Source organism: Girardinichthys multiradiatus, chromosome 9 (assembly GCF_021462225.1).
Source record: "Girardinichthys multiradiatus isolate DD_20200921_A chromosome 9, DD_fGirMul_XY1, whole genome shotgun sequence".
NCBI lineage: Eukaryota > Metazoa > Chordata > Actinopteri > Cyprinodontiformes > Goodeidae > Girardinichthys > Girardinichthys multiradiatus.
Window position 1 is genome coordinate 29,504,859 of NC_061802.1, and position 144,179 is coordinate 29,649,037.

The 144,179-nt window shown below is 39.2% G+C and overlaps 5 protein-coding genes and 1 long non-coding RNA gene across 8 annotated transcripts; 2 read left to right on the forward strand and 4 right to left on the reverse strand.

The window, feature by feature from the left end:
* Positions 1 to 292: 292 nt before the first annotated feature.
* LOC124873526 (ubiquitin carboxyl-terminal hydrolase 37-like) lies at positions 293 to 9,633 on the reverse strand. Its single transcript, XM_047374229.1, has 17 exons — positions 8,483 to 9,633; positions 8,301 to 8,359; positions 7,808 to 8,095; positions 7,549 to 7,713; positions 7,214 to 7,357; positions 6,751 to 6,912; positions 6,461 to 6,611; positions 5,988 to 6,334; positions 5,706 to 5,837; positions 4,723 to 4,846; positions 4,472 to 4,623; positions 4,287 to 4,386; positions 4,134 to 4,210; positions 3,897 to 4,020; positions 3,726 to 3,786; positions 3,469 to 3,626; positions 293 to 3,333 (listed from the first exon to the last, which is right to left on the reverse strand). The coding sequence occupies exons 1-17, from the start codon at positions 8,510 to 8,512 to the stop codon at positions 3,319 to 3,321; spliced, it is 2,289 nt and encodes a 762-aa protein (XP_047230185.1). The 5' UTR covers positions 8,513 to 9,633; the 3' UTR covers positions 293 to 3,318.
* A 3,755-nt stretch (positions 9,634 to 13,388) lies between these two features.
* On the reverse strand, positions 13,389 to 14,744 carry LOC124874321. The gene is made up of 2 exons (XR_007039766.1): positions 14,465 to 14,744; positions 13,389 to 14,179 (listed from the first exon to the last, which is right to left on the reverse strand). It is a non-coding gene; the product is annotated as an uncharacterized LOC124874321 (long non-coding RNA).
* A 1,814-nt stretch (positions 14,745 to 16,558) lies between these two features.
* Positions 16,559 to 28,343, reverse strand: LOC124873274 (cytochrome P450 2J4-like). The gene is made up of 9 exons (XM_047373798.1): positions 28,054 to 28,343; positions 27,809 to 27,971; positions 22,116 to 22,265; positions 21,875 to 22,035; positions 21,095 to 21,271; positions 19,695 to 19,836; positions 19,401 to 19,588; positions 19,168 to 19,309; positions 16,559 to 17,735 (listed from the first exon to the last, which is right to left on the reverse strand). Exons 1-9 carry the CDS (start codon positions 28,255 to 28,257, stop codon positions 17,560 to 17,562), a joined length of 1,503 nt encoding a protein of 500 aa, XP_047229754.1. The 5' UTR covers positions 28,258 to 28,343; the 3' UTR covers positions 16,559 to 17,559.
* Positions 28,344 to 29,759: 1,416 nt separating this feature from the next.
* On the forward strand, positions 29,760 to 32,575 carry LOC124873251 (cytochrome b-c1 complex subunit 6, mitochondrial). Its single transcript, XM_047373771.1, has 4 exons — positions 29,760 to 29,901; positions 30,210 to 30,236; positions 31,778 to 31,939; positions 32,362 to 32,575. Exons 1-4 carry the CDS (start codon positions 29,857 to 29,859, stop codon positions 32,392 to 32,394), a joined length of 267 nt encoding a protein of 88 aa, XP_047229727.1. The 5' UTR covers positions 29,760 to 29,856; the 3' UTR covers positions 32,395 to 32,575.
* Positions 32,576 to 41,222: 8,647 nt separating this feature from the next.
* Positions 41,223 to 68,775, forward strand: LOC124873320 (vitamin D3 hydroxylase-associated protein). 2 transcript variants are annotated; one of them, XM_047373881.1, is made up of 15 exons: positions 41,223 to 41,522; positions 56,890 to 57,003; positions 57,137 to 57,277; positions 57,413 to 57,546; positions 59,684 to 59,890; positions 59,964 to 60,004; positions 60,093 to 60,217; positions 61,888 to 62,013; positions 62,121 to 62,218; positions 65,549 to 65,648; positions 65,728 to 65,771; positions 65,882 to 65,921; positions 65,995 to 66,103; positions 67,415 to 67,560; positions 68,011 to 68,775. In XM_047373881.1, exons 1-15 carry the CDS (start codon positions 41,307 to 41,309, stop codon positions 68,131 to 68,133), a joined length of 1,764 nt encoding a protein of 587 aa, XP_047229837.1. In that variant the 5' UTR covers positions 41,223 to 41,306; the 3' UTR covers positions 68,134 to 68,775. The 2 variants fall into 2 exon arrangements, with proteins under 2 accessions (XP_047229837.1, XP_047229838.1); XM_047373882.1 differs by lacking the exon at positions 68,011 to 68,775 and having other exon boundaries at positions 65,995 to 66,193; positions 67,415 to 67,548.
* An 11,809-nt stretch (positions 68,776 to 80,584) lies between these two features.
* On the reverse strand, positions 80,585 to 85,148 carry LOC124874096 (diencephalon/mesencephalon homeobox protein 1-A-like). Of its 2 annotated transcripts, none has more exons than XM_047375306.1 (5): positions 84,931 to 85,148; positions 83,089 to 83,255; positions 82,721 to 82,915; positions 82,194 to 82,641; positions 80,585 to 82,097 (listed from the first exon to the last, which is right to left on the reverse strand). In XM_047375306.1, the coding sequence occupies exons 2-5, from the start codon at positions 83,239 to 83,241 to the stop codon at positions 81,679 to 81,681; spliced, it is 1,215 nt and encodes a 404-aa protein (XP_047231262.1). In that variant the 5' UTR covers positions 83,242 to 83,255; positions 84,931 to 85,148; the 3' UTR covers positions 80,585 to 81,678. The 2 variants fall into 2 exon arrangements, with proteins under 2 accessions (XP_047231262.1, XP_047231263.1); XM_047375307.1 differs by having other exon boundaries at positions 82,721 to 82,899; positions 83,088 to 83,255; positions 84,931 to 85,144.
* Positions 85,149 to 144,179: the final 59,031 nt, after the last annotated feature.

The following is a 144,179-nucleotide window of genomic DNA, read 5'->3' on the forward strand; positions in this document are numbered from 1 at the left end:
GTTCTGCAATTTTTAGATGCATTCCACCTCTAACAAATGTACATCAAATGGCCGACTTGCTTCCTCATGGCATCCTGCTCTGCTGTGACCTGGTAATGGGACATTCATCAAATTCAGGTGTGTTGGAACAAGGATGCATCTAAAACTTGCAAGAACTTTGCTTTCAAAGACTAGAGTTGAAGACCCCTGGTGTATATTGTTATTCAGCAGGCATAACTGGTATGCATACACCACCCTGGCTCTGTAGTGGTTTGAGGTGAATTCACGACAATAACATAAAGGGGTCCGGCATTTGACATACAGATGTGATTGAATCTGTTTTAACACAAAGTATCGTGGCATAGCATGAGGTTAAGTAATGCATCTTCGATTCATTGCTGTAAAATGGGAAAACAGTCAGCATATATTTCACAGCAGTGGCACTTCTCTGCGGGATATAGTGTCGCAGAGTTGTGTCGTTCATGCCATGAAATATTTGGCCATGGTTAAAACATCCATTACAACCAGGTTTGGCTAGAGATCAAATTATATATGCCGCAGTATCAGAAATGTAAGCAGATGCTTGAGGAATATTTAACAGGGGAAGACTTGTCAGACAAATTATTATAATAGGAATCGTCATAGAAAAAACTAAAATATAATTATGCTCGATTATGTGCAACTGGAAACTGTGCTTGAAGGTTGAAATAGATATAGTCATGTGACCACGGGGATTGGCCTTAAAAGGAAGTTCTTCTCACCTGTTCTTTGCTCAGACATCGTTCCCTCATGTCACCAGCTCTGATTCCCGCTACGTGTCAGCCTAGCATCCTCTCAGGAACCATAAGTGACATCCCTCTTTTCTTTCTGCCTTCCCTGTTGGGTCCCTGGACCATTTGTAACACTGACTTCTATTCTATCTGCTTTTAGTGTTTCGCGTGTTACTAGATTAAACAGCCTGCTCTGCCTACCCACCGACAATTCCTGCCACATTTGGATTAAACCAGCACGCTACATATGAACATATATCTCAGTATCTGTGCATTTTCTCTCACTGCTGACACTAAGCAGTCTCTGTTGGTGACACTTATTGTCATCTTAATTTTCTGCTGACTCCAGTGTGAGCACATATTCAGAGCCAAGTTTGGGTTTGAATGAGTTCCAATCACAAGGATGAAGTGGTGGTTTGTCCGGATTCCCATCTCAGCGCAGAGCAGTGTCACAGAGGCTGGGGTTGACAAGTAAGGTCGGTGTGAGTGATTGCTTAGGCTGGCTCTCTCTGATGCGAGGTGGCTGGAGTGGGAGGGTGGACAGGCAGATTTGGGAAACCGCAGCTTGGAGTTGATGCGGTTCTTCTCTTAGCTTTGCAGCTCTGAGAGAGGCTTTCCATGAGGCTTCACAGTAAAGTATTTCCTTCTGTTTACAAACTTGGAGCACAGATCAACCAACAGGACATCCAGGTCTGGATCCTTAATATCTCTTACTCTGGGAGGAGAATGGTACAGGCTGAGGTAAGTTAAAGGTAAAGTTACAGGTCACAAGTTGTCAGGTCAAGGTGAACCGGTCTGATTACCACTCGGGAGAGTAAACAATATGACGCCTCCCTCAAGGTTCCTGCTGCTTAAGAACCCTTGCTTGATTGCTCCCGATGACCCTCGGCTGCGTAGAAGCACCAGCCTGCCACACCCTGAAGAAAGTAGGTAATCGAGAGAAAACACACAAACCTGTGCTCAGGTCTGCAACCTGACACTTATAGAAACTCTGAACCATAACGGATTCACTCAGTACTGTCTGAATAATCTAATTCTACCTAACTATTTTGTGCAATAAAAGTAAAAATATATAATGTGGGATAACAGTTGGGCCAGACTTGAGGCAATTATACAGAGTAGACCACTGTCAAATGCAATCATTGTTCTAATTGTTAATTTATTATTTTGATTTTGTCAAAATTAGAGACATAGAGATTTGGACAAGTTTACTGTAAGTCTTACATTGGTGTCGTTAATTAGTAGGTGTTTCATTATGTTCCCTGGGTGCATGTGTAATCTGTGTTAAGTTTTTTAACAAACTTAGTTACATTTTCTGGGTATTTCTGTGTATATTTACTATTTTTATGCATGTGTTCATGTTCTCTTTGGTCATCACTTTCTTCCTTCAGCATGTCTCATATCACTTTGTGCAGCGTAGGCTGCTGTCAAGAATCCAGGTCATTTGCATGATTTGTAAGTCTCTGATCACTTGGACATCAGTTGGCGACATATCAGTTCACCAAACTGTTTCCTACAAGCAGGAAATCCTCTCCAAACAGAACCTGCAGTGAGTGCTGAAGTGAAATAATATGCTTCAATACCAAACTGATGGAAATTGTAGAGCAGAACAAACAGCTTGGCTATTCATGATATTGACGTTTCCTCAAGGGACAGATGAACACATTACTGACTTTGTCACGTGAATATGCTGCTTTGCCTCCTTGCAGCATTACTGATTTAGGATGCTAGTCTTTTTTTTTTTATGCAGTTTACAGACCCCTTCTCACACTAAGATTTATTTTAACCACAGGTATAATCTAATTTGACTGAATTGATGACCTACGATACAGCAACATCTAGAGCCCATCCCGAGGGAAATCTTAGAGAGAAAACTAGATTTTCTGACTGTTTAGACTTTGCTCCAAATGCCCATTTTATAGTGGGAATTTAGTGGATACCATAGACAGCCTTAGACCTCAAACTAAAAATTGGTTCTCCAGAATACTGAGGAGTTTTGTGGTTATTTGTTCATTATCCTCCATTGAGAGAATGATGTTTGATTTTGTGTTAACATGGTTCAGGAGTACCCGAACCTTTTCCTTTTGTTTATTTATGTAAATAAAATACTAATAACCCTAGACTGCACACTAATGAATGTAGATGATCCCAATGTGAGGTCCTTAGTGTTTTCTATCTAAGGGAAGCTGGTGCCTATCTCCAGCAGTCTATGGACGAGAGGCGGGGTACACCCTGGACATGGACTATAAAATCATCAATTCTGAAATGGAAAAATAACATTTTTCTAAAACGTCGCATTTAATGATGAAATCATAGTCATGCTTTTTATACAAAAAATTATCATGCAAAAGCCCTGAGTGACTTAGGTTAATAGAGTTACCCGCTGAACACAGAGACTGCATTATGTGGTGTGCATCTCCATACTTTTGCTTTATATTAATAGTATAGAAGGCAATAAAGTACACACCTTATGGTTGTTTAAAGTGCAATAAATTTTATTATTTAAACAGTAATTAAAAGAAGGACAGGAGTTGTTGCTAGGTCCATTGGTGTCCTGGTGGCAAGTTTCTTAGCTCTTCAAAGGCTGAAAAGAGAACACAAATGCATTCAGATTTACTGGGTTGAAGTACATTGCATATATGCATAAACATCTCTAGGTAGCACTAATTAATAATGGGTGGGTGGTAGCTGATAAATAAAACTCAAATCAATGTCTTACCTGCTTTTCATAGAAGAGCAGGAAAGCGTTTCTTTCCCGCCACCAGCAGACAGCTTCTCCTGTTGTCTGGCTGACATGCTCATCGTCATATGTCAACCAACAGTCTGCTGTATCCCCCATATCCTGCCTTCTGTGAATACTGTCACAGATGTAATGACCTGAGAGCAGAGGGCAAACGTTTCAGCCTCAAAAGAAAAACCTGCAAATTCAACTTCAACAAATGTGTCAGAAAAACAAAACCTCACACAAACACTTACCCGTGTCAGCTTTGGACCCTATGTGGCTGACGACGCTCACCAGAGAATAATGAACTGTTGTCTACAAAACATCATAGTGTTAAAATACGCTTGAAGGCCATTTGCAGCCGACTGATTTCTTATTTCTGAAACCTTTTCTTCATTTAACATCCAATATCTTTCCTTTCTTACGTCTTTGGTGGCCATACATTCTTCCTTCACCACAAGTTCCCTTGACAGAGTGATGGGTTTTGTTATCTTCTGGACTCTGCAGGACATGGTGAATATAAAGCGCTTCAGGTGCAGGATCAGCACACTGAGAGGAAGAAGAAATAGATTAGAGAGGATCAGATCTCAAACTCAAATTAAGGAAACTGCTGAGCCTGAACAGCTGGATGGCACTGATTACAGTGTGGTTGTGTAACCTACTTTGGAAGAGTGAATAACGAGCTCTGGACTGACGAATCCTGTGCTCCACAGTGGCACATGTATTCTAAATGGCCCTCCTGCATAAGAAAAATATTGTTTCAGTTTAAATCCCTCAAAAATGAGGTAGCTTCTTGACATAATATTTGCACTTACCTTAAAATACTCCTGAAGACACTGGCTCACTGATCCTCCTGGGATCAGGTCCAGACTGAGGTTAACAAAGTCCTCAACTGTGTGGGACGGTTCACCGCATCTGAAATGGACAATTCAATTTAAAAATAATCATAGTGCTCTAGGAGATGTAACACGTCACCAGTGTAAATAATGTGCATTCATACCCTCTGCAGGTTCTAGTGTTCAACATCTGCAGCGCAATGTGTTCAACCACAGGACATGCATAGGTCAAGCCCAGGTTTGCTGCTGTCAGCTGCATTTCTGGTGACAGAGACCTCATTATATCCAAAACACAGATGAGGAACTCATGGGCGTCCTACACAGAAACCCAAAGAAATGTTTCGGAACATAAGAATTAAACACAATTTCTAAAGGACTGACGCTACCGTCTACTATGAATCATTATTCCACGAACTTTCTGCCCGCTGTCTTCAAAGTCTGAATTAAACTCAGCTATGGTCCTTTTAAAGGTGGACAAGACCAACTTTTTCTCCTCTCTGATGGAAGAGAAGCGGCAGACTCCAATATCCAGAAACCCTCTGGTAAGAACAAAAGAGAAGAAAATATTTTCCTTTGACCTTTTTTCAAATTTTGTCGCATTATAAAACAACCTTTATTGTATTTTACTGGGTTTTTATGTGATTGACCAATACAAAGTGGTACATAATTGTGAAGTGGAAGGAATATTACACATGGGTTTTAAAAATTTCACAAATACAAATCCTCTCTATCTACAACGGATTTCTATTTGCCACTCTTCCATAAAGGCCAGCTTTTCAGAGTATATGTAATTGTCCTGTGGACTGATTCTCCCACCTGAGCTGTGGAGTTCTGCATCTGTTCCTTAGTTATAATTGCCTACTTGGCTGCCTATCAACGCTCTTCTTCACTACTCGTAGTTCATGGATATATTTCCATTTTCAGATCATAGATTGAACAGTTCCATAAGATATTCAAAGCTTGAGATATTGTTTTATAACCAAACCCAGCTTTAATTCTATCCACAACCGTATCCCTGACCTGTCTGCTGTGTTCCTTTGTCTTCATGATGTTGTTTGTTCACTAATGTTCTCTAACAAACCCGAGGCCTTCACAGAACTGCTGGATTTGTAATGAGAATAAATTACACACAGGTGGACTCTATTTACTAATTTGAGGCAGCTAGTTGCAGTAGACCTTATTTAGGGGTATCAGAGTAAAAGGGGGAGAAAACTATCCATTTCACAATCATGCACTACTTGTGTGTTGTCTATTACATAAAATCCCAATAAAACACAATGAAGGTGGTAATAGCAACGTGACAAAATAAGATAAAGCAAGAGGTATGAATATTATTATAATGCAGTGTATGAACATAAATTAACACACTGATATTTTACAGTCTGTGGTGTACTGTACCTGAAGAGCTGGGATTTGTTGTGAGAACCCCACACCAGCATTTGGTTGTGGATCTCTTGAACAAAGCAGCTCAGGGTGAGGAGGCTTTGTAGGGTGGCGTTGATGTAGCAAGTCAGGCCCAGGTTGGGTAAACTTTAAATACACAACAAGACAGGAACCAGACTCTAAACATGAGGTTCATTTTCAACGCTTTCAAGATGTAGAATGGTTGTTTTAGAGCAGAAGGTTTTATAAACTTTAATCTGGTGAGTGCATGTTTTTAATACTTGTGCATGTGCCTACCCAAGGCAGACTAGTTCCTTAATTGGGATGGTTTCTTTGCTCCTTGAATATGGCTTTGGCAATAGCTTATATAATTTTGCACAGAGTCCTGGCCTGTTGAATTCAGCCTGTGGACTACCAACATGATCTAAAGTCGATGACTGTTCAGACATCTTTGTATCAATCTTAGCAGAGGCCTCAGCCTTTATTTTCAGGTTATTGTGGCCATTGGAGTTGGCGATGAAGAGGTCAAACTGAGGTGAGACGTTCTGCTGAATTTTATTCAACACGCTAACTGAGACATCTGTGGCTGATCCTGAGCAAGGCCCTATATGTGTAATTTCTTCTCCTTCAACTGGCAAGACTCTCTTTTTCAAAGAAAAAAAAACAAAATACCTCAATAAAGCAAAACACTGAACACACTGTACTTGTTTCGGTTAGTCATGTAGTATTCAGTTGATGCAATCAACAGCATTCAGCTTAGTTTAACGTACCCCATCATAAACCAGTGGCGACTGGATCAGCCCAAGTGCCATTTTGATCCTTTTGTCCGTCTCCGTCCCTTTTGACGCTGAAGAAGGATGTAGAGAGGAATCACCCTTGTATCCAAGTTCTCTATTTGGCACATCCCTGGTTTTCTTTAGACTTCACATTTGAAAAAAATATCAAACATAATATTAGAGGAATACCAAACCAAGACGCATTTCTTTACATCTATTTTTAAGTAAAAGAAAAGGAAAACAAGTAGTTGATGAGGTGGCACAGACCAGGTAAAAGCTTGTACCTCTGTTTTGTTGCAGAAGACGACAAGAATGCTTCTTCTGCTCTATTGTCTTTCACTTTGTGTGAATCTTTCTCAGTGGTAAATGAGGAAAGTGTGTCACCATCAGGCGAAGTTTCCACCTGGACTCCAACTTGTGCTGAAGTGTCATAGAAGGCGCTGACACTGGTGATAAAATAAAGAAAGATATACTATTGTATACTGTTGTTTCAAAATAGTAGATGGCATTTACAGTAATCTTTAAAAATACTTGGACTATACTGATGTTTCGATTGAATGCAACAATAAATAAATGTGTTTTTACCATTATGTATTTTATTTATGTATTTTATTAATTTATTATTTGGTTGTCAACACTGGCAATGAAAAAACACAAAAACAGAACAAAGCAGATCAATGTGACTTAATCTAAAACCTGAGAGAAATATAAAGTTTAAGTATTATAGACCACTAAAGAAGATCTCACATCTGTTGGGTGGCAGACGAAGGCATGATAGTTTCCTCTGCTCTACTGTCTTGCTCAGTCTGAAGGTGTCCTTCTGTGTAAGATGCGGGAGAACCATCCAGATCTCCATCTTCAACATCCTCCAGTTCCTCCGTGCATTTTACACTAATGAAGAAAATATGCAAAAAATGAAGTATGTCCAGAAGACAAGATCCAGTTATCAATTCAATTTGAGGAAAACAACTAAACATCAAATAAACAATGATTTCTGCAGCAGAACATTCTCATATTTGTCAGATTTATACTTTTCTTATGTTTTACTGGCAGCTGAAAAAATAATGTAAAGAAACTCATACGCTTCTTCTGTGGTGGAGAATGGTTGGACTGAGTCTTCAGTCTCATCTATGTGGCCACTTTGCAGCCGCAGCTCATTGTAAGCAGATGCAGGACTGTCAGGAGCAGGTGAAGCCATGACCAGGACACCAACTTCCCCCTCCTGAGACTCTTTGCTTGCGCTGCAACTGGCGGCAAAAAGAAATGTGGTTTTGTAGTGGCATACACCTCTATAACACCAATGTAAGTACAAACCTGGAGTTGACTGAAGTTGTATTTTACCTCTTTTCTATCACTGAGGGTGGCAGAACTGCGACCTCGACCACATCTTGTTTGAGACAGGTGTTGTTTTTCTTCTGAATGTTCATTAACTCAGTCGGACCGTACGGAGGCTCACATATTACAACAACTTTTATTTGCAGCTTATTGATTAAAAAAATTCGCTGTGGTAAAAATACCTTCTTATAAATAGGCCCCAGATGCCACCAGAAGGTTTTTCTGACCTTCTTAGGAGCCTCACTGGTAGCTGGGATTGTGGTGGGAGTGGGAGTTGGTGCAACTGTCTGCAAGCTGATATCAGCAATAAAAGTAGAAATATGTCAATATTTGGTTCTCCAAAGATCGAGGAACAGTGAATTTCACATTCCGATTGTAAAATTTAACTAGACAAATTGGTTTTATATGATTACTATCATTTATTTTTAAAAGGAAAATGAAATAACACAAAAAACCACGAGGGAACCAATTAGGATTGTAATAAAACATAAAACAGTACCTCTTCTGCAGGCTAGAGCTTGTCTCAACTCCAGCGCCTACCTCCTTTTGACGTTTTTTCTGTTTAAAAGTTGTAAAAACTGTTTTTTAAAGCATGATAATGTTAACTTTTCACAAACAAGTAGCAAAATGTAAACCTCAATTAAGTAAATCAACAGATTACACAAGGAATAAGATTTATACCTTTTGTCGTTTACAAGGGATGCAAAACATCCTCACACTCTGTGCAATTGAGCAAAATAACTCGTGAACTGTGTTGAATTTAAGCAAGTACTTCTCTATCGCGCTAAGATATCGAAAGTGAGTTTGCAGATGTCTGGTTAGAGATTTCTGGCTGCAGAATATTCTTCACTGTGACATCACAGGGAATCTCTTCATGCTTGTAATGACTTGGCAAAGCAGTTCAAAGATAAACATACTTTGGCATATAACTATATTTTCAACATGTCGCAAAAATACTCTTTACTTATGCTTTTTGTGAGAACGAGACAACTAATGATTAAGATGTACAGTCAATTACAAACACCATCAATGTTTCACATTAACGCAGACACTAAGATCATATATTGGTATTAAATGTGATTTAGCTTTTATACAGCAGGATCATTTAAAAATACAATTAATATTACACAATATTCAATGTCAGTACATGTTATCTGAGGTAGATCAGTTGCTTCTCTTCAGAGAGCATTAGATTGACACATCGGCAGTTCAAATCAGAACTTTCTTTGTAAATGTAACGTCCTTTTATTATTAATTACAGAAGCTGTTTCAACCATTTTTCTGAAAATCCCTTATTTAAAATAAGGGATTTTCATTATTCCAACAGATCTTAATTTATTTCCCACAAAACTGTAGCATGAAGCATGTAGTTGTGTTCATTCATTCACAAGTTCCCATTTTCACAAAAAAATGTGCAAGTTTTCCAAATGACTGAATGCTAAAATCCGATTTTGCACATGCACTGTAGTACTGGAAAGACATCCTAAAGTTAAAATTATGTATTGGATGCTTTAAAAACAACTCTTTCTTCATGTATCGGTTGTGGGACCGCTGCCATGTGTTACGTCATTGCAGAATCCAGCAGAGAAAGCAAGACCCTTGATAGCCTCAGATTTACAGTTTTCAGTTTGTCCATCACCAACTTACCAATGGGACCAGGGATGGTATTTACAACCTGGCTATTATCTCACATATCTACATGCTAATGTTCATCTATAAGGCTGCACGGAGACACAGTTGGTAGCACTGGTCCCTTGCAACAAGAAGTTCCTGGGTTCGACTCCTGGCCTAGGGTCTTTCTGCATGGAGTTTGCATGTTCTCAGGAATACTTTCTATGGGAAGGAAAAGTAAATGTTAATGGATGTAGCTCCTTTAGTGGTTTCATATAGGAAGAAAAAAACAGATAAGCTCTTAGCCAGTTTTCAAGATTAGAGTCTGAAAGAGAGCACATAGAGTTAGTCACAGTAAAAGCTCAGTCAGTAGCTATGTCTAGAAGAAAAATAGGGTTAGACACTGAAAGACAGGGCCAAGTGGATCATTGGTAGAGGGTGAGCATTAAGTTGTTGCCAGCAGAAGCTCTGACGATGCCCCCCTCCAGAAAGGTGTCACAGGTAGACACAGAGTCAGGCCAGGTGTAGCTTCTAGGAAGAGAAAAGAGAACATAAAGCTAAAAGCTGAAATAACAGCAAATAATCCAAAATTGGAGAGTAGTGTGAGAATGTAGCGAAGAGGGTGAAAGTGGTCATTATGTCTTCCAGCAGCTCAAGCCTATAGCAGCATAACCTACAGGATAACCTGAGCTATCTCTGTAGTTATGCTGTTATAGATAACTCAGGATAACCTAAGCCACCCTAATTATAAGCTTTATCAAACAGGAAAGTTTTAAGCCTAGCCTTAAAAGTAGACAGGGTGTCTGCCTCTGGGTTAGGGTTAGGGTGGAACTGGGAGCTAGTTCCACAGGAGAGGAGCCTGATAACTAAAGGATCTGCCTCCCATTCTACTTCTAGAGACTCTAGGAACCACCAGTAAACCTGCAGTCTGAGAACAAAGTGCTCTGTTAGAAACATATGGAACAATCAGATCTCTGATGTATGATGGAGCTAGATCATTTAAATTTTAAATTCAATTCTGGATTTAACAGGGAGCCAATGAAGGGAACCTAAAGTAGGAGAAATATCTCATTTTAATTTTCATCAGAACTCTTGCTGCAGCATTTTGAATCAGCTGAAGGCTTTTAACTGCATTTTGTGGACATCCTGATTGTAACGAATTACAATAGTCCAGCCTTGAAGTAACAAATGCACGGACCAGTTTTTCAGCATCACTCCTGGATAGGATATTTTTAATTTTGGCAATATTCCGGAGGTGAAAGAAGGAAATCCTAGAAACCTGTTTAATATGGGATTTAAGTGACATGTCCTGGTCAAAAATAACACCAAAGTTTTTTACTTTATTACCGGAGGTCTATTTAATGCCATCCAGGTTAAGTGATTGACTAAGCAGTTTCTTTTTTAAAGACTCCGGTCCAAAGATGACAACTTCTGTCTTGTCTGAATTTAGAAGCAAAAAATTTAAAGTCATCCAAGGTTTATGTCTTAAAGACATGCTCGTACTCTAACTGGTTGGACTCATCAGGATTCATGGATAAGTAAAGCTGAGCATCAGCATAACAGTGAAAATTTACTTATTGGAAGCTTATATAGATTCCACAATTAACCCTGGAGTTTAATGATTTATTTACATGAACTGGAATCTGTCAGAGGAACTGGGAGGAGTTCGGTGAGGCCATGGAGAAGGACTACCGGTTGGCCCCGAAGCGATTCTGGCAAACCGTCCGGCACCTCAGGAGGGGGAAGCAGTGCTTCGCCAACACTGTTTACAGAGGGGGTGGGGAGCTGCTGACCTCGACTGGGGACATTATCAGGCAGTGGAAGAGTACTTCGAGGATCTCCTCAATCCTGCCATCACGCATTCCCTGGTGGAAACAGAGGCTGGGGACTCGGGGTTGGATGAGATCCGCCCTGAGTACCTCAAGTCTTTGGATGTTGTGGGGCTGTCATGGTTAGCACACCTCTTCAACATTGCGTGGAGGACGGGGACAGTGCCTTTGGATTGGCAGACTGGGGTGGTGGTCCCACTACATAAGAAGGGTGACCGGAGGCTGTGTTGTGTTCCAACTACAGGGGGATCACACTCCTCAGTCTCCCTGGTAAGGCCTACGCCAGGGTATTGGAGAGGAGAGTCCGGCCGATAGTCGAACCCCGGCTTCAGGAGGAGCAGTGTGGTTTTCGTCCTGGCCGTGGAATACTGGACCAGCTCTATACCCTCTACAGGGTACTCGAGGGTTCATGGGAGTTTTCCCAACCGGTCCACGTGTGTTTTGTGGACCTGGAGAAAGCATTCGACTGTGTCCCTCGTGATTCCCTGTGGGGGGTGCTCCAGGAGTATGGAATCGGGGGCCCTTTAATAGGAGCCATCCGATCTCTGTAAAAGCGGAGCAGGAGTTTGGTTCGCATTGCCGGCACTAAGTCGAAACTGTTCCCGGTGCATGTTGGACTCCGGCACGGCTGCCCTTTGTCACCGGTCCTGTTCATAACTTTTATGGACAGGATTTCTAGGCGCAGCCAAGGGCCGGAGGGGGTCTGGTTTGGGGACCAGAGGATTTCGTCTCTTCTTTTTGCGGATGACGTGGTCCTGATGGCCCCCTCTAGCCAAGACCTACAGCATGCACTGGGGGGGTTCGCAGCCGAGTGTGAAGCGGCAGGGATGAAAATCAGCTCCTCCAATCCAAGGCCATGGTACTCGACCGGAAAAGGGTGGCTTGTCCTCTTCAGGTTGGAGGAGAGTTCCTGCCTCAAGTGGAGGAGTTTAAGTATCTCGGGGTCTTGTTCACGAGTGAGGGAAGAATGGAGCGGGAGATCGACAGACGGATCGGTGCGGCTGACACAGTAATGGGGGCGCTGTGCCGGTCCGTTGTGGTGAAGAGAGAGCTGAGCCGAAAAGCGAAGCTCTCGATTTACCGGTTGGTCTACGTTCCTACCCTCACCTATGGCCATGAACTTTGGGTCATGACCGAAAGAACAAGATCCCGGATACAAGCGGCGGAAATGAGCTTCCTTCGTAGGGTGGCCGGGCACTCCCTTAGAGATAGGGTGAGGGGCTCGGCCATCCAGGAGGGGCTCGGAGTAGAGTCGCTGCTCCTCCACATCGAGAGGAGCCAGTTGAGGTGGCTTGGGCATCTATACCGGATGCCTCCTGGACGCCTTCCTTGGGAGGTGTTCCAGGCACATCCCACCGGGAGGAGGCCCAGGGGACGGCCCAGGACACGCTGGAGGGACTATGTCTCTCTTGGCTGGCCTGGGAACGCCTTGGGCTCCCCCCGGAGGAGCTGGAGGAGGTGTCTGGGGAGAGGGACATCAGGGCGTCTCTGCTGAGTCTGCTGCCCCTGCGACCTGGTCCCGGATAAAGCGGAAGACGACGAGTACGAGCACAATTCAGATTTAAGATTTTCTAGCTTAATTGGTCACAAAAAATAAATAAAATAAAACTTTTGCATGCTTTTAAATTTTGTAGGTCAAGTCTTTGTAATGGTGTACAGCATATACAGGTCTCTGTATATGTCAGGTAGATTATTCTGACTTCACTAGTTCAGAATTTGTCAAATATATTTTTAATTGTCTACAAACAAAAAAATAAAAAAAAATACATTTTGCCTCAAAACATGTCAGAGCTGCTGGACAGGTGTAAACCAGTGATCAGATACGGTATCTCCTCACTTAATCTTTCCTGGGCCAGAACAAAAAAAAAAAAAAAAAGTAATGACTGCAGCCTTTAGTTTAGGTGCGCCACATCTCTGAAACAAACTCCCTGAAAACCTGAGTAAATCGGTTTACTGCAGGCTTCCCATGAGGGTCAAAGATTGCCTCAGTTTATTTCTAGCATTTATTAACCATTTGTTTAAATCATTCAATGTTACTTTTAACATTTTTACTTTTGCATATTTTTAAAGTACGACACATTTGAAGACATGCTCTTTGACAAAAATAAAACAGAAAGGACATTGATGCAGTAAAGCACAGCATACAGTTTAAAGTAAGGCAAGTGCAATTTTAATGTCTTATGAGGAGAGTATAGTAGGGCTACAAATCACAAGCAAAACATTTGAAACTGTAAAAGCAATACACACAGTACTGATGGAACAATGACAAATGAAGAACAGCAAGTACCTAACAAAGGCCAGATAAGATAGCATGGAGCCAGAATTATAAAAAACAACATTTTACCAAATCACAAGAGACCAGTGGTCAGTGGACAGTAACTAGTTGCTCAGCTAAACTGAGTAACTTGGTTATAGTGACTGGAGTAACATTAAAAAAAAAAAAAAAGGACTTCAAGGATGTTTACTGCACCATACCTTTTAATTCTAATAAATGCTACTTTACTTTGGTACAATTTCATGGTACCTTACCCACCTTGTGTCGTGGTTTGCAGTGGTGAAGGACCAAAGCGGCAGTAGGACATTGACAGGCACATCATAGATGGATACATTTAATCAAACAAAGACTAAACTTAGGACACAGAAATTCAGGAACCAGGGATAACAGAACCATGAACAGGAGAACATCTGGTCTGGAAGCCGGTGTCATGAAGGAGCATAGAGGACCCTCAGAGAACCGTGTCTGGAGGTTGGAGAAGTTCTGCAGCCTTTGAGCCACGGAGGAGTTTGGGAGAGCATTACAGCAACTGGCGGAGCTGTTGTTGTGGCTCTGGAGACGTTCCAACCATGGAGACAGTTGGAGATGAGACTGACATGGAGGTAACTGTTGACAAACAACCTCCCACGCTTCACGGAAAATCTGCTCAGCCTCCTCCAAGCCCTGAGAAGGAAGGAGAGAATTCCAGGTGCACAGCTGGTTTATACAGCTAGCTGACACCAATAAGCGCTTGCTTGGGTTGCCATTCTGAGCCACCGTGTCACAAAAGTCCCTTGTGTAAATTTCATAAAGTCTGCATCCAAAAGAGGATCTGCTTGGTCCTGGTGACTGGTTCCTTCAGCCATATTGTGTTGTGTATTTATTGGACCAATGTGCAGATGAACGCTCTGAAGCAGCATAGTTGAAGAATCTTTCCTTTAATAATAATAATAAACAAGAACAACTTACATGGGTAAGCCAGACAGTGCAGCAGACAAGGAGCCAGGAAGCAAGTAGGGTAGTATACAGGTAGATATCAGGAGAGCAATGAAACACAGAGAGTTTAAAAACTGAGGGAAGTGGAGTAAGGACCAATGAACTGAGGAGGATAATCAGGGTGAAAATCAGGTGCAGCTGGTGGAAAGGAGACTGAGGAATACTGAGGGAGATTGACTAATTAACACTGATTAGCAGGAGTGAGAGGAGATAACAGAAAACATCTACAGGTCCTTCTCAAAATATTAGCATATTGTGATAAAGTTCATTATTTTCCATAATGTCATGATGAAAATTTAACATTCATATATTTTAGATTCATTGCACACTAACTGAAATATTTCAGGTCTTTTATTGTCTTAATACGGATGATTGTGGCATACAGCTCATGAAAACCCAAAATTCCTATCTCACAAAATTAGCATATCATTAAAAGGGTCTCTAAACGAGCTATGAACCTAATCATCTGAATCAACGAGTTAACTCTAAACACCTGCAAAAGATTCCTGAGGCCTTTAAAACTCCCAGCCTGGTTCATCACTCAAAACCCCAATCATGGGTAAGACTGCCGACCTGACTGCTATCCAGAAGGCCACTATTGACACCCTCAAGCAAGAGGGTAAGACACAGAAAGAAATTTCTGAACGAATAGGCTGTTCCCAGAGTGCTGTATCAAGGCACCTCAGTGGGAAGTCTGTGGGAAGGAAAAAGTGCGGCAGAAAACGCTGCACAACGAGAAGAGGTGACCGGACCCTGAGGAAGATTGTGGAGAAGGGCCGATTCCAGACCTTGGGGGACCTGCGGAAGCAGTGGACTGAGTCTGGAGTAGAAACATCCAGAGCCACCGTGCACAGGCGTGTGCAGGAAATGGGCTACAGGTGCCGCATTCCCCAGGTCAAGCCACTTTTGAACGAGAAACAGCGGCAGAAGCGCCTGACCTGGGCTACAGAGAAGCAGCACTGGGCTGTTGCTCAGTGGTCCAAAGTACTTTTTTCGGATGAAAGCAAATTCTGCATGTCATTCGGAAATCAAGGTGCCAGAGTCTGGAGGAAGACTGGGGAGAAGGAAATGCCAAAATGCCAGAAGTCCAGTGTCAAGTACCCACAGTCAGTGATGGTCTGGGGTGCCGTGTCAGCTGCTGGTGTTGGTCCACTGTGTTTTATCAAGGGCAGGGTCAATGCAGCTAGCTATCAGGAGATTGTGGAGCACTTCATGCTTCCATCTGCTGAAAAGCTTTATGGAGATGAAGATTTCATTTTTCAGCACGACCTGGCACCTGCTCACAGTGCCAAAACCACTGGTAAATGGTTTACTGACCATGGTATCACTGTGCTCAATTGGCCTGCCAACTCTCCTGACCTGAACCCCATAGAGAATCTGTGGGATATTGTGAAGAGAACGTTGAGAGACTCAAGACCCAACACTCTGGATGAGCTAAAGGCCGCTATCGAAGCATCCTGGGCCTCCATAAGACCTCAGCAGTGCCACAGGCTGATTGCCTCCATGCCACGCCGCATTGAAGCAGTCATTTCTGCAAAAGTTCCCGACCAAGTATTGAGTCCATAACTGTACATGATTATTTGAAGGTTGACGTTTTTTGTATTAAAAACACTTTTCTTTTATTGGTCGGATGAAATATGCTATTTTTGTGAGATAGGAATTTTGGGTTTTCATGAGCTGTATGCCAAAATCATCCGTATTAAGACAATAAAAGACCTGAAATATTTCAGTTAGTGTGCAATGAATCTAAAATATAATATTAATGTTAAATTTTCATCATGACATTGTGGAAAATAACGAACTTTATCACAATATTCTAATATTTTGAGAAGGACCTGTAGATGAACTGAAGTAAACAATGAGACTGCAAAATGAACATAAACTGCGAGGAACCAGATTTATAAGGAAATATAAACTAACATATCCAACACCGGAATCCAGGGAAGTAACAAAAACAGAAAAACAGAAACAATCTAATAAACCTGAATGAACAGAAATAAAGCAAGAGAAGAATCTGGCTGTGCAGAGAAAGACAGAACACAAACTCAAAAATCTAACAGAGGCAGATTATGATACCTTGAGTTACTTTATTAAAGGAAGAACAAACAGGTTTTAACCAAAATGCACCAGAAATAGACACAATCCTATACAGTTTATGTGAAAGTGAGACTTATCATGTTAAAGTTTTGTTGTTTTCTTGTGTTATCTTCTATCTGATAAGCCTGCTAGACAATTTGGAGTTCAAGTTAATACATAGTAAACAGTATTCACTGTACTGTCACTGGTAGTACTTTGCACTGTTCTATTTATATGCATTGCCTACAGTGAGTACTGGTTTTCAAAAGATTATTGTTGTGAAAAAAGTTGATTTAGAAAAATTTGTTTCTTCTGGGTTATGCCTCTGCAAAAGACCAAAAGCAAACCAAACCCCAATTACTGTGCACTACAGGTAAATTTTTCCAGATTCAGCTTATCTGTCAAAAAGACATTATTGTTGGGTCCTTTGGGTCTATACTGCTGCAACTATGCAGACATTACTGTGCTGCCATGTTCTCCTTAAAGGGAAAGGTTTCTTGTAAAAACACCTGAAATGCTCTCTCATAACCTATACCTTCTCTCCCTGAAGCATGCATTTTCAGGTTTTGCGGTTTTCTAAGTATATTGTCATGAAATATCTACTTTTTACAGGTAAATTGAGGCCTGAGAAACTCTGAATGTAGTTCCTTGTCTGTTTTGCATTTTCTCTAATCTGTAAATTTGCATTCCACATTGAAAAACTGGAAATGTTTAAAATATATTCAATATGGCCATCGTTAGTCTTGTCTGTTTGCAAACGGCTTGAATGCTCTTCCACAGCTACCTGAAACATTTTTCTCTAATGTTGTATTTTCTCTCCTAAGACACTCTCCTAACGAAGACTTGTAATTTTGAAAAGAAAATCATTTCATAGAATGCATTTAAACAGCAGAGACTGACTGCTACAACCACGCAGGGATGTTTGGGAGAGGAGGTATAAGCAGGCAAGTTTTTTACCTTCAGCTTTGTTTAAAGTAATAAAACAGGTGATCTTAGCGTGACTTTATGCAGATTTCATATGGTTTTGGTGCCAGAGTGATTCCTGCGTGGTAATCCATCACAGCCTTTACTCCAGCCGGCATTGAGAAAGTGAAGTGCTTCATGAAGGACGTAAAAAAGAGGAAAAGCTCCATCCTGGCCAGGTTTTCTCCGAGACACAGGCGCTTACCTGAGACAGAAAAATTAGAGAAGTAGAGCAATCGTCAGTAAATGATCTCCAAATTAAAAACAAGCCCAAATCACCAAGAAACGTTTAAGTCCTTCAAAGTTGTTTCTACATTTGAATTCAGATTTATGGTCACATAACAGAACATCCTTACTGTAAATAAACTCTTGGACTAAGGGCCCTATATTTGCATGGTAGATTAAAAAAATAAGAAAAACTGATAAACCATTTACTATTAAAACTAGATGAAGAAGAGGATCATTAAAGTATTTACAAAAAACATTAATACTTAAAATGTAGTCTCAGTCTCAGTCTAAACACTAGAGATAAAAGTGTAACAAACAGTGCTAAATTATTTATACGCTTAGAACTTTTTTCACTATTTTTCATATTATGTCAACACACTTCAGATTTCATGAATATTTTTTAGACAAACAAAAAGTAGTGCATAACTTTGACGTGGAAGAAAAGTACTTATGGTTTGAATTTTTTTTACTGCTACAAATGAATAGTAAACAGTGTTGAATATTGTGGCACGTGCTTGTGTGCAGCAGGACTAAATCAAATACTTGGTGGAAACACTTTTTCACTACTGTTACAGAAGAAAGGTTTTTTGGAATATTTCAACTTTGCACATCTAGAGAGTCTAAAATTTCAGTCTATTCTTCTTTGCAAAATAGCCCAAATGCAACACATACATTTTTAAGTCTTGCAGGAGACTCTTAATTGGATTTAGGTCTTGATGTGGACTGGGCCAGGCTAACTCATACCAATTCTTTCAATAAAACCATTCCATGGCTTTTTTACCTCCATGTTTAATAGTCAGACGGATAGGTGAACCCAGTGGTTATCCTGTGTTTGTCAACAGATTCTCCCACCTGAGTTGTGGGTATCTGCCGCTCCTCCACAGTCAACATGGACTTCTTTACTGCTGATCTGAATAAAGCTCTGCTTGCTGAGACTGTCAGTTAAGGTGGACGACCATGTCTTGGCAGTTGATGGATTGAATAGTGCTCTGCAAGTTGTTCAGAGCTTAGGATATTGTGTTAAATAACCTAACCCTGCTTTAAACTTTATCCATAACCTGTGTGTGTTCATTGTCTTCATGATGCTGTTTGTCCGCTAATGATCTCAAGTTCTGAGAACACCTATAAAATAATTGATCACACAAAAATGGTGATATTTCTGAAGGCCCTTTTCTTTAGGGTTGTCACAGTAGAAGGAGCGGAATACAAATGCATGCCACACTTTAGAAATGTTTATGTATAAAGATTATAACAAAACAGTGCATATGGTTCACCCTATTTTACAACCTTTTATCTGTCACTGTATCGTAAAAACCACAGGAAAACCATGAGGTTTGTGACTGTAGGGCAAGAAAATGTGAAACAATATTGGGGCATGAAAGACATGATCGTCTGTTTAGACTCCTTACCAGCAGAGAAAGGGATGAAAGCTGCTTTTTTTGCAAACTTGCCCTCCTCATTCAGGAAGTGTCCTGGGTTAAAGGTTAAAGGTGTCCCCCATTCTTTCTTATCAAACAGCACTGAAGCCAAATTTGGAATTATCAGTACTCCCTGGTGAATCAAATAAAAGCGTTTAAATACACAAAAAAGGTTGTAACATGAAATTAGGTTTGAATTTCAATAAAGTTGTTTGGGAAGTTACCGTTGGGATGGTGTAGCCTCCCAGCTGCACTTCTTTGTTGGTGGAGTGTGGTAAGGCAAGAGGGGCTATGTTGCCCATCCTAAGAACCTCATGGATTACAGCATCAGTGTAGGGAAGGTTGACACGATCCTCCATAGACGGCTGTTTGGACTGTCCGATCACTCTATCGATCTCTGCTTGGACCTTCTCTGTGCAAATAACATTCACATTCAGGTTCTTGGATGCAATTTGGGAACACATGGATTTTAAGTGTGTGTGTTACTAATGTAGTAGTATCTGAGTGGGTTTTTGCACCTTGGATCTCAGGATATTTAGCCATGTAGAGAAATGCCCAACGCAGGGTGTTGGATGTGGTTTCTGAGCCAGCCACAAACAGATCCAGAACACACATGATCAAGTTTTCTTCATCAAATGTGTTGTATTCCTGCTCCTTATTCTATGGACATATGTGAAACAAAAACAATAATTCAACCATATCCAACTAGATCTATGGGCTACATTCAATTTTAAACATGTACAGGTGAGGCGCTTGAGCTCTGTAAAATGTTTAGATTGCAGGTTGCTGTATGGCAATGGTTAAAGTAGTAATAAGTTTGAAAGCAGGTCTGTGCTCCTTTTTCACCTTTCACCAGCCAGAAATGTTGCCATAATAAAGTGCCAATTAGTTGTGGCATTAAATTATGTAGTTGTAATATCAGTGTACGACAAGTTCATGTGACATTGCAAAATGTTTGCAGAAGCTCCTCTTGCTCCTGAAAAAGGATAACCTTCAATGATGCATGGAATATCCTCAGTGGCTAATTGTATAGTAAAGGGGCTGTTTACAGTTGACTAGGTGAGATGTCAAGGAATGCGGTGTGCTTGGAGATAGAAACTGGGCGGAAGATATGAACACAGCTTACATGAAACAGCTACACCACTGCTTTCTCCATCGAATGTTCATCCCATGGATAACAGGATGGATAATGAACAGCTGTGGGGACACATGCAGGATGTACACTTACAAGTAAGAGAATGCTGTGTTTTTGTTTTTGAGAGTCTCTATGGCAACACCTCTGAATTCCACTGGACGTACAAGGAGGCAGACAGCTAAGATCATCTTGTTCCACTGACTAAGCAGTGGGCCTGCTGCAACACCTACAGTATATCCTGTGGTGCAGTAATGAAAGTAGTGGACACCAGCCATCTAGCAATTAAGCAATTTGTTCCCATGGAATTAAACCCAAGCTGGTGGACATAATTCTTCGACCAAGCAGCCATATTGACTTCTTAAGCACACCCTCCTGCTGCCTAGGTGTCAGGAGATGTGAAAGGTGCTGCTCCCATTGTAAATGCTGCTTGATCTCCTGACATCTGAAGGAAAACTCTACTTCACTGACATTCTCCAGACAAGAAAAACATCATTTGGAGTCATTATATATTTTTTAAGTAAAAGGACAAATAAACTACTTGTTAATTGTTAAAAAATGAACAAATGTTGGGCATGACTATACAACCTTTATACACTGCTCAATTACAAAAACAGCTCAAATACATTTTGACAAAGTACTTAGTATCAATAGTTATTGCCGTATAAAAAGAGTTGGCTCTTTTTTCTCTGTATTCCATCATCCAACACACATTTGTGAAAGCAATATAATTTAAAAGGGCAGTAAAAATGTGGAAATGGTCACTTAATGGTGTCTGTCAGTCACCGTTTGAATCTCCTGCAGGTAACAGTCGATATAATCTCTGCATTCTGCAGGATCCCAATTCTTCTTGTGCTGGTTCAGTTCTTCTTTAATGAAGGTCTTCACATCATTCCAGATCTGTTTGAGAGTCTGATGTGGACCTGGCAACAGTCTCATCAGCAGAGGAAATGAATTGTAGAGCTGAACAGAAGATTGGATTGAAAGAACAGATTGAGTTAATCATCCATAGTATTATCAGGATTAACAGGAAGGGGTAGGCTTTACAGCTGACTGTTGGTTTGGGACACCAAAGTTTGTTTTGAGTTGATGCAAAACTATGAGGCTTCTGTACATTATACACTGTAATGCCAGAGTGTACTTTTGTTGTCAGTTGGCAGCCCAACAAAAGTGCGTAACCTCAGAAGTGTTCTTACAGTTATCTAGAAAACAATAAGAACATTTAGGAGCAACGGGGTTTGTATGCTGATAGTCCAATGAAAGTTACTGTACATCTGTAAATGATTTTTTGTTTGTTTTTCCTGCCATCCTGAAGGGTAACTGTTATTTATGAATCAGTAGGTTAGACATATCCATCTAAGCTGATTGCATCTGCCTAATCCTCAATACATTGTATGACTGGTGATTGGTGAATGAAGATTTACTGGTTGGGTTGACTGTATGATGACTGAATGAAATACTACTACAGCTACAGTTACTAGTACTACTAACTGGTATGTGCTGAATGTAGCAAACCTTTGTGGTACACAACATTATTATTTCATCAGTAGCTTTAAAACACAGTACTTGACTCCAAATAGAAGATTCAATCTGAAGCGCCTTGTCAAACAGCAGCATCAGTTTAATGAACCTCTCATCCCCATACTCAAAGCGGTGACCAAAGACCAAGTGGCAGATAATGTTGGAGACAGTGTTGTTGATGATGAGATGTGGATTCACAGGCTTCCCTACAGAATTTAAAAGAAAATTGTCCAGTTAATTGTGCAGCAGACCATCATGAAAGTATTCTTGAGTGTTAATTGAGTACCTTTATAGCCTCTGAACTCTTGTGCACAGTGTCTGAATTCATCCAGGATGACAGGTTCAAGAGACTTCTTCCCAAACCCAAGGTATTTGAGGGTTGAAAGTGCAAAACGTCTCTGCTGCTTCCAGATGTTTCCATTGCTGAATATCACACCTGATGACAAAGACAGAAAGTTAAAAAAAAGTTAAAATTTTAAATGATTTTATGATGAATTTTAAAGGTTGTCTAATAGGCTCTCTGTTGATCAGATGAGAAAAACAAGCTGTCATTGTTTTCTTTACTGATTTGACCCACATGCAGAATGACACTCAGGAGGCAGGAGAAACGTTTAACAAGTTTATTTTGACAGGTCGTGATATGATACTGGAACCGGGACTGGAGGCACAGCACTGTACGGGAAAGGAGGACAGGTAAGTACTCAGAAGATAAATGGGGATAACTGGGAACTGGATCAAGATCTTTGCTTACTGTTCAATGAATGGTGGTTAGAGTGGAAGAATGATGCGGAGCCCGGGAGGACAGAATAGACGTTGCTGCGGAAACGGTGAGTTTATCCAGGAAGATGGTGAGTACTCTGCTGAGGCTTTGGGTGAGTATAGCAATTGTGTGTCCAGATCAATATAACTGATAGGAGTTACCTGGTGAGGATTCGGTACAGTAAATGGTGGAGGGTGAGCAGGGTTCGCTTGCCTGGAGAGGGACGTTTTAGAGCTGCCAGCCGGAGCTTAATCCAAAATGGGTTTCTTCTGAGGCTTGAGTACTTGGGCTGAGGCAGAATCCAAACTGAGGACTTTGAGCCTGAGCTGAAGGTCGCAGGGACTTGAAACCAGGACTTGAAGTTTCCTAGGAAGGAGCACATGAAAGGTAACAGACTATGAACTTTAACTTTAGACTGAGATCTCATAGCTTGGCCATTTGGAGTTACCACAGAGGTTAACACTCAGGCACTGAAGTGCTATACTCCTCCAGGTTGATGGGAATGAGGAACACCTGCTAACCTCCACACCTGAGGATCTTGGTGGCATCTAGTGGTGAGTAAGTGTTAGCAGCAGGCAAAAAACAACACATGAACACTCCCAGACTCAGACATCATCCCCCCCTTCAATGGTCGCCTCCCGGCGGCCGAGAAGAGGAAGAAGGCAGAGAAGCAAGATAATCAGTGATTAAAGAAGGGTCGTAAATGAACGACTTGTGGACACAAGTACGGTCCTCCGGACCGTAGCCCTCCCAATGGACAAAGTACAACAAATTGCTGGTGAGGACAGGTTTCAACTGGGAGACATGAAAGGTTGGATGAATGCGGAGGCTGGCAGGGAGACGGAGACGGACTGAGGTGGGACTGACTATGGACTCAATTTTGTAAGGACCAATGAATCTGGGTGAGAATTTTCTGAACATGGATTTTAAGGGGATGTCTCTGGAGGATAGCCAAACCTTCTGTCCAGGTAGATACTGAGGAGCAGGTAAATGTTTTCTGTCTGCGTATACCTTGTTTTGCTGGGCTGTGCGGTGGAGTGCTCGAATGGTTGATTGCCAGACCTGTTTACAACGGCGGACGTGATGATTTACAGAGGTGGCGGCTATGTCCTTTTCATCGGCAGGAAACAGAGGGGGCTGGTAACCTAGAGAGATTTCAAAAGGTGAAAATCCAGTAGCAGAGGAGATGTGAGCAATGTGAGCGTATTCCACCCAAGGTAAATATTTGTTCCAATCTGAAGGGTTAATGGATGTAAAGCATCTGAGGGTTGACTCGAGTTCCTGGTTCATGCGTTCGGTCTGACCATTGGATTGTGGGTGGTAACCTGACGTGAGAGATACCTTAGCATCCAGTACTGTACAAAACTGTTTCCATACTTGTGAAGTGAACTGTGGGCCACAATCTGAGAGGATTTCTTGAGGAATGCCGTGCAGACAAAAGAGATGCTTGATCAGCAGCTGGGGCGTCTGCAGCGTAGAGGGGAGTTTCGGGAGAGGAACAAGGTGACAGGATTTGGAGAAACGGTCAACAACGGTTAAGATGGTTGTCATACCTTGAGAACTAGGGAGTCCGGTGACAAAATCCAACGCGATGTGCAACCAAGGTCTTTTTGGGATGCTGAGGGGTTGGAGCAACCCTGCTGGGAGTTGGTTAGTGGATTTGTTACATGCACAAACAGAACAGGCTTTGACATACCATACTCCTTTACATCTTTTTGTACAGATGGCCACCAAAACCTCCATGAGATGAGGGCTATGGTTCGACTGGTGCCTGGATGAGCTGAAAATGTTGATGTATGAAACCAGTGAATTAGTTGAGAACGGACTGCTGAAGGGACATAGGTGCGGTTAGGTGGACCAGTTCCGGGGTCATGTTCCGATTGTTGATCTTGTGTGACAATACTCTCAATTTCCCAAGTTAGGGAACCCACAATGCCACTGGGGGGAAGTATGGTGGTTGGTTGTTTACCTGAGTCATCTGGTGAGTACTGGCGAGACAGGGCATCGGGCTTCACATTTTTATCTCCAGGTCTGTATGAAATAGAAAGGTTAAACTGGGAGAAGAACATAGACCAGCGAGCCTCATGGGAGTTTAAACATTTGGCTGATTGGATATAAGCAAGATTTTTGTGGTCGGTCCAAACCAGCACCGGGTGAACTGCACCCTCCAGCCAGTGGCGCCACTCCAAGGCCAGCTTAATGGCTAGGAGTTCACAGTCTCCCACATCATAGTTTGGCTCTGCCTGGGACAATCTACGGGAGAAAAAAGCACATGGGTGAAGTTTGCCATCCAAATCAGAGCGCTGTGACAATACGGCCCCTAAGCCCGTGTCTGAGGCATCCACCTCTAAGATGAACTGTTTTGTGGTATCTGGGTGAACCAGTATGGGTGGCTGGGAAAAGTTTTCCTTAAGACGGGAAAAAGCTGTGTCAGCTTCTGGAGTCCACTTGAATTGTTGTTTGGTAGAAGTAAGGGTGGTTAGGGGAGCTGCGACCAGGCTGAAGTTTCTTATGAAACGTCAGTAGAAGTTTGCAAACCCAAGAAAACGCTGAAGCTGTTTGCGAGAATCTGGAGTAGGCCATTCGAGAACGGCCTTGATCTTTTCTGGATCTGAGCGAACCTGCCCACCCTCTAATCTGAAGCCCAGGAAAGTGACTGATGGCTTGTGGAACTCACATTTCTCTGCTTTAACGAAAAGTCTGTTTTCAAGGAGGCATTGGAGGACTAAGCGGACATGACGTTGATGTTCAGTGATGTCTTTGGAGTAAATGAGGATATTATCAAGATACACGAAAATAAAGAGGTTTAAAAAATCTCTTAACACGTCATTAACCAAGGCTTGGAAAACTGCTGGAGCATTGCTGAGACCAAAAGGCATTACCAGGTACTCGAAATGGCCATTCATCTCCTTGGCGTATCCGGACCCGGTGGTAGGCGTTGAGGAGGGTTTAGTGAATATTGCGGCGTCTTGGACTGGTTCAAATGTCGAAGATAACAGAGGATATTTATTTTTCACAGTAGTCTATAGACTATAGAGGGACGAAGTAGTCTATAGAGGGACGAAGTGAACCATCCTTCTTACCTACAAAGAAGAAACCAGCCCCTAATGGAGAGGAAGACTAACGGATGATTCCAGCAGCTAGTGACTCTGAGATGTATTTTTCCATGGTTTGTCTTTCTGGGCGTGAAATATTGTATAGGCGACTGGATGGAATGCTGCCCCAGGAAGAAGGTCTATTGCGCAGTCATAAGGACAATGGAGTGGAAGTGATGTGGCTCTTGATTTACTGAATGCCTGTCTTAAATCCAGGTATTCCTCGGGAACTTGTGACAGATCTGATGGCTCAGTCTCCACTGAATCGACCAGGGTGGATATGGGTGAGGCAGCAGACTGTAAACAAACAGATAAACACTTTGTGGACCAGGATTCAATCCGACCTACTGACCAGTTTAGATGGGGGTTGTATTTGTGGAGCCAAGGAAAACCTAAAACCAGTGAGCTTTGAGAAATGGGAAAGACAAAAAATGTTATTTTTTCATGGTGGTTTCCAGAGATGATGAGTTCATCAGGCAGAGTGTGATGGGTAACTCAGTGGAGTGTTTTCCCATCAAGTGCGAGGACTTGATGGGGTGGATCCAGGGGTTCTATGGCTATTTCAGCTTGTTGTACTAGGGACTGATCGATTAGGTTTTGTTCACCCCCGGAGTCTATGAGCGCAGATAGATTTAACTGATCTTGATTGAGTAGGAGAGTTGCTGGCAAGGTCAATCTAGGGGTCTTCCTATTAATTTTTTGGTCCACCATCTCCCCCTTTAAAGGTGGTGGACCCTCACTTTTGGTCGAACTGGGCAGGCCATTACAAAAGGATTTGAAGATCCACAATATAAGCACTGGTTAGACTGCCTGCACCGCTGTTTTTCTTCAGGTGATAACTGGTGCGTCCTAACTGCATGGGTTCAGGTTCAGGGGAATTCACACTCATCTGGGGCGTGGTGATTGCTACGGGACAGACGGACGGGATCTATCAACCACTTGTTCTCTTCTAGAACGCTTTCTTTCTCTCATTCGATTATCCATCCGAGTGGCCAGGGTGATATATTCATTCAAAAGAACAACCAAATTGATTACAGTCTGCAAATCTTGCTTCTGCCCGACAAAGCGCTTTTCCAGTTAATGAACCTAAGATGAATGCTATTTTTGCGTCATCATGGGGGAAAGACTGTGGGGAACGATTAAACACCAATGAACACTGTAACAAAAATCCTCTACAGCTACTGTTCTCACCGGAAGGTGACGTCACGGGAGTACGGAAGTTGATGTGAGACCGGAGGAGAAACTGGTGACTCAACGGCTCCCTCTGGTGTTTGGGATGTCCGGATGTTTAGGGTGTGTTGAAGGAGTGAAGCCATCTGATCTAGCTGTTGGCTTGAATGTCGTTGTTACAGGAGGGTATGAAGTGTGGATCCATGTGATTGGATCTGGAGGCTGTGTTTGGCTAAAGTCTAAACTGATAGGAGTTACCTGGTGAGGATTCGGTGCAGTAAATGGTGGAGGGTGAGCAGGGTTCGCTTGCCTGGAGAGGGACGTTTTGGAACTGTCAGCCGGAGCTTAATCCAAAATGGGTTTCTTCTGAGGCTTGAGTACTTGGGCTGAGGCAGAATCCAAACTGAGGACTTTGAGCCTGAGCTGAAGGTCGCAGGGACTTGAAACCAGGACTTGAAGTTTCTTGGGAAGGAGCACATGAAAGGTAACAGACTATAAACTTTTACTTTAGACTGAGATCTCATAGCTTGGCCATTTGGAGTTACCACAGAGGTTAACACTCAGGCACTGGAGTGCTGACAGCTCCACCTTCTTATACTGCCCCAGGTTGATGGGAATGAGGAACACCTGCTACCCTCCACACAGGAGGATCTTGGCAGCATCTAGTGGTGAGTAAGTGTTAGCAGCAGGCAAAAAACAATACATGAACACTCCCAGACTCCAACACAAGCAAAGCTCAGTTTAATTTCAAATACTGTATAATAATAAAAAAGAATACAAATTATTATTATTATTGTGTAACTTTCCTGAATGAATGATGTCATTCATCCTCTGTACTAGCATGTTGACGCAAGCTTTGACTGGATTTAATCACAGTTTAGAATTATACCTGAGAGGTTATGAAGTAATGCTTTTATCCACATCCATGCCTAATTGTAAGGATACTTTTCCTACCTAGTCCATGGGTTATCTCGTCCTGCAAAGGAAGCTGTGGGCGGTCCACCATGCTGTCTCCCTTCGTAACCAGACCCTCCTTCAAAGCCTCAAATCCATTTAACACCACTATCCATTTCTGACCGAATCTTAGGCTGTAAACATCTCCATAAGTCCTTGCCAACTAGGAAAGAGTGAACAAAAGGAGTCAGAACATGACTCATTAAAATAGCACCAGGTGGTTATATTTTTAAATTATTATATACCTCCATCAGCTTCTCATGAGGCCTGCTTTGGTCCCATGTGAATATGTTGCCCACAACAGGAAGAGCTCTGGGTCCAGGAGGGAAGCCAACTGGTCGGCGATTTTTTATATAATCCGCAGTGATGATGAAAACCACCACAAACATCAGCAAACTCTTCAAATCCCAAGCAACGAAGAAACCAAAAATGGAAAAAAACAAATCCATTCTGCCCACCACCGACAAGCCAATATGTTTTTAGTTTCAAAGAGAAGAAGTTGCTTTGTGCAGAAGAAAATTATTAGCACAGTCACTTCTGTAAAGGTACAGTTCTATTTTGTTGCCTCAGGGGGAAATAAATTACTTATTACACTGGACTCTGATCTCCTTATCAAATACATGGAAATTAGATGTGTCACACTGTTTTGGAGTATTTCTAAAATACTTTAAATTTAAATGTTTATGTATTATGAATTTAAAGTATTTTAGAAATACTCCAAAACAAATAAATAAATTTAAATGTTTATGTATTATGAAGGGCTGCACGGTGGCACAGTTGGTAGCACTGTTGCCTTGCAGCAAGAAGGTCCTGGGTTCAATTCCCAGCCTGGGGTCTTTCTGCATGGAGTTTGCATGTTCTCCCCGTGCATGCGTGGGTTCTCACTGGGTACTCTGGCTTCCTCCCACAATCCAAAGACATGCCTGTTAGGTTAATTGGTCCCTCTAAATTGCCCTTAGGTGTATGAATGAGTGTGTGCATGGTTGTTTGTGTGTTGCCCTGCGATGGACTGGCGACCTGTCCAGGGTGTACCCTGCCTCTCGCCCATAGACTGCTGGAGATAGGCACCAGCTCCCTGTGACCCACTATGGAATAAGCGGTAGAAAATGACTGACTGACTGTATTATGAATAAAAAATACAGTGTTTATGGAAGAAGTGGATTAGGGTTTTGTGCATTAAGGTGCAATCCCCAGTTTACACATATCAAAGTCCACTTGTCCAAGAAAGTATACTCATCATTGCACAAGTTAGCTGATTATAGGTATGTACGTGCCATGATGAGTGGGCAAAAAAACCAAACCCCAGCCTGTCTTCCAGGGTATATCCTAACATCATCAGTGGAGGTGTCCCATAGGGTGCAACAATACTAATTTAGGCACTTTTGTCAAGCCGATAATTGGTAACAAACCTACAGCCCGGAATTGTAGTGTGTAGTGTACAGGAACTTCATAGTTTTGCTTTCTTCCATATTATAAAAGTATATACATTTTCAATTGTAAGAATTTTACAGCCAGAATTTTTAATTTTTTTAACTTTTTTATTTCTGCTACTGTAGTACCGTTTTGTAACACACGATGGCAGCAATAAAGTTGTTCTTGGCCAATTCATTCTCCAAAACAAACAACAAAAAAAACGTATTTCGAAGATTCAAACAAACAGGCATCGTGTATAGTTAATCGGAGATTTAGAATCACACAAAAAAGGTTAAAATGTTATTTAATTTTATCTTACTGCGATTCTGCTTGTCTTATTTTGCCTTTCTTTCATAAAAATTATTTTTGTTTAAATGTAAAGGTTAAAAGTCGTCTGTCTGTAGAGGATATGTGTGTCTTTGTGAATCACGATAATTGATTTTGTGAATGTTTAACTGCTGATTTCACTAAGGGTAAAAAAAAAACAAAAAAACAGCAGTACTGAAGGTTTATTCCGAAAATACCGGAACCGGAAACGTAGTTCTGTTTTCGACGTTCGCCGGCTAGCTGGTTTGACCTGAGGTGTCCTCCAAGAGTCGTGATTTGACAGGCAGTCAGGAATAAAACATTAAAATATGGTTTTCGAGGAGAAGAGAATCATGAATGGAGAGCCCGAAGATGTTAGTAGCAATTGCTTATTACGAACATTAAAATATTGTGATTATTTTTAGTAAAAACATAACTGTTCACGGCCAATTGAGCTAGCTTCACTTAGCTTAGCATTGGCTAACATTGATTATAGTTACCGTTATTTATTATTAAGGTCCGTTTTAGTAATGTGACAACATTCGGTCAACAGATAAATCGGAGTCTAAAATGAATTTTTTGCTATAGTTCCATTATAGAGAAAGGTTTACAAATAAGGACAAAAATACTATATGTAGGCTGGAAGTGAATTATGCCATTGATTTGGTTGTGTCTGTTTCAGGAGGAGGAGGAAGAGGAGGAGATGGTGGTGAGTCAGCAGCATTGTTATCTCCTAGTATCATTAAGATTTACTGACCTTTTGTTTGAATGGGTTTTGCTGTTTATTTGCCATGCAGGAAGGCATAAATGCCCACCCATGGACATATTCGAAGCTTATCTACCTCATTGTTTATGTTTGTTTCTATATTTTTGCACAGAGAGGCTGTCTTCCTGTATACCAAAACAGCCTACTGTGAGAGAGTTGTTGGTGTAAGACAGTTTTTTTATTATGGAATGATTACAAAAATCACAGTTATTAACTGTCATTAGAATTAAAATTAGGAAATAGTGAAGTTAGCCCTGTTGGCATCGCTAAACAACATTATAGAAATGGAGATCAGGGTGGTCAAATTCAGTCCTTCTGGGCTGATGAATTCAATTCAAAAATACTTTATTAATCCCAAAGAGAAATTAAATGTTGGTATAGCTGATATTATACAGGTGTATTCAAAGAGCTGTTGTAGATGCTGATGGGTGTGGGCAGGAAGGATCTCCTGTAACGGTCTGTCCTACAGCAGATCTGACTAAAGACATGTTGTTATATGACAGTCTCATTAAGAGGATGATCAGGGTTCTCTATAATGTACTTCATTTTATGAAGGATCCCTCGTTTCTTGCCCAGCCTTCAGCTGTGCCTCTGCTTTAACACTCCTGATTCAAACACTTAGGTCAAAAACTAGGACTCTGTGGAGCCTGCAATTCAGCCATTTTAGTCCGGTGTCTAGGACCAGGGACACATCTAAAAGGAGTAGAGCTCTGTTCCACGGCAGTCAGAAGTTGAAACCTAAAAAAGGAAAAACAGAACAATACTGTCTTTCTTAGTTCAGCTACCTTCTGAAAGTCTTGCTAACCCTCTTTTGCTCACAGCCTGAATGAATCATAAACATGTTTTATTATTTTGTAGAAAATACAGTTTCATTTTAAATAGCCTTCTCTGCACTTCGAGTTCAATACCTCACTGATAATGAGATAGCTAAATTTCAATCTTCTTACATCAGTAATCACTTCCACACTAAAGAGTGTTGCTCTTCACCTTATGTATAGCACGTTCAGTAATAAAAAAAAAAATCTGATTTTTTGAGTTTCCAATTGACTAGACACTGGCTTCCTTGTGGCATAAAGGGGGGTAGTAAATGTTAACATCTATGAAATGCTTTATATATACAGTCATATTCAAAAAATTTGAATATGTGTTCCAATGATGCTCGTTTGTCAGATTAAAAGTATCTTTCTGAACTAACAACCTTTAAGCAAGTATTAAACATACTTTGCATTAAGCTCACATTTCAGCAATAAAAAATGTAGCTTTTTTTTATTGGTCTGATGTAATATTCTGATCTTAATTGTCTTGCTTTCATTAGCTGTAAGTGAGAAATTATCATAATTAACAGAAATACAGCCTGATTTAAAAACCAGTCTGCTTGTAAATAGTCTAAATAATGTGTTTTACTTAGTGAATTGAGTTAGTGAAATAAATGAGCTCTTCAGTAATATTTTTATTTATTGAATATACCTGTACTCTGGTTCCAGGACCCTCTTGAAACTTTGCGCCAGAAGTGTGAGGAGACGGAGCACTGTGTCCACACTAGAGAGCGTTTGGAGATATGTGAGACCAGAGTTGGCTCTCGGTCTCAGACAGCGGAGGATTGCACCGAGGAATTGTTTGACTTCCTCCATGCTCGGGACCATTGTGTAAGTACATCTACCAGTTGAATCGAGCAAAGTGATTAAAGAATACCGGTCATAAAAGCCGAACATCGTGATTATACAACACCTTGATCAATTAGAATACTGACAGTAAAGCTTTGCCTGCATTTATTCGGAGATACATCCATGGACAGAGCTGGACATTAATTTTTGCTCTATTTCTCTGTAGTTTGGTTTTTTTGGGAGACTACATTTTAAAAGTATTAACATATTTAATATTGTAATGTTTCATTTCAAACCTTTCACTTAAAAAACCCAAACAAAAATAAGCCATAAAAAATACAAATCTCGATTGAGAAAACAAAGAAATCCCACTGCCTTACATACTCTCAAAGCTATGTTTCCCTTTCACTGTGTGTAGCTTTGCCTGCATCTAAGGTGACATTTTCTGCCTCATCTCTTTATAGGTGTCTGACAAACTGTTCCATTCTGTCAAATGAAGTCCGTTCTGCCTGGACCACTCACTGAAGACATTCTTCAAAAATCATATTACCAAGAGGACGTACCATGTGTGTATCTGCCGCATGTTGTAACTTTAAAATGTATGTTATCTGAACATGTGAAAATGTATAACAGTGTGTTGTGATTCAATATATCAATAAAGTGGCTTAGAAACACAAATTCTGCATGTCTAATTTTAGGACTTTTTCAAAGTTATGCATGGAAACAATATAATTCCTGTTTAAATAAAAGTAGACTGAAGCCTCAAAAAGAAAATTAGAAGACTGGATGTCAACATTTCTTGATTACACAACCAACAATAGGGAGATTAATAAGTTTCTCATGACTTTTGAGTAAAGGCTGATGTGATTAGCAATCAAATTGTGCATGAGAAGATACAATTTGTTACAAATATGAACTCAATGAAAGTGCTTTTTAAAAGGTCATAAATGTTTGCATCTGAGCTGATAAAACAATAAGTCTTATGCATCATAACGTTGCATTGAGGCTTTTTTTTCATTATTGTTTTGTAAAATGTGCAGATGTTATTAAGATTCCTCTCTTTTACACAACCCTATAATTTGTTTTCATCATTGATTCCCTGGAAGAGACGCAACTTGTCTTTTGGCCCTTTATATTGACAGAATTATTAGTGATCGTAGGAAACAAAACTAATATTCAAAGAATAGCATTGATACAACGGGAACACAGAAAAGGATCAAAGAAATACTGACAAGCTACTGTTCAAAACATCAAGATAACCCACCTAAGGATACAAAATAAACGCAACACTCATCTGAGCCATCGAGGGGCCAAGGGTCCGAAATCCAGTAACCAACCCAATGTTTATTTATGTTAGTTTATTTAAGGTCTGATGCACTAAATACAAATATATTTCTATACAATCAGACTCAAAAGGAATTTGAAATTGCACAAGGATCTCCTAAAAGATAAGACCAGTCAGTCATTGAGTTATTTTCTATACCGCTTCTTCCATATTGGTTCGTGGGAAAGCTGATGAAGCTCCAGCAAGATAAGACCAAGAAATGTGAAAATAATTTGCGTTTTTTATTTTTTTTTAACAAAAGAAATTCATGTCAAAAATGAGTTATACCCTTCTTAATAATCAATGCAAAAACATTTTGTGGCATTACAGCAATCAAACCGTTCTTTGCTGACCAACTTGTACCTGTTTTTTTGGTATTTTGGTGAGTCAGCTTTTGATTTCCAGCCTAAAAGTCTTTGAGGTCGGACGGACTCCTTGCCATCGCCCTAATTTTCAGCTCTATGCACAGATTATCAGATCTGGGACTCTGCTGGGCTGCTACAAAACATTAATGTTACTTCCAGTCATAATAAACATATTTGTAAAATAAAAGGTTACTTCTGCCAGGGGTACTTTGAACCTAACTTTAAAGAGGTTCATTTATAAAATACACAAAGAATTAAATGTTTAAATAATCAGTTAAAATATTTATTGTTTGCATGAAATCATCTGTAATTATATTTAATTGTTTTTCGCTAAAGTCCATCATGAACAATTGAAATGAATCCTAAAAATTGATTGGTTGACCTGCTCAGCAGTTAAAGCAAAGACCAAAGCAGGACTAAAATAATTAAAATAATTAAAAACATTTTTTATAATTATATAGTTAGATATACTTTTAATCCAATACATTACAATTTGGATAAACAATTTCCACATTTAGTGATACAGTTAACTGTATATCATAAATACTTATTTTTCTACGAATCATTTATTTATTTAATTAATTGTGACTCCAGCTTTCAGAATCCGTCCGTGAGTGCAGTAGTAGAGCCCCCTGCTGGAAAGAGCTTAGTCTTGCACAAATACATGCTGTACTTGACGTATCAAGATCAGGTATAGAAATTGATGGTTTGAGCAAATCTGTTATATAACCCCCCACCCCCGCCCCTCATGCATTTCAAAATACTCAATAATACCGAGCTTGAATGAGCAAATTATTGTTTTCAAAGGTTTTATGTCTTCCACCCACTGTACAGCTAATAGTATTGCTAACATTTCTCCTGTGTATACTGATACACCATTTGTGATTCGTTTTCCTACTTTTATTTGAAATTCCGGTACTATGAATGCTCTCCCTTTTTTATCATTTGTTTTTGATGCATCTGTGTATATCTGAAAGTATTGATAATAATTATTAACATATTTCTGTACTGTATTTGAATCTAACATGCATCTACCTTTACCTCTGGTAAAATCCAGGGTGGAACAACAGCTCGAGGCAGTTTCGGACTTATTACTATATTTTGTACTTGAAATTCTTCTGTTATCTTTTTCATAATATCCAATAATTATTTTCCAATGTCTGCAAATACATCGTTTATCATTATGGTAAACAATAATGGACTCATAATACTACCTTGAGGTGTTCCATTGTCTACAACATATTTTGTTGACATTTCTTGACCAATTCTAGCTTGCAGAGTTCTGTTTGTTAAAAAGTCTTGAATCCAGTTAAACATTAACCCAGTAATTTTCATTTTATTTAATCAGTAATCCTTCAACTCACATCATGTCATAGGCTTTCTCTATATCAAAGAATACAGCAACAACACTTTCTTTATTTGCTTGCGCTCTTCTGATTTCATGTTCTAAGCATAAAGTTGGGTCATTGATATTTCTCCCTTTTCTACAACCACTTTGCACCTTAGTAATGTACCTGTTGATATTCAGATAATATGTTAATCTATTATTAATACTTTTTTCCATTATTTTGCCTATGTGATGTTAATGCAATGGGTCTATAATTTTCTGGTTTTGTGTTGTCTTTTCCTGGTTTAGATATTGGTATGATGATTGGGTCCTTCCAGCTCTGCAGCAGCTCCCGCTCCTCCCAGACTTTATTATAAAGCTCTAATATGATGTCTTTAGATATTTCACTGTGATGTTGTGTCATTGTGTACCAGATCTGATCTTTACCAGGTGCTGTATTCTTCATTTTCCTGAGCACAGAGTTCAGCTCAGCTTTTATAAATGGTTCATTCATCAAGTTATTTGTTTCTTCAGTTCTGTAGTAAATCTTTGTATTTCAGTTTTGTGGCTTCCCTCCCTGTCCTTCCCTCATCACTAATGTTACTTGAACTATGAATTTGACCAAATATTTTAGCTAGTATTTAAGGTTTTTCTTCATATTTTATCATAGTTGTGTTATCTACTTTTAATATTGGATATATGTATTCTTTCTTAAAACCATTCATTCTTTTAATGATTTTCCATATTTTATCAATTTTGGTTTCTCTCTCTACCGTACTAAAAAAGTTCCGCCAATATTCTCTTTTTTCGTTCTTAATAATTTTCCTCATGATTTTCTTTTATATTCCATTACGTTCTGAAACACTGGATTTTTTTTTGGGCTTTAAATGCTTCATTTCTTCATTTATTACTTCTCTACATTCACTGGTCTACCATGGTACCATTCTCTTATCACACTGCTTTCCTCCTTTCTTTATATAATTTTCTGCAGCTTCTATAATGGTTTTACAAACACATACATTTATATTATTTACATCCATGGTCATATCTATTTTTTCGAGATTGTTTTCACTCAAATATTGAAATTTAATCCAGTCTGCCTTATTAAAATTCCATTTATTTATTTTTATATTCTTCATATTTAATGTTAATTTTGTTCTGATCTTAATGGGATAATGATCACTACCTATAGTTGTGTTTTTATCAATATCCGACTCACATATACAAGCTAAATAATTTGATACCAAGGTTAAATCAATTGCTGACTCTGCTCATGTTCTAACATTAATTCTTGTACCCCTTCCACCATTAAGACAAACTAAATTTTTTGTTTCTATCACTTCTTCTATAACTTGTCCGTTTTTGTCATTACACTTTTCCCATATTGTGCTATTAGCATTAAAGTCCCCACACCATATTAATTTCTCCTCCAGATATTCCAACAACTCCTCCATCAACTCCATTGATAATGTTTTTCATGGGTTATAAAAATCAATTATCTTACATTTTCCTTCTTAAATTTTCCTTTTCAAATTTCAACAACTATATACTCCAAATCTTTACCTTTTCCTAATATTTGATTTTGAACTCCTTTCTTTATAAATATCCCACACCCTCCTCCATTTTTCCTTCTGGTCGATCCCTTCTTATACTTTCATATCCTCTAATAACAAAATCTAATGTTGGTTTTAACCATGTCTCCTGTACAAGTCCATCAATATACCCTTTCAATTCCTGTATGTTAGCTATCAGACTTATTGTAGTACTATCATAGATTATCAGCTGGAGTTCCTGGTCTCCCCTCTGTTTCCAACCTTTTATTGATGTTCTCCAAAGATCCCTCTTTAAACCCCAGTATTTTTCTGCTCCTCTCACAATTATGTTTTTTTTTTCAGTTTTATGTTTGGCCTGGTCAATGCAATTGATTACATAAGCAATGATTAGTATTAGTTTTTGTACCAATAGTGTGACATTCTCCTCTGTTTACAGTCTGTTTTGTTGAAGAATTTGTTTCTCCTTTTGTTCCACCTCTCTTATCTATTGTCCTTTCATACTTTTGACTGCTTCAGCATAACTTGTGTTTTTGCTGATCTTAACATGTTGGATTTCCTTTGCTGTTTTTTTCACCTCACATCCTCCATATGTTACTCTATGATGACCTCCACTGTTACAACATTTTTCTTGCACTTCTTTACAGTCTTCTATCTTGTGGTCTTCTTCACACTTGCTCACCTCTCCTTTCCTTTGCAAACTGCTGCTATGTGTCCATATCTCTGGCATTTGTAACAGCAAAGTGGTGGAGGGATGTATGGCCTTACTTGGAAGCTCAAGAATGCAATTTCTATGTTTTCTGGCAAGATTGTTTTCGCAGATTCAGTCAGAACTGACAGACATCCTCCTCTTTCTTGACAGCTTTTGATAGTCTCTTCAGTGAGTTTACATTTGCCCCAGGAATGCTGCTATTTATTTTGACTAAATCTTCCTCCAGTGGGATACCAAAAATCACCCCACTGACTAATTTCTTTTTTCCCAAGATCTTCGTTTCTACAAGCATTTATTCTAATGCTCTCTACATGTAAAGCCTTCATGTTTTGTTCTTCGTTTTTAAACGTCTGTAACAATTTTCCATCTCTTAACACTCACCATTTCTAGATCTCTTATTTTCTTTTTCATTTCTCTAGAAATCACTATTGGGCTTAGGTTATTGTGTTCTTCATTCCTTAATTTTAATATTATTTGAAATTCCTTCCTCAGTATTTTCCTTCTGACTATTCTTTCTTCATCAGAGCTGCTTCCTTCCAACTCTCGCTTACTACCCTGACTTTCAAACATCCCTCCTTCATCCATTTGACCTTTTCCACGTCCTCTTCCTCTCCCCCTACCTACCGGTGTCCATCCCTCAAAATCCATATCAACTCCAGTGTCCAGTGTTGTCCACCTCAGTTGTCTCCCATGAAGTCCCCTTTTGCTTAGACAATAATAGATGTTGCCCTTGGAGTTCACCTTCAATGTCTCAGGAGGTTTGATCCCACTGCTGTTTTGCTTTATTTTTGTTTAGTTAGATATTTTACCCCTTTTGTGTAGAACTTTGCATGTTCGAGTAGGTGAAGATTATTAAATCAGAAGAACGGATTGTATCAGGCTGTGATTTAATAAATATTCACATAGATGGTAACAGAAGGCGTTCTGTGTTTATTTTGTGCAAGAGTGATTCGTCAGTCAATAAAGGTTAAAAGTTCCACACGTTTCGGCAGAAATGGTCGATTAAACAGTGACATCTCCGGTAATAGTTATTAATTATTACTGAGTATTTAACGGTTGTAATTATCAAAGGCGTTGAGCCACAATTACAACACCAGAAGACATCTCTGGTCTCGTTTCATAAATGAGGATTTTGGTTAAGAAATTAATTTAGTCAAATTATGATTTTTAATTATAATTATTGATAAGGATTAATCAATCAATAATCATACTTCCAACAAATTTGTCTTCAACTTCGTGCTTTACTAGCTTGCCGCCAAAGATTTTATTATTCTTTTTCCTCTGGGTTTACAACTTTGCTTGGAGGACGTTTTATGACTGCCTGTGTCCCACTGAGCTACACTTTGGGGAGTGGCCTCCCCGAGCTTCATTCAACCATTCTCCTTTTGTATTTTGCCATAATTGCCAAAACTGCTAGTTTGATTTCATACACACACAATGCTGTTTTATTTAGTTTAGTTAGATATTTTACCCTTTTGTGTAGAACTTTGCATGTTTGATTAGGTGAAGATTATTGAATCGGAAGAGCGAGTTGTATCAGGGCTGTTGATTTAATAAATATTCACGTAGATAAAGAGAAGGCGTTTGTGTTTATTTTGTGCAAGAGTGATTTGCCAGTCAAAATAAGGTTAAAGTTCCCCATGTTTCGGCAGAAACGGTTGATTAAACAGTGACATCTAATAATAGTTATCAATTATTACTGAGAATTTAATAATTGTAATTATCAAGGACTTTGAGCCACAATTACAACACCAGAGGACATCTCTGGTTTTGATTCATAAATGAGGATTTTTGGTTAAGAAATTAATTTTTCAAAGTATGATTTGAAATTATAATTCTTGATAAATATTAATTAATCAATAATCATAATCCCAACAATTTCAAACTTAACATTCCTTCATTTGATGTTTGTGATATTTTACTTTAGGTGGATAACTTAAGTCCAGCTTTCTCAGATACTATAAATGTTATTGTTCTTTTAGCTAAATACCACATTCATTGCAGTAAGTAGAGTATGGTCCGCCATGGCTTCCCCTGCTTGACCAATCTGCTTCGACCCGCAATGAATGATGGGAAATTATGGGCCGCGAAAGATACTCACGACCCATCCTTCAAATCGGGCAAAATAAGGACACATTTGTCGGCAGCATTTGCTCGGAATGATTCATGAATTGGGACAGCCTTCGTCGCCGTGCTGTAACGTAATCGGCCTACAAATACGGCCTTCGAAGGATGCAATCCTGAGGCTGACTTCCGGGTCAGCCTCGGCGTTGGTACATTCCCTTTCCGGTTGATTTTCTGAAATGTAAAAGTGTTTTCTGAAATGTAAATTTGTTTTCTGAAATGTAAATTTGTTTTCTGAAATGTAAAAGTGTTTTCTGAAATGTAAAAGTGTTTTCTGAAATGTAAAAGTGTTTTCTGAAATGTAAAAGTGTTTTCTGAAATGTAAAAGTGTTTTCTGAAATGTAAATTTGTTTTCTGAAATGTAAAAGTGTTTTCTGAAATGCAAATTTGTTTCGGTACTTGTAAAAGTGTTTTGCACCCCCCGGCCACCGTAGTAATTACAAGCAGAATGCAAATCTATTTGAAAATGATTACTATGTCTCAAATTGAATGTTTAAATACCAAATCTGTTTCCTTATTTGGTGCAAAAAGAGTGGTTTGCATCCAATATTTAAATAAAACAGTTAACCTTATTGTGAATATTAAAAAAAGTATGTATTTAATATGTGGTTAACGATCTCTATTTACTCTATTTAACTTTGACAAACCGGGTGTTGTTGGCGTTCTTTTACAGACATTTTACAGCATCAGAACAAAAAATTGGACTTGTTCCGTAATTTGACGGAGAGCGGGTCCGTCGACGGTGACGTTCGAAGTAGTAACGGAGAATGTGGAACCGCTCTCATTAATTGGCGTAAAAACGGAGTTGCTCCGTCGGTCGGACGTGAGCGGAACGGAGCAGTAAGGGAGGATGTGGAATCTGGGGGTTATGACGGACTCATATTTTACTACTGCGTTGAGAGAACAGCATCAACGAGGGCAGCTAAATGCAGTCCTTCGGACAGCCGCACTAGGACTTTGGAGGACCAATCCCGCCATAATTAAGAATGTATACAGAAATAAATGAATGCTCAATAAATAAATAATCATACAATTAAATAGGCCAAAAATGCTCCAAATAAATAAATGTAGGCAGTAATCATTTTTTTCAATGAGACATATATGTATATAGCTCTTAAAATAAATAAATGCTGAATAAATAAATAATCATACAATTAAATACACAAAAAATTCTCTAAATAAATAAATGTAGACTAATTAGATATTCAATGAGACATAAATGTATGTATAATTTAATGAGCTTCTTTATTTATTCACCATTATAATACCTTATTTATTTATTATCCATTATAATTTTCAACTTTATTTATTATTTACTTATTTTTAAAATTATTTGTTTATGTGCATGATTTAATATTTTCTGTCTGTTTTATTTTTCCTTTGTATTTTTTACTGTATTTTTTGTTGCTTTTTACACTTCCATAGACATTTCTGTCTCATTATGTAAATGAGGGGGAGCTGTGTCTTCAGGCGTCAACTTCTGCCTATTGGCTGGTTAGCTTTAGCGTGCATAGCTCGAATCTGCATGGCTTTTCCCCACTTAAAAGCATTTAGCATTGATGAACTCAGAAAATAGAGTAAAACAAAAAACAAAAAAATACAAGGGAAAAATAAAAGACAGAAAAAATGAAAACATACACATAAATACATTTAAAAAAGTTATTAATATATACATTTGACAATTGTAATGGACAAATAAATAAATAAATAAGGTAAGTATAAAGGTGAATAAACAAGCAAATTAAATTGGATATATACATTTATGTCTCACTGAATAATTTAATTACCTCCTACATTTATTTATTTACTGCATTTTTGTTTATTGAACGTATGCTTATTTATTTTTTGAGAATTAATTTATTTCCGTATCAATTCTTAATTATGGCAGTATTGGTCCTCCACAGCTAACGGCAACCACCGACGCTAACGGAAGTTGGTAACTAGTTAGCAAGAAAACACATGTAGCCGTAACACCAGTCTCTGTCTGCCCCTGAAAGAACGGACACTATGGAAGCTCTGCAAGGCTTGGTTAAAGGAATGAAGATGGAGAGTCAGACAGCGGCTCTGCTGACCTCTGCTGCCTGCGGGCTGGGAGCCCTTGTGGTGATAGTGCGGACCGTCAGCGAGCACCGGGCAGCGAAGGACAAGATCCAAAGAGCCAGGAACCGGAGGACCGAGAGCCTGCAGCGGGCTGAGCAGGAGGTGCTTCGCTACAGACAGTCGGTGAGAGATCGGGCTTGGAATAAATGAGAAATGTGGATGGGCATTTACTTTATTTTCCCCTTGCTTCTAATTCAAACATATTGATGTTTTTATCTGACAGTTGTTGCCAAATGCCAGAGCAAACTTTGAACCCAGATGTTGCAATCTGTCACCGTAGACATTATATTGGGTTTTTATTGCTGGGGAAATTTTATTTCTCAAGTCACAATGCGGTGAACAGCAGAAACTGTGACTCTATGGGCCAATGTCAAGAAGCTCGACTGAAATACAGATAATTACACAGCTGAGAAAAGTACTTTCTTCCTTACATTTTTCTTTTTTTTTTTTTTTTTTTCAAATTCAAATGTTTCACATCATTAAACAAACTAAAATATCAGACTAAAATAACCTAAGAAAATATAAAAATCTGTTTTCTCATCAGGGTTCCATTTATTAAGAGAAAAAATCTATCCAAACCGATCTGGCCCTATGTAAAAAATATAATTGCCTCATTGTTAAAGGAACCATTAATTAACCACATTTCTCTCAATTTTCCAGCTACATCCAGGCCTCCTCATTACTGCAAGACCTGTACAATCAGAAATTATTTAAAGAGATTTTCTGTCTAAGAAATTACAGTAGGCTAAACGTTCTTAAAAAGCAACACATAAAGAACAAATGCATATAAAGGCTGTTTCCATGTGTCAGTCTGCAAAGGGTTACAAATCCATAACAAAGCAATTATCCACAAATTTAGAACACAAAGAACTGCAGTGAGCCCTGTCAGGACTGGCTGTTAAATGTTCAATAATAATAATTGCTAGAATTGTGCTGTGCAACTATAGGTTTGGCTTGGCTATGACTAACTAGAAATAAGTGCCCAAGGCAGTCATTCATAAAGTTTGTTCTTTTAATCTAAATTAACAAGTTGGGGCACCATCTGATTATTAGGAATTATTGCCAAACAGCTCTAAGTCTCTGTTAATTGTTTTACAAATACCTGCCTGATGAGGTGTGGTATTATAGAACAATAGATGGAGTAAATTCACATGGTGGCGTTCTCAAGCAGCAAGTCCTGCACACATGTATATACAGGATAAACGCAAACAACTTCTCTCCATAATACAAGAAGTTATTAACAAAATACTTCATCTTCAACTTATTATTAGTATTAGTGTTTATTTCATAGGGACACATACAATAATCATAGATCATTACCTCAAAACAATCTAATGCCTGCATCACAATGTTTATAGCCATGGCTAATTTGTAATACCTGACCCTAGAAGGACCTTTAACAATTAAATTAAATGGAACGCAAAACTTAACAGTAAATACAATGAAAATCCAGCAAGTGATCTAAACCAAATCTCTTACCTACTTATTCAAAACAATTACAGTATTTAAAAATGAGCACATTTTCTGGTCCTACAGTATGGTATTTTAAAGTCCTGATTTGTGGTGTCTTTAGTGACTCTATTACTGGTCTGCCTCTCAAGAAATGTACGTGAGGGCAAAATGATTGATGGATTTGTGAATAATTTTAAGAAAATATAATTGCGAAGGCTATCAAAGCTCATTATAGTTCTTAAAAATGGCACGATAGTGATAGTTGATTGGCCTTTTATCTATACTTTATAAGTGAGAGGTTATAACTCAGATATTCGCATTAACCTTCCACCTTCATACACTAAGGAATGCATACCAGTTAACTATGACAATATACCCACCAGTGACACAGCAAAACAATGGCCCCACTTGATGGAAATTGCTGATAAGATACCACCTCTCCTAAGCTGTGATGTAGGACTCCTTATTGGATTTAACTGTCCCAGAACTTTAGCACCAAGACAAGTGGTACTAGGAGGAGACTACGAGCAATATGTAATCCTCACAGATCTAGGGTGGAGTATCGTTGGAGGCTCAACACCATCTCTCAGTGTAAAGAATCAAGTTTGTGTCATAGAGTCACAGTAAAGGAGTTGCCTCCTGTGACTCCCATGGATGTGATTAATATGCTAGAGTCAGATTTTAAGGACACTAAAGCAAGTGACAAAATGGTCTCACAAGAGGATCTCATTTTTTTGGACATGCTTAAGAAAGGAATAAGGAAAACTGAACAAGGTCACTGTGAGATGCCTCTACCATTCAAAGTAAGTCCACACTTACCTGACAACAGAAAGCTTGCTGAAATCAGACTTGAACACTTAAAACGGAAGTTCAACAAGGATGAAAACTACAAGAGTCTATATAACTTACATGAAAGACATTGTTGAAAGAAGTGATGTTGAGCAGGTACATGTTGGGACCCAGCCATGGATTTCAACATTAAACTCCGGTACGAACTCTTCTGGAACTTTTCAAAATAAAGTGCATTAACCTTCTTCGAGCACAGCCAGGAAACGGGATAACTGCGGACTTCCTGTGACGCCACTGCCCAAATAAAAGCACAGCTGTTGCTACATCCGCCCTCTTCCACTGTTCCTCTTTGCGGGACCGGGATCGGAGAGGCAGCGCGCTGATGTCTCTTTGCTGACAAAAAGACATAAACTCTTCAAACTGGATCCAAGGATGTCATACGATCATCGATCATATGCAAAGTTATGGACGATTGAAATACTGTCTGTGTATCCGGTATTTTCATTCATGAACGGGGAAATTAAGGTGTAAGAATTGCTTACTTTCTCTCTGAGGCCTGCAGAAGCAAACTGCCCCAGTTCCCTACAGAGAAGCTGTCTCTACAAAGCAGAGCGGAGCGGTTTTCCCTGTCTGAGAGAAAGACAACAGGAACCGCATCACCGTGGTTATGGTAACGTGCAGTTTTGGCCGGCCGACAGAATGGCCGCCACTCCCCACAGCTAAGGAGGTTAGCTGTAGCTAACCGTTTAAAGACTCTGGACGTCTCTTCAAACTTCATCGTCACCCGGACAGCTTTTCTTCAGCACAGTTCATACGAGGTTAGGTTTGGACAGAATAATATAGAAGTGATTTGGATTGAAGATCTGTCTCTGAGCTTCTTTCATCTGACTGGTTCACTGGTCCCTCTTTTCTCTGGAAAAAAGACCAGCCCACAACACAGAGGGTAGAGCAGGATCTGTCTTTCAGAGATCCAGAAGTCAGAAAGACGCAGACAATGTTAACTAAAGTCACAGAGACTTTCAACCTTGCAGAACGTTTGTCAAAGTTCTCGTCATGGTCCAACTCAGTCAAAGCTGTATCCCGTTTCATAAGATGGGCTAAGAAAGTCAAATCAGATGCACCTGCTACAGTGAGTGAACAAGAAACGGCAGTAACCCTCATCATTCAGAATGTACAAGACAAATGTATGGAAAGGAGATTAAACTATTAAACAAAGGCAGCCAGATACCACATCACAACAGACTTCATCACCTGGACGATTTCATGGACACGGATGGTCTTCTCAAGGTGGGAGGGAGACTTTCATCTATCAAAGACTCTTTCAAACACCCTATTGTTATTCCAAAGGAGCATCATGTGGCCAAGCTCATAATAGCTCACTGTCATGACAAAGTGAAGCATCAAGGAAAGGGCTTCACAATAAACTAAATAAGATCCAGTGGCTACTGGATCCCTGGGATGAGCAGAACTGTTGCTTCATTAGTCCAGCAATGTGTCATTTGTCGTAGACTACGCAGAGCTCCAGAGGGCCAGAGAATGAGCGATCTACCTGCTGAACGTTTAGAGCCATCCCCCCCTTCACATTCTGTGGTATGGACTGCTTTGGCCCCTTTGTTACTACAGAGGGAAGAAAACAACATAAATGCTATGGACTTTTATTCACTTGCTTTTGCTCTCGCGCCATTCATGTGGAGATTTTAGAAGACTTATCCACTGATACATTCATTAACGCATTAAGGTGTTTTATTGCGAGCAGAGGTGCAGTCCGCCAAATTCCTTGTGATCAAGGGACAAACTTTGTTGGCGCAAAAAATGAGTTTAAAGATGCTTTAAACAAATTAGACACCCAGAGACTGAGCATTTATCTGTCCCAAAAACGGTGTGACTTTTTGATGAATGCACCTCACTCCAATCATGCAGGCGGAGTTTGGGAACATCAGATAAAGACAGAAGTGTGTTAAATACTACTCTGTCACTTGCACATGGCAGACTTAATGATGCTTCATTTAGAACTTTACTCTATGAAGCTAAAACCATAGTCAATAGTTGCCCTTTGACTGTGGACAACCTTAACAACCCTGACAGCTTAGAACCACTTACCCCTAACCACTTGCTCCACATGAAATCCAGCACTTCACTGCCTCCACCTGGTGTCTTTCTGAAGGAGGACCTCTATGGAACAAAGAGATGGCGTCGTATGCAGTTTTTGGCGGAGCAGTTCTGCTGCAGGTGGAGGCGGGAGTATCTGCACAACCTTATTGCCAGGCAGCGCTGGCACTCACCCAAAATAAATCTTAAAGTAGGTGCTGTTGTGTTGGACATTGATGAACCTTTACCCAGATGTGAGTGGAGACCTGCCAGAGTCCTGGAGACTGTTATTAGCAAGGACGGACTCGTGAGAAGAGTAAAAATCTCTTTTGGAGATAAGAGACTGAATAACAAAGGTCAGAGCTCTAGTAAGCGTTCCATTGTGGAGCGTCCAGTGCAAAAGCTTATTTTGATACTAGAATGTGTATAAGCAAATGATTAGAAGTGGTTATTTCTTGGTGAAAATAATTTGTTGGCCTGATGAATACAAACACTCAAACACATCATTTGGTTGGAGTGTAAATAACCATAAGCTTATTTTGTGACAGCAAATTAGAAAGTGTTCCATTTTTGTTTGAAGTTTCTGGAACGAGGTCATTGACTTCCTGTTTTTGATCTGCACGCTTTTATTTTGAACATACACTTCCTGTCTAACGCAGTTGTACAGAAGGCAGCTGGTGACCCTGTTGGGGATTTATTCAAAATTTAAGGCATACTGAACCAGCATGGCTCCCACAGCATCTTGCAGCGGCATGCTATTCCATCCGGTTTGCGTTTAGTTGGAGCATCATTTATTTTTCAACAGGACAATGACCGCAAACGCACCTCCAGGCTGTGTAAGGGCTATTTACCAAGAAGGAGAGTGATGGGGTGCTGCGCCAGATGACCTGGCCTCCACAGTCACCGGACCTGAACCCAATCGAGATGGTTTGAGGTGAGCTGGACCGCAGAGTGAAGATAAAAGGGTCAACAAGTGCTAAGCATCTCTGGGAACTCCTTCAAGATTGTTGGAAAACCATTTCAGGTGACTACCTCTTGAAGCTCATCAACAGAATGCCAAGAATGTGAGGAGCAGTAATCAAAGCAAAAGGTGGCTACTTTGAAGAACCTAGAATATAAGACATATTTTCAGTTGTTTCACACTTTTTTGTTCAGTATATAATTCCACATGTGTTAATGTGGACATGTGTGTCCAAACTGGGTATAGGTGGTTTTGCTATACCCAGGTCAAGTACAACTTCATTCCTTAAACCTTTGTAAATCAAAAGAGCAGTGTTAGATTTTGAATGTAAAGATGTTTTCATCAAGACGCCAAGTCTCGCGTCTTGATGATTTTTCATATTTCAGTATTGTCGAGGTAGGAAACTTTACTGGCCGTCCGTAAAACCAATCTGAATTCAGAGAGGGAGACATCACACTTACACGGGTACCTGGAAACATCTGTGTGTTGTCTCACTGAGGGGGTGCGTTACATTACATTTTATACCCCACGCTGCTATGCAGTACACAATACACAATCATTCTGTCTGTGGATGTCTCCCCAGCAACAGTATCAAAGAAACAGATACATTTCATCATTTAAGAATTGTTTCCCACACGTCTTCAGGAATCTTCAGGGAGAGGAGTACCATGCCTCCACAATACACTGCCGGCTTCTCACGATACAGACACAAAACACCTGTAAACTTTAACCTTGAATAATAAACACTCATTGTGTGATCACACTAGAAGCTACTGTTTAATGATTTTTCTAACTCTCGAAAGCATAACTAAAACCTAATAATAGTGCTGTAATTGCTGCTGTCATGGGATTACAGCACTCCTCTACATCATCTACATGCATAATATGCTCCCAGTTTATGTTATTGATTTCCCTTTCAAATTGGACTGTTTTAGAATAATGAATTTTTGGAATAATGAGTTTTATTTTTTCACTGTTAGGTTTATCAAAATACTACAGGCGTTTTATAGTCAGTTTCCTAACAATCAGTCACATTGTGGTCCGAGAGTTCTGTCATCAGATTATAAGTCTTTGTTAAACGTTCTGGGTTGTTAGTAAATACCAGGTCAGTGAGGGTTTTAGTCTGCCTAGGTAACCTTGTTGGTCCTTCAATCGTTAGTTGGTAGTTACATTTTGTCATGAATGCTTTTACCCTGTTTATACTTTTTTTTAAATTATAAGACCTAATTAAAAATACCTAATACACTTAAGTCAAAACATTTAAACTAGATTAGTAAAATTAAACTAAACTACGAAGTAAAAATAAAAAAAAAGTATTTGCTCAATTAGAAGTTATCAACGTTTGAACAATTGATTCTTAATGTTGTGTTAACTAGCCTTCACATGGAATAATGGACTACCAAAATGGTGGCAACAAGCCAATATAGACTCACAATTTGTCCGTCTTGACAGCAGGCCCAAGGATGTACCATCCAGAATTAGCAGCACAGCTTATCAACAAAGCAAATAGTGGCTGCTGCATCATTTAGAAACCCCTCTAAGTCCCACATGTACCTTTTAAGTACCATTACTACAAATATAAATATGTGTATGGGTACTGGCAGTGTGCTACAGCCAATTGCACCACGAACAGAGCGAGCTATGTAGTAAACACTGCAGAACTAATGGTGACAACAGTCTTAGTATTAGCAGAGCTTGAGCTTTAACATTAGTAGATAATGAATACACAATTTAGCACACTTATAATGACTTTGTGGAAATAATTTTGCAGATTATTGTGAGAAGATAAATGCAGATAAAACAAAATAAGCTCACATTGCAGGAGCAAAGTGAAATTTCTCTGCCCAGATACAACCTCCTACGTGAACCATTCTGATGAGCAGGGAAGCGTCTAATAGAGTCTAATAGTGGCGATATACTGCAAACGTCCGCTCAGACTGGTGTACGTGTCAGGCGTGTGTGGGCGATATATCGAATAAACTCGATGTATCAGCAGGTGAATGGGAATACTGAAGAGCAGTCAGACGAGCTAATTCCAAAGAGAAACAGCACTGGATCAATAATATGACAGTGGTTTGGATTTTACAAGGAGGATGTTGAACAAAAGGCGGTAATATGCTAAACATGCCAAAAAACCATTGCTACAAAAGGTAGCAATACCACAATCTTATTCCACCAACTAAAAAGTCATCCACTGCAAGATGAAGACGGTTGTAAACTCCGCATGTCGGCATCTCCCCACACACCAAAGAAAACATCAAATAAACCAGCTGTGAAGCAGATGACGCTGGCGTCTTCATGTGCAAAAGCTATCCCATACGACAGAAAAAGTACGAGGTGGAGGGAAATCACAGCAGCAGTCACAAAATATGTCGCCAAAGACATGGCTTCTGTTAGCGAGGTGGAAAAACCCGGATTCAGAAATCTTATTAAGACACTTAATGCCAAATACGGTCGCAAATTTTTCACAGAAAAAGCATTACCGGAGTTGTACAGAATCCACGAAGGGACGTGATTTTTTTTTTTTTTTTGCGCTCCCATGCAATATATCCTTGAATAAAAGGATTTTCAATCAGACTTAAAGACTCAAAGCTGTCAGACTACTGAACTCTGGACAATATATAATGCACAAGGTGATTAACAACAATCTGTATCTTAGCCTAACCCTACATTACTTCGACCAGTAGGAGTTAAAAAGCTTCTGCCTCCAAACAAACGTTTGCTCCAAGGACCACACAGCAGAACTAATCGCACAAGGACTGCAAGATGCTCTCACATCATGGACGCTATCAGAAAGTTGTCAGGTGTGCATCACCACGGATAACGGGAGTAACATTTATCAAAGCAACGAGTCTGAACAGGTGGACCAGGCTGCAGTGTTTTGGCCATCGGTTGCACCTTGCAATGGGTGAGTATTCAGTATTGTTTCATTGTAGATTTGATTTCCGCATTAAATGAAATTCCGCAAAAATAAAAAATAAATATCTTTATTGGATTTTTGTTTGTCTACAGCAACACATAAAAAATGTGATTTTTATGGATCTTTTTGTTGAACTTTGGTAAAATATTTGTTTTCATTTCACTAGAAAAATTGGGTAGCATGTTTTCAACCTGTTAAAGTTTTCTGCATTTGCAATAATTAATTCATGGAGTATATAAACATACAACTTTGTCAAAAACAATTAGTTTAAAGCTGATGTAAAATATGCGATTAATTACATGTACACAACAATATTTTGAGTATGAGGCTGGGCGACTAGTTTGCTGAATGTACATACATTATAATATAGTTGTTATTTTCTTTATTTTCAGAGAAAAGTGTGAAAGGCCCCCAAATTGAGCGTGCTGTTTCTGTTTGCAAAAAGATTGGGAGCACTTTTTCATTCAGTTGGTAGAAGAGGAGAGATCTGGACACTGTGCAGAAAGAACTTAAGATCCCTCAACATCAGCTGATCAACGAGTCTCCCACTAGATGGGGATCACGTTACAAGATGATTGACCGAGTGGTAGTCTTGGCCTCAGACAAAAAAACACAATATCTTGTTCTGGCTTGGGAAGACATGGAAGTCCTCGAGACAGTGCACACGGCTCTGAAACAACTGGTGGAATTCACTGATGCCCTATCAGGAGAGGGCTATGTCACAGTCTTCTAGGTCAAACCTGTGCTGCATCTCTTCCGTTCCAGCATATTGGCAGTTCATGAAGATAACACTCCACTGACCCAGTCCATCAGAGTCTCCATCCTGGATTATCTTGGGGAGAAATTTGCAGACCTTTCCACTGACATGGCATCATTAGTCGATCCCAGATTCAAAACAACATACATCACCACAAAGAAGTTGGAGGAAATCAAGTACAGAGCCATAATGGAGATGGAAGCAGATGTTATGCTGCCTGACCAGTTTACAGCAGAGTCAACCGCTTCACAGCCTAGGGAAACGCAAGCAGGATCAAAGCCAGATGTATGGAGCTAAATTGGGGTCATAAAGTTTGTTCAAACGAAAAAAATTTGAACCTGAAAAATAAAGGTTTGTTCAGAAGAAAACAATTTGAACCTTTCCCATGCTCTCAACATCAAGCAAAAGAACCACCAGACTAAGCGGCAGGAATGAAACCAGATGCAAAACGAGCCGGTATTTTCCGAATATCCTTGCATAATTAAGCCTGGACTTGTTTTCACATGGACTGGACTCGGGTTTCGGTTTCTGGTGCATTTTTGATTAAAACGTGTTTGGGCTCCATTTAGTGAAGTGACTCACAGCCAGGCAAACTGGCATACGAGGCAACCGAGGAAATCCCCGGTGGAGTTACAGCCTGCTATATATATATATATATGTATATATATATATATATATATATATTTATTTTTTAAATAATTGCCACTGTTTGTTTTAGTAGCCCCGGCTTTTTTTTCTGATCTCCGCTCTTCATTGTCCGCTCAGCTGGCCGCCCTGCAGCGCATGTTCATGTGTTACAGATCAGCTGTTCGCCAGTGCGCAGCAGAGCTGATCTGCCTGACTGGAGCAGAGGAGAGGTTTGTCCGAGCAACCGTACCCTGTTGGTGGTCAGACCTCTCGCAGTTTCTCTGATCCTTGGTCCCCAGAAGCGATCACACTCTATCTAACACTGACTCTTAAATGAACGACTCTCAAACAGTTTCTAACTTTCAGCTCCTTTAATCTAAATTAGGCAGAGGAATGATTACAGAGATCAGCGCCGAGGCTCGTCTTGGACCTTAGCATCTGTGAAAGGATGAGAAAGAGCCTCGATAGAAGGTCACTTGTAGTTTTATATCTGGCACTCCGATGCAACGGATGTTCCCTCCCTCAGTGTTTATCAGTAGACTGGTGTGTCACCATTGTGGTGTCTATCTGGTAGGTTGTGTAGTAGCTGGTGTCCATCCTTAATCTAAGTGTGCTGCTGCATTCTAATCAAACCAGTTACAGCCTGCTCCACCATCAAACCCAGTGCCCCAGCCACAGGTCATTCATGACAAACCTTGGGCCATTTATCCTTGTAATGTGTGTCGATGAGTATTCTTGTCCTATTCTGACAAAAAGGAAACATTAGAACTTATGCTTTATATCATTAAGGTATAAATGGGAAAAACTGCTGAGTCATATAAATAAAGGTTATCCTTAACAGGTTGATATGGCATAGTTTAGGGCACAATGGTCCAGAAAAAATATCAGTGCCCCAGAAACTGTCGCCTCTTCCGTACTGATTGCTCACCCTGCGTCTGTGCAGGGCGGTGGGCCGATGGTTCAGCTCGTGGGCCGGTGGTTCACAGGCTGAAGTGAACCACCGGCCCACGAGCTGAACCACCGGCCCAGCGCCCTGCGTCTGTGAAAGGCGTTATTAAAAACTAAACATTCACAAAATAAGAAATGCCTAAGCCAGCGGTCCACCGGGGATTTCCTCGGTTGCCCCGTATGCCAGTTTGCCTGGCTGTGAGTCACTTCACTAAATGAAGACAAAACACGTTTTAATCAAAAATGCACCAGAAACCGAAACCCGAGTCCAGTCCATGTGAAAACAAGTCCAGGCTTAATTATGCAAGGATATTCGGAAAATACCGGCTCGTTTTGCATCTGGTTTCATTCCTGCCGCTTAGTCTGGCGGTTCTTTTGCTTGATGTTGAGAGCATGGGAAATCTCCAACACGGACTTAAAATGCTGTGCAAATCTGTCAAGATCATATTTTCTCCTCTGAGATGCGCGTTGTGTATTCACGTAAGCTGCTTCTATCGGTGAAGCATGTTATCTTTCAAAACCAATCACATATATATAGAATATCGATGATGTATTACAGATAATTCCAGTTCCCACAGTCCCTGAATGCAACAGCTGGGAATATGTTGTTCAGCAGCTGTGTTTAGCTGTCGGTCATGACTCCTCACCCCCGTGATCTGAGGCTCCGCCCCCCATGCCAAAACAGGGCCAAAAGTTTGAAGCCAAAAAAAAAATCTGCAAGTTCGAAAAAAAAACTTGAATCTGAAAAGTCGTTTTGGACTTGTTTTTTTCCAATTTCACATCTGTTTTTTTTTTTTTTTTTTCAGTTGCAAAACTTTTTTTCCAGTTTTCAAATTTTTTTGGGGGGGGTTTCAAAATACTTTTTCAGGTTGAAATGTTTTTCTTTTGAACAATCTTATTTTTTAGGTTCAAATTTTTTTGTTTGAACAAACTTTTATTTTTCAGGTTTAAATTTTTTTGTTTGAACAAACCTTTATTTTTTAGGTTCAAATTTTTTTCATTTGAACAAACTTTATGGCCCCAAGTTAGCTCCATACAGATGCATCAAAAAAGAAAACACTTGTTTAACACTGTGTTTAAAATCTAGCACATAAATAGCAATCATTATTTAAATGGTTTTGAGATGCTCTAATACCTGTGATGTGATTGTTCTTGTTCAGGGGCTTTGCAGGCATTGTCTTAACTTGGCAATGTTTTCCATTTTACAACTTTTTGTGGTTCTTTAAAATTGCCAGCACGTAAAGAGCATTGCAAATAGTTTTAGGATGCTCTGATACCTGTTACTGTTCCTGGTCAGTCGTTTTTTTTTATAGTCAGGTTATCACATTTTTTAAATTAAAAAAATGTTTTAATTCTACAATTTTTATGTAATCTTTTATTTTATGTTTTATGAATAAAGGAACACCTTTTTAATTTCAAATGTATTTTGTATCATGGGCTCTTGCCTGGTTTCCTTTTTGGTTGCTGGGATCTTGTTAAAGGTCTAATGTTGACCACAGAAAGAGACATAATGTGTCAGTATTGCTAATTGTGAAAAGCTATGTGCAACTGATTGTTGAAAATGGTTAAAATAAAATCTTTTAATGGTTGCAAATGACATTTATTTTTCAAGGTTATTTAAACATATCGTTTTATACAGGTCCTTCTCAAAATATTAGCATATTGTGGTAAAGTTCATTATTTTCCATAATGTAATGATGAAAATTTAACATTCATTTATTTTAGATTCATTGCACACTAACTGAAATATTTCAGGTCTTTTATTGTCTTAATACGGATGATTTTGGCATACAGCTCATGAAAACCCAAAATTCCTATCTCACAAAATTAGCATATCATTAAAAGGGTCTCTAAACGAGCTATGAACCTAATCATCTGAATCAACGAGTTAACTCTAAACACCTGCAAAAGATTCCTGAGGCCTTTAAAACTCCCAGCCTGGTTCATCACTCAAAACCCCAATCATGGGTAAGACTGCCGACCTGACTGCTGTCCAGAAGGCCACTATTGACACCCTCAAGCAAGAGGGTAAGACACAGAAAGAAATTTCTGAACGAATAGGCTGTTCCCAGAGTGCTGTATCAAGGCACCTCAGTGGAAAGTCTGTGGGAAGGAAAAAGTGTGGCAGAAAACGCTGCACAACAAGAAGAGGTGACCGGAGCCTGAGGAAGATTGTGGAGAAGGGCCGATTCCAGACCTTGGGGGACCTGCGGAAGCAGTGGACTGAGTCTGGAGTAGAAACATCCAGAGCCACCGTGCACAGGCGTGTGCAGGAAATGGGCTACAGGTGCCGCGTTCCCCAGGTCAAGCCACTTTGGAACCAGAAACAGCAGCAGAAGCGCCTGACCTGGGCTACAGAGAAGCAGCACTGGACTGTTGCTCAGTGGTCCAAAGTACTTTTTTCGGATGAAAGCAAATTCTGCATGTCATTCGGAAATCAAGGTGCCAGAGTCTGGAGGAAGACTGGGGAGAAGGAAATGCCAGAAGTCCAGTGTCAAGTACCCACAGTCAGTGATGGTCTGGGGTGCCGTGTCAGCTGCTGGTGTTGGTCCACTGTGTTTTATCAAGGGCAGGGTCAATGCAGCTAGCTATCAGGAGATTTTGGAGCACTTCATGCTTCCATCTGCTGAAAAGCTTTATGGAGATGAAGATTTCATTTTTCAGCACGACCTGGCACCTGCTCACAGTGCCAAAGCCACTGGTAAATGGTTTACTGACCATGGTATCAATGTGCTCAATTGGCCTGCCAACTCTCCTGACCTGAACCCCATAGAGAATCTGTGGGATATTGTGAAGAGAACGTTGAGAGACTCAAGACCCAACACTCTGGATGAGCTAAAGGCCGCTATCGAAGCATCCTGGGCCTCCATAAGACCTCAGCTGTGCCACAGGCTGATTGCCTCCATGCGACGCCGCATTGAAGCAGTAATTTCTGCCAAAGGATTTCCGACCAAGTCTTGAGTGCATAACTGTACATGATTATTTGAAGGTTGACGTTTTTTTGTATTAAAAACACTTTTCTTTTATTGGTCGGATGAGACATGTGCTAATTTTGTGAGATAGGAATTTTGGGTTTTCATGAGCTGTATGCCAAAATCATCCGTATTAAGACAATAAAAGACCTGAAATATTTCAGTTAGTGTGCAATGAATCTAAAATATATGAATGTTAAATTTTCATCATGACATTATGGAAAATAATTAACTTTCTCACAATATGCTAATATTTTGAGAAGGACCTGTATATCTTCTATCTTGATTTAGCCCAAAGATATCGTGATAATAGATTTTCTTGATATCGCCCAGCCCTAGGCGTGCGGAGCTACAGTTTCTATGCTGTCTTCTTCAGGCAGTGTTAAAAAAACGCTTTGAAATCTATAATTCTGCTGTAGCTCAGGCAGCCAGGTTCAGAGGGTAGCCTTATTTTCAGTCAGAGTACCATCACTGGATACATTGAATCCAGATGATACTTTACATCAGGTCCAAGGTTTCTTCAAAGATGCATTCGGCCAGCCAGATCAAGAAGTTCACCCATGTATTCTTCCCGATGTTCAGGGGCGTGGCCACAGGGGTGGCTGGGGGTTGCGCCGGCTACCCCTGGAATCTGATTGGCAACCCCAACCAAAGCTGTCAATCAGTTTATACAGCGTTTGCAGAGAGGTTTGCAGTGTTGCCAAATTAGCACTTTTGTAACTACATTTGGTGGCTTTTCAAAGCCTCTAATCGACTTTTTTTCAAAAAAGCGCCTCGCACCAAATTTAGCTAATTTTTGTTAAACTAACAGCAGCTAGATAAGATACAGTACAATAAGCACTGTATAATAATAAGGAAGATGTAAATGAGGTAAATAAGTATTTGCTGTATTGTACTTGATGTCAGCAGCCTCAGCCTAAATGATCATCTCCAACGCTCCCCGTCTGTGGAGAAGTTCTCTGGTGTTCTGCTATCTCCTCTCTAGCTTCTGACTGCAGCAGGAACCAGAGCTGCTCACATTCCAGGCTGGTACTGAAAGCAGAGGGAACGATACATTTATCTGCTGGCAATCCTTGTATGTTCGCACCGTGATCCCAAGACTAAATCTACCTTTCAACACTCCTCTCTTTGCCTCCACCAGCAGACTCTGCTCATCTGTTCAGTTTGCTTTTCTCCACCTTTTTTTTTACCTTCGTTCTGTTTTGGTCATTTTACCAAACTAAAACTCATTACACAAGAAGGAGATCACAGTAAAATGCTGAATTTTAATATAAATATTAAATTAGTTAATATGAAATAGATGCAGTATGAAAATGACCAGCATGTTGAGTAAACATGATAATAATGAGCAAATCAAAATAATTAGCATGTAAATAAGCTAAGTTTAAATATGTTGATGCTGTGTGACAATTAATTTAATCTTGCTAAGTTTATCATCATGATTTTACACATTTCTGAATCCACACTAAATTCTGTCATTGGTTAACTTCTCTCCATTGATTACTAGGAGCGCAGTAGGTTTTTTTGTTTTTTGTTTTTGCTACAACCAATAAGCTCTTTGAAGACAACATCATACCTAGCAACCAGCTCAACCACATCTTCTCACTAAGATAGGAATTTCTGTCGTGTCCTCGCTCAGTCGTTCTCATCAGCGAAGTGAATCAGTCTTAAGCTAGGAGTCCTTGCCAGGAATTATTAGGCAATGTTATGAGTTGTCTGAGGGGACTCTGATCGACTCTTTTTGGTCACTTTTCAGGGCCATTTTTAAAATCTCCAGCAAGTCTTGTAATCTCTTCATTTTCTGTTTGGATTCTAAAATAATATCTGTATGACAGCATATGCAGCACATTTTTTGTCTTTTGTGTCAATATCTGTTGCATTGAATTACTAGTTTAAAAATGAACTTTGTAAAACCAAGAGTTGATGTGTGGAGTAAAAATCGTTATCAGTGAGCATTTGTGTTTCTTCTCTTCTAGCATCCATCCTCCGACCCTGCCGCCATCTTGTCACTGTCGTTGCCTGAGTTGACAAAGAAGCTGCGGGAAGGTTCGTTGTGCCCTGAGGAAGTGTTTTACTCCTATATGCAAAAGGTCCAATATCCCTTATTACAAACAATTTCACCATCTTATACCCTTTTATACATCCAACTCATGCAATCTGATCATTGATTTTTTTTGTATCCTAATGCAGTTTGAATTAAAATAACAGCTTTCTTTCAAACAGACTCTGGCTGTGCACAAGAACCTGAACTGCTGCACAGAAATTTTGCTGGAGAGTTTCGACCAGCTAAAAAGAGTTGACTCCAACAAGGAAGGCCTCCTGTATGGGATTCCTGTCAGCATTAAAGACAACGTTTCATATAAGGTAGACAGCTAGAAGAATTTCAACAGTAGTCTTTCTGCATTGTCTGGATAAAAATAAGGTTTATTGTTTTGATGTGCCCTTATCTGACTCGACCCTCTGCCCGCTATCTTTACCTATTTTCTACTTACAACAAAGAACTATGACTGCACCTGCGGCGTGATCGTAAATCTGAACCAGCCAGCCAAGAAGGACAGCGTGATCGTGGAAGTACTGAAGAAACAAGGAGCCATTCCTTTTGTAAAAACCAACCTGCCACAAGCACTGTTAAAGTAACTTAAAACCGTGGTGATGTTGCAACACACGCATTGTGCATATATAATAAAAATTATCTTGTGTCCTCAGTAAACGGTCGAAACCAGATATATGGTACATACACGGTATAAAAAGCACATAATCCTTCATCACTGTCTGACATTAAATCAAACTAAACTTTTCTTGTTTTATGTCAGTTAGGATTACTAAAACTACTACTATTTGCTAAATGCCAGAATGAAAAAGTTTTTAGAGATTTTTTTTTTACAAATGTATTTAAATTCAGCAGTTAGCATACATTTCCTTTACTATTAGGTAGAAATGCATTTAAACTGTATAACTTGGTACTCATATTTTGGGTATCCTTCCAGAAGCTTCTCTGAGTGGTTTGCTAAATCTTTTTTGCCCATACCTCCTAGAAGAACTTATGTAATGGGATCAGGTGTGTAGGCCACCTTGATCACACACACCTTTTCAGTTCTGACCAGAAATTATCTATTGGGCTGAGAACAGGACTTTGTTGTCCTTTGTAACAAATTTGGTGGTATGATTAGGGTCATTGTCGGTTGGGAAGACCCATTTGTGACAAGCTTTAACTTTCTGGCTGATGTCTTGAGATGTTGGTTCAATATTTTAACATACCGTTCCTTTCTGATAACATCTAATTTGTGAAGTGCACCAGTCCCTCCATTAATCCCTCCTTTGTGTTAAGCTTCAAATATATCCACTGGTGTACCTCCAGTTAATTCAGCTGATTTAAATTACCTTTACAAAGCCATAACGTCATCATCTGGGCTTTCCAAAATTATTTAAAAACATGGTAATCTTAGTGTAATCTAAATTTGAAGAAGGTAATAAATGCATCAATCTCATTATTCTGCCGTTTAGAAAAAATAAGTAATTCTGCTAATCCTAACTGACCTAAAATATGGAAGTTTAGGTGCAAACACACCCTCCATTTCTGCTGCCTGTATGACCCGTTCTCTTTTCCAATGGTTATAATCAGTCTGACAGAGAGAGGTATCCCAATCCTTGTGGTTTTTAGTATAACAATGACCATCAGGGGGACCCTTTGTGAGGTGCCTTGAGACGACGTTGTAAATAAGTGCCGTTTAACTAAATAATCTGAACTGAAACTATCTGTGTAGTTATGCTGCTATAGACTGGTGGAGGACATAATGACCACTTTCACCCTCTTCGCTACATTCTCACACTACTCTCCAATTTTACATTGTTTGCTGTTATTTCAGCTTTTAACCTTGTTCTCTCTTTTCTCTTCCTAGAAGCTACACCTGGCCTGGCTCTGTGTCTACCTGTGACACCTTTCTGGAGAGGGGTATTGTCCAAGCTTCTGCTGGCAACAACTTAATGCTCAACCTCTACAGATGATCCACATGGCCCTGTCTTTGAGTGTTTAACCCTTTCTCTCTCCTAGACATAGCGATTGACTGAGCTTTTACTGTAACTAAATATATGTGCTCTCTTTCAGACTCTGACCTTGAAAACTGACTCAGAGTTTATCTGTTCATTCTTTCTAGGTGCAACAACTAAAGGAGCTACATCCATTAACATTTACTTTTCCTTCCCATAGAAAGTACTCCTGGATCAGGGCTTCTTTGTTCTCTTTGTGTCTCTGCTCTGTTCTCTCTAACCCCCAGTCGGTCGTGGCAGATGGCCGCTCACACTGAGCCTGGTTCTGCTGGAGGTTTCTTCCTGTTAAAAGGGAGTTTTTCCTCTCCACTGTCGCTACATGCATGCTCAGTATGAGGGATTGCTGCAAAGTCAACGCCAGTGACTGTCCACTGTCTCTACATGCTCATCCAGGAGGAGGGAATGCTGCAACTCACTGACTGGATGCAATCTGCTGGGTTTCCTTAGACAGAAAAACTTTTTATCCAATTTGAATAAATAACTAACTCTGACTGCACTGTTCAATGGTTAGGACTAATTGAAATGTATGTACCTGACGTTTATGAAGTGCCTCGAGACAACATGTGTTGTGAATTGGCGCTATATAAATAAACTGAATTGAATTGAATTGAATTTAGTCAGATTTTCAAATCAGACAAGGATGAAGGAAATGGTTGTGTCTTTTTATGCAGTGCCTGTAAATATTTGGCTTTATCAGTACCTGTTTTTGTCTTTGGTTTGCAGCTATGATTGCAGTAACCCCATCTTCGGGCAGACCGTTAACCCCTATAATACCCAGAAGACCTCCGGAGGTTCTTCCGGTGGAGAGGGAGCTCTGATTGGAGGAGGTGGCTCCATTCTTGGAATTGGCAGCGACATAGGGGGGAGTATCCGCATACCCGCCTCCTTCTGTGGTATCTGTGGTTTTAAGCCAACAACAGGCCGGCTCAGGTGCGTGAGCTTCAGTCAGTTTTATGGGTGCCTCTAACACAGTGGCTTAACCTTTACTTTGTGTCACGGTTAGTTCACAGGGCATTGCTCCCATTTACCGAGGACAAAAGTGTGGTAAGTGTTGATAGTTGTGCACACAGGGACATATTACAGGTTTGTTGTGGAACATTTGTCCACAGTGCTGTGCCTCTTTTTGACTTAGTGCTCTCATCTCCTGGACCCTTGGCACAGGACGTGGACAGTTTAGCTCTGTGTATGCAGGCTCTTCTCTGTGACCACATGTTTTCCTTGGACCCCACTGTGCCACCATTACCCTTTAATCTTGAGGTATGTCCTCTGCTGTTGGATTCATACAATTTCCTCTAACAATCTGTCATTATTCTGGCATTTAACAAATAGAAATAATTTTGGTTTTCCTAACTGGCCTTAAACAGGAACATTTTAGTCTTATGTGAAGTCGGACAGTGACGAAAAATATGTTACGTGTCTGTTTATACAGTGTATGTAAATACATGGTTTAAAAAGCAAGGAATATAAAAAAGTACAGGGGTTGGACAATGAAACTGAAACACCTGTCATTTAATGTGTGAGGTTTCATGGACCAGCCTGGTAGCCAGTCTTCATTGATTGCACATTGCACCAATAAGAGCAACATTATGGGTGACATACCAGAGTTCAAAAGAGGACAAATTGTTGGTGCCCGTCTTGCTGGCGCATCTGTGACCAAGACAGCAAGTCTTTGTGATGTATCAAGAGCCACGGTATCCAGGATAATGTCAGCATACCACCAAGAAGGACGAACCACATCCAACAGGATTAACTGTGGACGCAAGAGGAAGCTGTCTAAAAGGGATGTTCGGGTGCTAACCCGGATTGTATCAAAAAAACATAAAACCACGACTGCCCAAATCACGGCAGAATTAAATGTGCACCTCAACTCTCCTGTTTCCACCAGAACTGTCCGTCAGGAGCTCCACAGGGTCAATATACACGGCTGGGCTGCTATAGCCAAACCTTTGGTCACTCATGCCAATGCCAAACGTCGGTTTCAATGGTGCAAGGAACGCAAATCTTGGGCTGTGGACAATGTGAAACATGTATTGTTTTCTGATGAGTCCACCTTTACTGTTTTCCCCACATCCGGGAGAGTTACGGTGTGGAGAAGCCCCAAAGAAGTGTACTACCCAGACTGTTGCATGCCCAGAGTGAAGCATGGGGGTGGATCAGTGATGGTTTGGGCTGCCATATCATGACATTCCCTTGACCCAATACTTGTGCTAGATGGGCGCGTCACTGCCAAGGACTAAAGAACCATTCTTGAGGACAATGTGCATCCAATGGATCAAACATTGTATCCTGAAGGCGGTGCCGTGTATCAGGATGACAATGCACCAATACACACAGCAAGACTGGTGAAAGATTGGTTTAATGAACATGAAAGGGAAGTTGAACATCTCCCATGGCCTGCACAGTCACCAGATCTAAATATTATTGAGCCACTTTGGGGTGTTTTGGAGGAGCGAGTCAGGAAACATTTTCCTCCACCAGTATCACGTAGTGACCTGGCCACTATCCTGCAAGAAGAATGGCTTAAAATCCCTCTGACCACTGTGCAGGACTTGTATATGTCATTCCCAAGATGAATTGATGCTGTATTGGCCGCAAAAGGAGGCCCTACACCATACTAATAAATTATTGTGGTTTAAAACCAGGTGTTTCAGTTTCATTGTCCAACCCCTGTAGATTTACAGTGTTAGTTCATATCACTATCACCTTGTTGAAGACGAAAATAAATCCTCACAGTGGTGGAAGCTGTTGCCATAGTAACATGTGCTGTTTTGTACAGCTGAACAGCATTTATGTTTCAGTGTGGAGTTAATTTGGTTGAGCCTGCCAGCTTTATTAGTCTGCCCGATCGGCAGATTTGGTCTTTGTTCCTGTTGCACAATTGTCAATCTGATGCAAAATCCAAATAAATGGTAACGTTGTTTCTGCAGATGTACCAGAGCTCCAAGCCTCTTAGAATCGGTTACTTTGAAAACGATGGGTATTCACAGCCTTCTCCGAGCATAATTCGCAGCCTCAGAGAGGTCAAAGCTCTGTTGGAGCAGGCTGGGCACACAGTAAGGTCACAACACACACATACACACACCTCTTTGGATACAGTACTATGAAGATCACAGCTTTGTTAAAAGTGCAGTGTTTCTAATGCGATCATCTTTGCCTTTAGCTGGTGCCTTATGAACCTCTGAGGGTGAATCAAGTTGCCATTAAACTCATAATAAGCGGTGTGTTTTCAGATGGATCCACCAGCATGCTACAAAAACTGTAAGATGTTTTTTTTTCTTACCATTGTTTAAACCAATATTGTTTCCTCGTTTTTGTGAAGAATAAAAAAAGCTAAATCTACAGTATTTCTACAAAGGTTCTTAAGATTAGCAAAACACTGGAAATTAAATTCTGCAGGATGTGGCTAAAAGTTATTAAACATCCAATTCAGAGAAAGTATGGAAGCAAATCGTTACCATATTTCAAATGAAAAAGCATTTCTGAAAATGCTTTTTCATTTTAAGAATGTGGCTGCATTGTTTGACTCATAAATGAAATTAGTAATTAATAATCCTATTTGCATTTTAATTTTCTTCTTCAAGACTGCTCATTCTTTCACTTAATTAAATTGAAAAAGAAAAATACTTTTGAGATTTATTTTTCAAAATATGCCCCAGCAAATAGATGCCAAAATTAAATTTGAAATGTAAAACTTGAAAATGAAAAAGCATTTCCAGAAATGCTTTTTCATTTTAAGAATGCGGCTGCGTTATTTGACCCATAAATAAAATTAGTAATCAATCATCCTATTTGCATTTGCATTTTCTTCTTCACGACTGCACATTTTATGCCATAATCAAAAAGAAAACAAAGCAGACATTGCTTTTTCGTTTTCGTGGTCTGCCCGCAAAGTACTGCCCAGAACTCGAAAACGAAAAAGCATTCCGAGCTGCGGGCGCAGAAGAGTGACGTCAGCAGCCGCTCTTCCTCAGCTCCCTGCAGACCGAGCTACCCATCTTGTTCGGTGGGAGGCGCTGTGCACGTCTGCATTGCATTACATTGCAAACGTGCCGAGAAATTGATTGAATTGCAGCAGGGCCGAGCTCAATTTGTGGCAGTGGCAGGCAGAACTGGTAGTTCTGGTGGCACGGGATTCCGCGAGGATGCCAGAAGGTGCCAGACCGGCCGTAAAAGCTTGCCAATGCGGTTGCCGCTGTTTTTGTGGAAGCTGATGCTGATTATCGGCAAATGGGATGTCATTGTTGTTATAGCCTGTTACCTTTAAATAATGATTTCATTATTGATTATTATTTAATAAACAGCTTTAGACCCATAACATAAGGTGATTGTATTTACTTGACATGGAAAATAAATAGCACTATGTGTATGTGTGACGTGTTGAAAGGATGATGAAGATTTATTGCACAAACAGCCGGTTTATTATAGAGCACGAGCGGCTATTCTGAATCGTCACTCACAGAAAATTATAAATAAATGCTTAAAAACACGCTGGATGTCCCAGACCATAAGGCTGCCACCGAAACTACCAGTTCTGCCTGCCACTGCCACGAATTGAGCTCGGCCCTGCTGCAATTCAATCAATTTCTCGGCACGTTTGCAATGTAATGCACTGCAGACGTGCACGGCGCCCCCTACCGAACAAGATGGGTAGCTCGGTCAGCAGGGAGCTGAGGAAGAGCGGCTGCTGACGTCACTCTGCTGCGACCGCAGCTCGGAATGCTTTTTCGTTTTCGAGTTCTGGGCAGTACTTTGCGGGCAGACCACGAAAACGAAAAAGCAATGTTTGCTTTGTTTTCTTTTTGATTATGGCATAAAATGTGCAGTCATGAAGAAGAAAATGCAAATAGGATGATTGATTACTAATTTTATTTATGGGTCAAATAACGCAGCCACATTCTTAAAATGAAAAAGCATTTCTGGAAATGCTTTTTCATTTTCAAATTTTACATTTCAAATTTAATTTTGGTATCTATTTGCACATCTAGTTTGTACATTTTGAAAAATAAATCTCAAATGTCTTTTTAATTTTAATTAAGTGAAAGAATGAGCAGTCTTGAAGAAGAAAATTAAAATGCAAATAGGATTATTAATTACTAATTTCATTTATGAGTCAAACAATGCAGCCACATTCTTAAAATGAAAAAGCATTTCTGAAAATGCTTTTTCATTTGAAATATGGTAACAATTTGCTTCCATAAGAAAGAACATCCTGAGCATGGCTGATATAAAGCTTGGCTAAAGACTCTCCCAGAACTATTGTGGCTCAGGTTTGCTAGGACACCCTTTCAGATTTCCTCTGACTGAATAACTTTTTCAGCACAAGTTTGAAGCTGAATAGTAACAGGGTCAGGACAAATTGGTATAGGTTTGAAAAAAACCTTCTGTGATGGAGTTCGTACATGCCTAATTTAAAAAGAGGTAAAAATCTAAATTTTCTTCACCAGAAATTCAGTCTGCATAATGGAAGAGGTGCAAAGGCAGCAGAAAATATCAGTAACCATCTGAGTTAGTGTATAGTTCAGACTGACTGAAATCTTGCACCAATCTTGTTAAGCCCTAAGGGTTTTAGAAGCAATTTCCAGCTGAAATTACATACCTGAAATAAATCAAGTATAGCTCCACTGTTATAAGGTCTACATGCAAACGTTTGATACCTGTTTAAAGGTAAGACATAAAAGAATAGTTTTCAAGCGGAAGCAGTATTGCCACTGTTACTATGTCTGATTTATTTGTGATTAAACACAAAGAAAAATCAAACACACCACACAGCCCATACTGGTACCGGTAAGCTCGGGCTTAAGGGGTTGCATCAGGGTCTAGCTTGCTGCATCAGGTAAAAGGAATTTACTGAAAATGAACTTACAAAACCCTAATTTGCATTGTGTTTTAGCATTGCCACAAAATGACCTGCTAGCATCACTTCAGTAATCTTGTGGCTCGCTCCAGAGAAAATGTTAGCATAGACAGAGCTTCTGATTTCTCTCCATTATTCTGTCTAATTTGCAAAAGCAGTTACTTTAAAGGGGGGGAGTGCTTGAAATCGTTCTGCTTCTGTCAGTTCAATGGGACGGTATTTTGGCTTCATCGCCTTGCGTCAAAAGGGCCTTTCCTTTTGAAATTCTTGAAATTTATTTTTGAATTTCAGAATTCCACAGGAATGTCTGATAAAACCTCTAGCAACATTGATTCAGTAGAGTTTTTGTTAGTCAGACAAATATTTTTTTCTGCTGGTGTTCTGTATCTGTCTGACCTGTAATTAGTAAACACTTTATATAACTGGCTATTACTTATTCAACAGTTTATTGCTAAAAGCTATAATAAAGTTATTTATTAACCTTTATTAACCTTTACTGTACTGTCATCACTAAAAAGAAAAACATTTCTCAGTATTTGGGTAAATCTTAACTGCTCTGTGTTTTGTTGCAGACAACAGTTTGTAAAAGACAATCCCAAAGCTTCCAGACATGAACAGGCTGACATTATGCCAGCGTACCACAGCTCATAGCTCAGCAGATGTGATCTGAATATGTTCTGAAAGTAGTGCAGTGTTTTCAATGGATCTTGCTGGTCTTACTGCTTGTGTTTCAGGAAAGGAGGACCCGTGGACCCCTGCCTCAGGCCTCAGGTTAAATTGTACTCTGTCCCTAAATGGTTGAAGAGAATCCTCGTATTCCTGCTGAAGCCCTTTGTGAGTTCTACTTTTCCTTTCCAGAAATCAGGATATAATACGGATACATATTTATATTTATTTCATGTTTTTCTCACAGTCACCTCGCATCCCTTCCGTCCTGAGCGCCCTCTGTGGAATCAGGTGCGATAATATCCTTCAGACTCTGCTTTTGTGTTATAGGATTCTTTTAAAATATTTTTTGGACCAGAATGCTCCTCATTCTTTCCCCACCCTAATGTTGCCTTTTTTAGCGCCATCCCGGAGATTTGGAAGCTGCATGCTGCTGTTGAGGTACTGCTTTCTCCTAGCAGATGATTCCTACAGTTTTGTAATGCCATAAAGAACTGACTCTGTGTTTCATTAGGACTACATTTCTGAGACCGTAGCACACTGGAGGAAACACAACATAGATGTGTTGCTTTGCCCCATGATTGGACCGGCCTTCAACTTACTATACTGCGGCAGACTCACAAGTACGGTATACCGACAAGCTCCTGTTAAGACATTTGGAGATAGAAGAATGATGAATACTTGGATTTGAGAGCCTTTCTCCACACTTTCAGGTGAAAGCTGCTGTACATTTGCGGCAATCACTGCACTGTTTTCATATGGATCGTTTCTAGATCTCACAACTTGATGAAGATGTGTTAAAACCAGTAAAAAAAAGTATCTGCCCCCTTACAGATTTCTTTAGCTTTTGTTTCTTTGTCTCACTTAAATGTTTCACATCACCAAATAAACTTTGATATCAGACACAGATAACCTGAGTTAATACAAAATGAGATATTTAAATAATGATTTATCTTATGAAAAAAAGCTGTCCAAGCCAGCCTGGCCCTATGTGATGTACAATGAGTCTTTTTAATTGCTGTGGAGATATTTTGACCCACTCTTCTTTACAGAATTGTTTTAATTGAGCCACATTGGAGGATTTCCGAGCCCGAACAGCTTGTTTAAGGTCATGTCAAGCATCTCAGTCACCTTTAGGTTTGTACTTTGTCTAGGCCACACAAAAAGCTTCATTCAAAGTGTTTTTGAGTCACTCAGAGGTTCAGAGGTGGACTTGCTGATGGCCTTTGAATTATTGTCCTACTGCAAGTCCGGTTTTCTTTGTGACCTCCCTTGGGTTATGCAGGAGAACAACCCACAAACAGATGGCCGAACATTTTCTTTCAGGATTTTCTGCATGAGAGCAGAATTCATGGTTTTATCAATAATGTCATATTGTCCAGTGCCTGAAGCAGGAAAGCAAACCCGGACGACAACCTCCTGTTTTAGCTTAAATCCAGATATAACCAGATGGACATATTCAAAAAGTTCCACTTCTGCCTCGTCATTCCTCAGAATAATTTGGGGGGACAATCATTACATAAATAGACAGTGCAACTAGTTCCACGATACTGCTACACAGACAACTCAAAACAAATATTGGAAATAGTTTTTTCTTTGCCACTGTTTACCCTTGTCTCTCAGTCGTTAACGTCTTGAGCTTAAAAACGTTGATGCAATTTAAGTTTGAGTAAAGAAAGGTTGATGGAACAAATCAACTGTTGTGCTTTCTAGCACAGAAAGCCATACTGGGCCTGTGTGAAGTGCAGCACCTTGTCATTTTTAATAATCTTTGGATCTGGTCCACATGAAAACTGATTTTCATTTTTTAAACCTCCACCTTAAAAAGCACTTTTTGTCACTGTGCATATGGAGCAAATCAATCTCAGTTTTGGGAAAATATCCACAAATCTTACTACAACTTCTACAGTGTTTTCTGTCTGTTTTCCCTTTAGGTCTCACCAGTTTAACAATGCTTTACAATCTCCTCAATTTTCCGGCTGGCGCCGTCACCGTGTCCACGGTGACGGCTCAGGACGAGGAGGAACTTAAGCATTTCAGAGGCATTTATCAGGACTACTGGGACAAGCTGCATAAACAGGTAATACGGTGTTTGTAAAGGCCAGCAAAAACAGCTGAACACAATATAGTAGTTCTTCTGTTGATTTTGTTACTTTTTATGTCCTTTTAAAAATAATGTAACTTTATTTTTATGTTTTATTTTGTAAAGGCACTACTGCAACAATTACTGAATACTAACTATAAAATTATTGGTTAAAGTCATAAAAGCCATTTTTTGCCTGTGAAAGCAGAATTTTACCAAATAAAGCCATTTAACCTCTTTTGAAGGTTTGGTCCCTTGGGGTGTTTTAGATTTTCAGTCTCAGTGCCCATCCCTCTCCCCCCACTCATAATGTTTCCCATGGAAATCAACTTTTCACATTAAACAATCTTGGTGCATCTTCCTTATTGAAGTTCCACGTTTGTCCAGCAGGTAGAAGCAGAGACCACAGTGAGCAGTTTCCTTACCTTTGGTCTCTGTGTGTTTTAGGCTGTGACCGGAGCTGAGGGTCTCCCCTTGGCGGTGCAGTGCGTGGCCCTGCCGTGGCAAGATGAGCTGTGCCTGCGCTTTATGAAGGAGGTGGAACAGCTTGTCAAACACAAGAAATACTAGAACAACTCAGATTTTCTGGACCCTACAGCTGGGCTAACATCTGACCACACTACTACGTTTGCTAAAGCTGCAGGTTTTAAAAAAATAAGATGCCTTAGGCTAAATAACTGTAGCAAAAAAAAATATATAATTTTCTTGAATTTGTATTTTTGTCATGGTTGTGAGTTTTTCACCTAACATATAATTTTCATGGATTTTAGATACAAAATTTAGAGTATGATTTAAAACTTGAAAAAGTAATGATTTGTTTTGTTTTTGATTTTTATTTCTAAGTGTGTTTGGTATCTCACAGTAAGGCATAACCAGAAGATGAATTAAAAATTATACCCATGGACAAATAAATTATTAATGTGGAATGTGTTGTAAAATAGGTACAGATTTAGAAAAGAATTAATATGACAAAGTGTTTGTTGTAATGTTTTTTTTTCATAATGAAATATTCTATGTAATTAACAAATTAGAATAAAACAGAATTTAGTCAGTGGGAAGAAAGCTGATGTCATTTCTCAGAACCAGACATTATTTTTGGTGTTGACATATGTGCCCTTCTCATTCCTCTGAACATCTGAGTACATATGATGTGTTTATGGTGTGATGTGTTGTGCAGCTGAATTAATTTTTAATAAAGTAATTTAACATGAAGGTATACATTTTTAAGACACCTGTCTGCTTTGAAGACATAAAACTTCTTTCTTTTTTTCCTTCCACATCCTCATCGCTGAACAGCACATGAGTGAAGATTGTTTTTATTCATATTCAGGATGGGTTTTGCATTGATGCCATAGCAGGGAACAGAACAGAGATAAAGGAAACTAATGACACATGGCGCCTCCATCTCCAAGATCAGTGCACCGTTTCCTCATATAGTGATTACCCTGTGCTATTGTAAATATGTGTTTCTGTTGGGTTTACATAAATTTACATATATGTGAAAACACTCCTGGAATGGGAAACCATTAGAGTCGATGTCAGCATTTTCCATTACGGACCCTCGGTTTTGTTTGTGGGTTTGTTTTTTTTTTTTTTTTGGTTTGCCTGCTGCCGTGTACCCAAATGGAAATGGGCCTGAGCGCAAAGCGGAGGACAGAGGGCACATTAGGTGAGGAGGAGAGCGGGAATTGAGAGGTTGTTCTTAGCATTATCTGCAGCACATAGAGAGGAAGTGTGCCTCTCGCTGTGCCACTCAGTCAGGGTGCATTAAGCCTTAAGAGGCAGTGAAGAGACTCAGGTCTTCAGAGGGAACTTGACATTGTTCATAAATCCCTCAGGATCTGAGACAGAATTAATGACACACATATAATGCAGTATCTTTGATTGTCCCATTTTATACATCAGCAATTTAATGTGTATTTTATTAAAATAAACAGTATGATTATTTATGTTGTGCGGTACTATAAAATACCACACACGATCACAGGGAGTATTGTCCAGAAGACCATTTATCATTTTAGCAGTTATTGTCAGCTTTTTTAAAAAGAAACATTTGCCCTTTATAAAACAAAATATTTTGGGAATGTGTCACATTAAGTCTATGTTGAACAATAGCAGATTAAATATGTTTCTTCTAGGTCATCATAGTAAAATTGCATAATATTCACTGTTAATTGAAATTTTGACTAATTAGTGTTTATATTCTGAGTGTTTGCCAAGCAGAAAAATCATTAACAGAAACAGCCTGTGTGTAATTATTCCCTCCATATAATGTGTTTCACTTGGTGAAAGTTAATTATGGAAATAGTAATGAAATTTGCAAAAAATATATATGTATCATATCGAATATGATTTCATAAATAAGAGATATAGCTTTACCATATCGTTACCATGGGTCTGTTTGTCTGATTAATGCACAATTAGCCCACCCTGTCGGTTAAAGTAGGTTTTCAGGTTGTGTGGCACAGCTGCAAACCCAGTCATATCCTAATATTTAAATGATGGATTGTACTGAGCTCTGTTAGATGTTCAAAGCTTTATGACTTAACCCTGCTTTAAACTTCTCCACAACTTTCTCCCTGACCTGTCAGCTGTATTGTTTGGTCTTCATGATGCTGTTTGTTCACTATTGTTCTCTACCATACCTATATATCTTTCAGTGAACACCTGTATTTATACTGGGAGTCAGTTATACACATATGGCTTCTTTTTATATATTAGGTGATTTCTTAATGCAGTTAGTGGCACTGGGTGTTGGAGTAAAGGGGGCTTAATACAAATACATAGCAACAGTAACCATAATCTTCTTTGCTCCTCACAATTTGCAAATATGCATGACTTTGTGTAGCCCATTACAAATATCTCAAAAAAAGTACATTAAAATTTGTGGTTGTTGCCTGATAAAATGAAAAAAAGATGCTGTGAATTTGTGGCACTGGATTGCTGATGTTGCTTTTGTTTATACTTTTTCTTGTATTTTTAATTTTTGTGCTAAGCTGACATGAAACATTTCCGGAATTATTCATGAGTTCCTGCAGTACTCTAAAGATTAGATACTTTATCTAATCTATCAAAAATAAAAAGAAAGTTTATCTTCAGCGTCTAGCTAGAGAATACCAGGCAAATAAATCCTAAAAGGCTCAAAGTTCATAGCAAGTAAATATCCACCAACATACACATGCTGTATTAATGCACACAAAAAGAGCCATTAATGCCCAAAGAAAACCACATTTAAAAAGCCAACATACCTCAAACATTAGTCAAAGTAAAACATTAGTTCAGTGTTTCGTCATTTAAAAAAAATTACAGCTGAAGGAGTAAAAGATTTTTAAAGGGTTTTTTCCTTGTTCTAATGGTGCTTAAGGTTATTTGCCAGATGGCAGCAACTGAAACAATGAGTTGAGAGGATGAGATAAGTCATTACAGACCTGGGTGACTCTCTTCTTCTGCTGGGAGCAGTCACATAATTTTTGAAGTGAGACCTGTTTTGAGCCAATTATCTAAATGGCCTGCAAAAAAAATGTGATTAACGTGAAAAAGTTTAATATTTTTGGTAGCTTATTTCAGGAAGTGAGACTCATATAGATTCAGTGCAAACAGAGTGAAATATTTCAAGCCTTTATTTCTTGTAATTTTGATGATTATGGCTTACAGATAATGAAAACCCAAATTCAGTGTCTACTACTGTGAGTAATATTGTGAAAAGCTTAAATATTGGAAACTCATAGTGTCACACCCTAATCAGCTAATTAACTCAAGACACATGCAAAGGTTTCCTGAGCTCTAAATGGTCTGAGTCTGGGTCAGTAGGCTACACAATAATGGGAACGACTGCTGACTTGACAGACGTCCAGAAGACAGTCATTGACCCTCTACAAGAAGGGGTGAGCTGCAAAAAGAAGCTGGTTGTTTATAGAGTGATGTATTCAAGCATATTCAGAGTAAGTTGAGTGGAAGGAAAAGGTTTGGTCGGAAAAGATGCACCCCCAACAGGAATAACCACAGGGGCAGCTTCACAAGGAGTGCACTGAGGCTGAAGTCAGTGCCTTAAGAGCTACTACTCACAGACGAATCTTATTACATGGGCTATGTGTTGCATTCTTCATGTCAGGGCACTCCTCAACCAGAAACGACATCAAAAGAGTGTTACCTGGGCTACAGAGAAAAAGAACTTGACTGTTGCTCAGTGGTCCAACGCCCTCTTTTCAGATGAAAAAAAAATGTCATTTGGGAATCAAGGTCCCAGAGTATGGAGGAAGAGTAGAGAGGCACAGAATCCACATTGTTTGAAGTTCAGTGTAAGGTTTCCAAGTCAGCAACTAGGTTTTATCAAATCTAAAGTCAACGAAACAATGATATTCTTTTTCATGATATTTTTAATTTTTTTAGACGTGACTGAACATTAAACAGTTAGAAGATAGCTGACTTGATGGGCCAAGTTACAGGGTAGCATAAAGGACCCCTGAGATGTCACGTTTTCCCCTTTCAGGTCATGCAGAGTGTTACCTCCAGTATTTATATTAGTTTTGGCCACAGAATAACTTTGTTTTCTCCTCAGACTAAGAGGTAAAGATCTTGAGTCAATAAGTTTGCCAGAGTTGTGTGTATATCTAAGATACAGTGTTCTTTCCTCCTAGCTGACAAATTCAGACTGTGGAAGTGTTGCTTTTAGAAGAAGTTGAAACTTTTAATTAAGGCAATGCTTCATGATATGATTCGGACTTGAAAGATTTTCAAAGGTGTTAATAACTCTGTCGCTGTCCAGGGTCCTTGTTCTTAGAGTGTTAATAGCAAGAAGTGCCAGGTCACTGGTTCAACTCTGCCTGTTGCTATTCCTCAGATAGTTTTTTTTTCCAGCAAGATAAACTGTGCATACAGCTCAGTGACAAAACGTGAAGGTAAATGACACAGATCACATATTATAGAAGTCTAAAAATGTGTCTTTGTAAGGCAGCATAACTTATAGAAACTTCTAACTATTGTTACTTATACATCTGTGCTCTTCTTTCCTTTGCAGCATCTGTCAAACCTGGTGGAGCTCTCGTACCTAGTTCTCATCAGTGACTCAAAAGTGACAGGATGTAAGCCGTATGCGTTGTTTGTTGACATTTTGTGGAAACCTTTCTGTTGAGCCAAAAACAGACATGATAGATACTTTTGCAGAATATATTATTCTGCCTGCATGCCATCAAGCAGTTCAAAGCTGTGGTTGTTGAACAAATTCATCATTTTCCAAAGTTTTAATAATAATAATTAATAAACAAGTAATTTTTCCCACTAGCTATAAGGTCATAGGCTAGGATTATTTCTAATTGTCTTATGTTAATTTATTACTCTGTTCATTATAATTGCCTTATTTAGGACTGTTTTTGTGTTTTAATTAAAAACAAGAAAATACTCTATTTTCTTGGTTCTATGGGATTGCCATGTCTAATCCAGGGGGAGCTATAGCAACTCCTAGCACCCCGCTGGGGCCGCCAATCCCCAAGGCCTACTCAAAGGACACTATGCCAACATATCCCAGCCTTAAAAGACGAAGGTGAGGTTTTGGAGCCCACGGCCAGGGTGTGACACCAGGACAGAGGCGAGACCGATGTCTATGTTATTGGTTCTGTGTTACTGGATAGTGAGAGAAAAGAATATAGATGACCATCTGGAAGGAACAGAACCTAACTTTTCTTTTTGCCATCCTGTACCCAATCCTTTAACAGATGGCTTGATATCAGATAACAACAAAAGAGTTTCCACTCAGGGTGTTGAAAAAGTCTACTTAAGATCTCAGGACAGATCTCAAAACAGTAGTAGTACTGTTTATTCTGAACTGTGGTACATTGTTTGCTCTTTATTGTTCATCCTTACTAGTTAGTATGGTTCGTTACTCATGTTTCTCATGAGTAAATACCTGTAAGTATATGTTGGTTTGAATAATAATAAATTTGATTCAATTAAATAGCTTGTGTTAATTTTTAAGTGTTAAGTCTAAGGATAAAGTGTTCTTATTTTGGATTGAAAACAGTTAAAGTGCGAAGAATGAAGGTCCTGTTTTTTGATGTACATTAACTGATCACAATAATTTACATCAGACTGAAAATAACATTGTTTAATCAATGGTAAAATATATGAGACTGACCTACTAATCAATTTAAAAACTGACAAATCAAAAGTTTACGGAAAGTCATTATTATGTGTTAAGCTTTTAGAGATCCATCAGAAAACAAAAACAACACTTTATGACAATGCTCTGTGGAAGGACTGTCAGGGCAGCTGAAATGGCAAAGAGCAACATGCTGCATATTTAGCTAAACTTTTCCTTTAATGACTTTAGCAATTTAAATTGGTGATGTTTCAGAAAACATTAGTTTGTGTTTATAATGGCTTAAATAACACCTACCAAGGATCTGACCCTGTACGATCTGAATATGCAGAGAATCAGTATTCCAGTGCAAAGTCTGCAGTTTAACAAGTTTGCCTAAAAACCTCCAAAAGAAGGTAGGTGACAGAGTTTGAAAGTTAGCTTCCTGGCCAAGCTGAGCTGGTTGTAATCAAACTACAGAAGCATCCAGAGGTCCCAGGAGGACAAAGTGTTCTTTCATGTAACGTCTCATTGATAAGAGCGCCAAACACCTCATTTACAGCAACCTTAGGCTATAAGATAAGGTACTTTAAAAGCCATCCCAACACATTCAGACCTTGCCTGTGTGCAAGCAAACAAAACACCTTTTTATCAACACAACTAAACTAGGATGATTCTGTCTTAATGTCCCATTTCAGGGACCGAGGAGCCCAATAGTCTTTATGACTCTGTAAAATTGCAGCTCGTGATGTTAGACACAGCGGGAGACTCCTGCCTTTCAGATGATCAAAGTGACAAGTTCACCCTGCAACCAGAACCACTTACAGGCGACATCAAGAAGCTGCGAGATTGGCAGCTTTTTCGTCTTTGGACCATTTCATCAGCCATTATTACCAGCAGAGGCAATGTGCTGTGGAGGAGCAGACAGAGGAGGAGAAGGCAGATTAACAGAGAGCTGATACAGGTGTACAGGCGGTATCAAACAGCAGCCCTGTCAATACAGCAGGCTCCAGATTTCTTCAGATGGGGTTGGGTTCCTAGAAGTGTGGCCACTGATTTGACTATGACAGGATTAAGTGGAGCTCCGTATGATTTTTTCAGATTCTGTGACTCAACAATTCAGTGATCCATGCTCTATCGGCTTTTCAAGGCCCCTATCCCAAGTTTCAAAAGCTTACCCTTTGGACAAGGTGCATTCTTTTCTCCCATGCGGTTCCGCTTTCCAGCTTTTCTGCTGCATTCAGTTGTTCACCAACCCCCGCATTCCTCTTCAACTCCGGCGTCCTCCCTCCTCTGCACATCTTGCTAGGTTTGGGTTTTCCTTTCTTGCCTCCGGCACCGCGCTTGGCCCGGGGCCCTTAGAACCAAATTGGTTTACATTGGAGAGATAAATACTCTGCAAATGCGCTTAAACACATACAGTAAAAATGCAGACAGTGCGTGTCAGGATTATCACCCCAGTTGGAGGGGGGAGAAAGGAGACCGTCTCTGGCACAAAGCTGAGGAGCCGAAGTAGAGCCTGCAGATATAGTCCATCTCATCCACTTCTCAGGAGAAAAAAAGGAGGATTTAGCATTTGCATGTTAGTCTGTAATTCCCGGCATTATATAACTTGTCCGCAACAATCAAACTCCTGTGGTATTGTGAAAGTATTGTTTCACATGGGCGAGCAAAGTGTGGAGTTACAATTTGCTGGGTTGGTGCTGCTTGGGCCAAGATGGGTGGCAGAGACCACCGTACGAGGTCAGTCAATAGCAGCTGCTAACCAAACCAACCTCAGACCTAACTTTCCTCTGGGGGTGGGGGTTGGGGGGGGTTGGTGGTTAATATCAAAATACCTAAAACCTTTGCAGAGATCAGAATTCATAATGTGCATGCAATGTGTGATGACACACAGACAATCCCTCCTTTAAAATGTATATATACTGTCAACAGTAGTTAAAGTGTGATGGAGGGGGCATTGCTTCCAAACGTTGCGCTGGGGTACATTTCCGTTTTGCAGCATCTTAATTCTGACACTATAGGTGTTTGTTTCTAGATTTTATAAACGTAACACCTGTCTGATAACATGTATCATGAAGTTTGAAGTATACAGAGTACATGGAAAATATCATTTAACATGGTTTCTGCGAAGGTTTGGAAATTTTTTATTATAAAGTACATTTTTAAAGGAGAATGGTGGGATTGAACAATAATTTAAGCTCTATTTTTATTTCAAGAAAATATGTTTCTAAGATAAGAAACTAAATCACTGTTTAAGCCATGATCTGAAAATGAAAAAAATAGGGCAAGAAAAGCATTAATAAGGCAAGCAATCAGGTAGGAGAAACAGTTGAGATAAGAGCAAATAGGAATGTGCTCAGAAAACTGCCTTTACGCTTGAATGGCAAGAAGAAAGCCACTGTTGAAAGAAAGTCATAAAACGTTTTCTTTGCAACATGGTGATGGCAGCATCATTCTGTGGGGAGGCTTTTCTTCAGCAGGGACAGAAAAACTTGCTAGAGTTGATGGGAAAATGGAGGCAGCTACATATAGAACAATCCCAGAGGAAAACCTGTTAGAGGCTGCAAATGACTAAAGACTGGGGAGGGGGTTTACTTTCTAGCATTAAAACATACTTTCTGAGCCATAATGGAGTAGTTTATTTTTAAGCATAACCATGTAGTAGAATGGCCTCACCAGAGTCCAGAGCTAAGTCCAGTTGAGAATCTGTGGCAGGACTTGAACTTTGCTGTTCAGACACTATCCATCAAATCTGTACTTAAGCTATATTGTAAAAATAATGGGCAAAAATATTCCATCTCTACAAGTTATTTTAGACATACCCCAAAAAACTGTTGTATTTATCAAGGACCTCTCACTGGTGAAAGCAGTCAAACCACTGTTAAATATAAAAGTGTCAAAAGAACCTGTTGAGTAACCATATAAATATTATTTATGTGTGTAAAAAAAACCTACAGCAGAGTAAATGTTTTCCTATTAATTGTTTTAGTCATACTACCATATCAACAAACTTAAATGAAATCTATATCCTTTAAAACCAAAACTTTTGAGTTTTCTTTTAATATCTTGAATGGTGTTTGATTAAACTTTCATAAATACATTTGAGCACTTACTCTTTGTTTAATTGATCGTTACACCAATCATCCTAACTTTTATTTAGAGAGTTGTGATTAAATTTTTTTCACCTATACTTGCTTTTTGCGACAAAAGAGAAGAGTTACTAACTCTTTTTTAAGTTTTTTTATTTTTGACTTTCTCTAGATCACGTTTTGAAGGAAGTCTTTTAAATTGTTTCAAAAATATTTATTTTCTTAATTAGCTGTCGAACAATTGGGTTTGAGGCATGAACTGAATATAAACTACAATATATAACAAGGAACAGGAAATGAAAAATGTACTTTTATAAATTTTTTTGATAACAATATAAACATCTAAGTACTGTATGCCAAACTTTTGCCCATCCACCCCCAGCCCCCGTCTCCCCAAAAATTTTTAATCTATTTGTTCTTTTTTCAAAATGAACAAAATTCAGATAATTTGGGCTTCAGTAAAACAACCTGGATCACAGAAGTTATGAAAGAGTTAGATGAGTCTACAAGTGTTTATGAAACCTTCTCACAAATTTGTTCCGACAGCCGGAGCTTATCCGGAGTGGATTCAGAAGAAACAGCTTTCTTCCTTCCCACCTGCTGCTGCTGTCGTCCCCTGTTGGTTGTCGCTGTCCGTCAGCTTCGGTGTAAAAATAATGTAAAAAAAACTCCACATCCTCTTCTTTTTAGATTTGAATGTTTAACTTCCAAAAAAAAAAAATTGGACTAGTCACCCTCTACCCCGCCTCCTGAAGGCCCCTCGTCTTTCTCCTCTTGTTCCTCCCATCCAAACCCTCTTTGCATATCGGCACAGTCCTCTCTTAGACCTCCCCACACAAAGCTGCACAGAAATCATAGCACACCATTCAATCATTGTTTTTTCCCCTCTCTCACCCCTTTTTTATGGTCCCACTAAAGGTTTTAACCGGGCAGAGAAGGAGGGTTGTCACTGAGGAAACCTTAGCCCATTGATGAAGTGACAGGAGCTGCCAGAATATGATCCTAATCCTTTTTCCAGCATTCTTTTAGCCTGCTGGCATCGCAATTCCTCCACACATTCTCTGAGCTGTCAACTAGGAAAATCCCTCTAATAGCGCATTGCCCAGATACACATCAAAGAGCTCCTGGAAACCTTCAGCGGCTTAGCTGCCATAGACACACTCACAGACCATTCCTGTTACCTCACAGCCACATGAGTCTCACAAGCACACAGAAAACCCACATAATCACAACAAGTTGACCACACATTTAAGGAGCATGTCTAAGAATACCCACCCCGTTCTAGATAAGAATTATCAGTGCACCTTAAAATAAAGTTTCATGCTTCATTTTAACTCTTATATTCTCTTCTCAATTTGACAAGCATTTTATAGACATGAAGCTGAATGGAGAAGGAAAAGAAAACAGGTGTCTAAACTTTGCTGAATCCAGAACCCTTTTCAGTGCTATTTTATCTCTTTCTATTCTTACTTAATACATCGATATCCCAACCAAAGGTAATCTTCTTATGGTGAGGCATTCTGTTTTGGTGCAGCCAAACCTCGGCTGACAGGATGGGGGAGGACGGCAGGGCGGCGTGTGAGGAGTAGGCGGGTGGATTGGAGACTCTTTAGAGCCTGACACTTTGCTTCAGTCATTTCATGTAGGATTAGTTCTTCTGCTCTGGGTGAACAAGTGGCAGCTTCTCCCCTATGTGGTGTGTAAACCCTATTGCCGAGGATGGTAGACCCCCTGTGTCCAAATTATTTATGGATCATCAAGGTGTCTCCAGTGGAACATCTGTACCTAAATTAGATTTGCATCACAAAAGGTCTGAAATCAGAACTGTTTAGTGTCTTTTTGACTGACTTGCAAATTACAAGTTGATTCTGTTGAATCTTATCTAAGATTTTCCTCATTTTGTTTCCATCTTTTAAACTTGAGATAAACTGGAAGTTATAAAAAAAAACAACTGAAATTTCTTTACGGCCTTTCTGCCATGAGTGGTCGTGCATTATTTATGTTCTGGGCAGGGCAATGTCTCACAGTTTGTCTGAGAGAGCAGTATTTGCTAAACAGAATTTTACTATTGTAAAACAAAGACAAAATCAATACAGACTTAACATTCTAAAATGCATTGAGCTTCTTACGAGTGATTTGCATTGTTAACTTAAAGAGTTCGTTTGTATTCTCGTAAGTGAGGTTATTTAAAGTTGATATCTGTAATATTTTCTTTACTTGTAGCAGAAATATGTCGTATCACCGTGAGCTTGTTGGAAAGGTTAAATGATCCTCGGAGTGGCGGAAGCTAAAAAGTTAACCCAGCTTGTGCTGCAATAATCCACCTCATCAGCTGATTTGGTGGATCAGCTGATCGTGAGTCTTTTGGGATTTATTTTAAACAGCTACATAACCTGGACATTACTGGAACATAACATCTTCAATGCTGCGGCACAACTGAAACCAAGTTCAAAAGTTTTCTCCACTGTTTGGGGAGCTGGAGGAGTCACGACTGATCTTGTGGATTGAAACAGCTGGCAGGATCGCCCAAGGTAGCTTCATCTAGTAAAACAAAACAGCACCAAACATAACAACAGCCTCTTGTGAAATTGTAGAAAGTTAATTTATACTAACATCGCAACTGGTATGAATATTTTCAGTATGAGTTGTTTTAGGCCACAGAAGTCAACTTTAAGAGATAGGAAACGTGGCCCAAGGACTTATTTACTTTTCAAAAAGCTAACAGTGATCTGACATATTTCCTCTAAGGGAATTTTTACCAATAACTTATCAGAACCTCACAGAACCTCGTTTTAAAAAAAAACTAACCCTTTAACTAGCTGTAAAAATTGGACTCCATGTTTACCGTGTGTAGAAAATGTAAGTCATTAACTTAATTGTGAGATTTCCAACAGGATGCTCGCTTTTCCAAATCCAGCATGTTTCATGACAGAGGTTAAAAGCTCAAATATGATAGAACAGAACAACCTTGCTGTACTCCTTTCATCCTTTCTTCTATTTTCTGAAAGTCTTGCTCTCTCTCGCTCTCACCCAGCCTGAATCAACCACACACATGTCTAAACATATTGTTGCTTATTACATCTTGTTGTAGTCTAACATCATTTTAGGCTCATGATACAGAAAACTTCTTCACCCTGTATAATCATCTGCCCCGAAGTGTGTTGTTGTCAGCACAACTCAGTAGCGCTAATGTATGGTAGGGTTTACTGTTTGGAAAAGGATTGGATTAATGGGTTTCCGACCAGTCAGGCTTGAATCAGGTAATTCCGGTCCCCTGCCAATCTGTTGGTGCATCCATCCATCTAATGCTGGTACCCACTTGTTCCTGGTAAGGGTTGCAGTGTGGTTGGTGTCTATCTCAAGTGTTCAGGTTACCCATCTATCGCTGGGGCAACAGGAAATACAAGACAAACTACCACGCACACATACACTGCTAAGGGACATTTAGTGAATCCAGTTGAACTAACATTCATGTTTTGTACTGGGAACAGAAGCATCCAGAGAGGATCCACAACCTCATTGCAGTGAGACCCTGGCTGGGATTCAAACCAAAGACTTTCTTGCTGCAAAAAACAGCGCTAACTGAATCACCAAAACTGCTCTTTTGGTGCTTCTCTATGATAAATCGTTGTTGCACATAGTAATTTTTTTAACAAACAGAACAGAAGAATTCAAAGAATCAGAAATTAATGAAAGCTTAGATTGTTTTATCTTCAAAGACCAAAATGTTGAAGAAATGCTTGTGTTGTTAGGTTTTTATCTGTCTGATGATGCCTCAACTGGTTTTTAAAGGCTCCGATAGAGTTTAGAAAATTTAAATGCATCCAAACACAAAGTTCCAAGCAATGACACAGTGAACACTTCATTTACAATTTATTCTCTTGCATTGAACAGATAAATTACTCATTTTTCAACCAATTGACAAGTACATGTCTGTAATCTACAGTGATATATAATACAGTGATTTAGCTTGTGCTTCTTTCTGCTGAAGCAATTGGCAAGCACAAAGATGTTGGCAATTGCAGTTTCTTTTCCCCATTTCAGCGGTCAGACATGTCGCTCGAGGTCATATTTGGGAAATAAATAGATTTTTTTTTCATCTTAAACCCTTTGCACAAAAGTTGACTTGGGGTTGCTTTGAAACCAATTTGATGGGGGTGAGCATTGGGGGATATATACAGCACTCCATTTAGTCCAAGCTGGGAATAATACGTTCAGACAAGAAGGTCTTTGAGAGTGGTTAGACTTGTAGTTGTGGTATCAGGTCTTTTTCTGCTCCCATGATAGTTGTGTTGGGTGGCTGTATAAGCCATGCTTTAAATGATCTCATGCATGTACATGTTATGTTCAATGGATCTTGTAGGGTTACAGAATATTTAAAATCTCAGATGAACCTTTTAGCCCTGACTTAATCATAGTGGGCAGCAACTGATACTGTTGGCCTTTTAGAGTTAATTTAAGTAACATCCAATGATGAACAAACTCTTTAGTCGCAACTGCATTCAAGACAGGATGGTTATGGTTGTTATCCCTTAAGTCCAACCGGAAGGTGTTTTCTTCTTGTCTTAGAGGTGCAAGGCTGTGATGATAATAACATGGCAATGGGAAAGTGTGTGTTGACAATCCATATTGAGGTAGCTCCTCCAAAGTGCATGCTTTAGCTCAGTTTGTGTGTTTAGTGAAAGCTTTGAAAGTTGTTTTCTTTCTCCAGTTTACCACTGAACTCTTGTTTTCACAATGCAAATTAAACATTCTTAGCAGTTCAGTGGATTTTAATTAGAAAATTTGGATGGACATTAAACACTTCATCAGCAAAACATCTTGTGGTCACATTTTAGATAACACTGATTCGTTCTTGGGTTTCTGCTGGAAATCTGCACGCATACATAAAGTTGTTTTGAGAGGCTGAGAAGAAACTTGGATTTTCGGCCTGAAATGCTGCCAGGGGCTTTAGTTGGGAAGCGTGTCTAGTCCCAGTGAGGCTGCGTGTTGCTTGGCCCTCAGCCGTAGGTTCTCAATGCTTGTAGTCTTGCTGTTAAGGCTTCCCGGGAGGCTGCCTGGTGCCGCCTGCAGCAGCGGGCTGTTCCACACCTGTTGGGCCTGTGATAGGGTCTGGTAGTAGGACTGGCAGGGCAGGGAGCCCAGTGGGGAGGGCATGTTGACATTCATACCCAGGTAGGGCAGGGAGGATGATGCACTCATGTCAAAGGATGGGTAGTGTACGAGGTTGTTTGTGGCTGCCATGTGCTGCCGAAATTGCTCCTGCAGTCGAAAGAGGCTGAGGGGAGACGAGGCGTAGGAGTTGCTCTGAACCAACCCGCTGGTTACACTGCTGGAAGACGGCAGGGCCGGGGAGCTTAATGGAGAGTCTGAAAAAAAGAAACAGAACAGGAACTTCAAGATGTTTTCAAACTCAATGCAGTTTAAATTAAAACCAGAATCTGAATTTAAATTGATATTTGTACCTGACGTGGGGCTGAGTCTTTTGCAGGACGGAGAGCGTCTTCCCCCTTGGACGGACCCATCTTCTTGCACCTCTTCCCTGAGTTTCACCCTCGACTCCCCACTTATTTCATCCTCCTCTCGCTCAGCGTTATCTTCAGCTGCTGACTCGCTGTCTGACGGCTCTGGGGACGTGACATTGACTTCCACGCTCATCTCCCCTGGCTGAGGCCGTGCTGCGGCCAGCCGCTCTGACTCTGAGTGACAGGATGAAGAGGAGGAAGGAGGAGGAGGAGTGCGCACCTCAGGAACCACAGTGGTGGTGGGATTAGAAGTTGTTATGAGGTCTGTTTTAGAGTCTTCTGCTGAGCCATCAGCAGCTCCTGATGCTTCCTTCTGCTTCTGTAGCTGCTCCTTTTGGAGGCTGCGCTGCTTCTTACGAAATTTGGCCCGACGGTTCTTAAACCAGACCTGGCAAATAGATGGACAAATTAGACTACCAAAACTAAATCGATATATTTTTATGTCTTCATGCCCATCATGTTTTTACCTGCACACGGGCCTCAGGCAGGTTGGTGCACATGGCCAGCCGCTCCCGCATCACCACATCAGGGTAGTGGGTCTTCTGGAAGGTTTTCTCCAGAGCCTCCAGCTGCTGAGCAGTAAAGGCTGTGCGACTGCGTCGCTGCTTTCTGTGTTGGGAGCCATAGCGGGCCTCAAGAATTATGTCTTGAAATGTACAACCGTTGAGAAAGAAGAAACATGACCAGTTTAATTCAAGGGACACAGAAGGGGGAAAGGTGGGCTCCTGATGTGGAAAAAACACGTTTTAGGTCTTGTGTTGCTGAAACAAACCATGGATGTGGCAAAGATATTGAGTGTAAGAAATTTTAGGGGAAAATGCAACTGATGCTTACCTGCTAGTCTCTCTGCAAGTGTTAGCGCATGCACTGAGGGCCTGTAGTCAGGTGCATGCTGCGCTTGCTGCGCCGCCTGTTGGTGAAGGTTGTACATGGCGCTCAGGGAATTCATGGCGTGCAGAGAGTAGCCGTTCACCCCGTAGTGCTGCATGGTCGACCAGATTTCTGCAGAGGACAAGCTTCTGTTATTGGCCTTTTTCACTGAGCAAATGTTTCAGTTAAAACATTTTACATTCAAAACATTTTTTTTTTTTTGTAAATCATAAAACCGAACAAATTAAACTGGCAACAAGTTAAATGGAGGCGCTTCTTGGTTGGTCAGACCGTATGAGCGAAAGATGATCTCTGAAGAGTTTAAATAGACCCTAAATGCATTCTCTACATCTGCTTATCCTTTAATATCCGTTAAAAATATTTTCAAAGGAAGTTTGTTTTATTTATTTAATCAGTAAAAATGCTTGAAATGTTCAACTGAAAACCAAAATGATCTAGATCCCAAAACCTAAACATATTCTACTGCTTTTAAACAACAAATTTATAAGGTCAGATGTTTAAAATATGGATAGGAGACAATATATTGTTACATTTAATCTGCAATTTCAGATAAAGATAAAAAAAACCAACAAGTAAAATATTCAAATACAATGTTCAGTTTTAAGTCTGATTAAATCATAGTAATTATAATAATAATACAGTCAAGGTTCTAAAATAGCCGAATAGCCTAGTTAAAGTTCATCTAAACAACATTTTTTTTTTTTTTTTGTCACTCGAAGTTAATTATTGAAGTTTTTAAGTGTGAAAATGTTGTGATAAAAATATTGTGTGAACTTGCTGTCGATCAAACCTACGCAGGCAGTACATGACATAAGGTGCAAGAACAATATACATTATTTTCCTCCTTCGCTCCCGGACAGTATAGCCTGGGAGACGGCGTTTATCACAATCTATGGCGGGTTCCCAGGTCAGTTTCAGACGCCTGCAGGCTGACGGGGAAAACCGTGACGGGTCGGCAGAGAATTATGCACAGGATTCCCCATTGGGCTCCCTTTTCTAATGCGTCTGCAAATAGGTTTCTACTTTACAAGGCTATTAATTTATCACCAGCCCTGACGCGTGAAAGGTGGGCCACCATGTGCGCGCGTTGTGGGACTGTGTGATTTTTAAGAAAATATTGAACTAATGCAAAAAAACATTATATATATATATATATATATATATATATATATATATATATATATATATATATATATATATATTATTCGATTCTATTTTCTATTTTGTTGTAAGCACATGCTTTAGGGCATGTAAAACAATTCATCCGCCTTGAGCTGTGTAATCAGGTTAATTTTCTTCCAATCTGCGGTGTAAAATGTAACTTAATGCTCTTCTTTCAGGACAATGTCACGAAGCCTCTGGCTCTGATTAAAGCCTATAATTATGCTTATTACCGTGGATTTATGAGTTATGCCGCATTTAGTAAAGGACAGCCTCGGGGCCGGAGCTCAGCGTGCAGGCGTCAATTCAGCATCGTTATTAACCTCAAAAAGCTGCGGATGTCGGGCTGAAATTATAGGGGGATTTAAGAAAAACAGGCAATAAATCTGCCTAAAAACTGATAAAAATAATTTTAAGAGTTTGGTGTAAGTTGCAGCTGTAGCCGGATAACATTAAAACATTATTAAAATCTGTCAATTAACCTAATTTTTTTTAGGATTTTATTTTCTTCCTTATAAATAAAATAGCTCGACAAGAGCAATGTTTTAAAGGTTTAAATGATCTACTTCGCACAAATTCTGCAAAAATACCAACTCAGAGCTTCGACTTTGATTCAGCAACTTACCTCTTTTCTCGGGAAAGTTTGTAGATTTCTCCGCCAGAATAAATATTCGCTTATCAAACTACTTTGTCCCAAAGTTCAGCAGCCGCCCTTTCATTTTCTTCACTCCTGTTTTCGTTCGGTTTGATGTTTTCAGGATAGTCCGCTGCATGCGTTTCGCTCCGCGGTCCGCCCTCTCTGTGCTGTGGGTATGGGGAGGATGCAGCGCTGCCATCTACGGGCTTTTAAAGCGCTGCATGGGGTCACCGGGGACGCTTCGACTGATGCGCCAATCACGTCACTTTCCTCCTATTTATCCGACCAAAGCATGCACCTCCCTGTCCGTGGGACCCTCAGTTTAAAATCATCTTAGCTGATTATACAGATAAATACACAGATTATATAAAACTATCTTTTTTATTATCCTCCTGCTGTGATGAATATATGCACAGCTTTTGGAGATGCGAACAACTTTTACATGATCAATTTCACTAAGGATGCCTAAACCGATAAATAAATCAATACATAAATAAATATTTACATGACTTGCTGGTAATATGTGACGGTTTTGTGTAAAAACAAGAGTCGAACTGATATTTTTCAATCTCGCTGTTACCTTTATCCTAAATTCTGTTGCTTTTTAGCTCCCGTAATAGAGTTTTACAGTAAAATTGTGGTTTTAAACTATTAACGATGGTAGAGCATTAGTTCGGTAAAACTGTCAACAATACAACAGTAATAATATAAAACTGAGCAACGTACAAGCTGCTGTAAACGTCCGCTGTAATTCATGTTCCATTTCTAATATTGAACAGAAATATGCAAGTTGCTGTATTATGCTCCTTTAAATCGAAAAACAATTACCAATTAACTCGTATTATGTAATACGTTTTAGACCAGTTTTAGGGTCCAATAACACCATCAAATATCTAATGTGAAGTTATAAGATGGAGCAGCTGCGTCTTATTTTAGTTAGTATGAAATGTTTGAATGCGGAAAAAGATCCGTCACACGCGTGGTAATTAAATGATATGCAAATATTAGGCTCAGATTCGGCCTTTATGAGCGCTTGCAGGGCGTGCAGCGCGGCCACTTTCGGGTTAATTCCCTGATTTTTAAGTTTGCTTTGCAGCTTCCGCGCAGCCAGGTGGGAATGCAGCTGAGATGGAGAGATGCAGCCCGGGCTGCTGCTGTACCTTCAGCAGCTCCCCGGCCCCGGAGGGATTTGGGTTAGGATTGGGTAGACAAGACGCCATTTCACTCCTCCAAAAAATGTCTTAAAGTGACTGCTGGTAAGAGGATTAAAACAATAATGCCCCCCCCCCTCCTCTTCTTCGTTTTTTTTTTTTCTTTTCTTTTAGAAAAGATTCTTTTTCTTACGAAGAAAAACCGTTTGGGCTGGAATTAAGGGCAGCGAAAGTAGCCATTTAATGTAAAGCCTGCATATTTGTACTGAATTTAGAGAGATGGAGGCAGGTGGAGAGAGACGGGAGGCTGAGGTTAGACGTTCAATCCCAAAATCTTAGTCTCCTGAAAATGCTGTGTGTGAAAGGAAATTATTCTCCTGTGGCTCAGCTCAATTAAAGTTTTACTGTATTTTATTTGTTTGTTTGTTGATGATGATAGGCTTTTCACCACGTCATGAAAATATAGTTTTTAAAGATGACTGTTGCAACAAGTGGTTATCAATCCCAAAATGTTATTTTATTTTTATAAAAACACCTAAAAAAAAAAAAAAAACTAACAAATAATAATTATTTAAACACATTTTCTCTTCCCATTTTCCTCCTTTCCGACCTGATCTGTTCTTCTCCCTTCTTGTTGTCTGTATAGCTGCCGTGCATTTGGGCCTAAAGGGGAAAAAATCGGATTAACTTGTGAACCGATAGAAATAAGAACTTAAACTGGAGGTAAATCTGGGCAGTGTCTCTTTGTGGGAACCGTTTCTAAAGCAATTAAAGCGAGAAGGAATTCCTCTCAGCTGCTCTTCCATAAACCAGCTTTCTTACGCGACCTAATGCGGCCTAATGTCCAGCGTGGTTCAAGGCTTTCAATGCGGGGAGTCAGGAGGCCCAGTTTGGAGGGATATTATAGGCCAGCTGCAGCAGACCTTCCTGACCGGGCATTAAGGGACAATCTGCCAAAATGTTTTCACAATTAAACGTAAAGAAACTACACAGGCGAACCTCTGGGAGTGTGGGAGAAATGCACACTTATTGTTTCAATGTGATAAGTGGATCTGTTTATATGCTCCGCCCTCCCTACTTTTAGCTGTCCCTGGTAGTCTAGTGGTTAGGATTTGACGCTCTCACCTCCGCGGCTCGTGTTCGATGCCCGGTCAGGGAACTTCTTGCTTCATTGTCGCTTAACAGCTACACCAACGACTTAACTCTATATGTAAAATAATCAGACACTTAAAGTTCATTGCTTTTCAAATACAGTAAACGCTGGACATATCTTCGAAAATGTTTCTTTCACCCTTATGTAGCTGTATAAATGGAAGCAAATGGTGTACTGTGACAGTTTACCTTGGCCTTAGTAGAGTTTAATCTCAGTAGACCAATATGTTGAAGTGCTGTAAGTTTTCGATGGGACCCTGTAGCCATTTTGACCATTCTACCCATATACATTAATACACCTGATTACCATTTCCCATAGCTGGCATTTATAATATATTATAAATTTTCCGATTTGATAAAATTCAATTTTCCCTATAACAAATCTAAAAATAATGTATTGAAAGCCAACACTTTAAATTGCTAATTCGTACTGTCTCATCTCCCTCAAAAACAAATAATGCAATTTTATGTTAAATAAATATTTTGGTGGTTTTGTGGCTAATAATGCTAATTACTCTGGATATGGAATATTTTGTATTTGTTTACTACTTTGAAACCATCAGATGCTCAATGCAGCTCATAACTCTTAGATTTTGGTGGATTTCCATGCGATGCTCATTGTTCTCCTCACTCTGGCTGCATTGGAGCTTTATCTTGTTAAACCCTCTGCTTAGATGTGAGTTAACGTCTTCAATCATCCCCTTGCTTCCGAACTTCTATCCCTGCATCGGGACTTTGGCAGCATAAATCAACACTCAGGCAGAAAAGCTGCAGGGATTTATAAATCATCTGCAGTTTTAATCAGGTTTATAACGCGTGAATGTTTGTAATTTTACCCCTCAAAAGGCTCAGAGTGGAATTGTACTGTAACTTCAGAAGAAAGTTTATGCAGTCTGCCTTCTGAGCTCATTAACTTTTATCATTACGTTTTTCTTTAACTTCCAGCATATATAAGGTTTTGTACCAGCAGCTGTGGCCAACACATGCTCTCAGTCAAGGTTAGCTTGTGCTCATTTGGGTGAAATTAATCATTTTGATGCATGGTTCAGAATTGACTGCTTCAGTGGGACTTGTGTGACTGGAGTAACAAAGCAGGTTGCCATTAGCAGTCCTCTGGCTGTGTATTAGTCAGCCATTCACCTTTAAGTCTGTCCTCACATGTGGTGGATGTCTGGTTTAAATGGACAGATCTCCAGATTCACAGTCTTTTTGTTTGTTCAAGCCCTTAGGAGTGTATTCCATCTATCTAGTATCCAAATACTCCTAATATGTTATGGCTTAGATAAGGAGGGCAAAGTCTCCTTATCTAACACCCCCTCACCCTTTTTCTATTTTGTTACAATCCAACTTGCAATTGAAATTTTTTTTAATCTTATTTTATATGAAAGATCTGCACAAAATAGCCCAAGTTGGTGAAGTGCAATTAGAAAATATACAAAAAACCTATAATTTAGAAATAGAAAAACTGAAAATTGTCACGTGCATATGTATCCACCCCATTTGCTATGAAGCCCCTAAAAACTTCTGGTTCAATTACCTTTAAAAGTCACATACTTTATAAAATGACATAATTTATTCAAACAAGCCAGGGACAAAGTTGTTGACAAAGAAGTACAAGTCAGGGTGGGGTTATGAAAAAATAGCCAAATCTTTGATGTTCCCCCAGAGTACCATCAAATCCATCATCTTTAAATGGAAAGCACATGGTACCACAGCAAACCTGCCAAGAGAAGGCCACCCAAAAAACTTACAGACTGGGCTAGGAGGGCATTAATCAGAGAGGCAGCACAGAGACCAAAGGTAACCCTGAAGGAGCTGCAGAGTTCCAAAGCAGAAACTGTAGTATCTGTCCACAGGACCACAATAAGCCGTACACTCCATAGATTTGGGCTTTATGGAAGAGTGGCCAGAAAAAAAACATTACATATGTTTTGAATTTGTCAAAAGGCATGTGGGCAACTTGCCAAATGTATGGAGAAAGGTACTCTGGTCAAATGTGACTAAAATTTAACTTTACGGCAACGAAGGAAAATGCTATGTCTGGCGGAAACCCAACACATATCATCACCGCATGAATGCCATCCCCAGTGTGAAACATGGTGATGGCAGTGTCATGCTGTGGCAATGATTTTCAGCAGCATGGACTGGGGAACTGGGCAAAGTTGAGGGAAAGATGGATGGTGCAAAATACAAGAATGTTAAACCTGTGCAAAACCTGTGTCTGCCTGCCTGTGATTTGAGACTGGGACAGAGGTTCACCTTCTAGCAGGACAATGACCCAAATCATTGTTTCCTCTTAAAAACTTGAATGGTGTAAGGGGAATCATTTAAATATGTTGCAATGGCCTAGTCAAAGTCCAGACCTCAATCCAATTAAGAATCCGTGGTTAGTCTTGAAGATCTCTGTATTTCTTTTGTCCCAGTGGAGTAGGCTATAAAGCAGTAAAAACAGCACATTCAGCAGACAGCTACGGTTGTTACACCATGAACTTCGCTTTGAGGGGCCAATTTTTCCTAGTAATCTTTTAATCTTCTTCTATACTTCCTGAGATGTTCTAAATGATTTTCAAATGTATTCTTTGGACTTCAACTGCTGTTTCACACAAGAAAAAACATTCAGAAAAGTCCAAATAAATATTGCTCAGGACCATTCTAAATTATCACAAGAGAAATAAATAAGGGATGTCTCTTGACTTCTGCACAGTACAGCTCCATAGTTTTGCATAACACATACAGGTCCTTCTCAAAATATTAGCATATTGTGATAAAGTTCATTATTTTCCATAATGTCATGATGAAAATTTAACATTCATATATTTTAGATTCATTGCACACTAACTGAAATATTTCAGGTCTTTTATTGTCTTAATACGGATGATTTTGGCATACAGCTCATGAAAACCCAAAAGTCCTATCTCACAAAATTAGCATATTTCATCCGACCAATAAAAGAAACGTGTTTTTAATACAAAAAAACGTCAACCTTCAAATAATCATGTACAGTTATGCACTCAATACTTGGTCGGGAATCCTTTGGCAGAAATGACTGCTTCAATGCGGCGTGGCATGGAGGCAATCAGCCTGTGGCACTGCTGAGGTCTTATGGAGGCCCAGGATGCTTCGATAGCGGCCTTTAGCTCATCCAGAGTGTTGGGTCTTGAGTCTCTCAACGTTCTCTTCACAATATCCCACAGATTCTCTATGGGGTTCAGGTCAGGAGAGTTGGCAGGCCAATTGAACACAGTGATACCATGGTCAGTAAACCATTTACCAGTGGTTTTGGCACTGTGAGCAGGTGCCAGGTCGTGCTGAAAAATGAAATCTTCATCTCCATAAAGCTTTTCAGCAGATGGAAGCATGAAGTGCTCCAAAATCTCCTGATAGCTAGCTGCATTGACCCTGCCCTTGATAAAACACAGTGGACCAACACCAGCAGCTGACACGGCACCCCAGACCATCACTGACTGTGGGTTCTTGACACTGGACTTCTGGCATTTTGGCATTTCCTTCTCCCCAGTCTTCCTCCAGACTCTGGCACCTTGATTTCCAAATGACATGCAGAATTTGCTTTCATCTGAAAAACGTACTTTGGACCACTGAGCAACAGTCCAGTGCTGCTTCTCTGTAGCCCAGGTCAGGCACTTCTGCTGCTGTTTCTGGTTCAAAAGTGGCTTGACCTGGGGAATGCGGCACCTGTAGCCCATTTCCTGCACACGCCTGTGCACGGTGGCTCTGGATGTTTCTACTCCAGACTCAGAATCTTTTGCAGGTGTTTAGAGTTAACTCGTTGATTCGGATGATTAGGTTCATAGTTTGTTTAGAGACCCTTTTAATGATATGCTAATTTTGTGAGATAGGAATTTTGGGTTTTCATGAGCTGTATGCCAAAATCATCTGTATTAAGACAATAAAAGACCTGAAATATTTCAGTTAGTGTGCAATGAATCTAAAATATATGAATGTTAAATTTTCATCATTACATTATGGAAAATGATGAACTTTATCACAATATGCTAATATTTTGAGAAGGACCTGTAATTTAATCAGATCTACTGAATATATGCTCAAGCTACCATTTCGTGGCACTTAATTAAAGTATTTCCTAACATAAGAAATTAAAACTTAATTTTTTATATGAATGGCAAAGCAAACTCTAGAGCGCTGTTCATCTCCCAAAACAAAAAAAAAAAAGGTATTTTTAGGAAAATATAAATAATCAGAGACTTGAAAGTAGAGATGGGTTGTTTATTAGTATGTGGTTTACCAAGGTTTTAAAAAGTTATGGTTTCAAAATCGCAAACATTTTCCATCATACGGTACCACCGGGTCATTTTAATGAGATGCCAGAAAAAGTGCTGGAGTGATCAGAGTTTGTTGTGGTTGTATAGAGCATAGCGTAATGCACAGCTACCCATTCCTGCACCTGGGCTACAGGAAACAAAATTTAGATGTTTGAAAATATTTTTAGTTGTGAAATAAACTGACAGTACGACTTGGAAACTAAAGGAGCAACACACTTCATAGTTGACAGTTAAGGGCAGCATGTGTGTTAAGCAGTTGACTGCAGGCTGTCAATCCAAGCTGAGAGCCTAATTGATTCACTACCTAATATCAGCTTTATAGGAGAATGGCAAAAAGGTAAAATATTCTGACACCAACAATTAAAAATTAATAATCCATTTATCTGGCAATTATTCTAAGTTTGACCTGAGCCTAGGAATCAAAATCAAAATAAATAAATGCTATAGATTAATAACATTATTATGGCTGTAATAACCAATGTACTGTGTTATTTAAGCAGAGGTAGAAACAACTGGTTCCTTTCTGTTTTAATCAAAAACAACTAGATCATGTACATTGTTGTTTATTCTTTTTATATAAGTACAGTGGTGTTTTTATTTACTAATGGTCTTTACTGTCTGTGAATCTAATGCTGGCCCATTCCGGGTTGAAAGCAGTGATATATTTTAATAGTAGTAACAAGTGGTTATGTTAGGGTTAATTAATGATTATATATGTTTTAACTTTAATAGAAGTGAAGCTTGCTGTTCAGAGTGATTATATCTTATATGTACAAGAGCTGCAAGATAGAGACAGGATGTTCTGGAACATTCTGTCGGTGCAGCTGTTTCTAATCTTATGAGTGTGCATCCCTCCCTTTTTGTGCTTGGAATATTTTGTAACCAGGGCCTCTTCTCTTATCAATAAAAGGCAGAGAGAGCAGGGGCTGTCTCAGAGTGTGGTATGGAGGATTGTAATTGAGCAGCCTCTGAGACACTCTCACCTGCAGGTTAAAATGAACTAACTTCTCTGTGTCTTTCTTTGTGCAGAATTGTGAAAGTGTTTGGTGTTTAAACCTAACATAAATGGTCCTTCGAGCCGGATGCCAAGATGCTTGACGATCCCAGTGGGTGAGTGAGATTCCAGACAAATCTGTGGCCACAGTACTAATACCCTTTCCGGGACTGGTCCCTCCCTGACAGGCTGGGGTCTGACGGCTGACGGTACTCCCGAGGACACAGAGAACCAGTGAGTAGGTCTTTCATTTAAAAGGAATGAGTGATGAAATGCAAATGACCTAAAATAGTACAGTATAGAGAAACCCTGACAATTCTAGACACTATCAGGTGAACTAAAATAGACAGTTAAATTCCGCAGGAGGGTAGACTCCCTTAGTTGAAATAGACTAATTAAACTCTACACAGGACGGCGGAGTCCTCTGTTATATTTTTGTGAAAGTAATTAAAGTAAGAGTAAAACGCGTAAAAAGTGTGACTGAAAAACGAGTGGAAGAATGAATGGAATCGTAACGACCACTAGGTCCTTACTTTTCATATAAACTGGAAACAGATAGTAAATGGTGAGCCTTTGTGGATGCTTGTAGGCAAGAAAATCCCACCTGAACAGGGTTGAAGTGGATTTTACCACAACTGACTTCTTGATCACCATCCTGTTTTCAAATACATAAATCCAGTATTTAGAATACACCAGGTATTAAAAAACATACTGGATCTAAATCTAGTTCAAAATGGGAAAGGGGCAAAGTAAAGAGAAACAAAGTAAACTAATTGACTTAGAAGGGGAGGTAAAGTTTATGGAGAACTATGTAAAAGGAGCAGGTATGATCTGTCATAGATGGAATAAAAAATAAAAAACATGGGTTTTTGGGCAAATTAGATACAAAGGATGTCTTAAAATTACAAGGGGATCTAAAATTAGCAATAATGAAAACTAAAAAGAGAAAAATAACAAAGAACAATGGGGGAAGAACAGAGAAAAAGCTCTGATTTAACAGAAATATGTACACGATGGCATAAAAATACGGATTTTCAGGTAACTTAATTATCACTGAAATCCTAAAACTACACGGGGATCTTAAACTGGAGATTATGCATTTAAAAGATTCAAGAGACAATAAAAAACCTTGCCAGATTATAATTTCAAAGGGGACTTTTCAGTCCCTGAGTGCTCACAGTTGATAAACAGATTAAAACAAAAAAGATGAATTAAAAAAAAACAACAATAAGAGCAGCTTTTAACTGACAGCCATAATACTGAGGCCTTAAGAAAAGCACAGAAAAAAAACTTTCAGCTTAACTGAAAACAAATAAAGGGGGGGGGCGGACTGCCACCCATCCCAGTTTAGAATACCAAGGTAGCCCCAAATTATAAAGACTAAGAGGTGGTTTTAGAGGACGTGGTAAAAGAAGTTAAAAGAGGAGGTGACAATGTGGACAACATGGAAACTGTCCAACTGGACAACCCAGTGAACAATGACTAGAGTTGTTAAAGAAGTAATCTGAGAGTAAAAGATTTTGTAGGCAAGCATTAGTGAGAAACAGGTGCTTTAAAAATCATTCTATGGTGTTATACTACCAACAATATCATGATAAAATGCAAAAGATTCATTTTACAGGGAAATAATTCCATATTTGGCTCAGATTGTGTGCATTCTTGATTTTTCCTCTTTGAGAGAAGTTAAATTTCAGCTCTGTGAAACGACCTTGATAAAGAGATGCAGCTGCCTGAAAACAAAGATAAAACTTCTGCAAACAGCAGAAGCCTGTCTCTGCTGAAAGGTCTGAAAAAATTGTAACTCTACCCTGCATGTGTCAAACTCAAGGTCCGCGGGCCAAAACCGGACCTCAGAAGTTTAGTGATTCTCTAGAAGTAGAGCCTTTTAATATGGTGATTGTGTGCTTGAATGTTATTTTGTCAATCAATAAGCAGTTTTGTTTACATTCTGCCACAATCTGCCTTTTGAAAATGTTTTGAATCTTGCTCTTTATGTATAAAAAAAAAAAAAAGAAAGAAAAGAAAAATTGGCTAAAGTCTGCAGACATAAAATGAACCTGGATTGAAGCTCTAACTAAGTTTATTTAATCTGAGATCCTCTCCAAATGCAACAGTATATGTCAGTCTACATGAGATACTAACAACTTCACCTACTGGTATAATATAAAGATGTGATTGAATATGTGAAACAAACAATGATGAAAGTTTTTCAACAGGTGATGCTCATCCAGGAGGAAGACAGTGTTCCTAGGAAATGCAGCTCATTCATTAACAATCATTTTTTCTCCTATAGGTGGACGTTTTGCTGATTAATCATAGGCTGGATCTATGAAACATTATGTGCACAGAACAAATGACCAAGGTTCTGACTGACTTATGAACCTCACTGACCTGACAATGATAACATGACACCCAACAGATAACACCTTTAAGGTGGATCCACTAAGACCACCTTATTGATTCTTGGTGAATAAAAAAAAAAAAAGAATTGAAGCGTTCAAAACAGACCTTGTGGAAACAAAAGGGGTTATGAGGAAACAATGTGCATTTTAAGAATAATAGAAGTCAAATTATGTTCAAATCTTTGCAAATAAAAATGACTCTGACAGAGAAATAAGTAAGTAGTGTGTGAATGTGTGTGAATGGGAATGACTGATTTCATTGTAATGCATCTTTGAGGGACATTAAAAGCGCTAATAAAGGTCTGATGTTCTGATGATCTTTGCCAAATTTATATCTTAATAAGGTTTCCAGAATCTTTTCCGAAAAATCATATAAAGATAGCAAAGGTTCTACCTGTATTAAAAATACTGATAACTATAGGAAAGTTCATAGATCTGTCTTCAATTTTTCCTAATTCTTTTACAAACAGGTTATTTAAACTTTCATGTGGCCAAATGTCTGTGTTTGACTTTCTGTTTTTGTGAAATAAATGTCTGTTTCATGTTATGTAAAAATTAGAGTCCTCAACATTACCATAATAATATTAGGTAGCACCTGGGCTACAGGAAACAAAATTTAGATGTTTGAAAATATTTTTAGTTGTGAAATAAACTGACAGTACGACTTGGAAACTAAAGGAGCAACACACTTCATAGTTGACAGTTAAGGGCAGCATGTGTGTTAAGCAGTTGACTGCAGGCTGTCAATCCAAGCTGAGAGCCTAATTGATTCACTACCTAATATCAGCTTTATAGGAGAATGGCAAAAAGGTAAAATATTCTGACACCAACAATTAAAAATTAATAATCCATTTATCTGGCAATTATTCTAAGTTTGACCTGAGCCTAGGAATCAAAATCAAAATAAATAAATGCTATAGATTAATAACATTATTATGGCTGTAATAACCAATGTACTGTGTTATTTAAGCAGAGGTAGAAACAACTGGTTCCTTTCTGTTTTAATCAAAAACAACTAGATCATGTACATTGTTGTTTATTCTTTTTATATAAGTACAGTGGTGTTTTTATTTACTAATGGTCTTTACTGTCTGTGAATCTAATGCTGGCCCATTCCGGGTTGAAAGCAGTGATATATTTTAATAGTAGTAACAAGTGGTTATGTTAGGGTTAATTAATGATTATATATGTTTTAACTTTAATAGAAGTGAAGCTTGCTGTTCAGAGTGATTATATCTTATATGTACAAGAGCTGCAAGATAGAGACAGGATGTTCTGGAACATTCTGTCGGTGCAGCTGTTTCTAATCTTATGAGTGTGCATCCCTCCCTTTTTGTGCTTGGAATATTTTGTAACCAGGGCCTCTTCTCTTATCAATAAAAGGCAGAGAGAGCAGGGGCTGTCTCAGAGTGTGGTATGGAGGATTGTAATTGAGCAGCCTCTGAGACACTCTCACCTGCAGGTTAAAATGAACTAACTTCTCTGTGTCTTTCTTTGTGCAGAATTGTGAAAGTGTTTGGTGTTTAAACCTAACATAAATGGTCCTTCGAGCCGGATGCCAAGATGCTTGACGATCCCAGTGGGTGAGTGAGATTCCAGACAAATCTGTGGCCACAGTACTAATACCCTTTCCGGGACTGGTCCCTCCCTGACAGGCTGGGGTCTGACGGCTGACGGTACTCCCGAGGACACAGAGAACCAGTGAGTAGGTCTTTCATTTAAAAGGAATGAGTGATGAAATGCAAATGACCTAAAATAGTACAGTATAGAGAAACCCTGACAATTCTAGACACTATCAGGTGAACTAAAATAGACAGTTAAATTCCGCAGGAGGGTAGACTCCCTTAGTTGAAATAGACTAATTAAACTCTACACAGGACGGCGGAGTCCTCTGTTATATTTTTGTGAAAGTAATTAAAGTAAGAGTAAAACGCGTAAAAAGTGTGACTGAAAAACGAGTGGAAGAATGAATGGAATCGTAACGACCACTAGGTCCTTACTTTTCATATAAACTGGAAACAGATAGTAAATGGTGAGCCTTTGTGGATGCTTGTAGGCAAGAAAATCCCACCTGAACAGGGTTGAAGTGGATTTTACCACAACTGACTTCTTGATCACCATCCTGTTTTCAAATACATAAATCCAGTATTTAGAATACACCAGGTATTAAAAAACATACTGGATCTAAATCTAGTTCAAAATGGGAAAGGGGCAAAGTAAAGAGAAACAAAGTAAACTAATTGACTTAGAAGGGGAGGTAAAGTTTATGGAGAACTATGTAAAAGGAGCAGGTATGATCTGTCATAGATGGAATAAAAAATAAAAAACATGGGTTTTTGGGCAAATTAGATACAAAGGATGTCTTAAAATTACAAGGGGATCTAAAATTAGCAATAATGAAAACTAAAAAGAGAAAAATAACAAAGAACAATGGGGGAAGAACAGAGAAAAAGCTCTGATTTAACAGAAATATGTACACGATGGCATAAAAATACGGATTTTCAGGTAACTTAATTATCACTGAAATCCTAAAACTACACGGGGATCTTAAACTGGAGATTATGCATTTAAAAGATTCAAGAGACAATAAAAAACCTTGCCAGATTATAATTTCAAAGGGGACTTTTCAGTCCCTGAGTGCTCACAGTTGATAAACAGATTAAAACAAAAAAGATGAATTAAAAAAAAACAACAATAAGAGCAGCTTTTAACTGACAGCCATAATACTGAGGCCTTAAGAAAAGCACAGAAAAAAAACTTTCAGCTTAACTGAAAACAAATAAAGGGGGGGGCGGACTGCCACCCATCCCAGTTTAGAATACCAAGGTAGCCCCAAATTATAAAGACTAAGAGGTGGTTTTAGAGGACGTGGTAAAAGAAGTTAAAAGAGGAGGTGACAATGTGGACAACATGGAAACTGTCCAACTGGACAACCCAGTGAACAATGACTAGAGTTGTTAAAGAAGTAATCTGAGAGTAAAAGATTTTGTAGGCAAGCATTAGTGAGAAACAGGTGCTTTAAAAATCATTCTATGGTGTTATACTACCAACAATATCATGATAAAATGCAAAAGATTCATTTTACAGGGAAATAATTCCATATTTGGCTCAGATTGTGTGCATTCTTGATTTTTCCTCTTTGAGAGAAGTTAAATTTCAGCTCTGTGAAACGACCTTGATAAAGAGATGCAGCTGCCTGAAAACAAAGATAAAACTTCTGCAAACAGCAGAAGCCTGTCTCTGCTGAAAGGTCTGAAAAAATTGTAACTCTACCCTGCATGTGTCAAACTCAAGGTCCGCGGGCCAAAACCGGACCTCAGAAGTTTAGTGATTCTCTAGAAGTAGAGCCTTTTAATATGGTGATTGTGTGCTTGAATGTTATTTTGTCAATCAATAAGCAGTTTTGTTTACATTCTGCCACAATCTGCCTTTTGAAAATGTTTTGAATCTTGCTCTTTATGTATAAAAAAAAAAAAAAGAAAGAAAAGAAAAATTGGCTAAAGTCTGCAGACATAAAATGAACCTGGATTGAAGCTCTAACTAAGTTTATTTAATCTGAGATCCTCTCCAAATGCAACAGTATATGTCAGTCTACATGAGATACTAACAACTTCACCTACTGGTATAATATAAAGATGTGATTGAATATGTGAAACAAACAATGATGAAAGTTTTTCAACAGGTGATGCTCATCCAGGAGGAAGACAGTGTTCCTAGGAAATGCAGCTCATTCATTAACAATCATTTTTTCTCCTATAGGTGGACGTTTTGCTGATTAATCATAGGCTGGATCTATGAAACATTATGTGCACAGAACAAATGACCAAGGTTCTGACTGACTTATGAACCTCACTGACCTGACAATGATAACATGACACCCAACAGATAACACCTTTAAGGTGGATCCACTAAGACCACCTTATTGATTCTTGGTGAATAAAAAAAAAAAAAGAATTGAAGCGTTCAAAACAGACCTTGTGGAAACAAAAGGGGTTATGAGGAAACAATGTGCATTTTAAGAATAATAGAAGTCAAATTATGTTCAAATCTTTGCAAATAAAAATGACTCTGACAGAGAAATAAGTAAGTAGTGTGTGAATGTGTGTGAATGGGAATGACTGATTTCATTGTAATGCATCTTTGAGGGACATTAAAAGCGCTAATAAAGGTCTGATGTTCTGATGATCTTTGCCAAATTTATATCTTAATAAGGTTTCCAGAATCTTTTCCGAAAAATCATATAAAGATAGCAAAGGTTCTACCTGTATTAAAAATACTGATAACTATAGGAAAGTTCATAGATCTGTCTTCAATTTTTCCTAATTCTTTTACAAACAGGTTATTTAAACTTTCATGTGGCCAAATGTCTGTGTTTGACTTTCTGTTTTTGTGAAATAAATGTCTGTTTCATGTTATGTAAAAATTAGAGTCCTCAACATTACCATAATAATATTAGGTCAGTTCTCTATGGTAAAACAAAAAGATTTTAACAGATGTTTAGACTTTTTCCAGTCAGGTTCAAAATGATTGAATTAGACTCAAACTTAACATAAGATTAAATTAACCTTAACAGAATTACTGGACTGGACTGAAATAGAGAAAACTTGAGTTAATTGAAACAAACTTTAGTTACTTGAACTAAATACAAAGCTGACTGAAACTGTATGTTGTATCTATAAAACTGGGTAAAACAAACTAAGATTATAAGATATAATATGCCCTTCATTTTTTGTGTTCATCAGTGAGTGAGTTTTTATTTTTTATTTTTAATAAGAACTAAACCAAACATTATCTGAAGAAATAGCAAAAAGCAGAAAAGACTTAAAAGATACTCCTTTGACAGAAGGAGAAATATTATTTGTAGACGGGTCTTCCAAAAAGGATGAGAAAGGTAAAACAAAAACCGGATATGCTGTAGTAACTCTTGATAAAGTACTGAAAGCAGAAGCACTCCCTTCACACTACTCAGCGCAAGCTGCTGAGTTAGTAGCCTTAACTGAAGCATGCAAATTAATGACAGGAAAAAGTGCAACAATATACACTGATAGCCAGTATGCATATGCAACAACGCATACTTTTGCACAACATTGGAAAAATAGGGGTATGATTACCTCCACTGGAAAACCTGTAACACATGCAGCACTATTAACAGAGCTATTGCAAGCAGTCCAACTGCCAAAAAAGCTTGCAATATGCAAATGTGCAGCACACACCACAGGAACAGACACTGTGACTAAAGGCAACGCCTTTGCTGATAAAACTGCTAAAGCAGCTGCAGAACAACAACCAAGTAGTCTTCTCCTAGTAACAATAGAACTAAAAGATGAAACATTACTGGAAATGCAACAACAATCACCCCAAAATGAAATACAAACCTGGCTAAAAAAGGGAGCTCAACTTAAAGAAGGAATATACACCTGACCAGAAAATAAACCTATCCTACCAAAAAACCTATACAAATGGGCAGCAATTTCGAGTCATGGAGTTTCTCATGTCTCGAGAGGAGGAATGGTAGGATTAGTGAACAAAATATACACAACATATGGATTTAACTCTTATTCAAAAAAATTTTTTGTAGAACATGTTTGATCTGTGCTAAACACAATGCACAAGGGAACTTCAGACTAAGTGGGAAGGTCCCTATCAGGTGTTGTTGACCACTGGAACTGCAATTAAGATTGCAGAAAGAAACTCATGGATCCATCTGACACATTGTAAAAGAATAATAGAACATGACTAAAATAAGTTTCTTAATAGCAGTGTATATTCTAACCATCATAATTTGTGTTGTGGTCATAGCATTGTGGTATCTGCTGTAGCATTGTGACTTTTCAACAAACCTACAGAGAAAAGTCCGGCTACAAAGGGAATTGTAATTATAGTTTACAATTGTCTCAAACCGGTGAAGATCTCCACAACTCTGTTTAAAGGTGCTTAGGAAAGGTTCCAATCTATAAGTAAGATGTACACCCCCACACACAAGAAAATAGTGCTAGTAGCTGGAATAATCTCAGTGGTAATTGTAGGAGCTATTTTACTATGGGAACGTTTTTACGAAGAAAGAAAAGATTTGAGTAAAAGACAAATAAATGTTAATTCCTGCCCAAATGATGTAAGCATCAGAACCACAAAACTATGTGTACCAGTACAGAAAACCACTACAGTAAAAATACCCTGGGGAACGCTTGGAACAGCACGTGATGGCACAAATGAACAAGCCTCAATGTATAAGAAATGGGATTGGTACTTTACCTATGGAAATGTGCAATGGTGGAGTTGGAAATACCTAGTAGCAGAAACAGGACAGGACTGGTCTGATTGGTCCACAGGCCCAGCGATTAAATGGAGAAAACAATTGACCCTGATAAAAGATGGAGGAGGTTTAACCTTGACTGTAATCTCCCCCAACAACACAGGATGTACAGACTTTGTGGCGGCACCATATGTAGATTATAGCCAAAGTAAATATTACTGGCAGATTCAAATATGCGTTAAAAACATTACTGAGCCACTTGCGGTAATACGGCATGATGCAGCCACACCTGAAAACAAAACAAACAAATGGCATATGGGGCTAAAACTATTAGTGGAGTTCAAGACAGAACCAGTAACCCCAGATGACTGGTTCAAAATAACTACAGGAATATCTAAAATAGATAACAACTGGCTCTTAATGGCAGAACAGGCTGCCCAGGCAGCAAAAACAGATTGTGTAGTATGCATGGGAGCCAGACCCCTGCTACAAGTGGTTCCCTCAACGTTGACAGAAAAATGCCTAGTAGAAGTAATGAACAGCACAAGACCCTCGACAAACTGTACTATGTGGGATAAGATTTATCCTTTGACTACCGCCGAAAAACAAAAACCGATGTTTTCAAATAAGGTTGCTCCAGGAAATTTTTCCTGTATAAACCGAACAGGTGTGGGATCAAACATAAGCAGACTCAATAAAGATCAATGTCACTCCACCATAACAGTAGGTGTCAGCTTTAAACCTAAAGCACGCAGCGACATCTGGTGGTGGTGTGGGGACGACAAACTGTATGACAGGTTGCCATACAACACAACTGGTTTGTGTGCATCAGTGTCATTAATATTTCCCGTGTCTGTCATTCCACTCTCAGTGGCAGAGTTGTTGGGAACAGTAGCCAGCATATTTCCACATACCTGGAAAAATAGAGTAAAAAGATCAGGATGGAGTAAAGATGACCCTACTTATATAGATAGCATAGGAATACCAAGAGGAGTTCCTGATGAATATAAGTTAGCAGATCAAGTAGCAGCAGGTTTTGAATCCACCATATGCTGGTGGTGCACAATAAATAAAAACGTTGATAGAATCAATTACATCCATTACAATGTGCAACGACTAGGAAATAAAACTGAAGAAGGATTCTCAGCCATCCATGAACAATTGTCAGCTACCTCTCTAATGGCTTTCCAAAATAGAATTGCTGTCGATATGCTCTTAGCTGAAAAAGGTGGAGTATGTTCAATATTTGGGCATCAATGTTGTACGTTCATTCCAAATAACACCGCAGCTGATGGGAGCCTCACCAAGGCCCTGGAGGGCCTTAGGTCACTTAACAGCAAAATGAAAGATCATTCTGGAGTTGACACCACAATGTGGGATGGGTTTGGAGAAATGTTTGGTAAATATAAACAATTAGTGCTATCTATCCTTATGTCAATAGCAGTCTTTGCAGCTATTCTCACTTTGTGTGGATGATGTTGTATTCCATGTATAAGAGCTTTGTGCACCCGTATAATAACCTCTGCTATTCAGCCAGTCAAAACAGAAATGTCAGAGATGTATGCTCTCCTGAGACCTGATGAGACAGAAGGAGACAGCGAAGGTGATGATGACCAGGAAGAAGAAGAGACTTCTCTGCATTTCCCTGATCTGTATCCTGACCCTAACGACAATTAGTTGTATACAGTAAACTTAAAGACCTCCTGCTACTTTTTCAATGACATGTACAGATAAAACACACCATGATGTCTTAACTGAAAATCTGAGAAGAAAAGGTTAATGATTGATGTATCAAGTGTTTAAAACATTTATAAAGAGGAGGAAAATGTTAGGGTTAATTAATGATTATATATGTTTTAACTTTAATAGAAGTGAAGCTTGCTGTTCAGAGTGATTATATCTTATATGTACAAGAGCTGCAAGATAGAGACAGGATGTTCTGGAACATTCTGTCGGTGCAGCTGTTTCTAATCTTATGAGTGTGCATCCCTCCCTTTTTGTGCTTGGAATATTTTGTAACCAGGGCCTCTTCTCTTATCAATAAAAGGCAGAGAGAGCAGGGGCTGTCTCAGAGTGTGGTATGGAGGATTGTAATTGAGCAGCCTCTGAGACACTCTCACCTGCAGGTTAAAATGAACTAACTTCTCTGTGTCTTTCTTTGTGCAGAATTGTGAAAGTGTTTGGTGTTTAAACCTAACAGGTTATAATTAACAGTGCTTCTGAATCTGTATTGCAAACATGTAAATAAAAAACATAAAATGTAAAATAAATGTAATGGGATAAAGTGCATAATCTTAACAACAGGGACCTGTGTAGCAGTCTGATGGTTCTGTTGTTACTGTACCGTTTACCTGACAACAGCTGTTGAAAAAGTTAGTGGAGCAGGCATGATGAGGGTCTGTCAATGTTTAGAGCCCTGTTCCTGCAGCGGTTTTGAAACAGATCTTAAACAGAAGCGAGGGAAACTCTAATTATCTTCTCAGCTTTCCCTCACTTTCTTATGCAGGGAGGCCCGGTACAATTTTACTGTTTCATAGTTGATATTCAAATAATAATGTGGAAGGTGTTGTGTTTAATCTAAAGTGGTTTAAACATATGCATTATTCTTCTAAATTCCTTATGTAATTCTTAAAATACAGACATGGACAAATTTGGTAAAACTCCTAAAGATGTGTAAAATACTTTAAAACAAATGAATCTTTCATTGCAATAGTATATTCCCACACTGAAACATTTTAGAGGAATCAACTTTTAAATTGACTACATTTATTGATGAGGGGAAATCCTACATTGAGAAAAAAACAGCTTTTAACAAAATCACTAGCAGCACATGTGTTTGGATCTCTAACAAACATTCTAATAAATGTAATGAAAGTATTTTTTGTTACTTCTAATTTGTAATCCATAGTGTGTTTCCCTGGGGTGTAAATATGACATTACAAGTGGTCCGGTACTTTCAGCCTGGCCACTAGACCAGATGGGGACCAATATTTATTTTGCCTCTACTAACAGAGGGCAGGATGGTAAGGGAGAGCAGCAAAGAGATGCTGTCTACTTGCCAACCGGTTGTTTGGTTGCCAGGAATCATCACAAACATAAACATGGAGTTTTCTAAACTGTACTGTGACTTTAACTGAACTGTGCTTCGATCAGCTGATGGTAATATTGGCATTTCCCGCAACAAACAAACCAGGTAGAATTGACGTTAGAAAAACTGCTAGAAAACTGCAAAAATGGATCATTACTGGGTCTCTCAACCAGCTAGGTACTAAGTATTTTACCTTTTTATCATGTTTTAACTTTCATGCTCTGTCTTTGTGAAGCACTTTGTGATTTTTATCTGTACAAAGTGCTTTAATAATAAAATCTCTTCACAGTTAAAGGTAAAACAACGTACATCAAGGTTGAGTTACGGTCCAGATATGAGTCAAACCATAAGCTGTTCATTTTATTCTTTCTCCTTGATAGAGAAATAGATAGATAAATGATAGAGCAGTCCCTGCAGCAGCCCGTAGCACTCCTCTGAATGCTTTCTAGCAGACTTGACATATCGAGGTTGGCAGGTTTGTTTCCTCCCTCTTTCTCAGAGCTGGTCTTCAGTTATGCCCCTCAGGCTGCAGCCTAGCACAAGGGTTCCTATTGTCAGGGCCTAATCCAGGGGCTGCACAGCTTTAGCAACATGGTGGGATAAAAGCCCATCAAACCACTGCTTTATGGGGGCAAATCTATCCTAATCCCTTGCTTTATCTAAACAAAGGAGAGAAACAAGGGGATAGAAAGAAACTGTGCAGACACAGGGCAGGACTGGGAGCTACGATCCAAAGAAGTAGTTTGATTGGAGAAGCTAACCATTTTTGACAGGCTTTCACTAAATGGCTGACAAAAAAACGAACACTAGGATTCAAGAAAACACTGTTCAGAGATTTTCTTTGGGCCCTTTCTAAAGTTAAGCTTTGAGATCCTCGAGTGATATGTTGAAATTAGTGAGATTAAATTCATAAACCTGTGTTGTCAAGGAATCTTGGCAGGGGGCACCTGTTAGTTTAGGACACATTAAAGAAATTGTTCTTGGTTTACATGTTTGAACTAAACACGTGACAAAAAAGTGATCGTGAACCTATTCTTTGGTGTTTTCTCAGATAAAGAAAAAGGAGTATGTGCATTCCTCTTTCACATTTCACACGTTGCTCCACTACAACGACCAGCGACCCTCAACTTGCATCTAAAGCCGAAAGCCTTTACTTCTAATAAACCCCAAATCAATAAGGACTCTTCTTAATGTTTTGTATGAAGACTCTTCAAAAGATACTGAATGACAGCAGCAAATCCAGGTCTGTTTGTGACACTCTGGAAAAGACAGTTCATCTCTGCCACCTTCTGTCTGAACCGATCAGCCTTGATAATGAGGAGACCTTCAAATTCACATGTTCTGTGTGGATGCATTTGTCGACTAAATGTGTGTGTGGGTGTGCGTGTTTGGGGGTGTGTGTGTGTATGTCAAGGGGCAAATCCCCTGACCCCATTTCATGTTTGCTGCCAGTTCCAATTTCTATCTTTGCGCTGCGGCAACTCGCTTCGAATCCCAAGAGTCGCGTCTGCAAATGACTCTCTGAGTTAGAGGCTCCATTTTCTGCCGCAGCCCAGTTGCTCCACAAGAGGACCGTTTTCAGCCCGCCGGTCAGAAAGGCCAAGCAGAGATTGAGAGCAAGGCAGTTCTGGCTCTATGTTCAGAAACCACCACAGCTGGAGGGTCCTCTAAGGTGCACAGACTTGGTGACACACATAACTCATTGCCTGACGGTAAATACACTGCCCTCATTCCCACACACTCTACAAACCTCTGGCTTTTGGAATTTTAACTGAAATCTTGGAGCAGAAATTGATTTGACTCACTTGCAGTGTATTTATTTATTTTTTTTTTACTTCGTGCCCCCTGCTGACCTGTGTTGCCGCCACATGAGTGGGGTAATTAAGAGATAATAGGCTGGGGATGTTCATCAGGGACTGAGTGATTAGTGATTCATTACATGAGCTTAGAATGAGGAATAAGAGAGGAGGGAAGTGGGATGTGAATGGGGTGGATGGGAATGCAGCCGCAGTCTGACAAATTACTGGTGGGTTTATCCTTGAGTAATTAACTATCACCCTGGGAAAGGGCTGGGCTGGGAATATCAGTGACCTACTGTGGAGATCCACAGTTACCCCACAGGCAGGCTGACCCAAAAGAAATATAAAACATCTCCTCAAATTTATTTTGATTTCAGTGCTGAATTTGAGGATTTTTCTCAAAAATCAGAATCATAAATTCATATTAAAAAGAATGTTTTCTTGACTTACGAAACTAAGTACATGCCATTACTCAGTAACTTTAGAACCAGCTTTAGCAGAATAACATGAAGTAGTTGTGTTTTGTGAGGCTTTATCAGCCTCTTGTATATGTAGGAATGTTAATTTTTACAGCACTGCTCCAAGTGATTGAGGTTTGTGGACATTCCTTCATGCAAAGCTCTCTTAATAGCATTTCAATTGGGTTAGCATCTAGAATTGGACAGGCCCATGCAACTCTATTGCAATTTAGGTATTCTGCTGAGGTGTGTGGCTATGTTTGGGATCATTATGCTGTTGCTTGACCCAGTTTCAGGCATGCTTTAGGTACAAGACTGATGCTCTCACTTGTGACTCTAGAATACTTTGGTATACAGAGCTAATAGTCTCACACTAAACTTCTATAATTTTGAGGTACCCAGGTCCTGTGGTTGCACCCCTCACCACACATCCACTCCCTTACTTGACTGTTGGTACAAGGTCTTGTTGCTGATATTCTGTGATTGGCACTGGCACATGGCACTCTATATTATGACCAAACATTTGCACTGTGGTCCCATATGTCTAAGGGATATTGTCCCAGTATGTTGAAGTTCATTCAGCTTAAACCTTTCAAACATAAGTTATGCTGCTATTTTTTAGAGAGAATCCAATTTATTTTGACAATCTTCCAAGCAAGCCATATTAATTATTTTTTCCAATTGTACTGTCATTAATGTTAACAAGTAATATACTAAGTAAGTCCTGTGGGGTCTAAGATCTAGCTCTTGGTCTTTTGACCTCTAAGCATTACAAGCATTGCATCTGACAGGATAAATTTTCTCGGGTATCAACTACTGGGAAATCTGGCAAATGTCTTGATTGTTTTCTGCACGTGATGAAGCTTGCTCACTGTAAACTGGTGGACTTCAGATTGTTCAGAAATGGCCATATAACCCTTCCCTGCTTAATAGGCAGCTTGATGTTTTTCTTCTTTAGTGTAATGTAAACACACACTTGTATGATCAAGATAAGCAAATTAATAGGTGTGTACTTAACGTTTTCAGTGTCTGCACTGACATTGATTGAAAAGTTCTTTTCTCCATCATTGTATTTCATAGTTGGTATTAAACAAATTGTTGTCTTATAACATTCTGGCATTTTTTGGTCCTAACTGTTTTCCCACTGAAAAGGTTGCAGTGTGTCTTGAACTCCGCTTCTTTTTGTTTGCTTTCCTAAAGCGCTGACTAGCGAAGCTTGTCACAAAATCTCACTTTATGCTGAGAATGTTTTATTTTACATGAAGGATCTTCTAATATCTTTGCCACATCTTGTTGATGTAAAAAAAAATTCTGTAACTTTTCATGCCATTTGATGAACCTTCAAATTCTTTAGCTATGCCAATAGTTAGTCTCAAGAGACAGATTAAGCTCCTAAACCTATTTTCTGTCTCGTTGGTCAAACAGGCTGCTAAAGCCTCCCCAGTGACAAATGGTATCAGCTTTCAACCCAACTACATTTTTAAACATGAATGAATTGAAGATTGGGAAACGGGGAACTAATGCTGTGCCCTTGTATAGTTAATGCTGGTCAATGCATAGACCTGCTTTCACAAATCCCATTTTAAAATCAGAAATTTTTTTTTATGCTTGAACATTCAGTCACATTCAGTGGTGTGAGAGGCCTTTATTTATTAGTAACTTTACAGGAAAAAGAGAGAAAAAGGGAAGTGCCTTGTTGCTGAAAAGGGCTATATAAATACATTTGACTTGACTTGACTTGACTTGACATACATTAAATGGCCCACAATCGGGAATTGAACAAGGGACAGTTGCATTGAGGACTAAAGCCTTTTTAAATGGTGCTCCTGTTCTACCACTATGCCACTTGGTGCCCTAGTAAAGTAAAATAATACATGTAATTTTATCAGAATGGCATGGTTTAAATTATTAATTAAATTGTGTCCCACTCTACTCAATCTCCTTGGACGTTTTGGACACTAAAGTCTCCCCTAGGTATTTTTTATTTCTACCACTGCAGATAGTTTGTCCCAACTGCACTTCCTGGTGAATAATGTTAACAAACTGGTCTAACATGGGATTAATAAGGATAAGGAATTAGTTAAACTTTTGGCAGCACTTTACCTAAAATGCTTTACAGTCATATTCAATAACTTAGAAAGTGTGTTCCAATAAGGATTGTTTGTCAGATTGAGAACAACCTTAAAGCATTTATAAAACATATCTTTCAAAAAGCCCACATTTCTGTATTAAAAAGTTTTTTTTTTTATTGGTCTAAGTTTATATTCTAATCTTAAATGTCGTGTTTTCATTAGCTTTAAGCAGAAAGTCCACATAATTAACAGCAATAAAGGCTTGAAAACATCAGTTTGTGTGCAGTTAAATCAATATAATGTGTTTCACTTAATGAGCTAAGTTATTGAAATAAATGATCTTTTCAACAATAATCTAATTTATTCAATGGGTCTGTATATCTGACTTGTTACATACAGCTACAGTCTTCAATAAGCTCACTTTGCCTCTTGCTGATGAAGTTTATTTCACATGGAGCAGTTTGTTAGCCTAATGTTAGCATGTTTACTCTATTTTGCTATGATTTGTTGATGCTTGAACTTAAAAACATATTTAATTGGTTTTGTTGTGGTTTTAGTTGATTGTGTGTAGACAGATTTTACAAAAAAACACAGTTCTCTTTCTTGAACTTTGCCCTTTGCAATGAACATTGTAAAATTTAACATCTAGTGTTTAAGCTGCGCTCTGAGTATTTTAGACTCAAAGACAACTATCAGAGGACATAGTGCAGAGCAGAACAAATGACATGGACCGATAATAAGCTGCAGCAGCCAACACAGTCTTTCTTTCACTATGAACAGGTATCCTGTGAACGGGGAAAACCCAGATTTGTTAGATCAACAAAATAGTATGCAAAGCCTGCAATACAGTTTTGCAAAACATGGACAATAGGCTGTGATTTTTAAAAAATTAACTAAGTGAGAATGTAGCTGCAAAGCATGTAGGGGGTGAGGTTGGCATTAAATTATTGAGGGTACACCAGCAACAGGTATCAGGACTTGATCTTCGTCAGGGACCTTGATATCAGTCAATTAGATTTGCCTCAATGCTTTGGATCACATTGGGATATCCATAACTAGGACATTTGTTTGCAGCAATAACCAGATAAAAAAGTGATTTGTTTAAATGGATTTCCTGCTTTGCTACAAAAATAAAAGATAAAGCACAATGCAAGTGATGCTTTAAGGGATACTGTAATGTGGCTTTGAGATGGTTGTGTGTCTGAGGAAAAACAAACTGGTCTTTAGGTGTTTTAACCATTTTGACATTATCTCTAGCACCTGCTCCGGTCTTCCACTAAACCGTTTTTGTTGCAAAACCACTATATGAAGCAAGAAAGCCAAAAGTTGTGTACAAAGGCTCACTGGATTGTGCTGCTATGATGATGAATAAATTGTGATTTAATGTAATACTGACCCTTATCAGCTCTAATATATATAGGGAATGGATGGCTAAATAAAACTGAATTGAATTGAATTGAATATTACATTGAATTAAAAACATCCTGTATATATTACATTTTAAATTGCAAAACAGTTTTCAGTTCTACAATAGTAATCCACATTGCTATGGCTATCATCGATGCATCAAAGTAAAACGTAGAGAAGTTTAAATTATGAAATTCGTTGCCAATACCGTTTAAAGAGTCTTTGCATGACTCAGACAAAGCGGTTTGACCCACTATTCGACTGTCATGATCCTTTAAAGCAGGAACATCCATATTTCCATCTTTGTAGATCTTCCAAAGCCAGCCTCCCATCCAAGAATAATCCTCTCTGGTCCATATCAGCTGCACAAAGCAGTGCACGCTTACACAGGGAAGTTGATTTTCTCTGTCTCTGTTATCTGATTTGGAAGCACTTAGAAACAGCTCTGAGTCTTTTCCAGATTAAAAGGACAAGAGGAAAAATAAATCTACCGGTGTGATAACCGCTTCCCAAACGCTACCTCTAAACATCCAACATCTGTCTATTGTTGTTAAATCTGCATTAAAGCATCTGGAGGTCATCAGGATTCAAACATTTAGTGAATTGAGGCTCATCTGTTGAGCTTAAGGCACTCTCAAAGGGTTCTGTTCTCTTTTCAAGTGAGAGCTTCACCAAGCTTCTTATTAGTGCTGTTTCATAGTATTAAAGGTGGTCTTTTCTCTGTCTGTTGTTTGATTAATAAACATTAAAAAGGTCAAACATAACAGAGCAAGTATGGACACACAGCATATATAACACTTTTGTAATTTGGGTTTTCCCCACAGATGAACTTCAGTTTAATCCATCATAAACTCTTTACTCATCAACCTGTATTTTGGTAAGAGCACATTAGACTTGTTAAGTCAAGCTCTTATCCATAAGCTTTATTATACAGTGTTTTATAAAATGAACATACGGGATGGTTTTATTGTTCTTTCATAATCTGGGTTTATGTCTTGTTCTGAAAAAAACCTTCTTAGAAAGGCTTTTGTAGTCTGTAGGGAGAGAGACATATCCGGCATTATGCCACTGGATGGCCAAAGAGTCTCCAATTTAACATGACCCTTGATGGTGTGTTTCTATGTTATGGAACAGAACAGTTCTGGTCTAAAGAAGTTTTCCCTTCTTCTTTTTCACAGCAGTGGGTTCTCCATCAATGTGGATGGAAACAAATACGAGAGCATCACAGCCCAAGTGAAGATGCAGAGATTCAGAAAAGAACCCCTCTTCTACAATCGTGCAAAAACTGTATCACACAAATATGCGGTTCTTTGTTAAGACATGTTCAAGTGTCAATGTTTAGTCTTATTTTTTTTATCAAGCTTGGGAAAATGTGACCTTGTTTTACTTAATAACAACAAATATAAACAAAATGCATCTACTATGTGAGGAAAGGTTAGGGCAACAACCAAATAACTAGTCTGAACCCATTTGGTTAAAGCAACTTTAGCGAGATGCTTCTTGGAACCATCTACCAGTCTCTCAAATCAGTCTGAGGAAAGCCCCACTCCTCACTTTTAGCTGTGACATGTTTGAGGGGTGTCTTGCAGGTATAGCCTGTTTAAAGTCACCCCACAGCATCTCAATTAGATTAAGACCTGGGCTTTTATCTGTACCAGGACTTTCAATTTCTTAATTATCATCATTATATATGTCAGACAACAATTCTGAGTGCTATTCTGCTGGACAGGAGGCAAGGCAAGTTTTTTATATAGCACATTTCAGTAGCAAGACAATTCAAAGTGCTGTACATGAAAAAAGAAAAAGAGACATAATAGGAAAGTACATGACAGTGGTATAACGGTAATTAAATAATTTACGAACACAAATAATTAAAGAGAATAAACATTAATAATTAAATTGATAAGGTGATAGTAAAAAGATTTAAAAAAATGTAAATGAATGATAATAAGATTGATAGATGCCACAGTCACTCTAAACAAATGAGTTTTTAATCTTGATTTGAAGCAACTTAGGGTTTCAGCGCTTTTAAAAAAATAACAATAAAGTTTCTTTATTATCAGCCAGTCCTTGGTGGATTAACTGATATATTTTGTGTATAAAGGTGACATCTTGCAGGGTCAAGATCTGCCCTTCATATAAGTTTTTTATAGATTATCTCACATTTTCTGCAAGCACCCTCTGCTACACAAATTCATTATGGGTTCTGTGATGGTGAGCTGGCCAGGTCCTACTGCAGCAGAGCACACCCAAACCGTGATGATACTTTGCTGCATGTTTCACAGGTGGTATGAGGTTCAGTTTCTGGAATGCTGTATTTAGTTAATGCCAAACAAAACGTCCTTTATTCTGGTATCATACAATTCAAATTTAGACTTTTCTGTCCAAATAACTTTATTCCAGAAGTCCTGGACTTTGTATATTCTCTGGGGTTAAATTAAATGTCTGAGGTTTAAACAGTTCAACTCTCCTTCAAAATGCTGAGTAACAATGTTATAATCATGTGCAATGAATGTGATATGCGTTTGTGTGAGCTTAGCCATTCTAAATGGCAACAAATGTGTGGGTGTCCTACTCTATTTCTCTGCAGCTTACATTTACATTTCTCTGCATCTTTAAAAAAAAGATATTAAATATTCATTTATTTTTTTGTAGGATATTTGTCCAATAACTGTATGCGTTGGTTAGATAACACTGGGATTGATAACAATTTTACATAAACTGCCTTATAAATGAGGAGCCCAGAATAAAGAAATGTTTTCAACTGGATCTTTGTTTAAAAAGGGTTTAGGGTCAACTTTGGGTTCGATTACTGAATATTAAGTGCTAATCAATAAGGTGGATAACATTGTAAATAAATATATATTTTATTATGTTGTAAATTGTGTGCTGTTTGTCCTGCTGCAGTCATACTGTGTTTCACAGATGAAATATCATCTGATACCAAAAACCAGCCTGTCAACTCTCTATGCAAATTAGCTTTGGTTGAACCTCAGCTGAAGAGTTAGTAAAACAATAGCAATGGTAAAGCAGAAACAAAAGCTGCACAGTGCAACGTGTCATAAACCTATAAGGTAATGATAACTGAATGAGAAGACATTTCTACTTACATTAGGTATTTTTTTCATGTTTATTTATGTATAACTTGAGACTCCCCATATTAGATGTGATCTTTTAAACAGATTTTACAGTCAAGGTCTATAATTCATCATTGATAAATCTTCAAAATAAAGTAGTGACCACAAGATGCCACTCTGCTATAGTTCTCTAACAGCGAACTTTGGAGTTTTCAAAGTTCGCTGACCTTATCATCGTCCTCACTGTGCATGGTGGAAAGACAAACTTGTATCCTTGTCCAGCTTTGTTTGTCACAGTTCAGTTAAACTTTTAATTTAATGCTCTTTGAATGGAATGTTCCCTTGTCTTTCGCATTTTGAAGAGTGACCAATAGAAATGGACCATTGAGTCATCCTATATTTAAACCCAAGGGACACATCAAATCATAGATTACAAATTAAAAATTTCTTGATTTCTTGACATTATAAACATGTTTTTGTTTTATACAAATTATTAGGATTGCCAACAATTGTGGAACTTGTCATTTGTAAAATTTGTTACTGGGGTATCTTTCCCCACCGTATAAATGCACTCGAGGCAAAGGTTTTTTATTTCCTACATTTTTCAGTATTAAATAATGATTTCTTTGACATAAGGAATAATTATGGAGGGCACTGCCTGTCCTCGTAAAGCAGCAACTGCTGTGTACTTACACATGATGAACCAGAGTTTTTTAATACATTTGCACTGCATTCACTGACTCTCCTTCACAGAGACATATCAATTCAGCTCTGTGTTCTGTAAAAATTGCTTTTTGTGACATTGCCATGGTACAATTCTCCTGGATCACCAGTAAATATTTATTTATCCAATGAGTCACTACTTTTGCCACTACATACAATTATGTGATTAGTTGTGTGATAACATAAGGCAGCAAACCTGACACCATATTTTACTGGGTTACCTGCAGACCAGCTAGTCTGCTCCCAGCCATTTGACTCTAATTACAGTCAGGTGGAGGCCTCTACAGAGATAGAAAACCACTGTGGAAATAAGTGCTTAAGAAATTACTGGTTAAGAAGGCCTGACAGCACTGGGCTTTCTGTTGGGAAAACTGCACTTAACCTGAAGACCTGGACAGGCACATGGCACCAAAATGAAGAACTACTTGCAACATTGAAGTGGAAGATGGGTTTAAATGAGCTGGTTGCCTAAACAGACAGTATTCTTTACTCGGAGAATAGGAGACACGGAAGAAAGAGAGGGGAAGAAAAGAACCTTATAGCTCTTTTGCTTCTTAAAGGAACAGTTCATAATTTTTGAAGTGAGATTCTATTTAAATTTCAAAGGTAGATAATATCTGATCTGCAGTCCGAAACTCACTTGGCAGTTTCATTTGGTATGATTCAAGATAATTTACTCTTTTAGGCTCAAGTTACCATCTTAAAATAACTTCATTCTAAAAAAAAATCAAAGTGGTTTAGAAGAAAGCTATTTTATGAACTGTTAGTCCATCGTCATGTGTGCACATGGCAGACATTTACAAAGATATGATTTCTTTTTAACAAATGGAGGAAGGAGGTGGCACACCATCAGTGTTCTTACTGTGTGAACTGTGCTGAGACCAGAACAGGTAAAGCATTTCCAGTCAGAGTCATTACATGATAGAAAAGTGTGGCAGTGCAAATATTAATAAAATATATTCAATTAAACAACAACAAAATGTCTGCTTTTCATACCACTTTGCTTTTATTATCAAATAATAACTCTGCCTGCAAGTTCCTGTCCTTCTATGTTTCACACAGGAAGATCATTGGTGACGCACTGCCTTGCTTGACACCCAGTATCCATGTTTAAGACTTTAAGGTATAACCTGAAGAAGTTCTTGAGTTGTCCTGTTGTATTGCTACAGTCGACTAATAAAGACTGCTAGTCGTACTCACTGTCAACATTTAGTCATAAAACCATTGAAGAACCTCCTAGCAAATATACAGTAACAGAGTAAAAGACAAGATAAGCACTTCAAGAATATAGCGACTATAGCTGATAACAAAACTAAGGTTAGCCTCTGATATGCAGATTCCTGGTAGTACTAAATTGCTGCTTCATAGTTTTTTTTATTAATCAGGACTGTGTTTAATCATCTCTAGTTCTGAATCTAAAATATGTATAGTGCTGATATGGGATGGTATATTTTAAACCAACTGTTAGAAATTTGGGTTTTAAGTTAAACCATGGTGTTAAATTTGACTCTCAAATTAGAGCAGTTATAAAGTCCCACTTTAATCTTTTAAGGCGGCTGGAAAAAGTGAAATTGTTTTTGTCAAAGGAGCTCTTTGAAACAGTGATCCATGCTTTTATTTCGTCCCGCTTAGGTTACTGTAATGGACTTTATGTTACAAAGAGTCGGTCCTCGCTCTCTCGTCTACAGCTGGTTCAAAACGCTGCTGCACGTCTTTTAACTGGTACTGGTACCTGTTCTGGTCCCACTCCACTGGGTGCCTGTGCATTTTACAGTTCAATTTAAATTCTTATTTTTCATCCCTGCTTATTTTCTCTTGTCCCTCAGGTTGGCTAAACAGCAGCTCCTGCAGGTACCAAGGTCTAGGAGGACTTCTCTATTGTTGCTTCTCAACTTTGGTACAACTAACACCCACACATTAGAGAGGCTTCTTCACTGTCTACTTTTGAAACTTATCTTAAAACCTATTTTTATTCTTTGGCTTTCAACCTCAGTAACACTTAGTTTGACCTAATTTGCCTTAATTGGTTATATTCTGTTCAATTATGTGTTTATAGTATGAAGTTATGTGCAGCACTTTGTTTCAGCTGTAATTGTATTAAAGTGCTTAATAAATAAGGTCGGTAAGACATGGTGTAGTATCAGACTTGAACAGGATTCTTCAACACTGAACTTTATTAGAGCACAAATGTGTATATAAATGTATGACACCTTTGTTCTATTTGTGAAAACACACACAAAAAAAATGCAATTTAATGTTTTGTTTTTGATTGGCTGAGACCACCTTAGAATTACATAACCATAAGAAATAAAATATACAGACCACTCAAACCTCAAGAGAATTATTTCACGTTTCAGATTTAGATTTAGATTAATTAAAATACAGTTTCTGATTTTTAAAACTTTTATTCTATTTGTAAAATGTATGTGAAGAATAGGTTTTCCTAGAAATATTTTTAAAATCTCATCTAGTCTGTGATCTGGTTTGTCTTAATACATATTTCTAAAAAATGCCCATCTTTAATAAATGTGCCAATGTTTTCATGATTCACAAATAGTGTCCCATTTAAGTGCTTTCACCCTTTTGAGATTGAATTTCTGTTAAATGGTAAATGGACTGAATTTATACAGCACTTTTCCAGTCATTTTGACCACTTTACACTATAGCCACATTCACCCAGTCACACACATTCATACACCGATACGCAGATCGGTAGACAACTTGGGGTTAAGTGCTTCTCCCTGGAGCACATCAGCATGTGACATGAGGAGGCTGGAATCGAACCTCCAACTGTCGAATTGCAAGACAAGTACTCTTCCTCCCACAGGTCCACAGTGGCCCGTTTTAAGATGTTAGATATCAGCTTTGTTCATCTCTAATGGACTCTGAGGCTACGTTCCCAATCAATTCAAAGGTGGCTCAAATCAAACTTCTTTGCCTAAATGCCATATTTGTTTTGCCATATTTAAGTTTATATGATCATCTGAACAGCACAATTCAGATCTTTTTCAAATTGGACCCAGGGCACAATTATATTGTGTCCTAATCGAAGCTGTTTTTCAAATCAACTTTAGTCTGAACATGTTGCATTTCATCCATCTTTTATGCCATTGAAGTGACATCAACTGCAATTTAGCAGTTTCCTGTATGTGATATCATGTCTTCTGGTCATGATGGTCACTTCTGACTGTTCACACCAGAGTCTGAAGGCAGATGCATTTAAGTTACAATGCGAACAATGACCCAAAAAGTTGGATTTCTGAAAAAAAAAACCAGAATCAAGCAGTAAAACCTCCAGTGTGAATGTGGCCTGAAAGTGAGAGCCGCACTCCTCTTGATAGATAATCCCTTCAGCACACATTGGCAGCAGGGGAGAGACGACAAGCTCTTAAAAAGAGCCACAGATATCTGTGTGTGTTTATCCGGAACGTTAGCATCAATTAGAAAAGCCTGATGATGACTGTGGTGGTTTACTTTTGTGTGTTTCGATTGTGTTGCCCCCAAGGTCCTGCCTTGCAAACACAGAGAAGGCCTGTGGCAGAAATCTGACTTGAATATAAATGAGGGGAGCTACACACTGGGGAGCGCTGGGGAATCTGATGACAGTGCAGGAAAAGACCAGAGCATCTACTGGGATGTATGACTCCTCAGCCCTGCCACTGATATGATAAAGTGGTTGAATTTGAATGAACGAAAGTGGCGGTGGGAGTTTGTGTGTGTTGCCACAAAGTGTGTCCCATCTGATGGGTATGAATAATGTATTTATGGCCAGCCCCCTGTGGTAGTTCATACAATCCCGCCTGTGAGTGTTGCGTTTAGCCTGCCCAGCTGGCTGGGCCACAGGGGACACATGCACATTATGTCAAAGTCCCAGGAGAGATGTGGGTGTATGTTCTCTTTTCATCATCAATCAGCAGGCCAAACTGTTTAACAACCACAAAGAGGCAGTTAAGAGGCCCTTCAGTTCATGCCAGAAGTGGTGATAATTACCTAAACATGGAGTTGTCAGGCTTCTCACTGCATCTTCCTCTTTGAATTGTGCGCCAAGTCAGCCATGACTGACTCTCTGACTGGGACAGACAGTAATTGGTGAGCTTTATTTTGAAAGAGTTGTTCAGTTAACCCTCTTCGTGTCCATATGGAACATTTTAATTATGCTTGGCAAATGCCTCCGAATGTTTACTGATCTTTTAAGAACTGCCTTGTCTCCACTTTGAAAATGAATTTAAATTCCTACAGTTTGATGTGATCTCTGCAGTCACCCGTTTCTTCTAAAGGCGATGTCCAAACATCCTGTCTGTCTGAGGGCCACTTAAAGATCTCAAACACTTGCTCTGCAGAATCTGTCTACACTTGTCCATTTACTGATTTTCCCATTTCCAAAAGTGTGACTAAGGCTGTCAGTATTACACTCAATGCTTTTCTGTGGTACATGAATAAAAAGAAATACTAGTTGGAATATTGTCAGAAGATATAAAGCTAATGAAAGTTGCAGTTGTCAACAGTTATGAGTATTTCATTATCAAAACAAGCTTTTTTGTAATGCTGTTTTTTACTTTACTGTCACATTTCTACAAAAATAATGTAAAAGGATTGAAATGGCACAAAATAATTTTAAGGAAAAGCCTTTTCTATAGAGGACACTGCTCCTGAACTGCTGAATATTCCTCGTTTGTAAATCAAGCTTTGCATTTCATATATTAATTACATTACTATGAAACACAATGAGTAGCACAATGGAGAAACTGTTAGTGCTGTTGCTTTGTAACAAGAATGTCCTGGGTTAAATAAATATACAGGTCCTTCTCAAAATATTAGCATATTGTGATAAAGTTCATTATTTTCCATAATGTCATGATGAAAATTTAACATTCATATATTTTAGATTCATTGCACACTAACTGAAATATTTCAGGTCTTTTATTGTCTTAATACGGATGATTTTGGCATACAGCTCATGAAAACCCAAAATTCCTATCTCACAAAATTAGCATATTTCATCCGACCAATAAAAGAAAAGTGTTTTTAATACAAACAACGTCAACCTTCAAATAATCATGTACAGTTGTGCACTCAATACTTGGTCGGGAATCCTTTGGCAGAAATGACTACTTCAATGCGGCGTGGCATGGAGGCAATCAGCCTGTGGCACTGCTGAGGTCTTATGGAGGCCCAGGATGCTTCGATAGCGGCCTTTAGCTCATCCAGAGTGTTGGGTCTTGAGTCTCTCAACGTTCTCTTCACAATATCCCACAGATTCTCTATGGGGTTCAGGTCAGGAGAGTTGGCAGGCCAATTGAGCACAGTGATACCATGGTCAGTAAACCATTTACCAGTGGTTTTGGCACTGTGAGCAGGTGCCAGGTCGTGCTGAAAAATGAAATCTTCATCTCCATAAAGCTTTTCAGCAGATGGAAGCATGAAGTGCTCCAAAATCTCCTGATAGCTAGCTGCATTGACCCTGCCCTTGATAAAACACAGTGGACCAACACCAGCAGCTGACACGGCACCCCAGACCATCACTGACTGTGGGTACTTGACACTGGACTTCTGGCATTTTGGCATTTCCTTCTCCCCAGTCTTCCTCCAGACTCTGGCACCTTGATTTCCGAATGACATGCAGAATTTGCTTTCATCCGAAAAAGTACTTTGGACCACTGAGCAACAGTCCAGTGCTGCTTCTCTGTAGCCCAGGTCAGGCGCTTCTGCCGCTGTTTCTGGTTCAAAAGTGGCTTGACCTGGGGAATGCGGCACCTGTAGCCCATTTCTTGCACACGCCTGTGTACGTTGGCTCTGGATGTTTCTACTCCAGACTCAGTCCACTGCTTCCGCAGGTCCCCCAAGGTCTGGAATCGGCCCTTCTCCACAATCTTCCTCAGGGTCCGGTCACCTCTTCTCGTTGTGCAGCGTTTTCTGCCACACTTTTTCCTTCCCACAGACTTCCCACTGAGGTGCCTTGATACAGCACTCTGGGAACAGCCTATTCATTCAGAAATGTCTTTCTGTGTCTTACCCTCTTGCTTGAGGGTGTCAATAGTGGCCTTCTGGACAGCAGTCAGGTCGGCAGTCTTACCCATGATTGGGGTTTTGAGTGATGAACCAGGCTGGGAGTTTTAAAGACCTCAGGAATCTTTTGCAGGTGTTTAGAGTTAACTCGTTGATTCAGATGATTAGGTTCATAGCTCGTTTAGAGACCCTTTTAATGATATGCTAATTTTGTGAGATAGGAATTTTGGGTTTTCATGAGCTGTATGCCAAAATCATCCGTATTAAGACAATAAAAGACCTGAAATATTTCAGTTAGTGTGCAATGAATCTAAAATATATGAATGTTAAATTTTCATCATTACATTATGGAAAATAATGAACTTTATCACAATATGCTAATATTTTGTGAAGGACCTGTATAAATATATATATATATATATATATATATATCTCATTTAATGGTTTTCTTTATGTTTATGACTATTTACATTGTACGCAGATTCTCAATGAAAGCATCAAAACAGTGAATGAACACATTTACGCAATTATGTCGCAAACCAAAACTTGTAAAATAGTTTTAAAAATGTTATATTTTAGAATCCTTACTGTAGCCGCCCTGTGGTGTGATGACTGGAATGTTAACCATTGGCCGTCTCTCAATGAACCTCTGGGAATTTCTTTCAAGACTCTTTGGAAAACCATTTCAGGTGACCACCTCAGCTCATGGCGAGAATACCAAGAGAGCAAAGCAGTCATCAATGCAAAGGGTGGCTATTTGGTAATAATCTAAAATATAAAAATGTTTAGAGTTATTTCACACCATTGTTTACTACATAATACCATGTGTATTCATTCACAGGTTTGTTGTCTCTGGTTAGAATCTACAATTTAAATAGTCATGAAAATAAAGAGACCCATTAAGTGAGAAAGGCGGACAATTGGTATAAATATCCCTAGGTACTACATGAGGTGCTGAGAAGATGCTACAGTCAAAAACAATATTAATAAAAGTAAACTATATACAACAGTTCTCGAAGTCAAAATTTAACTGATGGGGCACAAATAATTTTCAGATATCCTTAAGTAAACTACCTGGTAAGGAGTTAATGAAAACAACAGGCTTTTAGAGATGTTAAACTGATGCAGCTTTATTTCTGAACTTTAGCAGAGCTCTCTAACAGCACTGCTATGGCTCACTGCTGAGGCACACTTCAGGAATGTGTTTCCAAAGAGTCGCACAGCCTTGAAACAGGAACTAATCCATGATATTGATCAGTGTGTTTCGTATAGGCCCCTGTAATCCATCAAGCTAACAGGGTGGGATAGGCGTAATTTATATCATCTGAAAGGTGTAATCAAAGATGGATGAACCCCAGCGTGATAGAAATGTGCGCTGGGTCATAATTTCTACGGCTGTGACTAATGGTGAAGGAGGATAAACACAAAATCAGCTCTGCAAAATGGCCAGAAATAAAGCTGAGGCTTACAAGGTATTGCAAAAGTATTCATACCCCTTGAATGTATTGAATTAAATTTGATGGATCAGCACAAGGTAGTGCATAGTAAATAATTAAAGGCTGAAAAATCTGGTGTGCATAGGTTTTCACCCTCTCCCCAAATGTTGGTCCCAGGGCATCTTTTTCCACAGGTTTCCAATGTCCCCTACATGGCTTTTTGCAGGGAGGAAACAGGATTTCAGATGATTTTCTTTCAACAGGGGCTTTTATCTTGCCACTCCTCCATAAAGGCCAGATTTGTGGAGTGCAAGACCAATAGTTATACTGGCAATAAATTCTCCCACCTGAGCTGGGGACCTCTCCAGCCCCTACAGAGTTACCATTGGCCTCTTGGCTGCTTCTCTGATTAATCATCCCCTTGCTCAACCAGTTTAGGTGAATGACAATGCCAGGTTTGATGTTGAGCCATACTCTTTTCATTTTCAGCTGATAGATTGAACAGTGCAGTGTGAGACGTTCAAAGCTTGGGATGTTACTTTATGACTTAACCGTCTTTAAACCTCACTACAACTTTATCCCTGACCAGTCAGCTGTGTTTCTCGATCGTTATGGTGCTATTTATTCATTATCTTCTCTAACAAACCTCTTAGGCCTGCACAGAATAGCTGGATTTACACTGAGATCAATTAACTCTATTAGATAATGTCTGAAAGCTATTGGTTGTAATGGCTTATAGAAACAATAAAGGGGGCGGAATACAAATGCATGCCACTCTTTTCAGATTTTTATTTACATAAATTGAATACCACATGCGCTTTTTCTTCCACTTCACAAATATTGAAGTTAATCTATTACATAAAGTCCCAATTAAATACACTGAAATTTGTGGTTGTGTTGTAACAAAATTTGCAAAAGTCCTTTGTAAAAAAAAAAAAACACTTTGTAAAGTACTGTAAATGTGTGGATGATCTTTTAATGCAAACATTTTCTACAGTAAATAAAGAGGATCATTGTAGTATCAAATAAACCATTAAAAGCTTAATGTACCCTTAACAGGAGATATTTAAACCGTGTTTATAGCTCATTTACAAAATGTAAACCTTAGTATATCTCACCTTAGCCAAAGGGTCGAAATGACAATAATGATCAGTAACTCTGTTACAGTGAGGTAAAACTTTAATATCGTTATCCAGTGTACAAGCGAGGAACCTTATAAACATGGGTAACCCAGAGGGTAAACGATGGTTGGAAGAAGCTTCAGGAGTAGCTGTGAAGTGGGAAAGAGGGTAGTAGTAAATATGTGTAAATATATATAAATGTTTCCTTTTTTTCAAAACAGCCACTTAAGAACTCCAACCCTTTGAATAAGGCCAAGAATAATCTGTTCCCTCTGTTACGATAGATCCAGCAGGGATTTGCAGAAACATTCGGCAGTGACACAGATCTACATAATCATTTTAAGTTTCTACCCGCTCCCTCCAATGATTCTCCTGCTGTCACTTTAGATACCGCTAAAACTGATTTGGGCTCCCTAATCTCCCGGTATTTCTTAGACTTTAAAAATCTCTAATATCATAAGGAGATTATTTCATTTATAATTGATTGAGTGCATTTGCCGGAGTGCCACTTCAAAGTTGCTGAATTAAAGATGCATTTGAGAAGCCTGTCGCCGGGCGTTGTGAGTCGCAGGGCGGGCTGTGAGGTTGTGTTGGGGATGAGGATGGAAGAAAGAGGGGGGAGGTGGGAAGGGAATGGTGAGGCTTGTGTCTTCTCGGTGGCGCGGGCAGCAGCTGATCCAAAGAGACTTATTAAAATGAGCTTTTGCACAGTGCCTGGCTTTTAAAGAAGGCATGAGAGGACATTTTAGCCAGTGGAGTCCCAGCAGCAGTCGTTGAAATCAGACTGTCTTCACGTTCACTGCCGACAAGCTCGGTCCATTCTCCAAGTTCTTCTAAGAACACATCAAGAGGAAGATTCCCAAGGGAAATCTTCTCTACCTGTAAAAGATTTTCCCCAAATAACTTCTTTTCTTCTTATATGAAAGTCTGAATGGCCATTAAAAAAAGTCTTGTTGCTTAAGCTCCATCTTTGGATCTTCTATCACACTCAGCTATAAAATCTTCACTGGACTGGGCCATGATTTGAAGCCCCCTGGTTCAGTTGAATCATTTCATTGAATCAAGGGGCTTTGCAATACTTGCTCACCATTTTTGAAGGTCTTCATCAACACAAAAATAGATAGAGAGTCTTTAAAGCAAATCCCCTGGAGCCCCAAAGAACAGGAAGAAGATATGGTCCTTTTGAAGGGCTCAGGTCTCTTCAGGGTGTTTGGTTCTGACTAAATGAGTCTTGACAGTGAGGAGGATACTCTCCTCCTGTTCAGTATTTTGCCAACCAAATGTGTGCCCCCCTTCCTCTAACCCAGGCTCCTTTAGATGGTTGGACACCCCCTCTATACTTTTCCACCACCAGCAGCCATGGCCAACCAGATCATAATCCTCTTAACGCTCTGCCTTATTAACCACTCATCTAAATGACATGAAAGCAACCGGCTGGAGAGGGGAGAGGGGGTAAAAAACTAAATTATTTCTCTGGGATAAAATCCAAGCCCTTTCACCATACAGTGCTTTGTATTTCACATTTGATTATGTGACAAGTGTATCTAAGTCTGTTCTGGGCTCAAGAGAAATGTATTTCAGAGCCCATCAAGCACTGCAAATTTAAAAAATGGCTTCAACACACAAAAACACACACACACACACACACACATACACACACACACACACACACAGATAAATTGAATTCCAATTAAGACAGGAGCACAGATGAACAAATGGATGATCAAATCAGCTCAATTTTTCAATTGTAGAAACTATGAAACACTGATCCCATGCATCCCTGAGGACTCCACCCATTGGGGTCTAACTCTGAATTAAGAACTCACTTTCCATTTACCTTCATTTACCCACACACCCTCCATCACCACACTTCTTGCACAGCCTCCTGAACCCCTGTAATGCTCAATTTGGCCACCTGTAAATTAATTCTTGGTTCAACCATGTGACCCAGTTTTGACTCCAGAGGTAATGGAGGTTTTTCTCTCTGTAGGTTCACAGCCACACACTAATTCAGGGCTAGCAGAGGGAAAATTGCTCAGGGAGGCATTTATACACAACTACACAACAGAAGGCAGGTCAGAATTCTGGATTGAGTGTTAAATAAATGTGAATGAGTCTTATTTTAACCCGACATAGAAATGTAATTTACATGCTAATCTTTCTAGATTTCAGAATTTTGAAAAATGATTAGATAGTAAATAAAATACAACTAAGAATGTAGCATATGTAATGATCTCCAGCCAAACCAGGCTGCCATTATCTTTTAAACATGTAAAAAAAAAGAAAATCAGTGGTGTGTTACAACTCAGAGACCCAGCATAGAGCCCACCAGTGGCAATTGCTCTAAGACCGCAAGGGAAGCTCAGCTTCCCTTAAAATGTCAAAAAATAAGTGATCAAATATATACTGTTGTGTGTACATGTCATTGACCCAATATGCGCTACAACGCGCTCAACTTTTGTTCAGAATCAGCTTCTTATCACTGGTAACGACGCGGCTTTCCTCTCATTCATTCCCGCAGCTTCACAGTGCTTTAAACAGTGAGTTCAATAGCGAAGCAAAAATGCTGTCCCGCCCATCGGACGCTCAGCATCTCTGGGGGTCTATGGGGCAGTAGGCTGGCCTCGGCTGGCCCGGACGCTCAGCTTCTGCATGATGATTGGGTGATCTGTTTGAGGCTGAATCCCTTTTTGATTGACAGCGAAATGAGCGAATCAGTGATCTTGAAATTGAGATTCCCCTCCTTGAAAGACCAGCATCCGCCACTGGAGCCCACATATTTATTATTGCTAACCACAGGATTTACATAAATGTTACCTTCACAATAAAGCAATGAGGGATAATAACACTAAATAATGTCATTCTACACTGTGCAGATGCTTTGTCTGCACTGATGAAAAATAAGTCAGGATTCAGGATTGCTAATTTTAAAAAGTTGTTATGTGTTGCTGACACAGAAGTGGACCTGGCCCTGTCTTATAAGTAAACCACCTAATAATATTTGACCACTTGGGGGCACTCATAGACTGTGTGGTTAAAGTATTAAACATTCAGGATGGTCAGGAAATCACGGAGAAAGTAAAAAAAGAAATCGTGACAGTGACATCATGTCTACAGTACGTTACTTAGTCCTTAGGCAGCAGCAAAGTATATATTTTACACTCTTCATACTAATACACATGCACTATATTTTATGGGGTTTCAGGACAAATAACACACATAATTAATTTATAGTTAAAACCGGAAATGTACATATACTATTAGGTCAGATTTATTAGGTCTGTTTTAGGTCAGTTAGACTTACCAAAATTATTTCTATTGGCTAAATATTAGAATAATATAAGATATGTTTTTTTCAGCTTTTTTTTAGTTAGTAGTTTACATTCACTTCCTTAGTATTTGATAAATTTGCATTTAAACTGTATGAATTTGTTCAAACATTTTAGGTATCCTACAAGCTTCTCACAATAATATGCTGGAATTTTCTGAGACTGAGATCAGAACTTTGTGATGACCACTCTAACACAATAACACTGTTGTCTTTAACCCATTTTGCAATTAATTTGGTAGTAGAAATAGGGTCACTGTTCATTTGGAAGAACCATTTGTGTCCAAGGTTCTGGCTAATATCTTGAAATGTTGCTTTAATAAACCTACACAATAATCTTTCCTTTTTCCACCATCTATTTTGTGAAATGCACAAATCCCTACTGCAAGAAAACCTCCACACAACATAATGCTGCCACCCGTATACTTGGGATTGGTGTTTCCTCCAAATGTAACAATTATCATTATGGCCAAAAACTTCAATTTTAGTTTTATCAGACCTCAGGAAACATCTCCAAAAATTAAGTTCTTTGTCCCAGTTTGCATTTCTAAATTGGCCTTTTTATGTTGATTTTGCAGTAATGATTTCTTCTGTACTGGCCTTTTAGGCCATGTCATCACAGGACTTGTTTCATTGTGGATAATCACATTCTCTCATCAGCTTAAGTGTGTTTTGTTGCAAAGTATTTTGCTTTTTCTTGGGTTGATACACATAATTCGCATCAAAAATGTTCATATCTGGAACACAAAATCCATCGTGGCACCTTCTGGCATCTGGAACTTGTATCCAAAAGATAAACCCAAGTAGTGGATATTTGCTCATTTCTTTTGGGTTATGTTTACAAGTGTGTTTGAGGTGTTAAAACATATCCACCATTGTACCTTTTGTTGTGAACAAACTATTTAGCCTAAATGATCAACAAAGCCTCAGTCTTTTTCATGATCCACTAGTTGTCCAGGTTGTAAATTCCTCATACACATTCTGCTCTGCTAAGCCAGTGTGGACTGTATTATCACAGACGTGTCAAAATTGCACACCACAATCAAAAATGGCTTTTTGGTCCAAGTCTGGACAACAATACCATTCTCAATTAATGTTTACCCATGCTGAATGTTTCCACCATGTCATCAATGAGCTCTAACCCTACAATCACTGGACGTTTTTGTACATAGGTTTTCATGGCTATTTAAGATTGGCCAGTCCTGGTCTTTATTTAAGAATTGAACTTTTTCAACCGGGGATCTTGTTCTTTCGGTCAAGACCCAAAGATCCTGGATATAAGCAGCTGAAATGAGTTTCCTCCGCAGGGTGGCTGGGCTCTCCCTTAGAGATAGAGTGAGGAGCTCGGCCATCCGGGAGGAGCTCGGAGTAGAGCCTCTGCTCCTCCACATCCTCGGGAGGAGGTCCAGGACACGGCCCACTGGGAGGAGGCCCAGGGGACGGGCCAGGACACGCTGGAGGGACTGTGTCTCTCAACTGGCGTGGGAATGCCTTGGGCTCCCCCGGAGGAGCTGAAAGAGGCGTCTGGGGAGAGGGAAGTCTAGGCGTCTCTACTGGGTCTGATGCCCCAGCGACTGGGTTCCGGATGAAGCAGGAGACGACGAGTACGAGTTCAGTACGAGTGCTTTTTTTTGGTCCTGTTCAAATTTAGCCTTAATAAAAACATTGAAAGTTCAGTGTTGTCTATTTGATTCAACCATTAGAGATCAATAAATTCTTTATGTGGACAACTTTTTACCTTTTACCTTTGGCAGGGCTGCACGGTGGTGCAGTTGTTAATTCTTGACCTGGGTCCTGGGCTTTACCAGGTCTCCGTCTTCCTCCAACTGTCCAAAAATATGTATGTTACGTTATTTGGGCTTAATTTCCCTTAGGTATGAATGTTTAGGTACATGATCATTTGTCATTTGTGTCCCTGTGTTGCCCTTTGATGGACTAGCAACCTGTCCAGGGGGGTACATCGGCTCTTGCCCAATGACTGCTAGAGATAGGCACCAGCCCCCTTGCAACCCTTCAATAGTTGGTGTAGACAAAGGGTGGATAGAGGGATTTTCACCATTCAATTTTATATCACATTAAACATATATATATATATATATATATATATTTAAAATCACACAGTCCCACAACGCGCGCACATGTTGGCCCACCTTTCACGCGTCAGGGCTGGTGATAAATTAATAGCCTTGTAAAGTTGAAACCTATTTGCAGACGCATTAGAAAAGGGAGCCCAATGGGGAATCCTGTGCATAATTCTCTGTCCAATACAGTTATGATAAGGTGGAAGTGACATATTTAATTATTTTTGGGAATTACATGAAAAAACACAGAAAACACGTTAAAACAAATATTGGTCACCAAAAAGAAACTGCTCTCAGATTGTTTGCTTTTTCCTGCTGTAGCTTGACATGTCAGCATGAAATGCAGCCCTGGTCTGTGTTTTGACCTGCTGAGATAAACTGCGGCTGAAATTTGCCTTTCCATTTACTCCCTCAAGTGAACACCGCACTCCTGTTAAGTTGACTAAAGTCACCATGTCCAGGCCTTTGTAAGGTCTGTTTGGTTTACCCACATCTTGTTTTCTTGCGGCTCCTCAGCACTCTAAGTCCTTTTCAAGGAGTTTATGAGAGCTCGCCTTGTGGAAAGAAAGCTCTGGTTGTGTTTGCTTTGGGAATAGTCTCCTGACAGGGTGCTAAAGGAGCATGTCAGAGCACAGGTCCCAAAGTGTTTTGGTAAAAAGAGCCGCTACCTCTTGCCACTGAGGAATCCGCCCTTCTTCGATAATCTGTCACACCTCCATCCAAATAAAATGGCTGAGAGATTTTCACACAAGTCTGTCAGGGTTAAAATTTATCCTTGCCCTTTGGACGAGAGAGGGTGAGTGTCAGGGAGTGTGGTGTGAAAGCAGGGAGAAATCTGTGCATCTTTTTCTTTTACTCAGACTTGAAAGCAAAGATGCTAAAATGAAGCATTTATTTCTGCAGAAGCAGTGGACCATAACAGAACAGATGGTTAATATGTTTTTATGTCTTGTAAATGATTAAATAAGATCATTAGCACCACTGGTGTTGGTAAATTTAAAGGTGGATCTATATCAGTAAAACTCGGTGTTTCTTAGTAAACTCAGTTGTGGGATCGCGAAGTGATCACTGATTCACTCAATCAAAATAAAGTTACAGTTTTTCATCTTTTAAATTAAAAGTTTTTTTGTGCAAGTTACATATCTGTAAGATATGCAGCAAGAATTTGGCTGTTTACTGGATTGTGTTGATTTTAGGTTTGATTAGCCCTGACTAGTCGGACACTAAGAATGTACTTTTTTTTTTTTATTAGTGAATGCACCATGTCAAGTGTTACCAAGTCATGCTAACAACAACATGCTGTGCAGATGCTGTTACTGAGCAAAGAAGACTCAAAATTAAACGATCAGTAAGGTGCTCAAAAATAAACTCAGAGGAAAAACATTGACGGAGGATGTTATTTAAAAGTGAACTATTTTTAACGATATGTCAATGACATGTTGACACATCTGGAGTTCATTCAGGACGTGAAAGAGAAGGAGACTTTCAACAGATAACAGGAAGGCTGAACAGAATACAACCTATTATGTAAACTTTCAAAGATTTTCAATTCTTTTTTAAAGAAAATGATCTACAGTCTCTAGGACAGACTTGGATACTGCTGCTTTAGTAATGATATCTGAGCTAACCCTGTTTTTCAAGTTTCTTATTATCTAAGATGTTAGAAACAGTTTAAAATGTAAAGTTTGTCATCATTCTGTCTTTACTTTAAAATAGTAAAAACAGTGTTTTGTAGAGTCCTGTCACACCCACCTCTGTTCTAGTATGAAAAAATAATGCCTTCTCAGAATAAAAAGGTCAGAAATAAATATTTCAAATGCTCTTTTTTATATATTTTTGTTTTTAATGAAAAAATCTGAATCTACCAAAATTGTTTTGGGCAGTTCAGAGCTTTTAAAAAGCCAGAGATCAACAGCAGGTCACAGGTTCTCATTGATGAAAAACAGGCAGTGCTCATCACCTGGCCAAGGCCATTCCTTCTGTTAAGCAGGGTGGCGGCAACATCATGCTGTGGGGATGTTGTTCTGTGCAAGGCAACTAGTCCACATAGTGGGTAAGATGATAGCAGCAAAATATAGACTTCCTCAAGAAAACTTGCTCCAGAATGGCCTGGGACTCAGGTTTAGGTGACGATTGATTTTTTGACGTACCAATGACCCACAGCCAAGGTTTAGACCCAACTGAACATCTCTAGAAACACCTAAAATGGCTGTTTACCAGTGCTGCACATCCAGCCTGTCTGAGCTTGAGAGGATCTGTAAAGATGAATGGTAGAACACACCCAAAAACAGGTGTGCCAAGTTTGTAGAGACATACCCAAAATGCCTTAATTGTTTCTTCAACACAAAATTAGGCCATGGGTGTGAAATTTATGTACCTCTTATATTTTTATGTGTGTATTTTTAAGAAATTACAAAAACGTCTAAAACCATGTTTTTACTTTCTTATTATGGAGTATTCTGGTATTGGTTTCAGAATAATTGTAATATAACGTGTGAATTTTGGTGGCATCACTTTATTAAACCAGACTCCATAAAAAGTTATTGATCTAAACAAGAAAGCACATCTAAAATATATCAGTATGATCACTTTTATGTTTGATGGCTGTGTAACTGCTACCTTTAAGGCTCCTGATCATTACAGAGTATGTTGGTTTACAACTCCTCACTAAATTGTGCTGCTACTAATGAACTATATAGTTAGTTATTGCAATGATTGGATAACAAGACAACTTAGTTGTAGTTTTTATGTATCTCTATTCAGTTTTGTATTAATTAGTCTCTCTCCCTCAGCTCTCCTGCCTTCCTTCTACTACAGCTGCACCAAATCTACTCTGATTGCTCTCCTGGTTTGTTTGTCATTTCCCCACACTTCCCTCAGTTTGTATACTCACAGTTTCTCTATGTACTTCGCTGGATTCTTCCGTTTGCTTTCCTGTACTACGTCCGTTACCATGTCTGTTTCTCCCATGTTGTTCTGCCTGTTGCCCTGTCTATGCTCCACCTTCTGATGTAAGTTTTTCTTTGTCTATTGCTTTTATCAAATTCTTCCACTCACCGTGGTGCTTCCACGTGCTTCGGTCCTACTCTAAAAAACACAACATGACTAACAATTTAAATTTTGAAGGACATTTTTTAACCTTGAAGGGTGCAGGAAAGTAACCAGTTTTTTTTTTTTACTAGAATATTTTCAACTGTGTCCCACTTGTGTTCTTTGCAAACAAAAAAACTCATCTTACTAAATATTTAACTAAACTTTTGTAAATTTAGTGCATCAAAACATATTCCCCTTTTACAGACATGTGCGCATCTATTTACTGAAATTGATTTCTTAGAGATGATTCCCAATCTCAATCTATTTCTGTCTGAGCATTTAGTGTCTGTCAGCCACATAAACAGAGGGAAATTTTTGCACAAGAGTACAGGAGGTGGAAGCCAGTAGAGCACTGAGGAGGAAGCAGGAGGATTTAACGTGGCCTGTCGCAGGGCTAATTCCTGTGCTGGCGTTGGAGCTCCCCAGCTCCGCCGTGGCTCAGATATTCAGATTTGGGCTGGGCTGCCATGTGGGGTTCGGAGATACTCTGCAGTGGGCTCCTCCCCCACTCTATTCACGGTGTGCGAGGAGCCCTAGGATGGCGTTTAAAAAGGAGATTAAGTTTCCTCCAGAGAGCAAAGCTCCTTAAGGGGGTATCTGTGTGCCTCTCAGCCGCCTGGTCAGTGAAGGGTGTGCGAGGGGGGCCTCGCCATGAACTCCTCTGAGACAGTGAAGGGAGGAAGGGAGTGGGAGAGTCCTGATGGAGGCTGACCTGACTCACACCACATAAGAAGCTCCACCATGACACCAAATAGCAACTCCAACATCTAATCAGATTCTCAGTATCCAACAATAAATGTTGGTATAATATTTAAGGATTGTGGTTTGTTTGTCTAAGTCACCCAACAGTATACAGCCATTTAACTTTGTGAGTATATTTCAGGGGGGTTGGAAACATGACCATGTGAGACTGTCAAAGTACAGGAGAAAATAACATTCTTATTCCTTAAGATGTAGAAAAAAATTGTACATCATTGATCTAAGGAATGCAATTTTTGACCATTGCTCTTTGCAAAATAGTTCAACTTCAAGCGGATTGGACGGAGATCGTCCCTGACCATCAATTTTCAAGTCTTGTCACAGATCCACAGATTCTCAACTAGATTTAGTTCTGCACTTTGGTTTGACCATTCTAACAATTAAATATGCTTTGAGAGGTGTTGTCCTTTTCGCTGTCAAAACATGCATGCTCAGTATGAAGGATTGCTGAAAAGTCAATGACAAAATGCTGTCCACGGTCGCTACATGCTCATCTGGAAGGAGTGAATGCTGCCTGTCAATGGCTCGATGCAAACTGGGCAAACAAACTGAATTTAACTGCATTGTTTGTTAACTAGGATTAATCGGAATGTTTATACTTGATATTGACTCTATATATTTCGATTGAATTGATCTGTTTTTATAAGGGGTCTTGAGACGACATGTTTTGTGAATTTGCGGTATATAAATAAACTAAATTGAATTGAATTGATCTAGACCATTCAATCGTAGCTCTTGCTGTATGTTTAGGGTTGTTGTCCAGCCAGGAGCTGAACCTCCAGCCAAGTCTCAACTCTTTAGTAGCCTCTAACAGGTTTTGTTCTAGGACAACCCTATAACTAGCTAAATCTATCTTTCTGTTAACTCACACCAGCTTTCATGTCCTAACTGGAGAAAAACATTGGCACTGCATTACACTGCCGCCACTATGTTTCACTGTGGGAATGATATATAAAAGGTTCCTGTGTTAGTTCTCCAACACCATAAAGTTTAATTTCTCAGCATGACTATAGTTGGTCTTTCATCATATTGTCCTATATGGGCATGTTCTGTGATACATTCTCTCCTTGCTCAGCCTTTAGGTATAAGTGGAAATGTTTGCAGTTGGTAGGTTTGCAGATGTATCACAAAACCTTGTATGAAACATTGCACAAAATAGCTGTATTTATACTGAGACACACAGTTGGATTCTGCTAACTAATAAGGTACGTTCTGAAGGCAGTTGCTTGCTCTGGAGTTGTCATTGTCCTTCCAATTTGTTATTATGCACTACTTTGTTCTGGTCTATCATGTTAAATACTTATAAAATACATTGAACATTATGGCAGTAAAGTGACAACAATGTGCATTTGTGATTGTCTTCTCTACTAATGGAGTGCATAAACCAAGCTAAATGAGACAACAAAGTATTAAAATATATCTTATCATGGATTTATGATAAAAATGTCACACATATCCAGGTTAGATAAGAATGTCCTGTCACCTACTTTAATTCAGTAGTCCATTCATGTTCAGATACAGGCATAGATACAATCATTGATAGTACGTTTGAATTCTAACTTCCAAGTACTTATTTAATCATTTGAATCTAAAAGAAACTAAACAACAAAGGCGAAAAGCAAAACCCCTACACATTCCTTTAGTTGATTAGCAGTACTGATGACAAAACTGAATAAGAGGCAAAAAAAATAATTACTAATGACTTGTTAAGCTTTGCAGCCTGGCTGAAAAAGCCTTATCTGCTCAATTCAGCAGCGGTCTCTCCTGGGAAGAGAGGATCACTGTGCTGTGGGACTGTCAGGTCTTGCCAATAGCCATAATGGGCCCTAATTCCACATTAATGCAGTCTAAATGAAGTGTCACAGGAAGATTGATCTGTTGAGGGCGTGGCCTTGATGAAGGTTGTTCTAACGTGTGGGGGTCTCAACGGACACCTGGTCACACTCTCCCCCCCTCGGGCCTCATCTGAAGCCTACAGAGCAACCTGTCATGCAGTGCAATGAACATGTGCAGGAGTGAACATTCAAAAAGTCTTAAATAGGTTTAAAAAAACTGTATCCAGGTCTAAATGAGGGAGTAATGTTTCCTGATTCCCTCTGTAAATGCTTGCAAATGACGGGACGGAGTTGTGACGTGTCTAATGTTTTGGAGATTGTCTAATACCTTCTCAGCTTCTTTTCATGAAGGTACATTTTTCATCATGTTCTGTTGTCTGACAGGTGCATAGGCCGGATAATGCTGCCAGTGGGAGACTTTGCTGGGAGCTTAAACACAAACCGTCCTCCTACTGTACATATCTTAAACCCCATTTTACTCCTTTCCATTAATAATTCTTGTCCATAGAAATGGATTTTTACTCACTGTCAAGTCTGAACTGCTACTTTTTCTCTATGCAGAGCATTAGGCTAATCATGCAGTAATTCTCATCTCCCTATGCTTGTCAAAATACATATTTTTCAGAGCAGCCACTTCGTAGAAGGTCTTGTTTTTAACTTTTATATGTTTTCATTTGAATACAGGTCAAACAACAACATGATTCAACATTCTAGTTCATTAATTTACAAAAAGGTACTTAAATTTCAATTAAGTTTAATCCATTTTATTTATTTAGTGCTAATTTACTGCAAAAATCATCTAAATGTAATTCACAACACAAGCAGGTTCTATTCATATCAAGATATATGGGATTGATTTCATTTCAGGACTTTTCATTCTAATATAGTTTGGTCAGATTCAGACACAATTACTACAGTCCAATTCAACACAGGTTTTATTGAAATATACATTCAGCTGATCATAAACTGCTAAATGATATAAAGTTACCTAAGGGTGTCCACCTGATTACATTGAGTCTGCTGTGAAGCTGTGAAGCCAGGGGTGACAACCCTTCCATCCAAGAGGAAGACGGGAATCAAAACAGAAGCCCAATTACGTTGGATTCGAGACTGATATTTAAACTATATGTTTGATTTAATGAGCTTGATATGCTTTTGTTAATACATAAATGCAAATAAGAAGCACATCTATTGCTTCATTTAATGATCCACTATTTTTGAAGAACCATCCCTGCAGCACAAACATCAGAAGAAAACAGCAGAGCAAGAAATACTGGCCAGTAGGTCCTCCAGCAGATTAAGTCTATAGCAGCATAACTACAGACGTAGGTCAGGATAAGATGCTTTAACTATAAGCTTTATCAAAAAAGATCATTTTAAGCCTAGTCCTAAAAACAGGCTGCATCACAGACAAAAACGTCAAGCCAACGTTTGACATGTTTTATTGCAGTTAAGGACCCAATGTTTGATGGAAAAATCAACTGTTTAAACATGATCTTATGTGTTTAAATTGCTGTAAAGTCAAAAGTATTTTTGAAAAGCTCATTTGGTGAATTGTTTTGTAAGTATTAAAGCCTCCTCATGTGAGGGAATTTGGAAATGGTGCATTTAAGATTCAGTTTTATTTAATTTTGTTGTATTTTATGGGTTTATTTTGTATTGGTTTTGATTTTTAAAGAATCTTTTCAAGGAATCTCATTTTAAGGAATATCTCATTTTCAGAGACTTTTAATTAATATCTTCTTTATTAAATATTTCTTTTTATTTCATTTTGTGTTTTTCTTAATGACGTGTTCGTAGAGTATTGTATATGGGTTTTGCTGTTTTTTTCTCAAACTTTGTTGATGGTAGAAGGATTTTGTTTAAGAAAACATATTGCAAACAAAATTGATTAAACAACTCTTCAAATGTGAAGATTTTTTCTTCCTCGAGATTAATTTTAGTTCAACTTTTTTCCGTATCCCACAGGGTGAAATATTCCCTTGACTCTAATGATGTGAAACATGTTTTTAAATGTGGCCTATAAACCCTTCAAGGTCCCATTTGATGTTTAAATCACATTCTTGGGTTGGTTGTGTTTAGTCATGAAGCTTACAGTGCTGGATACACTTCTCCTCAGTTAATTGGAGCTTTATAAATGACATTTCATGTGGTCAAGGTCTCGGAGGCGTGTGCGTGTGTTTGCCACACCACATGAGAAAATGCATGCAGACTTTATTGGAGCATCTTCCACATTAGAAGCAGCATGGGCTGGGATGAGCTTCTCAGGTGACCAGGAAATCAGCAGCAAGTGTGTCAGTTTGATTAACTCTAAAAGCAAGGCTTTTGGCACATGTGGTCAGGTTAATGAAACTCAGTTAGGAGGCACTTTTTTCTGGTACCCTCCCCGCCAGGAAGCAGTGGGTGATGGGATGAGGTTCAGTGGTTTGTCCCCTCTCTACCTTCACGGGGCATGCTTGCCTCCGATGGGACCGTCTGATACCCTCTTTAGGTGCAAAAGCTGTTAAGATGAATAAGTCCTCTGCCAAGATGTCCCTCTCTTCCCATCACATCTTCACCAATGTGATTAATATCCTACTAAGTCAATAATATGTTTGGTCTTCTGCAGAAGAAAAAATCATAATGTAGTAATCTACCAGTAATATTGGGCTAATAATTTTCACCTGTCTTACTGTTCATAAAGGATCAACTTGTAATCACACACAAAGGCTACAGTCCTCATTGCAGCCACCCTCTATCCACTTAGGAAAAGGAGAAAGAGCCTATTTGGGTGTGACATGTGTCATCATTTTTTGTTGCTTAAATCATCTGACTCCAAACAAATATGTGATTTGTCTCTTTGGCTTAGAGACACATCTGGACACACAGGACAGTAGTGCTTGTGTTGACAATGGAGATTGCTTTAGGATAGGACGGGAGCTGTGGTTTTTCTGCACCAGATTTGGAAGTTTGGAGCTTTTACTTTTAAATCAGAACCACATTTGGAAAAAGATACTGAAGGCTTAAAACTCAGAGCTTGACTAAAAATTAGACAACTTGGTTTAGCTAACAATGCAAAAAAGCATCCCAACTACTGGACAATCAGGGTGTTTCGGGGGAGGAGTCAGTTTATTAATTTGAGAAAGCTCCTCTAATGGCTAAAGTAAGGGATTATTTAGTTGGTCAGCAGGAGAGCAAAAAGTCTCTAAAGATGAAAGGTCAAAATCCAAAGGTCGGTTCATGCTATGTTTGCAATGGCCATTTTTTTATGAAGAAGTCAGCAATTATTTGGACAGGAAATGTAGGTAAGAAGCAGACTGTTACTGTGTCACAAAATATTTTTCAGATTTTATTCTCAGTGCGTATTTGACAGGATCACCTACCTTTGTTTTGCATGTAAATCCTCATCAATTTTTATGTTAATGAGCACAAAATGCAAACCTGACAGAGATTCCAAGGTTTCTAAAACACCGTTCACATAACAGATTGGAGTTGTTTTGAAATCAGTAGAGGGGGAGCTTTGGTCTTTGCTCTTCTCAGCCTAGCTGTTAGCTTTAGCCTCCAGTACTAAAGCCAAAAAAGTTATATACCACAGGTAAGATATTACCTGCTTATAACAATTCAACAGAACCCCACTTCAAAAATCCTGGACTATTCCTTTAATTTCTTTAACATTGCTCTCCTTTTCTTTGCTGACAGAGAAGTAGGGCACACCAAACATGAGCAACACAACTGAGAGACTTCCTGTTACTTTCAGAGGGGGACCCATCTAATCTCCCCCTTATCCACTCAGGCCCAGGTTTATACATTTTTTTTGCAATCTTCATCGTCAAAGACTTTCTGATTTTGAAAGTGTGTGTCTGCGAGTGAGAGAAGAAGTATAAGACTGGCAAGAGGTACTATTGGGGGCAAATGGTGGGGGGAGTTGTTTGTGCTGTCCTTTAGAAAAAGAGCTTACGGGTTCAGCAGAAGAAACGCGGGGAGCTAATGTGAAGATTTAGGACTTTCTCAGAGGCTTGGCCTCGTCTAAGCTGTGTTTGCTTGAGCCGTTTGTGGGGTCCTGCTCACACTAAATCCAGATTAATATTCCCCCCATATCCAGCCGGCCCAGACACCGGCTCCTGGCCTCGTTGTCCTCCACCCCCTCCTCTTTTTCCCTGCCTTTACTGGCCGTGATCGTCTCCTTTCCCTAATCCAACTCCGCAGCCTCTCATCTTGCTCTTTATCTCGTCTAAGTAAGCACCTTTCTCACGGCTTCTTTCCAGGGAGGGGGGGAAGCAGGAGGAGCGTAAATATGTTTTCCCTCCATCCCTCCTCATTGCTTACTGACCTCTGTGAGGTGTTATTATCAGAGTGACTGCTAAACCCTGAGATTGCTTTTACACAGGTTCACCAAGAGGAGAGTAAGCTTGGATTTAATGGCTGTATTGGTTTACATGCCTAGAAATGAAAAGAGAAACGGTGGGCCACTTATTATTTTTAAGATTTATTTAATTTAAGGGAACTTGAAGGGTAAAAATCTAGTTTTCTCACAGTTTGTTTTCTTGTTTTCAGAATACATTGATAAGCTTTTATTCAAATCATATTTTGTCTGATTTAAAATAAGCTCAATTATGTATTTGTTTCACATATGCCAACAAAGTAGAAAAGGAAACACCTTTGAAAGCAATGTACTGTTGAATGCTCTTGTTTATTTACCCCCTCTTTAAGCCACACATGTCGTCTGAAGCTTTGTTAAATTAGAATACATTTTAACAAGTTCTACCATTTTCACACATTTAGCATTAAGACAATTACAAGCTGTAGAGCAGCAAACAGGCTGGGAGAAATCCCATCTTCGCCACTGCTGCTTGACTGAAGACTTTCTCACAATATTGCAAACAAAAGCATCCATTTTCCTTCCTCTTTTCCTTGCTCTTTTCTTTCGTGTTTCTCCTCTTTTCCTTGTTTTCTTTCTCCCATCTGGATCAAGATTGAGGGAAGAATAGCAGACGCATTTTGAGAGAAAAAGGGGATGAATTTGGCGTGCTAAACAGGCAGGCTAAACCCATTACCTAAGTGTTCTTTATCTTCCCCTATGCTTTTGTTGCCTAATCAGCTTTGTATCTCTCCAAATCCTGGATTGAGATAACAAACAAATGGATGAGCTAAATACTAAGAAGTAAGAAAGCCTTTTTGCTGGCACCTTCTGCGTCATGGTACTGCACTGTGGTCAGGTCAGAGAAAACACAACTTCTGTTAGATTCTTTTGATTTTTAGACTTAGCCAACCCCCAGTTCTCTCCAAAAGTCTGTCCTGTACCTCGCCCCACTGCTGTGCAGAAATGGACTCAGGAAGGAGAGGGAAAGGGGGGCAAAGCCTAGGCTCACAGATTTGCAATCTTCAGCCACATTTTCTCTCTGCTTCTTCTACATAAGAAAAGAAGGATTCCAGATTATCTCTGGCATTCAGAGACAGTGAGAGTTGATACTCCACGAATGCTTGGAGGACTTTGGTGCCAGCATGGCTGTACAAAATCCAGTTTATATATGAGAGTTATTTACGGGTCTCTAGGTATATTCTATACTTCAGGTACAGAATGTCGCAGCATCAAGGCAAGGCCAAGTTTATTTATTTATTCACCATTTATAAAACAAGACAATCTGTAGGGCTTTTAAGGACATCAAAGAAATGGCAAAAACAAAAAAGGTTTGCTCAAAAGCTTAACATGCTAAACACTTAAAAATGTTGCATTAAAGAAACAAAGGTTAAAATGCAGATTTAAAAAGCAAATAGAAAAATTTAAATAAAAGCTTAATCTAAATCTTGTACTTCAGTCACTCATCAGTCACTAAGCTAACAGTTCATTAGTCAGATTCTTTGATCGAAAGCTGCTGTAAACAAAAGTGCTTTTAGTCCTGATTTAAAGGAAACCACAGGTTCTGTACATCTCAGGTTTTTATGGAATTTGTTCCAGAGCAGACGAGCATAGGAATTAAATGCTCCCTCTTCTTGTTTATTTCTGGTCCTGGAAACACTGAGTAAGGAGGTCCGGGAAGACCTGAGGGGTCTACATGGTTCACACTTGACAGTTCAGAAATGTATTTCGGATCGGACCAGTTAGAGCTTTATAGACCAATAGCTGAATTTTAACATCAAACTTGTGATATAATGCATTTTCCTGGTATTGGTCAGGACTCTGGCTGCAGTATTTTGGATGAGCTGCAGTTGCCTGATAGATTTTTTTTTTTTTTTTCACAAAAACCAGTTAAGACACCATTTCAATAATCCATCCTACTCAAAATAAAAGCATCCATAATGTTTGCTGTGTCCTGTTTTGACAGGAAACCCTTTATTCTGGCAATGTTTTTAAGATGATAGTAAGCTCATTTAGTAATAGACTTTATATGGTTTGTAAAAAAAACTTTGATCTTCTAAAACAGTAGCAAGGTCTCTTGCATGCTCCGCGCCCCATTAAGTAAATGTAAGCGCTGGGTTGTATTCTTACCTTTTTTGGACCAAAAACAATTAATTCTGTCTTATCTGCATTGATCTGGAGAAAATTCAGACCCCACCCCTCACTGATATTATGGACACACTGACTCATTGACTGTTGTGGGCTGTGGCCAAGCAGTGAAACAGAGATATAAGGTGCACACATTCAGGAAGAGATACTGTAGTGTACCTTAATCTGAACTAGGGAGATCTATTCCTTTCAATTCCCTGTACATCGTTCTGCGTAAGTGGGTCAAACCTATTTTGTAGCTTCACAGTCGGAGGTTTCATGGGCTCCTTTCCTCTGGTTGTCATCCAAGAGTCATAGTGTGGTGGGGTTTTGCTGGACCAAAGTGTAAACAGGAGCTTGGGAGCCGTATGGTAAGTAGGAAAGTTTTAATGAAAACTGAACTAAATTACACGGAGACGTGGGGGCACGGAAAAGGGCAAAGGTATTGGCATGAAGCAGGCAGGCAAACCGTTTCACGGAAGCAACGGAAGAATTCAGCCACGAACAATGACAACCAGACCGTATAAATACAGTGGGCAGAGTGGAGAAAGGTAGGGCAAAACACGTGGGAGTAATCAGGATGAGATGAGACACAGCTGAGACCAATGAAGGCAGAAAACGCTGAGGGAGGAGAGAACATGTGCAGGAGCAGATGGAGGAACACAGAAACACTGGAAGGAATCTAACAGAAATCTAAATATACTGGAATACAGGAATAAGTAAGCAACTACAGAACATAACCGTGAAGAATCAGCGATCTAATACTGGAGGCCACTTTCAAACCACTTTCAAAGCAACCTTTACATCTCAGCAGAACCACAGGCTGATCGTCTTCATGCCACGTCGCATTAATGCAGTAATTAATGTAAAAGGAGCCCCAACTAAATATTGAGTGCATAGAAATGAACTTACTTTTCAGAAGCCTGACATTTAATGATCTTACATTCTAATTTTCTGTGACACTGAATTTTGGGTTTTCATTAACAGTAAGCCATAATCACACAAATGACAAAAAACAAAGGCTTAAAATGTTTCACTCTGTGTAATGTATCTATATAATATATGTTTCACCTTTTGAAATGAGTGAATCAAACCACTAATTTAGTTTAAATAGTTCTTAACAAACTAGAGGTGACCAAATAAAACAAATTAGACTGCCCAGAGAAGTTAAATTCAGTTTTTGTGGATTCTTCCAACATTTCGTCTAGATTTGGGTCACAACTTTAAACTTTACTCTGTTTAGTAAGCCCTTAAGAGAACATCACATTATCACCATTGTGTTTTATTGATGGCATCAGATCTTCTTATTTTTACCAAACCCTAGATGTGATAAAGATCCTGAAGTTATTCTTGAAGATGGCCTGAATTCCAAAAAGATTACTTTTAGGTTGAGCTCAAAGTCTTTTTTTAGTGTTACTGTGTGTCTGAAACTACTGCATTCACTTAGAAGCTCCTTAATCAGCTCGGATGGTCTATCTTTGGTATTCTCTACATGGAATTACTCCAGAAATGTTCAAATATTGCAGCAATTGCAACCAAAAATTTATCATTTTTCCCATAAACTGTCCTGTTCATACATTATTGTGCAAGGTGACGATGCGCAAAATCTAAAAGCTTTCTTTGCAAAAATATATTCATTCTACATTCTTGCATCTTATAGGCTCTACCAGTTGAGATCAACTGAACTATAACAAGGGAATAATAAAATCTCAGGGTTCTGACAAAATTTCAGACGAGTCAAAAGTCAATTTTTCTTTGTTGATTTCCTGACAAATGTTGACATATAGGTAACGATGAATGTGATTTTGGCAATCTTTTTTGGCATGGTTTACTGTTTGTATCAGTGTTCCCTAAGCATTAAAAGTTCCAAAACTCTGCACATACAGCATTTTATTACCTGAGCTACAACTTTTTAATTCTTTCGTTATGTGGAAATTACAATTATTAGTTTAGTTAACATTGTAGTATGTTTACTTTAACTCAGAAATCATGACAGCGATGCTGGGAGCTGGTTTAAGATGAAACCATCTGTGATGACCAAACTGGTTGGATAACAAGAACTGCTCCTTTCACACCCTAATCATGTTATTATCTCAAAATATTGAGACAGAGAACCCATAATCTTGAGCAAATCATGTGAAAATTTTATCATGGTCAGTACATCTGTATATATTTCCATGCATTAAGTAACTTATAACACATATTATGCTTATAATACTGTATTCCTAAAAATAGAAGTTTCTTTTCAAATGTCTGATTTTGTCGAAAGTTGTCGAAAATGAAACATGAAGAGCCTGGAACCCGTGATTATTTTTATTCCATACTCGTGGAAACTTGGAAAATGATAAAAGCCAATGTCACCCATTACAGATTTCTTAAGACAATGCAGGAACCCTGAAACCTGCATCACTGGTCAGTGTTGTGAGGGCTCCGAAGTTTCTCTATGTGACACCAAAACTTATTTTCAAAAGAGAAAAAAAATTATGACAGAAACAATTCACAGCAGCAAAAGTGATGATAAGAGTGTGTGCTGGTGACCTCAATGTGCATCTCACAGTTGAATTCCCTAAAGGTAGAGGGGCTCATCACCCCTTCTAGTTCCCCACATCAAACACACACACACAAAGACACACACCGACACATGCATACACAGAGTCTGGGAATGCAGAGGAAAATAGCCCTCATTTATTATTGCCACAGTCCCTCGACTCGTCCCCTCGGTTCAGCGGTTGCGCTGCCAAAGCACGTCTTCCACCGACAGTGTCACACAATTACCTCTTAACTGCTCAAACAAATAGAGCGACCCGGAGAGTGACATCAAATCAAAACTGTCACAGGTGATTGAGTCTAGTCATCAAGGCAGCCCGCCGTTACCTGTCAGGAGAGTGAGGGAATATAGGCAAGACAGAAAGAAGAAGCAAAATGTGATAGCCCTGTTATAATAGACCCCTAATAATGTATAAACACCCCCTTTTCTCTTTTGCTCGACTCATATTAAAGTTGGGCACAAGGTGCACGGTGCCCTCCTTTTTCAGCCGCTCCGCTCCCTCTCGAGACTGGGGATGGAGAGAAATGGGTGTGGATGGAGTAATGATAGAGAAAATGATAGAGGGAAGATTGAAATTTCCACCTTCTCTGAACCATGCCAGCTCTGCTCCTGGAAAGACATTGGCTGTTAATGGGGTTAGATCACACGCATGAGAGTTTGAGGGCTGAGTGATGCTGATACTCCAGAAACAGATTCCCAAGGAAAAAAAAAGCAAAAGACATAGCAACCATTTAGAAAAGACAACCCCCTCAAGGTTTGGGCATCCGAACTGAGTGGGTTTTCCTCTGCGCAGGAAATCACACGTGGACCTGGGCAGCAACTGTTGTTTGTTGTTGTGACAGGAAGGACACAGGGAGGCACGGGGGAGCATCTGAGAGAGAAAATGGAGAAATGAGGATTCTCAACATAAGGTTGAACAAGAGCAAGACAGGGGGACATTAGGAACATGATGATGTTGTCAGTGTCTGATGTAAATTGGAGAATGACACAGTCAACAGACATGGCTGGCTGCACGCTGGCTTGGGCTGTGACACTGACAAATGGAATATTTCAGAGGACTTAATCAGAGGAAATGGGGTTTGGTCTGCAGGTGACACGAGTCCCGCTTCAGCACTCACAAAAAGAAAACTGATTGCCTGTCTTGAAGCCCCCGCCATCTCTCTATTTCTCTGTCTGTCTCTCTGTCTGCTGTCTATTGGACTCTCTGAGTGGGTTTGCCAAAAGCATGAAGTACAATTAGATCCAAATGTAGATAGCCTGTGAAAGCTGTGCCAGTGAAGTCAATAAAATGTCCAAAGCACAGAAGCATATGCATCTCCGTAAAATGTTAGTGGGTGTTTAAAAAGGGCAAAGGAGACATATTTATGCATCTTTTTCAAATGTTGACACAATTTCTTTCTTGAGATTCTAAGAGAAAATACTGCAGGGTTGTTAACCATTTTTAAACCATCATTAATTTATTTTATTGTTACATTATGCTTTCAAATATTACAAATTTCTTAGAATCATTTAAAGTGGTCTTATTCATTAAATATTCAGGCTTTCCAAAGGTCTTATAAAGTTTTTCCTTTGACTTTTGTCACTTATGTCCACTGCTTGTATTTGATTATAAAAAATAAAAAAAATAGATCAAGTAGAGAATCCAATAGGACACAGTCTTGTAATTATGAATATATTATTTAATATTAAT

Excerpts from the sequence above, each read along its gene's own strand:
- LOC124873526 (XM_047374229.1), bottom strand. The coding sequence starts at position 8,512 with ATGTTTTGCATCCCTTGTAAACGACAAAAG. Across the intron at positions 7,714-7,807 it reads CCCTCAGTGATAGAAAAGAG|TTGCAGCGCAAGCAAAGAGT; the intron begins GTAAAATACAAC and ends TTTTGCCGCCAG. Across the intron at positions 4,211-4,286 it reads GTCTTCAGGAGTATTTTAAG|GAGGGCCATTTAGAATACAT; the intron begins GTAAGTGCAAAT and ends TTTCTTATGCAG.
- LOC124874096 (XM_047375306.1), bottom strand. The coding sequence starts at position 83,241 with ATGCAGCACTACGGGGTGAACGGCTACTCTCTGCACGCCATGAATTCC. Across the intron at positions 82,642-82,720 it reads TGCCTGAGGCCCGTGTGCAG|GTCTGGTTTAAGAACCGTCG; the intron begins GTAAAAACATGA and ends TCTATTTGCCAG. Across the intron at positions 82,098-82,193 it reads AAGACTCAGCCCCACGTCAG|ACTCTCCATTAAGCTCCCCG; the intron begins GTACAAATATCA and ends TCTTTTTTTCAG.
- LOC124873274 (XM_047373798.1), bottom strand. The coding sequence starts at position 28,257 with ATGGATTTGTTTTTTTCCATTTTTGGTTTCTTCGTTGCTTGGGATTTG. Across the intron at positions 27,972-28,053 it reads CTCATGAGAAGCTGATGGAG|TTGGCAAGGACTTATGGAGA; the intron begins GTATATAATAAT and ends ACTCTTTCCTAG. Across the intron at positions 19,310-19,400 it reads GAGGCTACACCATCCCAACG|GGAGTACTGATAATTCCAAA; the intron begins GTAACTTCCCAA and ends TTGATTCACCAG.
- LOC124873320 (XM_047373881.1), top strand. The coding sequence starts at position 41,307 with ATGGAAGCTCTGCAAGGCTTGGTTAAAGGAATGAAGATGGAGAGTCAG. Across the intron at positions 59,891-59,963 it reads CCAACAACAGGCCGGCTCAG|TTCACAGGGCATTGCTCCCA; the intron begins GTGCGTGAGCTT and ends TGTCACGGTTAG. Across the intron at positions 67,561-68,010 it reads GGGACAAGCTGCATAAACAG|GCTGTGACCGGAGCTGAGGG; the intron begins GTAATACGGTGT and ends TGTGTGTTTTAG.
- LOC124873251 (XM_047373771.1), top strand. The coding sequence starts at position 29,857 with ATGGTTTTCGAGGAGAAGAGAATCATGAATGGAGAGCCCGAAGAT. Across the intron at positions 29,902-30,209 it reads TGAATGGAGAGCCCGAAGAT|GAGGAGGAGGAAGAGGAGGA; the intron begins GTTAGTAGCAAT and ends TGTCTGTTTCAG. Across the intron at positions 31,940-32,361 it reads TCCATGCTCGGGACCATTGT|GTGTCTGACAAACTGTTCCA; the intron begins GTAAGTACATCT and ends ATCTCTTTATAG.